Source organism: Talpa europaea (assembly GCF_964194135.1).
Source record: "Talpa europaea genome assembly, chromosome: 2".
In the NCBI taxonomy this organism is placed as follows: domain Eukaryota; kingdom Metazoa; phylum Chordata; class Mammalia; order Eulipotyphla; family Talpidae; genus Talpa; species Talpa europaea.
The window spans coordinates 4977970-5099865 of record NC_140068.1 but is presented as its reverse complement, the minus strand read 5'-3'; the positions used below and the strand labels follow the sequence as shown (position 1 = coordinate 5099865).

At 43.7% G+C, this 121896-nt stretch overlaps 1 protein-coding gene across 3 annotated transcripts; it reads right to left on the bottom strand.

Annotated features, from left to right (window-relative positions):
• Nucleotides 1–3205: 3205 nt before the first annotated feature.
• PLEKHG1 (pleckstrin homology and RhoGEF domain containing G1) lies at nucleotides 3206–77725 on the bottom strand (the record flags this gene model as incomplete). Of its 3 annotated transcripts, XM_084228841.1 has the most annotated exons (15): nucleotides 3206–4221; nucleotides 10220–11864; nucleotides 14357–14379; nucleotides 15923–15961; nucleotides 17410–17505; nucleotides 20159–20192; nucleotides 25274–25360; nucleotides 25566–25661; nucleotides 25755–25937; nucleotides 26609–26740; nucleotides 28046–28196; nucleotides 31032–31078; nucleotides 36408–36477; nucleotides 50312–50412; nucleotides 77303–77725. In XM_084228841.1, the coding sequence occupies 15 exons, from the start codon at nucleotides 77708–77710 to the stop codon at nucleotides 3206–3208; spliced, it is 4128 nt and encodes a 1375-aa protein (XP_084084967.1). The 3 variants fall into 3 exon arrangements, with proteins under 3 accessions (XP_084084967.1, XP_084084968.1, XP_084084969.1); XM_084228842.1 differs by lacking the exon at nucleotides 15923–15961 and having other exon boundaries at nucleotides 77303–77710; XM_084228843.1 differs by lacking the exons at nucleotides 31032–31078; nucleotides 36408–36477 and having other exon boundaries at nucleotides 77303–77710.
• Between the last annotated feature and the right edge of the window lie 44171 nt (nucleotides 77726–121896).

Genomic DNA, 121896 nt, shown 5'->3' with positions numbered 1-121896 from the left:
TTTAAAAGCCACTTTCCTCTATATGAAGAAAGTTAGACAACTTAAATTTTCATTAGAATTGAGTTTGGTTTTGTGCTTGTGTTTGGAAATAGACTTGCTTTAGAAAGTATCTACAATTAACAACTTATATTAACATACTTTTGTTTCCTATAAAATTATTGTCTATCCAAAAAAAAAAAAACAACCCAGAACATGAAATTACATGAACACAATCTTACTTTGTGCCAAAATTTTTACATCAATTTTTGATTCAGTAATGAAAGTTAAAAGGACATCTTTTATTACTATAAGAAAAAAATCTAATGATTGTTTTAACTTAGCCACTTATCAGGAAAATAAATATTACTGCACACCAGGGCCTCCCTTGTGGTACAAGAGGTAAAGTCTCAGCCCTATGAAGCTATTGGCAGCCACTGCAGTATAAGTTGGATCCCCAGCCAGGGAGCTGACCCACATGGTACAGCAGACCTCTCCTGACTCACCCACTGCTCCCCTCGGCAGTGTATTTCATTTAATCACCAGTCTGTCTCTGGTGAATCCTCTCACTGCCCCACCCCCGCGCCTCTGGCCTATACCCCGATTCTTGTATGCATAAATAAATCTCTTTTTAAAAAAGAAAATAAATATTACTGCACACCTAAATACAGTATTTCCAAAGATAGAGAAAATGATGTATCAGGTGCCACTGAAAAACAGCCTGACATTGTTACCTGAGCCATTTTCTGCTCATAAGCAAGACAAGTATTATAACTAAATGTAGTTTGGAATACTCTTGAAACTTTCTAGAACAAACACATTAATTTACACTATAATTTGCTTTGTCCTTTACAAACTTTATTAAATAATGAGCATTACTAACTTTCATTATCTTATATACATTATTTAAACTATGTTTTCTAGGTATTTTGCACAAAGAATAGAGTAGGTGAAAAGTGAACTTATAAAAAAAACTGAACATTTAATACAGAGACCTAATAAGAACTTGCCATACTTTTAAGTACATATAACTTCCCCCCAATTATATACACCCCTACCCCACCTCCAGAAGAAAATGTTTAAACAAAAGCACTTCATTGATAATTTTGAGGGAGTCTATGAACATGATTTTATACATATACACACAGCTCTCAAAATCTTCAACCTGGCAAACAGAAGTGATTTATAAAACTACAGATTTGTTCTAGAACCTAAAGACAAAACACAGACATTGAAGACAGCAAAATATTCACCTCGTGCAGCTGCGGGGTGGGGGGCAATGTAGGAGATATCAAAGTTATGTGATAAGACACTGGTGTGAAGAATGAATAACTTCTGCAAAGAAGAACAACAGCAATATAGAGACTATAGAATTTATGTCATACAAACTGAAAAGCAAAAATAGGACACTGCTTTCCTGGGACAAGAAGAGTCTTGTAAGTTTTACAAATGCACGTACAGATACCTTTAAGTCAAGAATATCATTTCTCGCAGTGCATCTCTTTTCTGATACTGCTTCATCTTGCAAAGTCACATTATGTGCAAACAAAGGCAATGAAAGAAATGTTTCCAGAATCCTGCTATCCAACATGGATGTTGTTTTACAAGCTATAAGAAGAAAGGATGGGATGGAGATGCAAGAAACTTGGATTATTTGTTGTTCTTTGAAAAGCAAAACGCCTCTGTAAAAGGATGGCCTCATTTCATGTTTAGCAGTTAAGATGCACAGGACTTAAAAGGGGGAAAGAATTATAAGGAGTCATTGATTCAAATCAGTCTCACTGCTTACCTTGAAATGAAAGGCCAGATCCCCTTTCTCTATACATGTTATAACTTTCAAAAATGAAAACGGAGAGGGTAGAGCAGGGATCACAGAATGTAAAGTGGTTGACAAGGAGAACACACTGGCCACTTTTTGAGCAAACATTTTGTTGCCTTGACTGGAGTCTTCAATAAAATAGTCTTTCAGAAAGTGGCAACACACATGGCCTTCATTTTCCTCTTTAGCTTCTTTGATTTTGCTCTCTATTCACAAGGTCTTGCTTTCTCCAGTTTTCTTCCAAAAAGTCCTATTAGTACATAATATCACAATGAGCCTCTCTGAAAAGAACTTAATTGTAACAAAAAAGTGAGGTGCTCTGGGTCAGAGCTTAGTAACCCAAGACTGTGTCCTTTCTTGTGCCTCAACACAGTAAGAGGCCTCCATGCTCTACCTGGTTTAGAAATTTCAGTGCGGCCAACCAAACTTTCAAGCTGGCACTGGGTCATAGGGCTGAGTACTAAACTCAATAAAATACATAGGAGAAACATGAAAAACAGGAAAAATACAGGAAAAGTGCTCTGTTTTAACTTAGCTTGTGGTTTGCTCTGTGCTGATCAGACACGGCACACAAAACATGGGACGGCATTCCTGCTCCCACTTCAGGGGTCACACAGGAGACAGCCACATGCCCAGGGGCAGCCCATCTTTTTTATCGGTTAAGTCAAGTTGCCTATCCTTGCACTTGGTTTTCTTTAAACCATTAGGGGAATCATTTACATTATTCCAGAAATCAGAAAATGAACACAATGAGCAGCACATTCTCCAGGTCTGGTCCAGGAATACAGGTAAGGATTTTAGAGAAAATTGGTCCTGCTACATTCTATTTCTAAGGGTTGCAGTTTCTGTGTTGTAATGAAGGGGTGGAGGAACACCAGCAGAGAACCCCCTCACGGGCCCTGGAGGCAACACTCCAATTGGCTGAACTGACTCTAGGATCACGGGGAATGAACATGTCAGAAGCATAATCCTTCAGACAGCTTCCCTTTTCCTTTTCAAGACATGAGCATGGGCGAAAAGGCCCTTTGGGTACTCGGACAAAACTACTCATGGCCCTAGACCACAGGAGAGATTATTGCGTTCCATAAGGCCTGGACACTGTTGTCAGGATATGGGAGAAAATATTGCCTCCATCATGTTTTAAAAAAGGCCTAAACATTTTCAAGTAAGACTGACTGACGTGAACAAGAAGCCAGCGTCAGGAAACCTGCAGTTTCCGTGCTGACTTTGCTACAGTACGATCCTGGCCGCCTGGCCAGCCTCTCAAGGAGCCGTGCTGTAAAACAAAGTATAGTTTACACCTCTGGTTTTTACGAAAGGGTTTTCATCTGGCTCACAGAAAACACCTCACTGGTCTTTGTCATTGCAAGCATGCTAAGAAGTCAATTCAGGCAGCTACTGTGAGGAACCCTAGGCAAAGCTGCTTGAACTGAGACACTGAAACTTCTCCCTTAGAGACTGGACAATATTCTGCTGATTGGGAGAGGGACCCCTCCAGAGATAATCATTCAGTTTGTCAGAGTCGTTGTACGGGGTCAGGTAAGGCGGAAGTCCAAGTTTGCCACTGATTGCCTTTTTTGGGGTGCGTGGACTGTTCGCCTCCATAATCTTTGGGTCAGATTTCTTTCCACAGCTGTGGGAGAGCTCTAACTCTGGCTCCTCCTCTTCTGACTTGATTTCCACATAGTCTTCTTCATCTCCGTCAGTCTCTTTGAAATTGGAAAAATAGTTCTGTGTAGCTATTTGGGCATTTAAGGGGACACTTCTATTGACCACCAGAACCTTCTGTGAGTCTTGGAGGGTGAGGTCTGAGCATTTTTCAGAGCCCTGTTGACACAGGTCGGTGACACCTGGCAGCAAGTCCTGGTGGCTCTCACACCTGGAGCTGGCGTGTAGAGAGAACAGCTGTTTCTTTCCCACTTCACCAGGGTAGTTAATGGAGTCCACAGACTTGTTGATCAAGATGGAGGAAGATGACTGGGACCTGTTGTAAGGCTGAGTGTTTGTGCTGACTCCCTTCCGGCCCAGCGAGTTGTAAAGGCCCTGGCACGAGCTCTCTTTGTTGGGCTGGCTGACCACCACACTGTGTCTCTGCATGGGGCCCAGCAGCGGGTCAGAGGTTTGCAGAGAAGGCACAGAGCAAGCTGTGGACAACTGTCTCAGAGTACTCTTTATATTGATCTCAAAGGTGGGGTATTTTGACTTCAAGTCTTGCTCAGGCCGGGGACAGAAATCTGCTAACTCTCCATTACTGTAGGTTGAATGCAAAAGCCAGTCCTCGCTACCACGCTGGGCCTGGGAGGGTGAGGAAGACCTGAGGATGGAAGGTTCCTGAGAGATGGCCCAGTCATCCTTCGGCGTTTTAAAGGGAGTCTCTCTGAACACAATCTGGTCATACAGTTGGGAATACTCGGCAATCCTGGCACCTGGAAGGCAAATATTGTACCATAAGTATACACAGGATTGTTTCTACATGTGAAGATTAAAAGTGAGAATATAACATTCTAACCAGCAGAATATACAAATTTAAACAGTAGAAAGGACTTGCATGTAAGTTTGAGACTGAGTCATCACCAACCACTAAGCAACATTAATCAAAGGCTCTAACGTTGAAAACAAAAAGACCACTTAGACATTCATTTATCTGATCCTGGCTTGTTGTATTTCAGCAGCAGGTCTACACGTGGTCACTATTTGTAATGAAAAACGTCAAGTGTTCTTTACAAGCACAAAATGGTATCTGTGTTAAAAAACACACATCAGAAAAAACAAAGCCAGCACCGACCCCTGGCCAACGGAAACACACTAAAACAGTCACCAGAATGGCATGGCTGCCTCCCACTACGTGCCAGCTCCTCACCCAGCTCAACTGCACCCAGACGTTTACTCCCCAGGGTCTGCTCTGGTTAACTTTCCTGCGTCGCTTGCTTCCAGCCACCTCCACAGCCACTGGGGAATCAGCCTCGGGAGGTCCTCACTGCCTGTCCTTCAGAGCCATCTGTACTGACCGACCTTCATCACTCCCCATTACCAAGGAGCCAAGCACTGTGGCCTATGGTGCTGAGATATTAAGGAAATGCGAATGGCCAACAGGCATATGAAAAAATGTTCAACATCACTTGCAATCAGGGAAATGCAAATCAAAACTACCATGAGATACCATCTCACACCAGTGAGAATGGCACATATTAAAAAAACTAGCAACAACAAATGTTGGCGAGGGTGTGGAGAAAAAGGAACTCTCCTGCACTGCTGGTGGGAGTGCAAACTGGTCCAACCACTGTGGAGAGCTGTGTGGAGATTTCTGGACCTACTAAACATAGAGCTTCCACAGGATCCAGCAATTCCACTCCTAGGTATTTACCCAAAGGACACAGAAACATCAATTCCAAAGAACACCTGCACCCCTATGTTTATAGCAGCACTGTTTACAATAGCTAAGCTTTGGAAACAGCCCAAATGCCCAAAAATAGATGACTGGATCAAGAAGATGTGGTCCATATATACCATGGAATATTACTCAGCATTCAAAAAAGATAAACACATGCAATTTGCAGCAACATGGATGGCGCTGGAAGGGATCATGCTCAGCGAAATAAGCCAAAAAGAAAAAGAAAAATACAGGATGGTCTCACTCATAGCAGGGATCTAGAATACTTAAATAAGGGACCAGGAAAATGAATAACTATAAGAAAGTGAAAATCAAAATCAACAAAAACTATGAACCAGAGACACTTTTTGGGGGGTGGGGGTCGGGAGGGGAGGGATTGGGGTCAGAATGGGGGGATTGCAATTGTATGGGGAATATAAAAATAAAATTTATTAATTAAAAAAAAAAAAAGAGTGAACTATCCAGGTATATAATTGATAACCTGAGGCTCTCTGTTAGCTCCCAAAGAGGATTCCACTGGGGCTCTCGCCACTTCAAATAAAGCTCAAAGGCCCTTCCCTCTCTGCTCCACTTCTGAGTACAGGCATTTCTAAAGACATCAGCTGAACACTGACATGGGCATCCCTCAGGCTAGCAATGATTTAAAAGGGGGAGATCAGAGATGTCAATTTCAAGAGCCATCTTCCCCTACCTCCCCCATCCAGGTAGCTACACAACCACCCAGAATCAAAGAATTCCATGAACCACAGGCTCCACACAAGGGTGTCTGTCCCAGACACAGTGACCAGCAAGGGACGTGTCATTCTCTTCTTTTATAAGCTACGTAACTTTTTAGGAAACTACTGTAGTAAATTATTCCTTGAGTTTAAACTAAATATTTAGTTGGGTTTCTGCTGTTTCTTTGGAGTCTCTTTTCTATGAGGACAGAAAACAGTCTGGTTTATTTCATGTGCCCTTTAATTGCAACTACCTCAAATTTCTTGCTCTGCCCCACCCCAGTCAGGGTAAACAATGCTTAATTTTTCATTATAGGTTCTATAGTCAGGTCCTTTTGGTTTTCCAAGTCCAAATTCCTTGGAAGTACAGAGATGATTAGTTTAGAATTTCTAGTAACAAAATCTTGAGGCATTACTCCTCAAAGGATAAAGATACTTAATACCAATGAAGATTCAGCAATCCCTCATGAAGCTGGAAGCCTCCAAGGCGCCTGTGTTAGGCAGCCTGGAATCTGTAATGTTCCATCGACTAGGAAATCCAACCCAAGACACTAGACCTCAGACCCAGTCCCTAGCAGGCCCCTGGAGGGCAGCCTGCCCAGACCTCTCTCTCCCATGCTAAGGCCTGAGTTCAGCCCCACAGCTGCAATCAGGAAGGTTCTGAACTTTCACAATTTCCTGGGAAGATGACAATTTGGGGAAAGCTACGAGAGCTAATTAAAACATTTGGTTGGAACATACCGGTATCAAAACATAACCATAACGTCTTAAAAGAACAGCTAAGTCTTGATCTTGAAACACCGTCGCCCAGATGATCCAGACTATGCACATGAGAATGCCTTTTCCTGCTTTATCATACTCGCCTCTTCTTCCTGTGCTTGACCAAGTCCTACACATCTCTCAAATCCCTCCATAAGGCGGACCCTTCTATAAATCCTTTTCTGACAGATTTCTCTTCTATGAAGTCTTGTGAACATGTGTCCCATACCACGTAGCTGTTGGTTGTGTGAGTACATGCGTCCTGTGCTGCTCTTTTATGTGGGTTAGTTTATTATCCCAGTGAGTCCATGAGCTTTAAATCTTGGAGCACAAGCCCCACATTGTACCGAGCATAGTTCTAGCCAGAAATTGCTCTCAAGAACTCCTTAATCACACAGGTAATTTTTGGACTGCCTCCTTTTATTTTCAGTACACTGTTAAAGTGGATGTGCCTTTTCTAAGTTAGTACCAGCGAGTGGAAAGGTAACCCAGCAGTCAGTACAGCAGGGGAAGCCTTTGATTAAAATGCTGCCAAAAGATATTTCAAAATGGGCATTATTTGAATAAAAAGTATCTCACAAAGTAGATGATATCTAAATTGTTGGTTTTTTGGTCTCGGCTTGACCTTCTAAGAGGATCTCCGGCTTGTTTTTTGCCAATATGAGTAAGAGGCAGGGTTCCAGAGCAATGCATGCCATGAATGAGAGCCCCTGAACCAAATGCCCAAGAACTGCCAGCCCACAATGGCATCTCTAGACTACAATGCTCAGTATTAGCCAGCTGGCTCAAGTCCTCCCTCATCCTCAGTTGTGGGATCAGCAGTCTTTACCGAACATGTACATTATCATTCTATGGCGACCCCGCAGCTGTCTCTGGCTTTTTCCTCTTTTAGCAGGTTGAACAAGTAGAGTTCTTTTGATTATAGGTAAAAATCTGAGAGTAGTAAGAACAGACTGTTTTCCAGACAGAGAATTAAAATCAATACTTCTGATGTGGCTTGAAATGGAGACCAAAGCATCTGTGCTCTTTGGCTCCCCTAGTTTACACAAGCAGCAGCTCCCCACACCTGTATGGAAATGTCCTCATGGCAAACATCACACACACACACACCAAAGGACCCCAGAGGCCTCCCTGGCCCCAGAGACTACCAGGAGGAGGCCTGACTGAGAGAGGGCGAGCATGCTACCACGGGCTGTAATGGGGGAGTGACTAGACCTGGTTGGGTGACTTAGAGGCGGAAATCTGACCCGGGGCCTGTAGACCCCGGCTAGACAGCTCAATAAAGGTGCTCGAGCGTTTCGGCAGGTGAATAGGGTGCTCCTCCTTCCGCACAGCACCGAGAGCAAGCTCCTGGCAAAGAGGCAAGGCCCACACGAAGAAGTCTGGAGAATCGGTCCGCGCGACGACGACGTCCTGTGCCCAGATAAACAAGAGAGAGAAAAGGAGTCATCATGTCAACTGATCGAAAGCCTCGTGGGCACAGGAAGTGGTCTCGGTGCACCCAGATGGAAGGCTCCTCAGGTCCGAGAGATGGCAGGCCCTAGGGACGTGCTCCTGCGGGCAGCAGGAGGAGACTCCGCTCTAGAAGATGCCTTTGGAGAGATCTTCTCCTCTTAGTTGGGGAGAACGTCGATAGTAGCCCACCATGTCAAGAGGACCCAGACAAGCTGAGAAAAGATGCTACGGGATTCCCCGGAAGACGCCAGGGGCAAACAAAAAAGGAGAACAAGCCCCATGTGAAAAGAAGCAAAAGAAAACCCCAAAGAGAAATGAACTTAATACTTAAAAAGGGGGGGGGGGTTTGGTAGACTATTCCAGGTAGCGGTAAAGCTTAAGGAGTCAGTATTGAAGGACCAGCTTCTATCAAGAGGGCAGGTATTCATTTTAATGGATGGTCTATATTCACAACAGCCTGGCCCCAACCATGGTCACTTTTAAAGGGCGGTCTGCGGGCAGAATTCATCGGCAGGACCGCAGTATCACAGTTTTGTTAAGCATTAGCCCAGATTCCCTTAGTGCTGGCGTCGCTAACACGACTGTTTCCACCGCCATCCAATCCCCCCTCCCTGCCAGTCTTCTGCAGCCGACTCTCAGTCACTCAGTCCACATAGAACAAGAGACCAGCTCAGCAATACTAGCACTGGAAAAAGGACATGAATTCACTCTCACCAGGAGAAAATGTATGTGACCTAATCTCTCTCACATTCATACAAAAATCACCGTTACCTTTCATTTAAAATGAACAACTCTAGGGAGTCTGTGAAATCCAGGGCTTACCTCCCCTCTCTTTGAAGACACTTTACTGGATGATTAACTCAAGAAAAAGAGTATAGCTTTAGACAATTCTAAAATGCTACCAAATTAAAGAAAAAAATCCCTATATATTTTCAACACGTAACTTGTGGATTTATTTTGGCCTCAGCTAGCCCCTTACTATTCTCTGGTGTCCACAGAGATAAAGATATCAAACCCAAAGAAAGAGGTTAGGGTGTCAACCTGGCCAGCTGGGCCATGTGCTCACGGAGCTTCTAAACCTCCTTGATAGAGAACTTCACCTTTCCCGTTAACTGGAGAATTATCTCCTGATTTGATTCTGAGGTGATGCTTTGTCACAAAAATTAGGGCAGAGAGTCTTAAAAGATGACAGAAAGGCCACAGTTTTAAGGTTCAGATTCCTGAGTGCAGCCCCAGGAATCGCTCCAGGTCTGGAGGTGAAAAGCTCCTCAGGTGAGCACCAGAGTCCTCGGGAATTTTCTTTCCATGACAACCACCTGCTTTATTCATAATCATGCTCTTCCCGAGATGAGTTAGTTTGCCCTTCAGGAGCCTCTCTAACTTAGCTGGGGTATGTGCTTCTTTATAACGGAACAATGTCAAACCGTGACCACCTTGACCTTTAGCCCTCGTGGGGTCAACATCAGACCTGAGATCTTAGTTGAGTTCTGCACAGCAAAGGCGGTGTGCCTGGAAGAGGAAACTTCTTAGAAGCGTACATGAGAAAACCGAATGAGATGGTGTTACGTACACAATAACAACTATTTAAAAATCCAATGACAGAAACATGTGAGAAAACACTGAGTCACAGTGCAAGCAGCTCAGCAAAAATACAGAAAAGGACTTTGTCTTTGTGAGAATAAACAGGCATTCCTGTAGAGATTCTAGAGCAGAGTGATCCTGCTTCTAAGGCCTGACGCTCACACCTGCTCCTCCTCTCTCTCACACATTGCAGACACAGAGAAAGCACTAGATCCCCCAGGAGAAACCAGTTGCTATTTTTGGTTCACCAGTGAGCCAAATACTTCAGATTATATGAACATCATAACACCCCAATTCTGTAGTGACAACAGTACACACAAGACCCCGGAAACCCAATCAGGATCTGACTCTTAAGACTTTGGAGGTGAAGCGCAGATGCTTAGGTGTGTCTGTGTGTTCGTAAACCTGTGGTCTCCCTTTGAGAAAATGAACATCTGAGTGACAACGTTCTCAAGCTCTAAGCCCATCGAGAGCCCAGAAGCTGCTCTCCGCAAGGAAGACAAACTGTGTGGAGGAACCCACCGATAGCGGGCCCTCCTTGCTTCTTTTCTTCTAAGATGGCCGCCAGGTCTTTGTGCATGGATTTGTGTTGCTGGGAGGCCGGTGGCTGTTCCAGCTCTGGGCTTCTCACTTTCAGAAGCTGATTGGCCTTCTTGATCTTCTGACTGTACTGCCTGGCCATCATAAAGACCCTGCTCTTGGTCTTATCTGAGGCATCCATCCCGGGGTCAGGGTTTTCCAGGTCTGTTTGGGACAGGCTGCTGTTGGCCAGGTCGTAGGGATTCTCCATGGGAGGCATTTCACTGGCCAGAGAGAGCCGGTGAAGACTCATGAAGGAGTCTTCCTTAGAAATCAGGTCTTCTTTGAAGGGGCAAGGAGACCTGCTAGCTCTGCCGGGCCTGTTTGTCGGCGGTGTGAGGAAGGCCGGGCTCTCGGGCAGCGAGAGGGTGGACAGGGCACGGGCTGTGTCCCTGCTCAGCTTGGGCATGCTGGCGGGGTGCAGCCGGCTCTGCACGTCATCTTGGCTGACTGGAAATGCTGCGAGGAGCCGCTCTCTGGCCTTGTCTTCATTCTTCTTGATGTAATTCTCCAAGTCATTCCAGATTTCGTCCACTTCCTCGGAGAGTTTGTCAGATATTGATTTGTCCGCCATTGATAAGTTGCAGCTGGGGGAGTTGTACAGCAAACTCAAATACTCGTTCTCAGCGGCTGCCTGGTGGTGAGGCGTTTCGTCCTCACTGAACTGGAGGCTGTCCTGGGAGACGAAGGGCCTGAGGCTGTCGCAGCAGGCAAAGTCGGCCTCCAGGCCGAGGAAGGTGCTCCTCTTGGGCCGCTTCAGGCTGCTGCTCTGGCCGCCCAGGGAGGGGGCCTCTGGGAGCCCGATGGTGTCATAGATGTTTTCTTCCACCACCTCAAGTTCATGTGTGCTTTGGTTTGATGCCTCTTGACCTGTTAGAGTTCCATCTCTTTTGGGGTACAGAGAGCTCTTATCGTAGCCAAGCTGCCTCTTAGAGAAGACTAATTCTGGGGTGCTCTTGGGGCGAACAGACTCCCTGGTGGACTTGAGGGGAGTGGATTCAGCTGCCTCTCGTTTAGCAACCATTAGTTTTAAGTCCTCATAACTTATATTATCATAGACATGGTCTATGTCATCAATAGTCAACTCGATGGAGGACCCAAAGGGAGTCATTCCATTCTGCCCTTCGGTTTTGGGGTCACTGTGCAGTGTCCTTTGGGGGCTGTACTGGGAGCCATCAGCGTCCCTGATTCTGACCTCAGGGGCACACGTGTTGCTCTCGCCAGCGCTGCTGGCCCGCCGAACAACCCTGTGGCCTGGGCTGGGGGTCTCTGTGGACTCGATCTGGCCCATGTGCCAGCTGCAGGGCCGACTGGAGGTGCTCTCTTCGCACAGCCTGGTGGAGTTCAAGTCGGAAGAGGAGAAGGATGGCATGAACATCTGGTAGTCGTCATCATCATCCAAGTTCTCCTGCGGGGAGCGCTGGCTGGGGAACAAGGCTTGCCGGATCTGGTGGTCAGTCCAGATGTTCCTGGCGGCCCCGCCCCCGCGAAGCACGCTGATGATGGCAGAACTGCTCGGCTGACTATTCCTCTGGGCGGGAGACGGCCCTGCTGGAGTCAGATGGGGAGATCCTTCCTCCCGGGAAACCTGAGGAGCAGAGAGACACATTGATTGGCCTGCAGCGCCATGGTACATAAACGATGAAGTTGTCTCATATTTTTACATTGCTTCTCCCCCCTCCCCCCAACCACAGCATAATCTTCACAGAGAAAAGTCAACACTGTTGGCTTGAACTGAACTGAAAGTCACTTGAGATTTTTTGCAACAGGAATAGAAAAGACAGGAGCTAATATTTATTTAGAAACTAATATTATTTAGAAACAGGTGAGGTCACCTGTAGACATTCTGCAAACTTTAAGTTCACCATCACTTGGAAGCAGATATGATTACACCAGTTTCACAGAAAGGAGATTCAGATTCATAAAGATTCAGTAACTTGCTCTCCTTAGTCAGAGGTAAGGCTCTGACCCTATCTCTTGCTCATTGCAGGAATCCGCTAAATACAGAAAGCTCTTAGATAATTCAAATAATTCTGATGTGCAAATAACAGATAGAGATAATTGGCAAATGTTATATATATATAAATATGTCTATCTATCTCCAACGGTATCTGATTTCTATTTGGAACTCTACTCAGAGTCTTGTTTTTTAAAGATTTATTTTTTATTTATACAATAGCTGGGGTACAGGTCAGAGGCACGGGAGGGTGAGAGGATTCACCAGAGTGAATCAGAGAGTGGGGAGTGGGGAACAGAACAGGCAGACTGACTGAAATACATTGCTGAGGGGAGCAGTGGGCATGACAGGAGAGATCTGCCACACCATATGGGAATCTCTGTGGCCGATCTGGTATCGAACCCACGCTGCAGAGGCTGCAGACAACTTCACAGAGCTGCACTCAACCCACTGCACCACCGGGGAGGCCTCTACTCAGAGTCTTACCATGGTTTCTGATAGACCAGAAACCCCTTCAGGGGTCTGACTGTACACCCCAAAGTCTGCAGACCCACCCTGTACCCCATCAGCACTGCCTTGGTTTATAGATTCTAGGCAAAGAGCCTTTGTTAAAGGAAAGCAATTAAGTCTACTACTAAGCTAATGAGATTTTCCTTCTCTTTCAAAATACGCTTAATTAAATAATATCTAGATGCCCGTTAGGAAGTAAAATATGAGTGAGATTAATGATTTCTAATCAAAGAAAACAGTGGGGTCTTTTATAACTTGGAATTTTTCTTGATCTAGCTTGCTGGTGCAGAGAGGAAGTGGGTTGCCCTCAGCAGGTACAGGATTAGCTTCAAAGAGTTGAAGGGTTAAGACCCTTTCAAACTAATTATTACCAGAGGCCTATTTTCTGATCAAAACACTATTGTAACCTATTGGCAATATCAAATTAACAAGAATTTTTCATCACTTCTCAATGAAACTGGGAAACATTGCCTTGACTATCTACCCACCAATATATTTGTCTGCCTGTCTGTCAGGAAAGGGAGAGAAAAATTGAGAGGGTAAGAAAATTTCATCCTGAATGTCATTTTTTAATTAAAAATTTAAGATAAAAAACCTAATGAGTCTAATTCTTTGTTCATTTTTTTCCACAAAGAAAAACCATGGATCACGTATGATCTCAGAATAACTGAGCACACACACATATGGACGGATAGGTATGTATCACAAACCATAAAATATTTTATTTATGGTTACTTATTTGTGCTATTTTTTTGGTAACGCTTTAGTATATCTCTCTCTCTCTCTGTCCACCTTAGATTTTACTGGCATACGGCTTTATAAAATGTAGCCAAACTAAAAGAGCATTTATGAGTGGGGTCAGGATACTGTGGCTGTGTGCTCAGGAGTGGAGAGGCAGGATCCCAGCTAAATCGTTAGAGACAGAACATAAAACAAGAAGCCACAATAAATTCTCTAGGAATTGTTACTTAAGCCACGTGATCAGCGGCCATATTGGATGTGGTTTGTTCAGGTCAGGACACAGCATCTACTTTACAGGTAATGCATTTGGATATACAGTTTCTAATTGAGCTGACCATTTTTATTCTCCCTCCCTCCCCTTTATCAGAGGAGGAAAAACCAAATGATAAGCAGAGTTTCATTATATGACAGGTGATCACACCTCTTCTACCAGCAGAGGACTAGATCCCCACCCTGTGACTGAAGGCTATGCTGTGAGAAGGTGGCAATCCTCAGGATGCAAGAGCTTCCATCTCACAGGGGCAGAGGCACAGGGGATTTGGGGTGGCCACACCGGCCCAGAGCTATACTTGGGGAACTTTCTAGCTTCTGAGGGAAAGGTGGGGTAGGTAGCAGTTCCTCAGATAATGTAGTTCAACATCACTTGTTTATAACATTTATGGAAAAAAGGAACAAAATGTTTTCAAGAACCTGATTTCACTATATATGTCCTTTCATTTTAGCTTGCAATTTCCAAGAATCTATTGATGAAGTTAAGTGAGGACTTGCTGTTGTCAAATGTAAAATAATTTACCCTTGCAGGATAGGCTAGGGATGAGATAGGTAAAGAAAGGTAATAAACATGTTAAAATAAGAAATATAATGGTGCTTACCTTTTGGATGTCTTGTACTGTTTCTGAAAAATAAAGGATTTTGTTTAAGTTTGAGGATTGGAAATTATCACACACAGGGTACACCTTTATTTTATAGGACTTTTAAACTTTGTTGTTAATAATTGAAGCACAAGAGGCTTCTGGACCCTGTAACGCTAATTTTCTAAAAATGCCTCTCAGTTATTCTAGCCAGATACCATGTATTGCATGAAAATGGTTTCATATGTCTGCGTGTTATGGGTCTTCCTTATCCCTGAGAATAGTGGACCAGCTCATGTGATAACATTTCAAAAGTTTCCCTCCCTCAAAAAAAGTATTACCTGAAGAATAGCCACATGCCTATGTCATGAAAATCACTTACACATAAGTCTTTGCTTCTGCTAATTTGTAAACAATTTATTGGTTTCAACTGAATGGCACAGCAGTTATCCACAGGCTCCCATGGCAGAGCTGTGTGACGCCAGTGGAATCATGGTGAGAGATTTAATAACCATGTCCTTAGAGAGACCCTACAGGCACCCAGATTATGTGTCTCACCTTTAAAAATGGTTCAGTTACAGAAGCATATAAGAAAAATGTAATTGGACCCTTGCTGCAAATCCCACCCCATAGAGGTAACCACACTTAACAGCTGGTCCCATGCCCACTGTCCCGATTTAGCCACCAGCACATTAAAAAAAAAAAACAGAGGTGCAATTTGCAACGTGTTTCCTACTAAATATATGTGGACACCCCTGTGAGTAGACAGAGGTGCATGCCATTCTTTGTAACAGCTACAGAATATTCCATGTTGTTTTCTGGGGCATGCTAGGACTTATTTTACCCTTGCACACCAGATGGGCATTTTGAGGAATGTGCTATCGAATCACATTACCAGAGGGAGAGAGGGTGGAAGTAAAGATGGAGGTGGTCTAATGGTTGGTTTTTATTTTTAGTTATTTGTTTAATTAAAAAAAAATTGGGGCCAAGAAAAGAGCCCTATTACAAATGCTGCAAAGAACACACGCACACACACACACGTGTCTACCCACACTTGGGTAAGAACTTCTACAAGGGAAGTGGACATTGTGGAATTGGCCAAAGTGAAATTGTTGGGTCAAGGTCACTATCAATTTTTGCTCCAAAAAGTATGCAGAAATGTATGTATCTACAGGTGTGGAGTGCCTGTTTTTCTGTATCTTTTGGCCAAGCTCAGAGTTTTCTCCCCTCTATTTATCCAATTTAAATGTGTGGTTTCTCTACTTAATAATTTGGATGATTTTTTATAAATTTTGTGGGCAGTTGTGTTTCTTGTGAGAAACTGCTCGGTGATATTCCTTTTGTCTTTTTTTTTTTTTTTTTGATGTATGGGATTTCTTTATATAATAGGGATGTGAGTATTTTTATGCTTGTCACTTATATTGCAAACATTTCATGTCATTTGGCTTTCCATTTTATAATAGTGCACCATTATTTATAGAATTATTCAATCTTCAATCTGTAATTCACCTAGTATTTATTTTGCATATGATTTAACTTGGTTGACGTCAACAAGAATAAAAACAGAAGAGATATTTTAGGACTTACCACTGGTCTTCAAAATTTTATGTGATCTTGAGGAAGGTTCTGGGAAAGAAATGACAGCATCATTGCAGAATCAGGTCAAGACTTTTCTCCTTATAAATGAATTATTAGTTCATAGACAAATAAATTACATTCTAGAAATTTTCAAATTTACTTAAAATCTCATTGCTTAGAGATACTTACCAGCAAGACACACATTAAATTATGTAATCAGGAATTGCATAGCAGAAACCTAACCCTACCAACTAGGGGAGCAATTTCCTTGGCCTTAACTATAAGCTGATGGTGTTTAATTTTATATTCTCATGCCAATCCCCTGTCCCAAGACTCAGATCTCTGATGCTGCCCACCGATCTGACATTTACCCTACATGCCCACAGATCTAGAAAACTCAACGTGTTTCAAACTCAACGTATCCGTCCCTCCCTCTTCCCAACCCATAACTGTCCTCAGCTGCATTTCTTATCCTGGGTTCAGTGACATTACCCCCCAAGATAAGGGATCATGACAGCTCAAATTTCTCCTGTTTCATTCATCACTGTCTTGTGGGCTCCCAATGATGCTCCACCCCAGTAGGCGCTGCCTGAATACTGTCTCCACCATCTCTCACCAGACGACAGAGACAGCCTCCTATGTGGTCTCTCTGCCTACTTTGTTTTCCACATCGAACCAGATTCTCTTGTTTAAAAGGTAAACATTTCATAATTTGCAGGACCAAGTTCAAACCCTCCACATGGCCCACTCTGCTGCCCATGATCAGGCCCTCGCCTGCGTCCCCTGTCATATCTCTTTCCATTTCACCTGGCCCACATCTACCTGACGCCCAGCATCACTGGTGGCCCAGCCACCCAAACAACTAGCAACAAAAGTCTGACCTAAGGCTCCAGTCCAGGGACCCAGCAGGTGCAGTTCCTGCACCACCTGCTTCCCCAGTACCAGCCTCCTCTCTCTTTCCTAGAGGGGGGACCTAGTCACTCCCCATGTTTGCCTCTCCACTCCTCCTTCCATCCAAACTCTGCCATAACTTATCACACATATCTGTATCTAGTCACTGTTTTGATGCTAGACCACAAACTCCTCGTAAGCAGAAATCCTGCATATTATTTATCCATGCAATCCCGGTTCTCAGCATAGTGCAGTGGATTAGGTAGGTCCTCAGTAATTAATGATTTGAATAAAAAAAGTCTGGAGTTGGGTTCAGTTAAACTTTAGGTTTGAATAATCTTTTGCACGTGTCATTTACAGGATATAACTTTCCACTGGTGATGGTTAACGGGTTTAGGTACCTGCAAGCTAAAGGTAAGATGCTACAAAACTAGTCGATTGATAAGTTTAATAGCCACTGGGAAACAGAAAATTAAATAGAAAAGTGTATTCATATTGACGGTGAGCTCAAAACCTAGAAGGAAAATGCCTTCTTGTCAGACTGAAAGGGACTTTCATGAACATTCCCCAGAATTGTTAAATTTTGATCACAACATCGTACTCACCGGATTTTCTTCTCAGCCGATATGGAGCAGAACCATCTTTGGCAGCACAGAATGCTTTGGTCTCTCCCTCTGGACTGTAGCAGAAGCCTGGGTGATCTGTGAAGAGAACCATACATGTCTGTAAGAAGGAGGTGTTCAGCGAGTTCTCAAGAAAAGTAGGCGTGGCTGGTTGTGGATATCTAAGGATTTGTGCTTTTCATCGGCTCTGATATCATCCTGCGTGCTGTAACCGGTGCTATATCTCAGACTCTGTTTACACAGGGACTTCTTTCAGGAGCAGCGTGTTAGCAAGTTAAGCTCCCTCCCACGTGCACTGCATTCTCTGTGTGCTCTTTTTTTTCATTCTCTAACCAAGAGCGTTAAAGGTTCTACTTCAGCATTACCCCCCAAGAAGGTTAAAATATCACTTCTGCGGCTCTTTGACCCACAGAGATCAAAACACAGAGGTCAGAAAACTCCATTAAAAAAACCCAACGCCCACATGGCTCAACTTGTTATCAAGGCTTCTTACAGATAAGTGGCTGGGGGTGCTGGGCCATAACAGTGGAGAAGACTTCTCTAAAAACGTCTCGAGGAGTCTGTGCCAGGCTGTGGTGCTGCAGGCAGTGGTGCCTTTCAGGAAGCTATGCCCCAGTGCCGTCTAGTATTTTTCTAGAAATTGCTTCTGTGACCGTGTGATGAACACTTCTACCATTAAAGGTTTTATGTCTTCAAGAGACATGCAGATTTTGGATTAAGAAAATCTGATCTAATTATAAATTTTTTTAAAGATTTATTTATTTATTTATTTATTTATTTATTTAAGATTTATTTATTTATCTATACAAGCACTGGGCACAGTCAGAAGCGCGGGAGGGTGAGAGAATTCAGCAGAGCCAGAGCGGGGAGCAGAGCAGGCAGAAGGACCGAAGTACACTGCTGAGGGGAGCAGCGGGCGGCAGGAGAGGTCTGCGCGCCATGTGGGACCCATGTGGCCGGGGGGCAGCCGGGGATCGAACCGCCGCTGCAGAGGCTGCGGGCAGCTTCGCAACCCAATGCTCAACCGCTGCGTCACCGGGGAGGCCCTGATCTAATTATAAATTATTGCTGCATATCCAATGACATCCATTTCAGGACACAGGCAGAGACTGGTATTCTTCAAATTGGGGAGAAGGCTTTTCAGGGGTATCCAAGATAGTTCTGAGGGCTGTAAAGACTACATGCTCTTCTCCCTTGGCAATTATATACATTTATATATATAACATATAATACAATTATATATATATTATTTATAGTCACAGAAATAAAGTCATTTGGTCCCACGGACTGGCCAACTCCATTCACATTCAGCCAAGTTCAAAGTTAAGGAAGACAAAGCAGCATGTTTTCTTAGGCTGGCTGCTCTAGCCAGGCTGGGCTCAGAAGAGAGGAATGTGGCACCACTTCATGCCTTGAAATCATTCTGGGTACCCACGGAATCTTGCTGGTTTCCAGGAGCACAGCCAGAGCCCAGGATCAAGTCCACAATGTTATGTGAAGTTAGTCACAGCAAGAGCAGCCTCTTTACCCCCTCTGCCTTCATCTCTGCTCCTCATTCTCATATGCCCACCTATGACCTGGGCTTCTCTTCAGAGTGTGCTATAAAACAAAACCTTACAGGGCCTCCCTGGTAGGGAAAGGGGTTGAGCGCAACACTGTGAAGCTGTCCGCAGCCTCTGCAGCACGAGTTTGATCCCCGGCCAGGGAGCTACCCACATGGCGCAGCAGACCTCTCCTGTCTCCCCGCTGCTCCCCTCAGCAGTGTATTTCAGTAGATCCACCTGTTCTGCTCTCTACTCTGTCTCTGGTGAATCCTTTCACCCCCCACACTTCTGGCCTGTACCCCACTTCTTGTATACATAAATAAACCTTAAAAAAAATAAAAACAAAACCTTACAGAGATGTCCACTGATGTGGGGGCTAGAGAAGACGGGGCCGGGAGCCCCTGCTTGCACCCTGGTCGGGATCTCCAAGCACCCTGTTCTTGGGTTATGTTAGACGTGATGAAGTGGGAACTCCATACCACGGCTGGGCTCACCTTTCTCCTTTTGTTTTATTTCTTTCTCACCCTGCAGAGTTAATAACTGGTTGGTTTGTGGGTAAATGAATCAGTATTTGCCACTGAGCAAGGGTTCCCCAAAAGTAAGTTATTTCAAAAGTTTTAAGTAAAAGCGTTTATATGAAAGGTTCTGGAAGACCTGGCTGTAAGTCTTAAAAGCACTCATTTCTCTTTCTGTTGTTTAATCTGGGAGGCCCCCAAGATGTGATTTATGTGGTAGAACAAGGTATGGTTTTATAGGAAAAACCTTCCATCTATCCTTGGCCTCCTCTTATAAATCTAGAAATACAATCACATGTGTGAGGTGGTAGGAATTTTAGACTTCGCTGCTGTATGAGGAAAACCAATAACCATCTAGTTGGTGATTCCTGCACATAATGAACACAGCTTTTCCCTCCGAGGAAATACATGACAGGACCTTCCTTGTGGGTGGGGTCCGGGTGGGAGAAGAGCAGACCAAGAAGAATATCTTACAGTGCTGGAAACTCAGACTGCGCCAGGACTCACGAGGTAAGGGCGGTAGACTCAATGTTGCAACAAGAGTGTGTGTTAGGAAGACATTCTACGGCCTGCCAGCTCCATGTATTAAACGGTAAATAGAGCGCTGCTGCTTTCTTATAGCTGACATTTTTCAAGACATTAAGGTAGAAATGGGAGGAAAACAAAACTTACGAATGGCATCCATTTCAAGTATTGCTTGCTTGGCCTGAAAGAAAGAAAGTGTAACTATAATTACAATGACCATTTTTCTTTAAATGACTCATCCTAATGTGGGTTTCATTTCACGTGAATAAGTGGATTTTTAAAAACTGAAAAGAAAAGAAAACAAAACAAAAAAACAAAACCTGAGCATTTCTTTCAGGCATCGCATAGAAGAGCGCCCTCGTGTGGGGAGAGGTGTTACACAATTGACACACCACAACTAAACTTAATAGAGAAGTGGGAGGGAGAGAAAAGGAAACTTCTAGCAAAGGTTCCCAAACCTGACAGATCATTAGCATCTATTGGCCGGATTATTATAAAATGTGAATTCTTGCTCCCCAAGCCATGTCTATGGAACCAAAACTCCCCTAGATTTATACCACCAGGCCTCCCCCATATTGTTGGGACTTTATGATTATTTTAAATTGATGGCAAGAAAAGTTGCTGAAAGTTTCCTCATTTTGGGTGGTGTACAGTCATCACCAGCTGACTCTCCTGCTCTCTAAGCACCACTGCACCCCCTATCTTTCCGTGTACCCCAGGATCTCCCAGAGGGGGAGAAAGAGATGCAAAGTCAGGCTGAAGGCCATGGCTCGTGATCCAGACTTGGCACATTTCACGCCCGCCTCTCAGTGTGTTTTCTCAACTGTCAAAGTTGCTACTTGGAGCAAATGACAGGCACTCAGCCCAGAGTTGCTGCCCTGTGGCCTCAGGGCCTGGTCTGGGGAAGCTGGATGCTGGCTTCCTCTGCACACACATTTCTCCCTTTCTGCCCCGACCTTCTGAAGATGAATTCTCTGAGCTTCTTCTTGCTGCAGTTATTGCCACATGTTGTCAATGTTTAGGGGAAAATAAAAGATAAGTCAATATCCTAGTGTGAATCACTTTGCCGTAGGAGTCAAAGAAAAAAACTCCTTTAGGTAGTAGCCTTTCTCACCTCTTGAATGTCATTTTCATTTTCAAGGGTGGTATAACAATCTATAAACATGCTAAAAATAATTTAAAACTAATTTTATTTGCATTGTGCCACAATCTGTAATACTGCAGTAAAAAATACTTAGACTAAGTAGCAATCATTTAGGGAGGCAGCGGAAGGAAAGAGCCTCAGTGCAGTCATCTGAATTTTGAGAAAACATTTACATTTCTATAATATTCATATTTCTGCTATACATCAGAATTTCGGATTACTAATTGGACTTAACTTCAAACACAAATGTGGGCTCAATTTCTGTGAAATGCATTCACAGAACCATGGTGACATGACACGCACTCTACCTTTATTCTCCATTAATTTGGGTGAGAGCTAGTTGATAGCTCATGTGGAGGAAGGGATGCAAACCAGGTCTGTCTGACTCCCAAGAGCATCATAACCCATATGGCTACTTCCCAGGAGTCCCCTGGTATCTATAAACCTGACTTCAAAAATTCAGAATTTCCTATCTACTCTTTCAACATTTAATTTTTCAAAAGTACTGCTTTCCCGTTTACCACCAGGGGTCACCCAGGGACCGTCACTGACATAAAGGCCTGGCGGGAAGTTAACAGGTGCTAAGTCAATCTATTCCCAACAGTCCTCATGTGCACATGTGGAAGGGTGAAAATGTAACCCCCAAATTAAAAAATCTCTGAAAACTAAAAACATTGTCAAGTGTCAGATGGGTGATACATTTTTGGATGTCTATAATTTCCCTAATGCATTTCTTTAATAGGAAAAAATATATTTGAAAGTTTCAGGAAAATAATTGAAGAAATGTGAAAAGTTCAGCTTAGTAATCCTGCTTAAATAACAGAAAATTATTGAAACCTTATAGTTGATAAATTATATTAAATAAGTGTGTTTTTATTGTCACTGGGGGCCAAGTGATTACAATGGTCTTGGGAGTCAGCCAGACCTGGGTTTGAATCCAGGCTCGGTCATATACTCGTTGCATCTATTTTGGCAATTAGTTTAAAGTCTCTGAACCTCTATATTTTTATTCTTCTAGAAAGGAAAGAGTAAAACTTAATAAGGTTTTTTTCTTTTTTTTTGGCTGAGGGTAACATAAGAAATATAAAGTCTGTAGCACAGTGTATGTGTATGTTCAAGAAGCCTAAAGCTGAAAAATTTTTAGATTCTTAAAGGATCAGGAACTTGAGCAAAAAACAGTACAATTTTCCTGTGACCAATATTAACCACTGTAACACATAAAGGTAAAAACTGCCCGGAATACACACACCTTGCGTGGGAGAGGGACAGGTATGTCAGCTGGTTTCATTTTGCAATGGTCTGTAGTTGCCTTTGGCAGGGCTGGTTTTGCCAGGAGACAGGTAAACAGTAGGTGGGGCATATCAAAGCTACTTTGCCATTGCTCAGAAGGGTATCCCAAGGCACAAGGCCAAAGACCAAATGACTACCCACGAAGAAAACACGATCACCTGTCTGCCTGAACAACCTCACGTCTCCTGACACTCTGATGAAATGGGACTGCAGCTCAAGTCAGAGCACACACCTATGGACAACCATTCCTGGGGAGAGAATCACAGCTGAGAATGTGTTTGCAATGCTTTCCGCGAAATAGACAAGGACCAAAACTGACTCTCCTTTCTTGGAAATCCCAGTTCCTTTTTCCATCCAGTTCTACCCTCACTCATGGTCAACACCCCCCTTTTCTCTTCCACCTCGCTCCTCCCCAGCCCCACAGGGACCATTTCACCATCCAGGTGGATGATCCATCCTCCACGCTCACCTTGGTTCCTCACTATTTTACTTTGATCACCTTTTCCTCCACTCCAGAACAATCACACACAATCACAGCCATCCCAGAGCCTTATCATCGCCCCAAACTGCCCGATCTTTAAGACAGGAGCTCAAAACTTCAGCTACAGATCTCCATATTTCTCTCCCTCCACTGGGTCTCCTGCTGGACTACTTCTCTGGCCTTGTAAGACCAGCAACCCTTCTGCTCACGCCTATTTCCCCAGCTGGCTTCTCTGCGCATGGAAATCAGGCTCCATCAGAGCAACTGTGCTGATTAGCACCCCCTTCTGTTGCCCGGTCACCCCCTCACCCTCACCACCTCTGGCAGTCCCCAGCCCTGTGCACCAAGGCTCCTCATCACCAGCTTCCAAGTCTTCTAAGAGGATTTTTTTTTTTTTTTTTTAACCAGCTCATCACACTGAGCCATAGATCAGCTGGGCCTCTCCCCAGGGATTTTGCTCCCTCCCACGGACTGGCTAGTCCATTTTCTGCAGCAATTGTTCCGAAGCTTTCCTCTCTCCCAAGCACCCAGCCCCACCTTAGCTTCAGCCCCCCAGCAGATGACACCAACTTTGGCGCAGTCAAACCCTTTCTCTCGCCTCACGTCCACGCAACATTTCTTGGTCTTCAGTCTTTCTCCTCCCCCAGCTCACGTTAGGCTTTTTGAAACCCTGTCACGCTAGCCGTGTGTTTCCGCCTCTCCTTGCAGCGTCCCTCCTCTGAATTGACTATTTCCTGTTTCCTTCTCCTCCCCAGTCTTCTGGGGCCCAGGTGATCCTCACTACACAATGCATCTTGCTTTGATCTTGCTGCTCCGCAAACGACCACATTTTGTCACTTCAGAACGTCATCAATGAAAAACAGAACGTCAACACCCAGCCTGTTCCTCCCTTCCCTCTGACGTTATCAGCCCGATGCCACGTCTCCTGCACCTTCTGTGCCAACTCTCAGCTTCCTCTTTGATTGTTTCGACCTCTGGAGCATGTGAGACTGTTCCTCTGCCCCCTCTCTTTGGGATGCTTTCCTGCCTTTGTTTCCACCCTGTTTCCTTCAACTGGTCGTTCTCCAATCCTCCTTCCTCTTACAGACACCTGGATGTCGAGATTCCCAAAAGTTCTTTGTTTTACAGAGTTAAGGGGCATCTTCTCAAATCTCGGGGCTTCCACTCCTCTCTGCGTGGAGCCAGCCTCGAGATCCCCAGCTTCCAAGTCTTGAATTCCCACCTGCAGTCACCCCACCCCTGCACATGCAACCGCAGCTCTCACCCCTCCCTCACCCACCTACCCGGCTCCTCCCCTTTGCTGCCTATTTCAGAACTCTCCACAGCATCCTCTTGGCATAGCTCCTGACTCATCCTTGACTCCTATTTCTCCCTCTCCTCATGCGCCCCGTGGGCAAAATCCTGTTTCCTCCAAGCCCATGATAAACAATCTGTTCTCCCTCTCTTGTTGGGGATCCTTGGCAGTGCCCCCCCTTTTCTGGACTAGCACGCTGGTTTGTTCATTCTCTGTTCATTCTCCTGCCTCCAATGTCACTCTTCCAACCCATGTATCTTACTTGACCTTATTCGACCTTACACTCTCGGTTCACAGGGGAGACCATGCCACCATCCCCCAAAACATCCAGCAGTCTCCCACCACTAATCCAGTGCAGACTCCTTAGCATGTGGTTTCAAAGCCCTCACAGCCTGGCCACCTGCCTTCCACCTTTCAAGTCTCACCTCCCACCCCAACTCTGAGGACCAGGCACAATCCCAGTGTGCTCATTGACACCTCTTTGACTTGTTTATGTGCTTCCCTCAGTTGGCTTACCTTATCCTTTTCCCCTGATTAATAAAACATTCCTCTTCTTTCAAGTCTGAGGTAAAAGGCATTTGCCTCCTCTCCCCACTGTAATTGAAGACCTACCCTTCCACAACACTTAGCTTATACCTCTATTAATTCATTTTGCTTAGCTAATTGCCGATGTGGCTAGCTCTCTAAGTTTATAAGTCCCTTTAGGGCTGAGTCTGGGTCTTATTTCCCCAGCATTACCACAGACCCCAAGCCAGCTGTACTCACAATAGGTTCTTAGTACACCTGTGACTAATTCTCATAACTCTTTATTCAACTATTTCTTAGACACTTTCTTAGGGCTTTTCCTTTTCCTTATTTTTCATCTTTCAAATTCAAAAACAAACAGCAATTTACAAAACTCAACCCCTTCACAGAGAATCTTTTCAGATATGTGATTGGTTTGGTAGATCCCCTACATGTCCCATTTTTCAATTTTCTTTATATTGAAGTTAAAAATCTACTCCTATCAGGCTGCCTTCTAGAGTTGGATTTCTTTTCATTTCATTGTCTTACCTTGGCTGGAATCTTTGCTGCGTGATTCTCCAGGATCAGTCTCTTCAGGTGCAGAACCCACAGGCGTTTGTCTTGCTGGGATTTAGCCTAGCAGAAGGGGATTTGGACAGTCAGACAATTCACATCCCTACCAGTCACAGGACACAGGTGTTACTTTAACTCATGACAAAGTGGGAAACACACTATGTGGCTGGGAAGTTTTGGTAGAAATGCCTGAAAAGTTTTGTGAAGGGACATGGCATTCATCATGCACAAGAGAGAGCTTGCTGGGTGGCAAGGGAGCTCCTGTTACCTGAACTGTGTGCTGCAGCTTGGGGTTCTTATAGTGGAAGACACTGAAGCTGAGAGGCTCCTTGGGGATCACTTCCACAAGCATGAGGTTGCCACACTGGAGGGAGAGAGAGAGAGAGAAGGTGAGAGACACTTGGAAGAGAATGGACAAGCCCCAAAATCCTCGGCTGTGACAAGTACACAGGCCTACCAGGATGTGAGCTTTGTATGTAAACGTGTCATCTCTCTTCTTCGTGATGAGAAGCAGCTTGTCAAAGAGGAAGAGTGTCCGCTCATTCTTGGCACGCTGGATGCGGAAGGTACCCTCGAGTACCAGTTCTCCATAGCTGGTCAGGTCTGGCCCCTTCCAATTAGTGAGCAAACTCTGTATCTCCTGTAAAAGAGAACATTCCATGTGGTTAAACAGGAGGTAGGAAGGTAAGACTTTGGCCTGGCATGGAGGTCACATAACTTTGTGTTTTGTTTTTTAATAATGCATCTTTTGAGGTGACCAGCACATGATCATTGGCCCAGAACCTATCAAAATTTCCCAGTGATTTAGGACTCAAAATGTTGTTCTGGAGAGAAATTTAGCAAACTTCACATCAGTCTTACTTCAAAAACGAGGAGTCTGAAATGAAGTCTTGGCCTGGGTGAAGGTGCAAATGACCTGGTTCCAGACTTCATGCTCCTTTTCCTGAGTCCCTGCCTCATTACCACACACACCACCATGTGATTCTGCATGAATCAGTGAGAGAGGCTCACAAACCCTTTAAATAATTTAGAGAAAGCTGCTTTCAACAACAATTACTTATTTGAGATTAACATGAGGTAAGGCCTTGGGAGACTCCCTTTCCTAAGTTGACCCTTGAAGGGGCTATGAGTACACTATTCACTTAGAAGTTACGCTCAAACAGTCGTGTTAAACAATGACCACTGTTACTGGTATCCTAACCTCTCTATGAACCATGATGACGACCACGAATGAAGTGAGCAGCCTGATGCTTGAATGGGAAGATGATAATGAACTGGTGCACCCTCCTCCCGCCGACGCTGAGGGCTCACCTGTAATCGGACTGCATGCTCATGTTTCCGCTTCATGTCATTGATGTGCCAGGCCACTCGCTGCATGGTGTCTATTGCGTCCAGCACCACGTCATAGCCTTCTGTGTCCTTGTCAAGGTGATTTTCTATTTCCTTAAACAGAAGAAGGACTAGTCATTTTCCCTCTTTTGTCTTATGTAGCCATGCAACAGAGGGCACCTCTGTGACCTCTGTGATTAGTTCTTTATATTTTAGTTTTTTATTGATGTAGATACTACCATTATTACTTAACATTTTGAGATAACTTCCTGGACATACCTGCAACAAAATGGTAAGCTAGGAGCTCTGGATGAAAGTCTTTTTAAGAAAAGATTTTTAAAGTAGTATAAAAAAACAAAAGTCATAGTTTACTTTTATTGACTACCCGTGAGCCAGCAGATATTGGCAACTGATAGAATTTGAACATAGACAGGCACTCTTGCCTGGAGCCCTGCCCTAACCACCCTGCTACACTGCCTTTCTCCTGTTGTTACCCCTTCTAATCCCACCTACAGAGAGATTACTTTCATTAAAACTTTTTTCCAGGCCTCCCTGGTGGCATCAGGGTTGAGTCTCAGCACTATCACACCATAGCTGCTGTGACCTGAGTTCAATCCCTGGCCAGGGAGCTGACCCACAGGGCCCAGCAGACCTCTCCTGTCTCGCCGCTGCTCCCCTCAGCAGTGTATTTCAGTCAATCCACCTGTTCTGCTCCCCACTCTGTCTCTGGTGAATCCTCTCACCACCTAGCACCTCTGGTCTGCATCCCAGCTCTTCTATACATAAAAAAATAAATACATCTTTAAAAAAAAAAACAAAAAACTTTTTTTCCACCTTGTCAACTTCCCTAGAGGATTAGACATGAGAATGTGAGAGCTGTGTCTACCTTTATTTCTAAGGTCTCCTTGCATTTTGGACAAATCACAGGATGTGCTATAGAGAAAAGACATCCCGAAGTGAATCTAAACCCAGCCCTAAGATCGCTCCACTTTCTGCTCATCTGTCATCCGTCACCTTCCTTTTCCAGTCCCTTCTCATTCTGCTCATACTAAAGCCAATCTATGACGAATAGCTTCTCCCTCCCTCCCAACTGCCTACTGAATCTGGGCTCATGGAAATAAAATAAAACATAAAAATCTGTTTTCCATTAAGCTGAGTGTTCTCTGCCTGAAACTGTCACTGCCCAGTGCAAAGTTCTCGAAAGACCTATCACAATCAGAGCGAAAAAGAATCTTTTCTTTGGGCTGTGGTCACTGGGGCTGCAGGCCCGGAATATAAATGTCTCTAATTCCTCAAAGCAGATTAGTCAGTTGTAAAGTATGAGTGTGGAAAACACTTCCATATGTCCCCCGCCTTTTCGGATATTTTCTCCCCTAAACTTAAAAGATACACAAGTCTCTGTCCCCTGCAGAAACTTACATGCAGAAGGAGATGATACTTGAGAATCCGCTGAACTGGCTTCAGGAGATAGGACCCCAGAGGCAGGGAGTGTTTCAGAGTTTCCTGTCGTTCCCTGAAGAACTTGGCCAGCACCTTGTTCCTCATGCACTCCGTGAGCACAGCCACCGACCTGCAAGAAGCAGCGACGTTTTTATCTAAATTGCAATGCCGAACGTGGGTACTCAGGCACTAAATACCCTAAACTGGGCAGCGCAGCAACAGAGCTAAGCTAGACTAATGTGGGGTATATGAGAGAAGGGCATCCATCTGGGCGAGCGAATCAGCAGAAGGCACCCTAACGGTGTGGCTGGTGGGGGAGTGCGGCTGTAAGCCCACACGCCTGCCTCCGGAAGACACAGCCCTGGCCAAGAGACTGCAGCATGCCAAAGGAGAATGAACTGGACGTCAGCCCCAAGGGCGCCCCCATGGGTGTCTTTGTGCAGTGCTCACTTTCCACTAGCTAGAGGGAAGGCATGAGCACCTCCATACTAAGAAAAGGGGTTCCCTCTTCCCATGGTCACAGCCTTCTGCTGGTCCAGTTTGCATAAACTGCACGATATAACGGCCCTTGGGGACCTCCTAGCACAGTTGGCTTCCCTTTGGGCATCTTTGCACGGCTCTCTCTCATACCTCTGCCGGCTCTCCTCATTCTAAAGACAGCGTCTGAGAGGGTGAGACAGCCTCGCTCCTCAAGAGTGAGTCACTCAGCAGTGTATTCGAAAGGTCACTCAGAGTCCTCTTCCATCCCAGCGGGTCCAAAGGTGATGCGTAGCCCCTCACATACCCAGGGGCGTGGTGGAAACAAGGCTCACATCTCCTACGTAAAGCAAGCTGCTGGGCTGGTGGAGTCACACGCACGTACAGGAATATCTTGTGGTCTTGCAAGAAAGCAGGTGGAAGTCATTCTAGCCCCTCTGTCCCCAAGTCAGTCATATATTTTCAGGATTAATTTGAAAATCAGAGAGAACCAAACCATAAAGTGAGATTCCTGGGAAGGCAGAGAAACAGTCTTCCTGATGAAATTATTAGACTCTCCAAGTCCATCTATTTTGAGAAATATCAGTCCAAGCAGATCGCTAGCCTTCTACGCTGAGATTTCAAAACTGTTCTTCATCCGAGGCTTGGGGACATCTCTATTAACAAGTAGAGTCAGAATCAGTTTCCGAGTAGCCCTTTGGTCATCTGAGGGCTTGAGCTTTGCGTGAATATAAGAACTGCCAGCAACAAGTTCTGAGTAGATGGGGGTCCCTGTTCCCAGAAGTCCCGGGTTGGGGGGGGGTGCATCGGAGGACCCTGACCTGACTGGGCTGTGCCTCTGCCTGTGTCTCTTCCCAGCAAAACTGCTGGGAACACCTGTCAAGGTGGCAGGTGACATTTAATATCACCAGCCTGGTCCAGAGGGGGAGAGGATGCCAGCTCGAGGGGAAAGGAAAGCTGGGCCCTCAGACAGCAGCTGGATGGAGACAAGGAACAAGTGGACACATTTTTCTATGAGTATGAAAACAAAATTGGGCAGGAACCAGACACTCTTGCTGCACTGAGAAGGCCTTGGGAGCATGTCTGCTCAGACGCTTCTTTTCTTCTTCAAAGTGAGAGTCAAAACTCAAAAATACTCCCCGCAGGAAACCGTCCTTAGCTCTCCTCACTGCGGCTTGTTCTTCCTTCACCTCGTGCATCTTCAGCATCCGTTACACACGACGGAGCTCACACTGTGTCAACTTGCATCTGTTGATTGGCTTCTCCCCAACACATGAGTCTACTGAGTCTAGTTGTATTCTGAACCCCCAAGAGTAGAAACTGCTAGAAGGCAAGCGGGGTTCATCCCTACTTCCTGCCCACATCCTCCAAGCTTGCAACTTTGCTCCATCCAGGAAAGGCTCTTAAAAATATTTGTGCACAAATAATGTTGCCTTCTTTGACCCTGAGGCCACCTAGTAGAGAAACAGCTGCCTTAATTTTGTCCTCTCCTCTTTCATTTCTCTGTTAGACACATCTTAATATAAACTTCCCAAACTGCCAATTCAGAAGGTATTTCGTTGAATAACATGCTTGTAGGGAACTTTACACAGACATAATCCCCTGAAGAGCTGCTCTGGTGGCTTGGGTCCTGAAACTGAGTCCAGAACTTCGTTGATTCTCTAGAGTGGAATGTTTTCCCTTCCCTTCAGGAAGAAGTTTGGTGGCGTTGAGGGCCAAAGCTGTGATTTTCCTGAATTTGAGTGTTGGGGCAAGGCAGGCTTTTTGCTCCAGGTTCACGGGACTTAGCTGAGCATCCTGACATCTTCAGATAAAGGTGGAGACAACAGGGCCTCCCCTGGTGGCGCAGAGGTTGAGTGCTGGGCTGTGAAGCTGCCCGCAGCCTCTGCGGCACCAGTTCAATCCCTGGCCACCTGTGAGGGTCCCACACGGCGCGCGGACCTCTCCTGCCGTGCCCGCTGCTCCCCTCAGCAGTGTATTTCATCAGTCTGTTGTGCTCCCCGCTCTGGCTCTGGTGAATTCTCTCACCCTCCTGCACTTCTGACTGTACCCAGTGCTTGTGTAAATAAATAAATAAATAAATCTTTTTAAAAAAAAGGTGGAGACAACAGAACCTGTCTTATTCCCAACTAGGCGATGGTCTCTCAGTGTTGCCCATACCCATAACAACACAACACACACACAGAAGGGTTCTCTGACAAGCCTTGAACGCAATGGGTTTCCTTTGTTTCCCACTAAAGTGCCAGCAATCTTTTGGCCTCATTCAGGGTTTTCACAATTTTCCCCTACACTGATCTGTGGGGAGCCCCAAAGTCTGAGCAGGACAATGTCTGAGAATCCCTGGATTTTACTGTCAGCATGTCTTGCTGTGCTTCCCACAATGCTCTGCTCCAGGCAGACATTCCTCAGAGCCACATCCACTGGACTGATGGGCTTGCCACCAGGTGGGAGGGGACCAGGCAACCCCGCACACACACACACTGGGTACCTGGGGTAGTTGGTGCAGTACTGGGTATAGATGTGGAAGGCTTCACTCTGCAAGGAAACAAGAGAGGCATTAGAGGCAAAAGGCAAAGGCATCCACACTCCTTCAAAAACAACAAAGGGCCCTCCGTGGTGGTGCAGGGGTTAAAGACAGCGCTATCAAGCTATGGCCAGTCACTGCAGCCTGAGTTCGATTCCCTGGCCAGCCAAGAAGATGACCCACATAGTGCAGCAGACCTTTCTTGTCTCACCTGCTGTTCCCCTCAGCAGTGTATTTCAGTCAGTCTGCCTGCTCTGTTCCCCACTCTGTCTCTGGTGAATCCTCTTACCCCACCCACCCCTGCACCTCTGGCCTGTACCCCAGCTCTTGTATGCATAAATAAATTTAAAAAAAAAGATTGTACAACTGGATCCAAGGAGAAATAAGAGCATCACACTTAGGTCTCTGAGGAATGCTGAGATACATTCACAAATAGATTCAAAACTGCCTTTTTCCTATCAAGATGGGTGGGTAAAGAAATCAGTTGTCCCTCTGCAGGACAGTGTTCATTTGCAAGTCTGATGTCAAGCAGCACTTACATGATCTATAATTTCAAGACTTGTTCAAAGACGATGAAGGTGCAGACACCTAGTGAAGCAGAGATTTTAGGAGGGTAAACTGGAAGACGCTCAAGGTAATTTTTTTTGGAGGCACCCAGTAATCTTTTTGGTCCCATTCAAAGCCTTTCACAATTTCTCCTACACTGGCAAGGAAAAGCCGTAGACGAAACAGTGAAACGTCTGAGGCTACATTTTCACACTTTGATTGTAAAACGGTCAGTGAGAATAAATAATTCAAGACCACTGGATTACCAGCTCTTGTAAACTCAAAAGGAATTACATTTTGAAAAAGAGTCACAGCCTAATGCTTTGGTGGTGTTTCACATTCTGCTTGTTCTAAAGCCACTTCACACTGGAATCACCTGCGACTCCCAGAGAATAAATTGTGATAATTTTAATTTTTTTCAGACTTAAAAGGAATTCCAGTTAAAGTCCTTTTTGTTAAACTCAACTAGGATTGTTTTCTTATTAAAGTTGCGAGCATATTTAAGAGGAGAGAAGATGGCCTATAGCACCCCCAACTATCATTTCTGAAGCAAATTTGAGACATCATGTCACTTGTATTTTAGTAACTATCTCTGAAATATGGCCTTCAAGGCGCATCACTGCAATGTCATTTCATATCACATTTAAATAATTTCCTAATATTATGAAAGCTCACCACTCACTATTCATATTTCCTCTTTTCCTTTTTTCAGAGTTTGCCTGTCAGTTTTGGAATCCAAACAACAGTCATGAACAACTGATCTCCTCTAATCCATCAGATCCCCCTTGATCTTTTCTGCACTTGCAGTTTGGGTGAACACACCAGATGGCTTATCCAGTAGACTCCCCAGTCTCGGTTTTGCTGACTTACCCCTACGGCTTCCTTTCATGCGTCCTCTGTCCTCTGCACTCCTGTGGCTTAGTAGAGGCTTAAACAGATTTAGGTTCCATCATTTGGCGTGAATCATTTCCTAGGTCGCATTGTACTTCCATCAGGAGGCAGGGCCTGCTCGTTGTCTCTCTTTTTCTAATGTTAACAACTCTTGGCAATTATTGCCTAGATCTATTAATTCACTAGGGGTTGCAAAATGGTGATACTTCAACTCTATGGTTCCTTCTTCATTCTTAGCTGGACTCTTTCTCCAAAGGGAATATTCTGATATTAACTCTTTGATACCCTGCAGTTTGTGGTTTCATATGGGAAAGGCAAGAAAAGGTTTGATTCTTTTCTTTAATTTTCAAAATAATGCAGTGGTTCACTAGCATCCTGCAAAGGTCAGCGGCCTGGTTTTCTTTTTGCAAGGGATGGAATCACACTTACTGAATTTTTGTTACTATATCTTTGGAATCAATTTCTGGAAGCAGGCCTGCTGATGTCAAGAGTGAATTCCCCTCTAAGGGGTCTGTGCTACTCTCATTGCCCCTAGTTATAGGGGGACCTGTTTCTCTCTGGTCATGCCCACTTAATATGCTGCCAAATTTTCCAGCACAGTACTAAAGAAAATCTAAATAAACTGCCAACTTCAAAAAGGTGGAAAATAAACATATCTTGATTTGTGGCATCTCCTGAGAAAGTATATGATCTACTGGCCCTGAACCTACAGTTTCAATGCCACTATGTCCCCAGGAGACCAGGCAAGAGCCCAGATGGTTCTGGCCTCCATCTGGGCCCTTCACACATTAGGTCTATCTGTCTGGCTCCCCGAGGCACTGAGCACCCAAGCCTGCTCCATGAACAGGAAAGACAAGTGATTTGGCCAACGTCTTCTAGTAAATGCAGATCAGACTGGTGTCTTTCTCTGGGTGAGCTCACATACGCTCTTTCCTGCCCCCTGCACAACTTAGTCTTGAGTTGAACAAAATCAGGCTGATTTTCCTTAAATTTAGAAACTTCTGGATCATTTGAAATACCAAATTTTAAAAAAATGGCCTCCATGAAAATAGGTGTAAATTATATTGTATGCTGGACCTCTCCTGAATGAGGTCTCCAGACGTCTGCATAATTGTCTTTCTGAGCACTCTGACACCCCGGCGCCCTTGCTGTCTTAAATTAGGGGGCTGTGATTGGAATCAGCTATGTATACTTAGCATAGAATCAAATGCATAATTCATCTCAGATTTATAAACTCCATGGGCAATTCAAACAGTGGTTTTACACAAAGATCAATAGCCAAAAGCTAGTTAATCCTTTAATGCTTTTATTAGATAGACCACCCCAAATCATTTTCAGAAGTGTTTAAGAAAAGGCAATAATAAAGAAATGACACAAAAACAGACATTTCATTCTGTTTTTTCAAATTGCCATTAAAGAGTGCATAAAAACAAGACATTTGATTATGAAAGATTCAAAATATAAGTGAGTCAGAGCTGGTCAAACAGACGCAAGCGCACTCACGTTCACTGAACGAACAACCAGAGTAAAAAAATCTGTACGATCTTCGGGTTCCTTCTGTCACAGGGTATCTCTGTCCCCCTTCCTCTTCCTCTCCCTCTTTCCCTGATCCTTCTCTCTCCCTCTCTTGCACATGTATACACACACACACACGCACACACACACACACTTTTGATTCCTGAGCTTTCAGTGGACACTATGAGAAAAGCTTAAAATGCAAGAAGCGGAAGGGTAAGATCATATTGACTTGCATTCACTGTGCTGATGCTGATATCAGCACTTAAGTGAGGATAATTTCAGTAGGTGGGTGAGGTGTGGTGTGGCCCGGGGACACCCCAGGAGAAAGGAGCCCAAGGGAGGGAGCCGAGCAACTGGGGGGAGCTGGGGTAGGGGGGAGATAGAGGGAGGCCGGATCTCTGAAAGAGAAGCTTAGTCTCTCCTAGACGCTTCCCAGTGTCACCTGACTGACAGTCAAGATAAGGGGTGTAAATGAGGGGGGAGAGGACAGGACCCCCAAGGAAACGGGGTTCTGGTTTTGCAGAGGCCTGTGCTGACAGCTGCTCAGCTGGGAAACAGTTTGGCCTGCTCAGTGGGAACTTATTTCTGCCCCTTAAAAGAATGGCCTCCACAGCTCGTTCTTTCACGAGCAGCAGGTGAGACGCCTTCTCTTTTTGTCCCGAAGCGTTTCTGTAGCCTACACTCCCCCCACGCCCCAAAAGCCAGGTCAAAGATGAAACTCCGTGTCAGCCCCAGTGATTCAGATAAAAGCAAAAGTCAACTGCCAGCTTTACTTCTTTCATTAATGGCCTCTCAATTAAAGCAATTTTCCGTTCCTCCTCGGGCTTGAGCAGCTGGTCGTGTTTCAGAAAACGTAACATCTCCTAAATCTCAGGGTGCTGAGTGAGAAGCAAGTGGTGCCAGAAGCAAACACTCCCTTACCCGGCCCTGCTTCCATGTGAGAATGCCGAGCCCTCGAGTCGGTCTTCTAATTAAACTTGGCATTATTACAATGAAGAAGATTGGGGAGTTGGCAACGTGGCACATAAACAAACTTTTATGTGAATAATTAAGCCAGAGCTAAGCACATGCTGGACCGTCTTTAATCAGCTTGTGATTACAGTTACCAGTAAAAGCCCAGCGTTTCCGAAAGCGTCCTTGCTGTTTATGTGCTGCGGTTCTTGTGACATCTCTTCTTTGATATACTCGGCCTGGCTTTTCACCCACTTCTCCCGATTCCATTTCCCTTCTCCTTTTCAAGTTCCTTTAGGAGGGTGAATTCTGACCCGGGTAACTTGGGCACCGGATGCATGTGTAAGCAGGTGTGCACATTTTACACGTTAGGCCCCACCACCGCCACACACCCCCACCTACAAAGTGTTTTATATACAAGCCCAACCACTGCCTTTAAGGGATCACACTTCCATAAAACCCAGAGTGTGATGTTTGGATTCAACACCACTGGGCCGAGCTGCAGCCGTCAGAAATGACCCCCTGGAACAAGTTCGGAGCCAGATCAGGCTGGGAGCTCACGTCACCTTCACCTTGGACTCCAGCACTCTAAACGAGGTGCTAATTCTCAGCTGATCCCAAAGCACCATCCTGAACTTGGCTTAAACCTTTCTTTGCACATCTGAGAACACAACTGCAGAAATTCCATGAAGTTCTGGCGTAAGACAATTTGCCTGAGGTTTTCCAAACAAAAGCTATGGAATATTTAAGAGAAACTTTAGGATGCTGTATGTAGAAAGTCATGGGAAGGACTGCCTGGTATGTTCCAGAACTCGACCTCCTATCCAGGTACAGAGTATGGACGGTCATTTAACCTTTGCAGATCAAATCCTTTCTTTCTATTTTTCTAACTCATCAATACTGCTTAGGAAGAATCGGAAAATGAAAGTACATTTTTAGGTGCTGTCTTCACCACACCACCTCCAAATGGTAATTACACGGCTTAGCGACTGTTACATATATTGTATATAAAGCATTTATATTCTATCGGATTCCTATCGCTTCTCGGCCTTTTGGCTAAGATCAAGAGTATATTCTATTGGATTCTTGCGACTGGTCTAGTGGCATTTTACAAATATTCATTTTTCTAACATTCTTCTATTTTGGATTTTACTTCCTCCAGGTTTTAAGTTCTGCCCAGGAAACCTGGGTAATATTCAGTTACTACACAAAATCTAGCACCACCATTATGCTGGCTTTCCCAGCTCCTGGGGACAGTAACTGTATACGATTTTTGCATGCTGGTGAAAAACAAACAAACAAAAAAACAGAGTAAGACAGATCAGTGGTTCACTTCATCTAACACAGAACATGGCAGTCATTTTAACTTTAAAATGCAAACCATTTGTCCTCTGTGTCTGTCTTGCTTGGCCTGGAGAAATGAACTCTGCTCACCTTGGACACGAAACATTCTGCTATGGCCACAGGATCATTTTCACAGTTTTCCAAATCTTGCAGAAGTTCACTAATAATAAAAAAAAAAATAGCCAGAAAGCATTAGATTGTAGCCTTATGGTTGAGGACATTTTAGTTAACTTAGAAGTTTAAACATTTACATGGCATTTATCAGGAATCCTATTTATAGTTGCATAACTGAGGATCCATTGTCATCACCAAGGTCTAGATAAGGAACTTCCCCAAGGTCTCCCTGGAGCAGAGATTTAAACGGAGGCGGACTTGTAACTCTTCTACCCAGAAACAAACCCTGCCTGACATTTAAGTCTTCTAGAGGCTTATAACTGCTCACATTCTCACACTCATTCACTCACTAAACAATTGTGTAGGTTCCATGTACCATCCAAGCCAATGGGAATAAATGCATCGGTGAATAAAATGGAAAATGACCCCTGGTATCCAGAAGCTTGGAGGCCATTGGAAGTCAGTCATTCAATGAAAAATTACATAATAATTGTAAAATTATAAATAGAAATAGAGCTCTGATGGAAAGATATGCTGAGGAGGAATTATACCTTCAGGCATAATTCTATATTATATTTAATGGCTTACTATTGTAAAAAACTGTATATCTCATGTGGATATACTATAACTAATCTGTCACTGATAGATAAAATTCTAAACATGGAATTGCGGGTCAAAATCCACCACCATAGGGCCTCCCCAGTGGCACAGCAGGTTGAGCGCAGCACTGTAAAGTTGTCTGCAGCCTCTGCAGCTGGGTTCGATTCCCGGCCAGCCAGGGAGATACCCACATGGTGCAGCAGATCTCTCCTGTCTCCCCTCTGCTCTCCTCAGCAGTATATTTCAGTCCATCTGCCTGTTGTGTTCCCCATCTGTCTCTGGTGAATCCTCTCACCCTCCGGCACCTCTGGCCTGTACCCCAGTTCTTGTATAAATAAATAAATCTTAAAAAAAAATCCACCACCACAATCTGTTGTGCTTCCTTTCTGCTTTGTTCTCACCCCTCCCCCAGTTTTTTCGGCTCCAGCTGTTTCTGTGTTCCTTTTCTAAACATACTAATACTGTACTTCATTATGTTTCAATTTTAGATGTCCCAAACTTTCCCTTTTCCTATTTTCTCAACAAGTTCTATTATGAAATTTGATTGGAAGTCAGACTACATTTTTAAGAATATGTTAATATAATTTTCAGCTGAGCCTCAGAGTGTGTCATAATTACTTTTCCTTTTTTTGTACAATCATGTTTTGTCTGGAATTAACATTGCCTCCTTTTTTGCTTTGTTTTCAGAGCAAACACCCCTAAATTATCCTCAAACATCGTGTCAAAGGTACGACTCTCTTCAACACCAATCTGATGATGCTCTTCACCTTGACTTGTGGGGGATGACTTTTGTTTCTTAGACACCATTTCAGATGCATTCTGTCCTTTGGGAGGTAACAACCACCTATTTAGAGGTAATAAGGGTAATAGGTAACAACTCAGAATCTTCCTACTTCAAAATGTTAAACCCTTCACATTGATAATATCAGTGGGTAAATAATTCTTGGTTGGAAATCATTTTCTCTGTCTTGAGGGAACTATCTTTTGCCTTATGTCAATTCTATCTAGTTGCTCTTGAAAGGTCTGATGTCATATTATTATTTTGGACTTTCCTTCCCTGCTCCTTGCTTTCTGCACAGCTCCCCTTTCTCTGATTGAACACTGTGGCTCCTGTTGTTCATGCAAGACACTCCTCAATCATGTGGGATTTGTACTTTCCTGTTTGAAGGTGAGACACAACAATGTTCACCATAAACTCTGTGCACGCTCATGGAATGTTCCTTGACCCAAAGCAGCAATTCTCAAACTTTTCCTGGGGGAGGGGTCAATTTGGTTTACACTCTTAAAAATTCTTTATCTGGGTTGTATCTATCAATACTTATTCTATAAGAAATGAAAATCAAATACTTTAAGAATTTTTCAATTAACTTAATAATGCATTCAGTATATTAATATAAATTGCTTCTGGTGGAAAATTTTATAAAACAAAAATCACTGAGAAGCATTGTTTTTGATTTTTTGTCAAATCTCTAATGTCCACCTTAACAAAGCACCAATGAATTCTCATACCTGTTTGTTTATTCTATCTGTTATAATTTGTTACTCTGGCTGAATCACATAGAAAACAAAATTCAGTCTCACATAGATGTGCCAAATAGACCAGCCTCTTCAGATCAGGGTGGATAGCCTTCTTTGAGATCACAATGAAACTCCACTGACAAACCCAATATGAAGCCACCAATGCTCCACACCTGTTACTGTAAAACTCATTAGTCTAGGTCCGGTCTGGTGGGCTTAAGTCTCAGTGCTATCTCTGCTTTGGCCTGAGTTCGATCCCCAGCCAGGGAGCTAACCCACATGGTGCAGCAGACCTCTCTTCTCTCCTGCTGCTCCCCTTTGTAGTGTGTTTCTGTAAATTCACCTGTTCTGCTGCCCATTCTGTCTCTTGTGAGTCCTCTTACCTCCTGTACCTCTGGCCTATACCCTAGTTCTTCTATGCATAAATAAATAAATCAATCTTTAAAAAAACCCAAAAGCCCCATCAGTCTATCTCATACACTTTGACAGGATCTTTTACAGTGAATAGTTTTGGGATAGTCCCAATTTCAAACATTTTTTTTCTAATATTCCAATAAAAATCACTTTGTAATATTAATTTTAATTAGGAAAGCTGTCTAACATTTGCATTAATCTCTTTGATAGAAAGATGAGCATGACTGAATTAAAGGCAGTTGAAATCTGATCACTGGGACCTTAACACTGGATGAAGAGGAAAAAGTCAAAGAAAAAAAAAAAAAACAGCTAAGAAGCAACATTTCTGGGTCAGCAGTTTCCATTATTGGAGGATGGAGCGCTCCTAATATAGGTTTTGTGTCCAGATCTTTCAACATAAACGTTCTTTCTGAGCAGAGAAGAATTCTGAGCAGAATCCATTGTGTTACTTCTCAAAGCTTAAGAGAAATGGTCCTCGGCAACATTTAACTCCTTGTGTGCTAAATGCTATCCCCAACAGTGGACGTACTGGCAGGCGGAAGTGTCTGGAGGGAGCCACCCAGCTCTGGGGATGGCTTACTGGTACATGGATGACTAGCATTCATTGCTCAAGAACCACAGAGATGGGATCTTTGATTCCCAGACCCTAATTTTAGGGTGAGGAAACCACGGCTCATAAAAGGGAGGCAGCTTACTTTAGGTAACACAGCCAATAATTAAAGGTCAGAGCTGAGGTTAGTATCAGGGCTCGTGGAGCACCCATCTTGCAGTCTACTCTAAATATGTCTGTTGAAAGATTTATTCCAGATTGAATCATGAAACCATTAACTCAAAACATTATATGCTCTACGGTGTTAGCTGCAGTGTTAGTTACAATAGCTATGGCTTGGAAACAACCCAACTTCCCAGTGACAGAGATCAAGAAGCTGTGGCCTGTCCACACTATGGAAGACTACTCAGTCACAGGAAAGATGAAATGTTGCCATGTACACACCTAAATGGAAGGTGTGGGAGGGAATTATATGCAGGAAAGCAAGTCAGAATGACAAAAACAAATATTATTTACATAGTGGATGATTCAACAAAGCAAAATACTTACAAAAACTAGCAGACGAATAAATAAATGAGGTTTTTGAGATTAAGAGGGAGGGAGAAAGGGTGAAAGGGCTATAAAAGATGGTGAGGACATGAAATTTTTTTTTTAAAAAGACAGGAAAAATATCTTTATCAGAAAAAAATAAAAGGTAAACAACATCTACTTCCCATTAAGGGTCCTAGATGCATTTACCCACTGTGTTACGTGACTATGAGGATCCAAGAAAAAAAAAAAGTTTTGTGTATCAGGCATTATTATAGTTACTGAGGTTATGGGGTAAAGAACACGGACTAAATATAGGTATCCTTGGTGCTTATATTCCAATCGTGTTAATCTCTGAACAAACAAACACAACATCCTACAAAAGACAACAGTGTTGGTAAGGATGAGAGGAGCTGGAATCCTGTGCACTGTTGGTGGGAATGCAAAATGGTGCAGCTGCTATGGAAAGGTGTATGGAAGGTCATCAGAAAATGAAAAATAGAACCACCACATGTTCCAACAATCTAACTTCTGGGTATTTATCCAGAAGAACTGAAATCAGGATCTTCAAGAGATATTAGCACTCCCATGTTCAATGCAGCACTATTTGCAATTGCCAAGATATGGAAACAACCTAAATAACCATGAGTGGATAAAGAAAATGTGGCATGTGCATACAACAAAACATTATTGAGTTTTGAAAAGGAAGGAAATTCTGCAACATGCAACCACATGAATGAAACTTGAGCAGGTTATGCTAAGTACAATTAGTCAGTTACAGAAAAATAAATCCTATGTGATTCTACTTAAAGGAGGTATCAACATAGTCAAACTCACAGAATAAGAGAGTAGAATGGTGGTTACCAGGGGCTAGGGGGAGGGGAAATGGAGGTGTGCTAGTCAACGGGGTAAAGTTTCAAGCCAACAAGTTCTAAAGATTCCCATTCCTGAGCAGCACTGTTCCTAACAGTGACGTATTGTAAAGAGGGTAGTTCTCATTGTAAGTGTTCTTAGATAATGAAATAAAATTTTAAAAACCTATTTTGCTAAAAGAAAAGAAACTAAATGAAATTACAATAGAAAAGCACATACCATGGTGTATTAATGCTTATAAAGGAATGGTGAATAAAATATATAGAAGGAAATATAGGTGAAACACTACGTGATCTGCACATCAAAGACATCTTTACAGAGACATCACCCAAAGCAGTGATAGTGAAGGCAAAGATCAACAGCTGGGACTACATCAAATTAAAGAGCTTCTGCACAGCAAAAGAGACAATAACAAAAACAAAGAGAAACCCCACCGACTGGGAGAACATTTTTGCACCCAACACTAATGATAAAGGACTGATCACAAAAATCTGCAAAGAGCTGATGAGACTCAACAACAACAAAGAAAATAATCCAGTCAAAAAATGGGCAGAAGAGCTAAAAAGAAACTTCTCTGAAGAGGAAATGCAAATGGCCAACAGGCATATGAAAAAATGTTCAACATCTCACTTGCCATCAGGGAAATGCAAATTAAAACTACCATGAGATACCATCTTACACCAGTGAGAATGGCACATATTAAAAAAACTAGCAACAACAAATGCTGGCGAGGGTGTGGAGAAAAAGGAACTCTTCTGCACTGTTGGTGGGAGTGCAAACTGCTCCAACCACTGTGGAGAGCTGTGTGGAGATTTCTGGACCTACTAAACATAGAGCTTCCATAGGATCCAGCAATTCCACTCCTAGGTATTTACCCAAAGGACACAGAAACATCAATTCCAAAGAACACCTGCACCCCTATGTTTATAGCAGCACTGTTTACAATAGCTAAGCTTTGGAAACAACCCAAATGCCCAAAAATAGATGACTGGATCAAGAAGATGTGGTACATATATACCATGGAATATTACTCAGCATTCAAAAAAGATAAACACATGCAATTTGCAGCAACATGGATGGCGCTGGAAGGGATCATGCTCAGCGAAATAAGCCAAAAAGAAAAAGAAAAATACCGGATGGTCTCACTCATAGCAGGAATCTAGAAAACTTAAATAAGGGACCAGGAAAATGAATAACTATAAGAAAGTGAAAATCAAAATCAACAGAAAACTATGAACCAGAGACACTTTTAGGGGGGCGGGGGCGGGAGGGGAGGGATTGGGGTCAGAATGGGGGGGCTGCAATTGTATGGGGAATATAACAATAAAATTTATAAAAAAAAAATAAAGGAATGGTGATGTGAAAAATAAAAAAAAGAATTGGTTCTACTGAAAATCAAAGCAAAAATAACATAATATGACTTTGTAACTTGTGATATGAAATAAATTACAAAGGCAAAGTCATAGCGAATGAGGCTGGGTGAGGGCAGGAAAGCGTTGGAGTAGTCAAGGAAGGCTCTCTAAGGAGGTGATATTTGAGAGCAGGGAAGAGGAAGTCATTAAAGGACTCAGTTGTGTGTCCAGGACAAAATGAACTTAGTGTGTTCTTATGTGACGTACAGAAAGGAAGCACTTGTGGCTGGAGTGTAGTGAATAATGGGGTGTGGGAGACACAGGAAGACACTAACCATTCAATAGTAGGTCGTGTCCTATAGCAGCACAGATGGGGTCATGGCAAGTGGCTTATCAGGCGCTTAAGACACTTCCTAAAGACCAGAAAGAGGACTGTCCTTCTAGAATTATGACCTCTTGGGGTGGGGACCAAATAATTTCAGTGTATCAGCATAACACACAATGTGCACCCACAATTCTGGAGCATACTGGCCAGAAGGGGTAATTCACAGACTGTTTTCTACTCAAAGCTAAAATTAGATTATCCTACCTTCAGGATTTGGGTATTTTCCCTTTTCCCTGAGTAATTGTTCCAGATATTTCCTCCTTTTTGAGTATGACTATGAGAAAGAACACAATTAAAATTTCTTTGTTGAGCTCAAGTCCCTTGTTTGGGGGCGACTACAGAAAAAACTCTTTTCCTTTACAGACCATTTTTACATGTACAGTTTTCTCTGACCACTGATGTGACCTTGAAAGCAGAAACCACTGATTCTGCTGCCTCATATTGCTGAAAATCAGGAACGGGGCCTCTCCTCTTCCTGTCTGCAACAGACTCCAAGCACCACTTCCTGTCACCACCCACCTAATGAGGTCAGCTGACGTTTTAACTTGTTGCTTCCACAGAAGTACATTTGCTTGTGGGAAAAGAAAATGGGTGAGGTTAACAGGACCAAGTGTTCTATTAACTTCACCAATATATTAGCACTGGCTGGAAAAGTCTTTAAAAATTGTGTGAATAAAAATTTTTCTACCATCATGTGTTACAGACAATTTTGGTGAAAATGAAATGCTCTACAAGAGGAGATAACTAGCCCCTCCTGTCACTGCCTAGCTGTTTTATATATCACATGATTCACTTTCTAAATAACAATTCAAAAGGAGAAAAAAGCATGGCTCAAATAATTTTTCTGCTTAAGACATATGGTACTTTCTCTGTGAAGCTTTTATTAGTCCCCTCAGACAAAATTAACTACACAAAACTTGGAGCTCTCAAAGCAATATCGTCCATTCCTTAATTATATGACTTATTACCTCGGGTTCGCAGTGGTGTCATTCATCTTTATATTACTGGACTTAGCCCAGTGTTTTAACACAGCAGTGACTCAACATGGTATATGGAATAAAGAGAAAGTGTTATAGGAAAAATGAAAAGTTTTGCTCTCACCTTTTGAGAAAGAGAGCTTAGATTCATTTGCTAAGAATTAACTTAAAAATAGATATTCAGTATGGAGGAATGGTCTCTATATCCTTACTCTTCAAACTTAAGGAAACATTCACATTTCAGTTCAGACAACTCCTTTCTATTTAAAAGGCAGATGCTGTATCAAACAGTTGGCACATCTTTGGTTACCAGAAAAAAAAGTTTTTAGATTTTAGGGGTAAGTTAAAATGGGGAGAGTGGTTTCTTTTGACTGACCTAATTTTCTGATCATTGGAGGATTTATTCCAGACACCAAACCAGAGACTTAAATATCTAGGGATTATGAAAGAAAGAGAGAGTTGGCTAAAAAAAAAAAAGCAAACAAAAATAAAGTCTTGATTGTAATTTATGACATTGCATATTGGAAGATTTTGTGATATAACAATTTAAACCTAAACATATACCAAAACTGAAACCTCATCATATATCAGGACAGCACAAGAAAAGACGTTATAAATGACTGTCATTTATGAATATGTATGAAAAAATTCTTTAAAAATACAAACACATCAAACTCATCAGTACATAAATATATAAAACATCATGACCAGAAACCATACTGGTTTATTCCAGTAATGTATGTATGATTCAAGTCAGAATGCCTATTAATATAATTTACTACTCTGTGAATAAGAGAAGAATCATAGGCTAATTTTCTTTATAAGAAAATTAATTTATAAGAAAATTTTATAAGAAAATTTCTTTATAAGAAAAGACAGGTCAAACATTCAATAAAATTCAATATTCACTCATAATAAAATCTTAGCAAAATAGGAGCAAGTGTTTACTTAAATTCCATAGAAAACATTGTGCTCTAAGGTTAAATAGTTAAAACATTCTTCCTAAGGTAAGAAATCAAATAAAGACACCAACATCTACTCAACACTGAATGGGAACATTACCCAAAGCAATAAGACATAAAAAAAAAATATAAGCGGTAGAACAACTCAAAGGGAGACAAAAAAATCTTCCTTGCTTTCAGATATCATTGTCTACATAGCAAATCTGAAAGGATCTGTAAACCAATACCAGAACTGAAGGACAATTTAGAAAGACAGTCAGATATGTGTCAACATATCCAAATATATATTTGATACCCATAAATAAAAAGCATTCTTAGATGACAATTATAGCTCACTAAAAAACAGAAAAAATATTCTAGTCAAAATAACATCAGAGGAAATAATTTTTTTTAAAGTTACACATATAAAATGATGGTGAAATTCTTGTAAGACTTTATTGTAAATCTTATAAGACTTTTAAAAAAAGCTTGATTAAAGCGATATATGCTTACAGATGGGATGATTCAGAATTGTACAGATGTCAATTCTGCCAAAATTCACCTATAAATTAAGTGCAATTTCAATAAAAATCCCAAAGGACTTATTCACAAAACCTGACAAACTAATAAAAATGCAGAGTTAAGGAAGTCAAAGCCAGCAAGAAGAACAATGATGGATTAAATAAGAAGGCAATGTAGTTTAGGGCAGGGATGGATGAAGAGACTGATGAGACAGAAAACTGAGCTTCAAGATAGAACCACACATAGAGAAGGAAGAATGTGAAAATGTAAATTAGCTTAGAAAGAATGTGGAAATGCAAATTAGCTTTTCAATCAAGTATGACAGCAACAATGGTGAGGATTATAAAAATAAGAATTTGGATTTCCTATCATATACCGTATACTTCCATCCATTTTAATACGAATAAGGACAAATGTGAAAAGCAACATTTTAAGGCATTTAGGAAAAAAGTATATTACCAGAGGGCAGGAGATCATTTTTTTTAACACAACCAAAATTCACAGAGTATAAAAAGCACATTTATGTACTGTCGTCAAACATATATTAGACAACTTCTTTTCAAAGAAAGCAAAATAAAACTGAAAGGCAAGTCTCCTTCCAGGAGATGTCTATCATACACACAATACACAAATACCTTGATAGAATCTACCAAGAACTCCTATACCACAGCAAGAATAAGAAATACCCTTGGGCCTCCCCAGTGGAGCAGTGGTTGAGTGCTGGGTTGCGAAGCTGCCCGCAGCCTCCGCAGCGCCGGTTCGATCCCTGGCTGCCGGGTAAGGGTCCCACATGGCGCGCAGACCTCTCCTGCCGCCCGCTGCTCCCCTCAGCAGTGGACTTCGATCCTTCTGCCTGCTCTGCTCCCCACTCTGGCTCTGGTGAATTCTCTCACCCTCCCGCACTTCTGACTGTACCCAGCACTTGTATAAATAAATAAATAAATCTTTAAAAAAAAAAATAAGAAATACCCTGATTAAAAAATGGGCAGTGAGTATGAGGCAGAAATCCACAGGAGAAATCTAAGTGATAAACCACAAGAGAGCTGCCCAGTCTTACTGCACCATCATTCCACAAAACAGTAATAACCTCAATGGAATATTATATCACAGTTAAAACAAGTGACATAGAACTACGCATCTCAAAACAGTGTTGAGTGAAAAATTTATAAAAGGCTGACACAATTTGCGCCATGACCATGTTACCTATTTTAAATACGTCCACATATATGATAATGTCAACAAAGATCTTGGATAGTAGTTAGAGTTTTTGTGGTAGAGTGGGCCAGATTATACTGACATACTATGCACATCTCTTCCAAGTTCCAGCTTAAAATCTGCTGTTGAGGAAGTGTTTATGCCATTAAAATTGGCAAACATTATAAATTCCAATTTCCTCTCCATTTTTCTCACCTTTGGACAACTGGTTTACCAGCATATGTTTCTCTACAGGGTGGAATTCAATTTGAGGGGATAGAGAAGTTACATGTAATCTTCCAATTACATGTAATCTCCTTATGCTTCAGGGAATTTCTAAAGCAAATATGGCACAAGGAAAGGCTTTGACAGAGTGGGGGTGGTTTATGGACATTTATCATATTACTTTATGCTTTTCTGTATTTTAGAAATATTTCCTGAAAAAAAGAATCTAGTCAGCTGAATTTTTCAGTTCAGTATAAACCATTTTCTTTCTGCCCTCTTTAATTTTAGAGATTTAAATCTTGGTTAGTTGGTCAAAGTAATATTATTATGTTGAAAACCTGGACCTTAACTAATAATAGAAACTTTAAAGATTTTATTTCAAGCACCAACTATACATCTGCCAGATAGTCATATCTTTGAAATCAATTGATATAGGGTAGATAACAAAGGATTCATAAGAGGCATTATCATAAAAAGTCACATCAGTACTCTCATTTAACCAAATACATTGTAACAAAGAAATGTGGAAGCTCTAAATTTCGGCTCCCATTTTAAGAGAAAGGAAATAATGAATAGGGACAAAACAGTACAGACAATTCAACTGTAAAAATTAAACAAGAAAATATTTTTTAAAATAATGATGATGATACTAATAATATTAATAAAATTAGAAAATACCAATACCAAGAGAGATTTGATAAATCACGTATTCACATTAGGCTAAATTTAATTTCACATCTTTGTCCTTGAGCAGAGGACTTCCTCTACTCTCCAATTGATTTCTTGTCAATAAGAAGTATATACAATGTGCATCCTGTGTCCCCAGGAGAGCTGGTAAGAGAATTAAGTAAGATGATGCTTGTGCATATAAATGTGATTATAAAAGGGACAGGCACGAACACGGTTGTGTGGAGTTGTGTCACTGCCGATGTCTGACGTGTCATCTTTAGGGTGCTCATTTACTTCGACTCAGGTTTGTCTTAGACATGTCTGACTTCCTTGTTCAACAAAAAGAGCAGAGAGCTTATGCAAGAACGTAAAGCTCTTCTCAGCCTACTCACTTTTGCAGACTGTACAGCCGAGATCCCTTCTTATTGAGTCAAAGGGCTTCCAGCCTTATCTTTCTTTAAATTAGGAGAAACATGAAGCTGTAAAGTCCAGGGAGCAAACCCCCCCTGGGGAGTATGCCCCAGGATCACAGGAACACAGGAGGGAGTGTGGCTGATGGCTGGGGCTGGAGTCAGAGAAGCCAGGATGAGGCATATAAAGAGATACAGCACATAAAACTCTATGGCTTCTGGCACGAAGCAAACACTAGATAAACAGTCATTACCATCAACTTACAGCCAAACCACCAGAAGGCTTAGGTCAAGGGCTTCCCATCATTTGGCCTCCCCATTTCTAGAGTTCCAGTGCCATTAGTGGGAAAACACTAAAAGGGGAAGCTACTAAAAAGTTCAGAGGATTTTACCATCAGCAACTACCAAAAGGGGGTCTGCTTTAACACATCAATAGTGAACAGGTAGACTCTACTAACAAACATATGGATTCTCCAGTCCTGGTTCGGTTTGCTATGCCCTCTTTCTATTGTCTTTCTGTGTTTGTTTCCTGAGAGAATATTTCTTAACCTTGGCCACACATTACAAATATCTAAGGACCTTTTGAAAAATTCTGATGTCCTGCCCCACCCCAGGCCAAATGACTAGAATTTGTGGGGGTATTTTTTTAAAAAAGAGCTTTCCAGGTGGACTGAAAAAAATTAAGAGAAGAATTCTACTTTCTACCGGAAATGTCTCCTCGCTGACAATACTGCACAGCCTCTTCAGAGACTGGTGGCAAACACAATGGTTGCTATTTGAAGGCAAGAAGCAAAAAAAAAAAAAAAAAAAACAACTACAAAAAACCAAAAAATAATCTGGAAAGGTTCAGCAAGATCACCCCTGTGGTGCTTAGATGTTGCTGGAAGAAACAGCACAAGATAAGGACCTGGGTGCAGCTTCACATCCATAGGGGTGTATTAGAATAAGAAACCTTTGTCCTTACTTCTTCCCATATGCAAACAGCTCTGACTGTTGACTTTGTAAAATTAAGGGACTGCTTTGGTGTTGTGAATCATGCTTCTCCTTTGTCAATTAACCAAGAATGCTAGAAACCCACCTCCTTTAGTTAACTGAAAATGTTAGAAATTAACTGGGAAGCAAGGCTTTTCTTTGTAAAGGAACAATTATGTATTCTTTCTGTGCACGTGATTTACCTATAAAATTAAGACCAAACCCCTGAGCGTGGACCAGTCACTCAGAGAAACCTGACAAGTCTCCTGGGTCAAGGTCTGTCATTCGGCACTGAACACCTTCTTTAACAAACGTGTCTGGTATTAATCTTAAATTCACTTCACTGCAGTGGTTATTTCAACTGACAGCCTGGTTGAGAACCACTATCTTGGAACATCCCAACTGGTGTTCACAAAGTCTACAGAGTTAAACGACAGAGACCTTGCAGCACTGACATTTCTTACATGCCAGGCTTTCAAAATTAAAGCATGTGCTGATGCAATTCAGCAAACATGCCTCCCAGTGGTCAGGCTCATGCTAGGTGTTAGGGATTCAAAGGTGACGAGTGAGATGTGGATCCTGTTTCTGCGGAGCTCACCTATACCATTTTCAGCAAGCAAAGAGGGGCAGGATTTATAATTTGCATTATAGTTGAGTACCCCATTGATAGGGCATTGTAGAATTTTATATAGGGATTTTACTGTAGCAAAATGACCGATCATTGGATATTATTTTGGTGCTGACACTGTGCTGGGCAGTGAGCTAGGAACTTTGTGCATCAGCTCACTGAGATTCACAATAACCTTGACACAATAACCTTGAAGTAGATGTCCCTATTGTTTCCATTCATTCAGTCCACAAAAAAGTCTGAATGCATGTTAGAATAGTAACAAAACAGACAGATCTTCCCCATGAGGTGTGTGAATAGGTATGAGGAGGAAGGAAACCACAAACATTATCCCAAAGTCAATCATATCGTCTGTTAGAAATTGCAAAATGCCAAGTTTCACTGAGCAAGGAGGATCTGAGAGCAGATTTAAAGTAAGGAGTGGTTATTCCACATCATTTAAGGACTAACCCTACAATATATATACGGCTCAACTGTGATATGAGCCCATAAATCTGTGCTGTTAACGGTGATATTAGGAAAACAACCTGTTCTTTCACCTGCCCATTACCTTGTCTTCCCAGAGGCTTCACATTATAAAAGTTGATTTACTTGATCCAATCCTGATCCCTGTTTGCTCTGTTCATTACGGTAATTTTTGAGCCCAGTGCCTGCTACATAGTAGGTACTTAATACATGTTGGAGTTAAATCAATACTTTTAATTAATTTGAATAAATATATATTATGACAAAGTATTTATTGATTTATACTGTGCCTTGCCCATTCTCTAGGCAGAACATTTGAAGAAAAAATCGGTGGCAGTGAGGCTGGACTGCACTAAGTAAACATGTACTTCTAGAAGGTGCTGTTCATGTTGGGTTGTGGAAGGAAGATGTGATTGCTCTGACCAGGGAAGAGCGCTTGTCTTTGAGCCTGGAGGGTAGATGCAATGGACTATAGAAAAAATGTAAGACTCATATAAAAGCAAATATGCTGCTGGGTAGAAGAGTTCCTGGCATGGTAGCCCACAAAAATCTGTAAGTTGAATCAAAGATTGTGGGGAATGTTTTCTTAGGCTGCATTCACTTCAGAGACATTTGTAATGTTCTCCCATGAGAATAATCTTGCGAGTGTTAACTTACCTATTGAAGTGGTAGATATCCTCTATGTTTCCAAAAAGGGCCGAACTTTCTTCCGTCCCCAGAGGAAGTTTTGCTTGGTCCCGTATACAGTCAAGATAATCCTGCGAAATCATGAGAAGAGGTCTTAAGTATCCCTGTGATTCTCTGAGACATCTTCAGTGACGTAAGATGTGTCTTTAATATCAATTTCAAGTCATTATTTACTGTACTAATGTGCTCACAGCTGTGGAAAATGTCAGAGTTTTGCATAACAAGTCCAACTGGAGTTTCCTTGACTAATTCATGTGATAAAAGATACTCCCAAATTCAAAGTGGGGCACCAGAAAAATAAAACTCACGACATTTCTCAACAGAAAGGGAACTGTAACTGTGTGAGATGATGAACATTTTACTTACTGTGGTAATCATTTTGCAGTATATGTATGTATCAAATCATTATGCTTTCTACCTTAAACAAGTATGTTACATGCAAATCATATCTCAATATAAGTGGGCAGAAAGTAACAGAGTTGTTTTAAACATAAAGCTATCAATTGTTAAAGTGCAGAACTAAATTCTCCCTTAAATACCAATTTAGAAAGAAAACCTTAAAAAAAAAATAAGCACACAATTCACTTCACTCTACCAACAGGCTATGTTAACAAGCCACAGAAAAATCTGCAAGGATTTTACATGGTTTAACACAGAGTCAGTTTGTAAACAGAGCTGATGCGGGCTCAGACCCACAGTGGGTTAAACGTAGGTGACTTAGAAGCTATTTGAACTGCTGAGAGAGGGGAAAAGAGCTTTCCGTCCATCCCCGAGTGCTAGAGTTCATAACTCAGTGTTCCCCTCTCTCCCAGCAATGCTTGCAAAAAGCACTCTGTAGGAGGCAAGCAAACAATAAAGAAAAAAGTGAAAACAGCTGAAATAACGTAAAATAAAAAAATAAATACAATCCCCTGCCCTGGGCAGAACAATGTACTGTGGCTCTGGCCCAAGCAGCCTTCTGCAGCCTTTGAAGGAAGCAGCCCCGCGCAGAGGCTGCCGGGCCGCGGAAGTCCCAGCCCTGGACTGCATCCCAGCGACCCATTGGGAACACAGGAGATTTCAGACACGACTCACAGACAGCAAAACAGAAATTCAAGAGTCGTCAGATAATTGTTTATCTTTTAATAATCCGCCTTTGCACTCCTACTTTGTAGGATGCTCAGGTAAGACAGGCAGGGCTTCATTGTTAACTTTCTGGGGCAGCATCAAACAACTGACCATTCTAGCTCTTTAATAATAAACTCATTGTCATGCAGGACCTGATGTTCATAAACTTTTTTTTTCTTTTTACAGTCGTTGTGGTAACATCTTCTCAAGAAAATGGCCATCCCTTAAGAAATCAGCTTCACATGGCTGAAGCGTAGTTGCCATTAAACCCCACAATGTAAGACCTACTCTCCTTTGTTTTATGAATGGAACAATCATAGGGGCTCAAGAGTCTGCACAGGATCTGGAGTGGCCACGCAAGAAATGCTAACGGCTTGGGGGATGTCATAGCACACTTTGAACAACACTAAAACCAAACCTACACTTCCTCGAAAAAATAAATGAGTCCTTGATGTTTTCATGAAATTCCACATGGTGCAAAAGAATGTGGTGATATTTAAACTGCATTAAGGGTTTATAGCTGACAGTCATTGCATACTCTGCTTTAAAAGGACACAATGTCTTCAAAATTAAGAAGGATAGAAGGCCAGAAAGATCTGGATAGTATGAAATTAAAAAGTAAAACAGAAGGACACGGACAGGCCTAGTTCACACAGATAGCCTGATGAAGGGTGGGACGCATTTAACAAGAAAACAATCTTTTTTCTCACTTCAAGTGCAAAGCGTGCTCATTTGCAGAAACCCGATACTAGATTCTTCATGAGGGAAAGATTGAGTTAAGGGGCTTGAAGAATTTCAGCTGGGGTGAGAGACAAAGAACCCTGGCCCCTGTCCAACAAAGGGTGGCCCATCTCCAACTGAAAGCAGTTCAAAACCTCAGAGCTCATGGTAGAGAAACTAGATTTTAAAAGCCGCTTGTTTTCTGAAATTGTTGAGAAAATAGATCGTTACGAGTCCAACTTTTTGAAGGCCACTCTCAAGAGCAGATCAAAGTTGTATGGCCACAACTTGTTCCCCCACTGATCATAATTAAGTCTTTTAAATATGATACTTTGACCCTACACCAGTTACTGAAAACTATCGTAGCATGCCCTGCATTAGCAGCTGTGGTCGTCTGAAGCCAAAATGAGAGGTTTGCAGCTCAGTGGTAATAACAGTTCATTCTGTGCTCAAATGACAGAGTAAAGCACCAATGAAATTTATTAAAGCCGGTCATGCTGCTTATTAATTTTATTGGCCTGACGTCAGCATCCATGGTTTCCCTACTGTTCGCAATGAAGGATCAATTTTAAGCCTTTGCCTTGAAGACAATTATTCTCTAAGAGGATGAAAGAATTCACTTTATTTTGGGGAGAGAAGGCTGAGGAGATTCACAGATAAAAGAGCTTTTCACCATCTGAATTTCATCTAATGTATTTATTTTCTAATCCATTATGGCCTCATGGTCTCCCCTGCTATAAGATTTGCATATGAGTGCCCTTACTCCCACTAGCTTTTCCATTCCTTGTAATGTCTGTTATTGAAAATATCCAAAGCCTAACTCTAGAAATGAACAGGAGCCAGTTTGCAAATTGCTTACTGATCTGCAGCAAGTGTGGAAACTGAGAGTAAATGTGTTGAAATTTTAACAGAATATCTGTTAAATGTAATGATAAATTTGGGGTTGTATTTTGCATGATTTCTTCTGTTTTTCTAGTAATTTAGTTTTGATTATATTTTACAAAAGTGTCAGTGTGTGACTCACTGGGCGCGTGCTCTCTCTCTCTCTTTCTCTCTGTGTGTGTGTGTGTGTCTTGTTCCTCACCCTAGAAGGCTAGAGAAGCCCTTGTCTAGAGAACCATCCAGCAAAGATGTGGTAGAAACAGAATTCAAAATCGGATTCAAATTCAATGTCTTAGTAGTTTGCCTTATTTCTCTAAGATGCCCTGAGAGAAATGAATACCTCCTGCCTCATCTCCCTTCTTCCTCCATAAAAATTTCTGAACTGTTTTAAAATTATAATCTATTTAACATGATAGTGAAGATGAACCATAAAAAAATGTATTTAGAATTATAAAGTATATCAAAACTTCATGTTCTCTTCACTTTTCTTTCCCAAAACAGCCCCATGGGAGAAACAACACAGGAGTTTCTGCTTCTCACATTCAAAATTCTGCCTTGTGGTTTTATGGTTTATTCTTTGGTCTAATGTTTGTTGTTAGCATGTCCAAAACTCCAAGCTCTTTGATATAACACTGAGGTAAGATTCTTTAGTCTTTGTTTTGGAGGAAGCACCTTTTTTGTTTCTCCAACTCCTCCACCTTTTCAAGAGAGTGGCCATCTGTTTCATCCAAAAACCTACCTTCCAACAACCCAAATGCCCCACAATAGATGACTGGATCAAGAAGATGTGGTACATATACACCATGGAATATTACTCAGCCATCAAAAAAGATAAACTCATGCCATTTGCAGCAACATGGATGGAGCTGGAAGGGATCATGCTCAGTGAAATAAGCCAGAAAGAAAAAGAAAAATACTGGATGGCTTCACTTATAAGAGGAATACAAATAAGGATACAAATAAGGGATCAGAAACAAAGTTATTATAACAAAGTGAAAATCAAAATCAATAAGCAACTATAAACCAGAGATATTCTGCAGGGGGGCAGAAGGGAATAGGATCAAAATAGGTGGGAAGAGCGCAAGGGACTATGGTGATGGTACACACATGAATTGGTGGTGGGAATTTCATGGGGACTATAACTGAGATGAGAAAGCATATATTGTAAAAAAAATGAACGATGTGAAATATAAATTAAAATGATAATGATTAAAAAAATTATTAAAAATAAATAAACATACACCAAAAATAAAACAAAAACCAAAACCCACCTTACAGATGCCATGTATTGTAGTGGGATGCCATTGACACTACAATAACTGACTTTTCTATATCGATTTACAGTTTAAAAGCAGACTCACATTCATGCATACAAGCCCCCTTCCCTCCCTTTGACTGAGGACATAAGAGTGCATGCCTAGCTCCATTTTACAAGCTAGGAATTAAAAAAATGAATAAAACATGATCCTATCCCCTAAGGAGCTCGCCATGTAGTTGAAAGACAAAGGTAAACAAACAAGTACCATACAGAGTTAAGGTCCTATGACTGATAAATATTCAGCAGAGGAGAGAGGAGGCAGAGGAGGAAGTGGCCAATTCCAGGGCCTGGGGAGGCTTTCTAGAGAAGGCCCGCAGCTTCGAGGTTGACCAGCAGTCTGAAAAGAGGGGGCGAACACAGTAGGAAGAAGACACCACCACCAAGATAGAGAGGAAGGAGGCAAGAGTGAAGGAATCATGTGTGGTCAGAACACTAGGGAGCTGGGAGGGGAGGGGAACAGATAGATGCACCCGGCACAGACCCAGGTGGGGCTGCCCAGGGAGACGGGGCTGGCCAAGGGCATCGCGAATCTTGGAGAATCCTCCACACTTGAAGGTGGTGGCCATCACCGATGGACATGACAAGACCATCCTGACTGTGGCAGAGAAGAAAATAAGAACAGAAGCTAGAAAAGTGCAGGGGAGGCCGGTGGGACCTGTGATCTGCGCGGTGACCAGGCAAGTCCTCAGCAAGCTCCACAGAGGAGCATGTTGGAGGTGGCAAAAGAGAAGCAGGAGTCCAGGGAAGACACTGCTGAACTGTAGGATGTGACGTGCTGACTCTCCGACGGGCATGTGGGTGCCTCTCCCTTCCCACAGGAGGAGGAGGAAGGGTGCTGCTCCGCCAGCCACCAGCAGGGACACCGTCTCATCCAGCATGGCCATGAGCACATGAGAAGGCTGAGGCTAGCTCCTTGGCTTCTCTTCCATTTGGCTGCAGCCTGGAGACAGCCTGATGCTCCCTCTGGGGAGAAGGCCCAGCCAGCTCCGTCCTTCCTTCTGGTTTTCTCTCCCAGGTGGCGGGTGAGAAAAACAGCCAAGGCCACCCCTGCAGGCACAGCCTGCAGAGGCCCTGCCAGGGTGGTTCTAGGCCTTCCTGGCTGGCTGCGTCCTGTGTCCTGTATCCTGTGTCCTGGGCTTCTCACACCAGAGAAAAATTTAAAGACAGCTCTGGGGAACGTGTGATGAAAAGGAGACCAGGCATATTTCTGGCTCTCGCTCATCTGGTAGGTCTTTAACTGGCTAGGGCTGGCTCATCTTGTTCTTGGGAGAGAAGAGACTGGGGTTCTCTTTTCTAGCTGTTTTCCTCTGTACAAACAGTGCCCTTAATGACTTTGATAATGGCCATGATTGGTTCACAGGCCTCTTTCCAAGTCCCACACCTGTATTTTTCTCTTCCATTCCCGATGGAGTAGAATAGAAGAGATTGGTGGTCTGAGGAGAAAGACAGTGTCCATTTGGGACATGGGAAGATGGTGGGAACTGTAGGACACCCCCAAAGAGGGGCTTGTCAGCACAGGATCTGGGATGCGAAACTGAGCAGTCTGCCCCAAGAGCTCAGTGAGGCTGCAAGGCCCACCAATGCCTCTTTGGATCTAGTCTGATGAAGCATTGATGGAACCAAAACGTTTCCCATGTTTCAGGATCAGGGCATGTCAGGAGCTAAACACAAGACAGTAGATTTGGAGCATCTCAGTGCCTGCGAACTGCAACCTTGGCAGCTTTGGCAGGCCCAGGCACCTTGGGAGAATCTCCCCTTTGCAGCAAGAACCCCAAATGGCCCTCATGAGGGGAAGTAGCAAAGCACAGTCACAGCTGCAAGGCCACGGGCAGCACAGGACCCTGTGCCCTCAGTCATGGGAGACTGTACCCTAAGTGGGCGCGTGGGAGGGGCTTATGGAAACTGGTGTACTAGACAGACGTGTGCATTCCACCATTTCCACATTGGTCAGGGAACTGAGGGAACCATGGAGTCCTGAGTCCAGTGGTTAGAGCTGTGCACCTGATTTGGAAGTGAGGGAAAGAGGAGGATTAATTTTGAGATACTGGGAGGAAAGTGGAAGGAAAGTGGTGAGATGTAGGACTAGAGAACTGGCTGATCCATTCATGCACCCATGGAGCCACCCATCAATTTATGCACCTTGGCATACATGCATCTATCCAGGCATCTACCCATCCCCACATCTATCAAACCATTCATACTCTGCCCACCATGCATCCCTCCATCTACTGAGCTATGTGCCTATTCATCACTAACACCCATCCATCCATCAAAGAGAGAGAGAGAGAGAGAACCCCCCGAGACCAAAATGAGAGTGAGAAGCTGCTGCTGCTGAGATGACATGACTTTGCCTTCAGAGCTTCCCCTGAGGGTATACTGATGAACGGGGAAAGCTCTGTGAAGGGTGCTGAGAAGGCTGAAGGACGGCTAAAGCACTGGGAGCTTTCAGCCTCACTTACCTCCTAGCCTCCTTAAAGGTTACAGCCACATTTAATTGTATATGTCTGCTTCCTTGCCCAGTCTGAGAGCCAGAGTGTGAGGAGGCAGTAAAAAGTTAGGCTGTGGGAAGCCCCCCAGGGAGCAGGGAAAATACAAAGCGAGTTGGAAAAAGGGAGGAGGACCAAGGAGAAGAAAATAAGAACAGAAGCTAGAAAAGTGCAGGGGAGGCCGGAGGGACCTGTGATCTGCGCGGTGACCAGGCAAGTCCTCAGCAAGCTCCACAGAGGAGCATGTTGGAGGTGGCAAAAGAGAAGCAGGACATCAGGAAAACATCAGGAAAGGCCTGGTGTTAAGCTGTGGCAGTGACACGGCTGCCCTGACTGTTTCACTTACTCCTCCTGAAAGAAGGTGTGCTAGGAAGCTCCCCTGGGGGTAAGGTGGGACCCCTGGGCTGAGAGGGGGCAACTGAGCAGTTCTTTCTAGAAAGAAAACTTGCAGGGTGGGTACAGGCCTTCTGTGGAGAAGAAAGAAAATACCTTTTCGCTTGTAGACAATGGGTAATATCTGATTTTTCTCAAAGACTTCAAGCACAAGGTATTGTGACCTGGCACATAAATATATGAGCGAGAAGGAGAAACAGGATTAGCGTTAATAGAGTGAACTTCTGAGGGCAACACCCCCATCTTTCCTACACTTTAAGGACCATTATAAACAGCAATTGTCTCTACTCACTTCCTGTGGACAGCAGGAGGAGTGACTTGATGTATATAAATATAACTCAACCTAACACGTGATCCGAATTAAAGGAAGAGCTTGGTACAAATAGAACACTAATATCAATATAACACTCTTGTTATAACAAGTAGGAAAATTCTTATGTGTCTCACCTGTCATAAAAACACAGCAGAAAAACTTAACATTCTCTTGCTTTGTTAAATATTTACTTCGAAAATGGCACTTTGAGTCTTTGAATTACCTTGACAAAGTTCTCATAGGCAAGAGCTTTTCTTGAAATGAGAGGTGGACACGTGGCCATGGTCTCTATTACATATTGAAGTAGGGTCCCTATTTATAACCTACGAGTGCTTCTCAACCCCTACCTCGTATTCTTTAATACAATCATCGCTCCTATCTACAAAAAAAAGCGGAAAGCATTTCTGGGACATGCTTTGATGTATACAGCATATGGGATATGCTGTATATTGATATACATCTATGTGCTAACTGAATGCACATAAATGTAAGAAATGCTTAGAATCTTAAAAATGGACAACCAGAGAACTTGCTGGAAACGCTGGAGTAAACCATAGCACCTGCCCCAGAGTGCTGACTCCACAGGACCAGAAGGAAGGCGCCCCCCCCTCCCCAGACTCGTCCTTGGTCCTCCTCCCTTTTTCCAACTCGCTTTGTATTTTCCCTGCTCCCTGGGGGGCTTCCCACAGCCTCACTTTTTACTGCCTCCTCACACTCTGGCTCTCAGACTGGGCAAGGAAGCAGACATATACAATTAAATGTGGCTGTAACCTTTAAAGAGGAAAAGGGAGAAGTCTGATGAGGTGGCGGAGGGATGTGGTGCCTTGGCAACGCTTTAAGTACCTGAAAATAAGAAACTGATTCATCTCAATTACAATCAAGGTATAATTTGGAACATGCTAATTAAGAAAAATTAAATAAAGCCCAAGGGGCTTTGTATATGGGAAAGAAAATAAAATAAAAAGATCAGTAAAATAAATTACATTATTAGATCATCTGAAGTTTAACTCCTTGCTGCTATTTATTATTATCATCATCATTATTATCACTGTTATTATTTTTATTGCTAGGTACTGAGCTCATTGCTTCACATGCATTATCTCATTTAATCCTCTCAGCAGCCCCAGGGGGTGGGTCCATGATGAATCCATTTTGCTGGGAAGGTTCCAGTGCTTCCCAAGGTCACACAGAGAGTGAGTGACCTGCTCACTGTCTAGCCAGGACCAGTCGACTCTATCCTGGGCAGTGAAACCCACACTACTGTTGGACGGATGTAGTCCTTCACCTAGCGTCGTGAAGCTGTAGGAGAGGTTTGCTGCTGTCATCCGGGCCTAAATGTGGTTTTTGTCAGGTACGAGGTGGAACCCAAAGGCAACTCTTATTGACTAGCACCTGCCACAGGCCAGGGTGGCCACATGCTGCCCCTCAGGGCCAGTCTGTTCCACGGGGAACCTGCTTCCTTTAAGTCTTTTTCAGCCCACCTGCCAGGGTGTGCTTTTCCCTCAGCAGAGAACACCAGCATTCCAGCCCCTGCCACGCCGCTGTCTGCATCTGCTCAGCCTTCCTGACCTGCTCAGGATGGCTCTGCCTTCTCCCCAGGGCACGGCTCTCCACTCCTTCAAAACATCCATTTCCCTTCCAGCCACCCGCAGCCCATCAGCCCAGCCCTCGGGATGTGCACAACTGTCTATAGCGCTTCCCATATGGGAACCCAGACCAACACCAACTCACTCATGCAGACTCTCTGCAAGGGAATTCTTCCTGTGCTCTCTGTTCTTCCCCCACTGTTGAATCCAGACTAAAATGGGGCATGACGGAGGGCCTGGATGGCGGAGTGCAGAAGCTCTAGAATTAGGAGTTGCTACAAAACAAAGATCAAGCAGCAATGAGCAGAGGAACAGCAGCTGGGAAAGACCAGATTTCTTCGGAGACATCACAGGCCGGGAAGGCCTGTTTAGGGCCTGTGTGGGAAGCTCCTGGAAGCCCACGCGGAGCAGCGGCTGTGGACACGGGAACGTGTGCAAGCAGTGAGCTTATTAGAGCGAGTCCTGGCACACCCCGCACAACAGACACTCCAGGTTTTCTCGGAGGAGCTCCCACTATCCCTGGGGGCCCCCCGGGGCGGCCACTTCTGAGCACGGATGGCCTCGCGCGGCCTTCACGCAACATCAAACATGTCGCCACCGATTTCCGTGACAAAAACACTTCCTGTTTACAAATCAAATCCCAGACCACCCTTTGCAGGAGCATTCCTGAGTCCAGAGCACCAGGAGCCTAGACAGATGACGGGCCTGTTAAAACAGTCTTGTTGCCCCCACAGCCCCAGTTGCCGCCCGTTCACCCAATCTGGACGTGGCCGTGAGGGCGCCCTGAAGGAGCCAGGAGAAGCACTCTAGATCATTCCCACAGTAATCGCTGTGTACACAGCAGGCTCGCAAGTAGTGCTCACTCAGTGACTAAAAAATAAGGGGGTAGACCCCAGCAGCCTCGCGCTGTTTGTGCCAATGTGCTTGGGACTCTAAATCCGAAGAAAAATTTTCTGTAGGCCAAAAGGTGGGGGCCGCCAGACAAGAGCTTTGAGGAAGAAACTGGGAGACATTAGCTCAGCTTCCCCTGTCCGTCCGAGTCACAAGACTGACTAGGACCTGCAAGGTTGGGCTGTTCTACTTGGGGATCACAATGCAATGAGGCTTTTTATATTAAATGAAAGAGTCTGCACAGGATAGCTCTCTTCCTGGGCAGTTTTTCAGTGCCACGAATGTGATTATGTTCCGGCAGCATTAGGTAATCCGCTGCTAAATATGGGGATGCATAGGCTAAGCTGTTCCGTCCATTGTGCCAAAGACAATGGCAACCCCAACCTGCCGTGCTGCTTCTCTGGCGGTAATTTTGTGATCTCATCACACTATAAGCTTGAGCAATTTCTTGACCCAGAAACAGCCCTGGGCTGCTGATCTACTGGGGAACAGGGAGAGGCCCCACCAAGGGTAAATGGGGGTGATGCTGGCCCCATGATGGGATGCCCCCAGAAACTTGACTTTCTCAGAGTACTGGGGCTTTTTGTTGGGGTAAGTTCAGAGACTTTGGTCTGTCGTCCGGGCGTCCTGGTCCCCATCTGTGGGCACAGACTGAAACATGTAATTTGAGGAAAGTATTTTTCTTCCTCTCAACTCTAAAGCACATGTCGAAGGCCATCTTGTTACTTAGAACTAAGAGAGAGAGAGAGAGAGAGAGAGAGAGGTTGATTAAGGATGAAGTTTTCCTAAACGATTTTTCAAGAAATTGTCTATGATCAATTTCTAAGGCAGCAATATTACTGTAACAGGGGGGTCCCCAGGAAAGGGGGAGGTTCCAGGTTCCCTGCCCCACCCAAGGGAGGGTGGAGCTGAGCAGGGAGAGAAGTAGCTGCAGAGGAGGCTGAGGAAGGAGGAAGCAGGATGGAGCCAGAAGGAGGCCTGGAGGAGGCACATGGAGCCGAGAGACGTGTGAAGAAACTGCGCTTGCCTTGTGGTTGTGGACGGGGTGACACAGATGAGGGTGCGACCCGTGGGGAGGTGACAATGGCAGGTTTTGTTTTAATTTTGATTTTGCTCTTTTCCTCCCAGACTTGTCTGGTTGCTTTTGACCCTTTTCTGTGGGTCCCCACTGGAAGGTGCTTTAGAGTTGTGGCAGGCTTTGGGGCCTTTCTCTGGGCCAATCCCATTTGGATGGACTTTTACCCATGAAGGGATGGGTCACTTTGGATGCCTGATTGAGAAACTAGATTCTTTGCCTTTCCTGTATTGTTTCCTAGTTGTATTAAAGTTCCTTCCCATTAAAGTCTCCTATGTTTTGTGTTGATGCGGCGGATGGCAGAACCCATTTAGAATAGGCAGGTTTGCGGGGTCTGGGCTGCCCCTCTCCCTGCCCTGTAACATTACAACCTGAACAAAGGTTTTTCTGGCACTAGATCCAGTTTCCATTTGCAAATGGGGACCATTGGCAGATCTGCTTTCCCTGGACAGCAGATTTATCCACACTACATCATGGCACGAGGGACAGAGTAACTCCCTCCTGGAGGGACCCAGCCCTGGGTGGGCCCAGATGCAGTGTGATGGGATTAGGTACCAGCCCCAGAGCCTAGGCCCAAGAGCTGGGCCATAGGCATGTCACTGATCTCACTGAGACTGCAGCACTCTGGTTACTAAGTACAGATAACACCATCACCTGCTCCTGGTCTCTCTCTGAAGGGTGAAGACAGGCCATGACAGAGGTGCCCAGCACACCTGGCAGGTAGCAGTGACTGCTGCGTGTCCACCTGAGTCTCAGGTTCCTTCTCAGTAGAGAAGGAAAGTAGGCAGATCAGAGCTTCTTTTGGCTCAAAAGCAAACAAATTCCTGCACGCGAGCACTTTATGCAATTCCCCAGCACCCTTGCCATGGGGCTATGGGCGCCTCAGGAGGGCAATGCTCTGAGCAAACCGGTGCTTCTGGTGGACGGCCCTACAGACTGTTAGGGCGACATCTGCGAGAAGGGCCTGACGCATCCAAAGCTTCCGGACCTGGTCCTCTCACTTGCAACATCCACCCAGATAAAAAACCTAGCTCTCCTTCCTCTCGGCCATCACTGTTCATCTCCCACCAGATACTCAAGGACACCCTCACTAGCCCCTTGCAGTGGGTTGACTTCCCCTCACTTTTCAGATGTACCCCATCTGATGCCTCTAAAACTCAAATTTGACTGTCCCTTCTGCACAGGACCATTCACTGATTTCTCACCGCTGTTACTAGAGAGGGGTCCTGCAAGGTCACACCCCTGCCTATCAGCCAAGGCTCATCTTATCCCCTTCTCCCTCTTCTCTCCAACACAGAGACCCTCACTTCTTGTACTTTCAAGTCCTCTGTCTTTGCATTTTATTTTTCTTTTTTTAAGATTTATTTATTTATACAAGAGCCGGGGTACAGGCCAGATGCACGGGAGGGTGAGAGGATTCACCAGAGACAGAGCAGGGAACAGAACAGGCAGACTGATGAAATACACTGCTGAGGAGAGCAGTGGGAGAGACAGGAGAGGTCTGCTGCGCCATGTGGGACAGTCACCGGCCAGCTGGGATCACACCAGTGCTGCAGAGGCCTCGGACAATCTCACAGTGCAGTGCTCAACCACCTGTGCCACCAGGGGAGCCCCCCCCCCTTTTTTAAGATTTATTTATTTATGCATATAAGAGCTGGGGCACAGGCCAGAGGTGTGGGGGTGAGAGGATTCACCAGAGACAGAGCTGGGAGCAGAACAGGCAGATTGACTGAAATCCACTGCTGAGGGGAGCAGCGGGCAAGATAGGAGTGGTCTAGTGTGCCATGTGGGTAGCTCCCTGGCCAGCCTGGGATCAAATTCATTCTGCAGAGGCTGCAGATTGCTTCACAGTGTTGTGCTCAACCCCTCGAGCCACCAGAGAGGCCCTGTCTTTGCATTTTCTGTTCTCACTGCCAAGTTTCTCCATCCTACAGTCCAACCTGGTTAATGCCACCTTCAGAATCTTCCCAGGAATCTCTCTCTGACCCTTCCTGCCCTCAGGCTGGGTTAGGCTCTGCTGAACATTTACATTATGATTCCATGTAAAAGGGAGCAGGGCAATCTACACAACTTGCTATCCCTATCTTTGTATTTCCTTCTTTCCCACAAAACTGACCTCAGCAATTCCCAGAGGTTTTGCTTTACCTTCCCCATCACTGAAAACCTGTGGATGAACAACAGTGAATTCCTGTAAACCTGGTAGATCTGCTGATGGGCACAGCAGAGCCGGCCCGGGGAGGCAAGGGTTAACGCAGTCCCGGCCCGAGCTCTAAGTGGCAAAAGCTGAATTGAATTGTAACCCAACCCGCATTCCTCTCGCCCCCTCCCCTTCCTTTTGTCTCCACTGAATTTTTACTAGCCAACCTCTTGAAGGTGGCAAAGGTTCCTCAACTCTGCATTCTGTGTTTAACTCTCCTCCCACCCAGCTCACTCCCGCCTTTGCACAAGAAAAGCAAAGCTTCCCTAATCAAAAGTAGATTAACTCTCACCCTTTTCTCGGAGAGACTTTGCATTTGGAATACCATTTATGAGGCTATCAACAGACCCCTGGGTGGAGTGATTTATCCACCGCTTTATGGAAAACTGGACAAAGCAGCCGTCTTTTCAGCAATGTTGTTTGTTGTAGGCCTTGGCGAGTGGCCAGCACCCCTAACCCATGTCCCCCTCCTAACCCATCTCCCACTTAAAGCTTTCAAAGGTTAACAGCCGAACTGTAAACCCCATTATACAACTGATGGCACACTTGTTAACATTTCTTGTTGCTCCAAGGAGAAGAAAAGGTTTTTTGAAAAGAAAATATTTTAAAGTACAATTTAAAGGAATGGCTCACTTTGCTCCCTCCTCCCCAAAGCCTACACCCCCCCCCCCAGGGGTCCTGGAGGCAGAGAAAACTGAGGCCTAATTTTGCCTCAATGTGACTCTGTCATCTGAAACCCCAGTCTCAGGCTGCAGCCTCTCCATTTGAATGTGGCTACTTTTGGGGGGTGCACGAGGGGTGCTGGGTCCTTATGGGTTCTTTTATATTCATTTAACAATACCCGGAATCTTAACACACAGAACAAGCATTCCACAGATGCTTGCGATTTCTCACCACCTCTTTTGTTATTTTCCTAATTCCCTCCCTTACAGAATAAGGGGGATTCTCACTGTTACAAGAGAGTCACCTTCCTTGTGAGGGACCAGGGATTGTGCAAGAATTCTCTTTCAAAAAGTTAATCATAACTAATGAGATTCTGATACAGGTTACAACAGGGATGAACCCTGGGAATGTTATGCTAAGTGAAATACATCAGACACAGAGGACAAATATTGGTTTGTTCCATTCCTGTGAGGACCCTAGAACAGGCAAATTTGCAGATCAGGATGGACTGGAGGTAGCCTTGGGGTAAGGGGGGTGGGGAGTGTTTTGAATGGAGACAGTTTCTACTTGGGATAAGAAAAGTTCTGAAAATGGAGAGAGGTGATGGTCACGTGACACTGTAAATACTGGGTGCCCTGGCGAGTAAACTTAAAAAAGACAAAATGAGAAATTTCATGGTGTATATCTTGCCACAGTTTTAAAAAAAGTGAAAAATTCAATTATATTAAAAAAAGTCCCTTTGCTAATGAAGATCAGACATTGTAAGATAATATATTTATCTTTCTCTTTGTAAGATAATATATTTCTTTCTCTTTTTTAAAAAGATTTATTTATGCATACAAGAGCTGGGGTGCAAGCCAGAGGTGCCCAGGGTGACAGTGGGGAGCAGAATAGGCAGACTCACTGGAATACACTGCTGAGGGGAGCAGTGGGTGAGACAGGTGCACCATGTGGGGCAGCTCTCTGGCTAGGGATTAGCTTCATAGTGCTGAGACTTAACCCCTTGCGCCACCAGGGAGGCCCAGACAGACAATATATTTTTGACACTATACCAAACACAATGAAAAGGCTCCTTGGTATCTGGGTGCACCAGAAGGGACTCTGGAGATGCTCAGGGCAGGTACTGACACGTGAACTCAGCAGGGTGGAGGGGGCAGGTTTGCATCCATTCTAAACAGCCTGGCATCAATTAATCCACTCTGTCTCCTTAGCGCCTTCATGACCATCCCTCCCTTGCTGTGAACTAGGAAGCCAAATAATGAATCTTATTTTAAATATGTAGGGTACAGAGGCTCTCGGTGAGAGCTTGGGGCCTCTTCCCGGATAGAGACATAGGATTTACTGTTTGGCTTTTGAGATATCTATTTTGACTGCTCAAAGAACTTACTTATTTCTGGCTCATTCTTGAGAGCCAGGGTTGGAGGAGAGGCCTGGTGAGTCGTCCTTAGATTTAGGAGTTTTAAACCAGGCTCATTCACAGAGAATGATGCTGAGGTCAGCCTGACTGACTGTCCATGGCACACAGCTGAGAGCAGCGTGAGCCTGGAGCCCCCCAGGGCTGCCTGGGACATCCATCTCTGCTGGACTCAGCTCACGTCAAAGTTCTTAAAATAACCTCATGTCCTTGGGCCTCCCCGGTGGCGCAGCGGTTGAGCGCTGGGTTGCGAAGCTGCGCGCGGCCTCTGTGGTGCCGGTTCGATCCCCGGCTGCTCCCCGGCCACCAGAGGAGGGTCCCACATGGCGCGCAGACCTCTCCTGCCGCCCGCTGCTCCCCTCAGCAGTGTACTTCGGTCCTTCTGCCTGCTCTGCTCCCTGCCCTGGCTCTGGTGAATTCTCTCACCCTCCCGCACTTCTGACTGTACCCAGTGCATGTATAAACAAAAAACAAACAAACAAACCAGTAAAACAAGTAAATAAAGCATGCCTCTATTAAAAAAAAAAATATTTATAAAAAAAAAAAATAAAATAACCTCATGTCCCCCATGGCCCCCCTCAATGATACTGGACATGAATCCAACTCCATGTAGGTGTGTATTGCGTCTTACAACACAATGTAACACAGCCTTCTTAAGTGATAAAGTTCAAATAATTTTCGGAAATAAGACCTTAACAGAGATTACAACCATAGCACTGTTATGATACCTTAAGGCCTACCAGAAGGCATCGCCAAACCAATACCAATGATATGAGCAGTCACGATAATCAGAATAGCTGTCATTTGAGTCTTCACCACACGCCTCACACTCTGCTAACCATTTTACTTGTATAATCTTATTTAATGTTCACAATAATTCTATTAACTCATCCTGTTTTACAGGTGAGAACACTGAAATGCAGAAAATTTTCGTAATTTTTCCAAGAGGGAAAAGGGAAATGATCGAGTCAGGATTGGGATTCAGCTCTTGCAGACTTGAGCTTTTTGTGAGTTTGTTACAGGGGGGATGGAGAGGTGGTGGTCGGTGCTGCCGAGTCTGTTGTTTGCTTTATAACCACAACAAACTTCCTCTAGGACAGTGGAGCTCAAAGTTGAGAGCCTATCAGAGTGTGGAGACCTTTAAGAAAGAGGGATACCACCCCAGAGATTGGGGTGTTATTAGCCCAGGCTGCAACTTAGGTGGCAGGAGTTGCAAAAGCTGCAGCCCTTGCTTTAGAGAAATGCCTATATTTGAGCTGTTCCTCCTAGCCAGATTTCTCAGGTGATAGCTTTTAATTGCTCAAATAACAACCCCTTTGAACCCCTTTATGAGGGCTGACTCTCCTTGCTGCAAACGTAGCTGGCGACCAGCTAATTGCAGGCTCGTCAGGGATCTTTATGATGGTTTTTACTTATCCCTGCTTTGGAAGCGGGGATTTTCTTCCACTGGATTTTCTCATCAAGGGAATTTTTTTTGAACATTCCAGATCATTTTGATAAATTTACCTTTTTAATAATTACCCTTTTGACCTTCTTCTTTTCAAAGAGGCCCTGGCACTCCAGAGCCAGATCCTCGCTCAGAACGGGAGTAGGCAAAATAGGGTCACAGAATATCCTCCAGTCTGTTAATTATCTTAAGTGGAATAACCCACACTCTCTGGTCTTGCAGAAACCAGTGTCTCACCCTCAAAAGGCTAGCTCCATCAGTGTTGGGGGAAAAGGAACTCTTCCCAGATCGCTTTAGATCTGTCCCCCGAAATAACTGAGGAAGTGACCCTATCTGTTTCACTTCCCTTCTGTATCCCCACTCTAGTTTTGTCTCAACTGTGGGGTGGCTAGACACAGAAGGGACAAGTTCTTCCTTTCACACTTGTCTGTCAATTTTATTCTTCTCAATGGTTGAGATACCGAAGATGGGGTGACAGAAGTAATACGTGCCCAGAACATTTCATTAACAAGTATTTATGAGGACCCTCCCTCTCTGGCGCATATCAAGCACTCAATACATGTTTCTAAGTGAAAAGTCTGGGAGACAAGGCCAGGCTACAGTTCTGGCACCACCAATACTTAGCTGCAGGGTCTGAGGCTTGAACATCTGTCAGCTGTTGGGTGTGACAGGCCTGTGCTAAGCACTTACAGGTGTTGCCTCATTCCACACTTACCACATCCTATGAGGTACGCAATCTCTCATTTTAAGATGAAGAAACTGCAGGTAACAGAAGTTAACTAATTGTTTGAGATCAAAGGCAGTGACAGAACCAGGATTTGTATCCAGTTGGAGAAAGCACTCCATTCTCAGGATCTCTATTTCCTTACCTATAAAAAGTGCCCAGGTTGGGGCCTCCCTGGTAGACTAGAGGTTAAGTCTCAGCACCATCACTGCTATGGCCTGAGTTTGATCCCGAGCCAGGGTGCTAACCCACATATGGTGCAGCAGACCTCTCCTGTCTCGCCCGCTGCTTCCCTTAACAGTGTCTTTCAGTAAATCTACCTGTTCTGTTCCACACTCTGTCTCTGGTGAATCCTCTCACCCACTCCCCCTCACCCCACACCTCTGACCTGCACTCTAGTTCTTCCATGCAAAAATAAATAAAAGCTGTAAAACAAATGCTCAGGTTGGACTAGATAATTCATTTATCAAACATTCATCAGATACAGTGCAGACTGCTTGACATAGAAAACTTGTCAACACACCTCAACCTTTCAGAATCTGCTCCGATTTCACTGAGTTATTTTCCAGTTCTAAAATTTGGTATGATTCTACTTAATTGAAAATTCAGTGCAACTGAGAGAAATCGAAGCATCCACCTGTGATGAATGCATACACTCAATGTGGCCTCGACACAGAACAGAATACTATTCAAGCTTAAGAAGGAAGAAAAACCTGATACATGGTACACCATGGATGAACTTGAAGACATTATGCTGATGGAAATAGCCAGTTACAAAGGGACAAATATTGCAGGATTCCGCTTATACGAGGTGTTGAGTGTGGTCTGCTTCATGAGCAGGAGCTGCAGGGAATTCTCATAGGTACAGTGTTTCAGCTTTGCAAGATAAAAAGAATTCTGGAGACTGGCTGTATGCACTGTGAATGTACTAATGCCATTAAACTGTACACTAAAAAAGGCTGGTGATAAATTTTAAGTTATGTGGGGTTTTACGATTTAAAAAAAAAAAGTTAAATGAAAAAAAGAGATTTTCCGAGGCTGAGGGAAGCGGGAAGGGAGAGGTACTGTGTACTGGATGTACAAGCTCAGTTTCAGCTTGGGGTGGGGAACAGACCTGGACATGGGCAGTGGTGATGGTCTACGGCGACGTGACTGTTCTGATGTCATCCGACTGTGCATGTACCTGGCTATAGGGATGCATTTTATGTATATTTTACCAGTATTAAAAGAAGAGATTAAAAAATCTATGCGAGCTGCTATATAGAACAATGCTACACTCTTTACGCGTCAAGGCAGTGTTGGTGGGCAAACAACAAATGGTAAAGGTCAGAAAACAACATAATTTATAAAAGTATGTTGTTGACAAGTTGTGTGGCAATCCAGGCTGCCTCTTGCTTTTCTAGGTACTACAGAGCAGGGCTGCTTGAACACACACACACACACACACACACACACACACACACACACATGAGCTTTAGGCTTATCACATGACCTGGATAAATTCTTCTGTGTGATTAATTTCACAAGGTACAGCATCTTTTCTTTGGAAGAAATTTCTGGCCATGGGAAACTTCTCCTAACTGAAGTTTGGGTTGTTTAGAACATAATTTCCTGAATTCTATAATTTTCTACCCACTCAGTATAATTGAATATTCAAGATGGCAGACACCCAAAGAACAGCAGGATTCTAACCCAACTGAACTGGACCTGTTTTAGCAAATCTTCAACAGAATGTTGCCTAAAGGCAGTCTTTGAAATATATTAGCAGCTCTTTAGCAGACTAGTAATAATAGCTACTCAATCTCCTGAGTAAACTGAAGTTTTTGAAATGTCTTTTCATTAAAAATCAAAATGTTGTCTTAAAAGAAAAGCTGAATAGACTGGGAAGGGATTTTTAGCTGCAGGTACTTTAAGAAGTGCTCGATCTTACAAATAAAATTAATGTACATAGTTACGTCTGTGAAAAGTACAGTTTCCATTTTTTTCCCCCCAATTATGTCATGTCTTTCCTTTAACACATTCTCTAAATGAATGTGCAAATGGTATTTTAATTTTAACATCAGAAACACAGTAATATTTATCCCTCAGTCTCTCTGGTGAACTGAGGCTCATAGACAGCAAATGCTTAGTTTGTGCAGGAATATTTGATCCAATTGTGCAAATCCTTTCAGTAGAAGAAAAAAAATCCCACAAATATTTGTATTTACAAGTAATCATAATTTGTCAGTCCAAGATTAGTGTAAAAAATTTGTTACTTTTCAGAAATATGAATAAGAGATCTGGTCATTCTTTTAAACTTTTTGTTCTTATAAGGTAGAAATAAAAAAGTGCACTATGGGTTATAGTTCTTGTTAGTTTCATTTAACATAAGTGCATGAGTATGGTTTTGACGAGAGGTATGGAATTCTTCAATCTCCCAGTCTGAGTAAAGAATGGAGTACAGTGAGACCTCTTTGAAAGAAGTTAAAATATTCCAAGGAGTCAGTGTACTCAGATCTGCTCTAGTATTTGTTTTGAAGACATACTATGATTTCCACGTGACTAATACATTAGGAAACAATTTGAATTTAATTCAAACTTCTGAATTTTGCCTGTGCTTGTACAAAATTTCATACCAGGTGAATGCAGAAAATTGTATATCCAGTTCCAGAAGGCAGCATGGGAATACAAAGTCATGTGTATGCACCTCAAACACCTTCCAGCCACAGGCCTGTCACCTGTGCTGTAGGCCACACGTGTCCACGGCGGAGTCACCACTCTGCATCTGGGACACCAGGCAACCTTCCTTCCTTCCTAATAATTCACAGGTTGCAACCTACAGATGGCTTCCTCCTAGATGAGCTGATCGTTTCCCTCTCTGCTTTCCCCTCTTCTTGTTTTATCTTTATTTTCTCACTCCTTTTTTCTTGCTCTCTTTTCTTCTGTCTTGACCACCCCTCCACTTTTCTCTATGCTTTCTCCCATCCTTCCTAATTACCTCCGCCTTTTGCTTTCCTACTCATTCCTATCCATATTGCCACTGGAAATACTGAATATCTCAGTTTATAAAGTGGGCTGCTCGCCTCTCATAGTTCAAAGGCAAAGGGTGGCAGGTGTGGGAACCAGGTGACTTCTACAAGCAAATTCACGTGTTTTCAAGGTGAAGCATCATATTTACAATTGAATGCATGTATTGCTTAACTACTTAGCATGCAAAGATTGTGCCTCCATTTTTGTCATCCTGCCTTTTTCAAAAGCATCATGGATGATGTTTGTGAGAGCCATACTCAGATGCACTTGCCCTATAAGTTCTCTCTTCCCAAATGATTGTGAGGGAGGGATTTCTAGGGACACACAGGTGAGAGGTCACATGATAGCAAAACCAACTGTAAGCATCTTGAAACTCATATAGTTCTTTCCCTCTACCACCTACACATTCGCTTGAGTTTTAGACATTTGATGGAAGTATTAACAACAGTCCTTATCAATAACTGTTCCCAGATCTTGGATTCTTGCAACCTGGTAAGAATCTCTTATAAAACCTGACTTGGGCCCTTCCAGTATCCTGGACAAGTAGTTAGGCTGACCTAAACTACCTGTCCCAGTCCCAAGTTTCAAGAAACAAATCACAAGTCAGGATCATCAGGGAATCAAGGGTGACATTTCCATTATCTGAGACTTATTATTTCTCAGGGAGACACTGAAGAACCTCACTGCATCTATAATTATTGACTCAACTGATGATCATTGTACTATTGCTACAAAGTTCTTAGTGATTTGAAAATTGTCCTCCAGATAAAGATGAACAATATAACTAGACTACTGTTTATCAGTAGCATGTTTATTTCTATAAGTTCACCTCTGAAAAGATGCAAGCTGACTTCTCACCTATGGAATAAGGGCAAGAGTATGAGCTGCTTCTGAGCCTGTCTCAGAAACCTCATGTGTTCTTGTGTATACCTCCATGACTTCTCTTCTAGTTGACCGAGATGGTACAGACCACTACAGCTGTGGAAACAATGTACTGAAGATGACAAACCTCATCAGCTTGGGTCCCTGAATGACAGCATGGAGCTGAACTGCCCCCACTAACGTATGCACACACACTGTACTGTAAAGAAAGAAATGAACTTCTATTATATTAGGCTACCACATTTGGGGGGTCTATTAGTTACTGTGGCTTAGCCCACCCTAATATGTGTTCCAGAGTAGTGCTTCTCAATCAGAGACAGTTTTGCTCTGCAGGGTCTATGTGGCCAATGTCACAGACATTGTGGTTGTACTACAGGGGAGGGGAGTGGTTCTATTGGCCGCTAGTGGACAGAGGCCAAGTTTGCTGCAAATGCACATGACTAACCTCCATAACCAAGAATTATCCAGTCCAATAGGTCTACAGTGCTGCTGGTGCCGAGCACTGCTCTACTGAGCTCAAGAATAAGACCAAAAACTTCAAACACTCTGCTTGATTCTAAGAATAGATTTGCAATAACAGTTTCAGTTCCAGCTCTACCACTAACACCCATGTGGACCTGGACAAGTTACCTTGCCCTCTAGACATTCTGTATTCTTGTACTGATATAGCCAAATTACAGTATATCCATATGGTGGGTCAGTGAGGGAGGATATAAGTGCTTAGTCCCATGCCTAGTATATGGTAAGTACTTAAATGTTATAGTTAATATATTTCTTAGTGTTTTTGTGATTATCAAGGCACATATCTAGAACACATAGAAGTGGTAGCTACTTGGTGTGATTACGAGTGTTGGTGTCCATTGAGATGATGTGAATGGTCATCGAGTATAAGGTGTCCCTCTGGTGATACTCACTGCCTACTATGCTCCCAGGAGGCTCTGATCAATACAGACATTTGAAATGTTTCCTCTGAGTTTTGACTCAAGGTCTGACCACAAAATCTGGAGAGAATAACCTAAACCAGCATTGTTCATGAAGTACACGTGAACTTGGGACAGCTAACAGCTACACTAAGAGTGACTCTGCAAATCTCAACTGGCTTTGCTTTTACTAAGTGCTGCCCACTTTGAATTGTCTTCACCATTCATCAGCAGTCAGTTAAATAGCAGGAAGCAAACTTTCAAAATAGGCAAACCCACGAGGAATGGAAAGAAGAAAAAGACCTGGTCCCCACAGTTCCTCCCACATTAGGTTGCTCGGAGAAGAGATAAGCACTCGTAATCACTGCGTTTCTACCTTCTCTGTTTTGTCCTTGTTGATGTGGAAGAGATGTGAGTGAGGTGGGGTGGAGAGATGGGGGTCTGGTAACAACAGTGATAATAGCGAGTCAGGGAAGTCAACGCTCGTAGTAAGACTCAGGGGCATCATGTAGAGTGATTAGATTTGAAGAGCTATTTGAAGAATAGCTCTTCCCCAAGCAAACAACTATTTAACAGGTTTGCTTCTAAATGATCATAGATCTTAAAGGGTTTGAAGAAAGATCTCATTCACCCATTATGATAAAAGCTCTTGGAGGGGAAAAATTAAAGAGACACATTCCAAAAAAGTGTTCAAATGCTACGTAAAAGTGCATGAAATCATGCCAAGTACTACAGCGTAAGTTCTTTATTAAATCCACCCACATAACAAGCCTTCATTAAAACAATTCCTGCCAAGTCCGACATACTAGCCTTGAACATATTTTCCCCCTGGTATTCAAAAATCTGTAATCTAAATGAATTTCATAAAATGCGTCAGTTTTAAGTTTTGAGTGTAAGTATTGAGTGAAGCCATCTGCAAATAAAAAGAATAAAATCTAGGACAATTCACCTCTTCTCAACAGCCCTCTCCCTTGGTTCAAAATCTTTCTCCTCTTGCCAAGAGTACTAAGCAGCCAGGGCTGGTCCAGGGAATGCCCACGCAAAGTCATTCTCTCACGGCCAAGGGGAAACAGTTGCCAAGACATGAGCTGCCCTTTCCACACCAAACAATCTTGTCTGCCCAAAAAGGATCAAAAGAAGCCAGGTTTCATCAGAAACCACATCCAAATCAACAGTGTTGTCCAAATCAACAGGGGGGAAGGGAGGGGCCAGTAGCCCAGGACAAGAGCAAACCCAGATTCCATTTTATCCAGGTCCCAGCCACCTCACGGCCCCACTTCCTTGCATGGCTACTGGGTTCTTGTGTTCACTTTGTGCAGATCTTGGAGGAGACCTGCTTTGCAGCAAAGACAGTTTGTTCTTCCAGCAATTTGATACCCACAGTCCTAAGTGCAGTCCCCTCCTTTAAGCTGGGGCAATAAGCATGTTACTAAGTACGTGAAAGCACCCTTCTCTCTTCTGCCTGACACTGTCTATACTATCACACAATAAACAGAGTCCAGAGAGACTAATAAACTCAAGAGCGGGGGTGGAGGGTAGTATTCAGAGATGGCTATTCTAATCCTTGTGCAGCTACGTCTTTTGAAAAATGCCAAATGCTTTTCATAAAGCGATGCTTAAGGCTCTGAGTCTTCAAATTTTAAACATTGAGTATGATATTCCCTTCTTAGCTTCTTAACGTACTGCATGGCTAAAGGTGCTTGAAAAGGATTTTAGCTCTCTAAAATACGATAGACAAACTGATGTCACACAATATTTTACCCATTTTTTCCACTACTACACATATCTGTAACCCCCTCAAAGATGGTTTAATTTAGCCTCACATAGTTCAAAGATGCCATTTGGAAGTAGGGGTAAAACTTCGAATTACACAGCATTATGTAACATTATGAACTATTTAAAAAACCTTCCCAAAAGGCTAAAACCAGGTCATGAACTGTATTTGGGACCAAATCTTATGAGGTTCTCAAAGACTCTTTTACAGGGCCTCCCCGGTGGCGCAGTGGTTGAGCGCTGGGTTGCGAAGCTGCCCGCGGCCTCTGCGGCGCCCGTTCGATCCCCGGCTGCTCCCCGGCCACCTGAGGAGGGTCCCACATGGCGCGCAGACCTCTCCTGCCGCCTGCTGCTCCCCTCAGCAGTGTCCTTCGGTCCTTCTACCTGCTCTGCTCCCCGCTCTGGCTCTGGTGAATGCTCTCACCCTCCCGCGCTTCTGACTGTACCCAGTGCATGTATAAACAGAACAAACAAACAAACAAATAAATAAATAAAACATGCCTCTATTGAAAAAAAAAAAAGACTCTTTTACAGATCATTTAGGAAGATTAAAGAAACCCAGTCTACCCATGAGAGTAGGGAGTCAATCAAAGTTGCCATTGAACATGAAAGAGACCCTTATTTTCTACTTTCTGACTATGGATTCTCTCTCCACAAAGTGTATCATCGGCTATTTAACTTTTAAAATGTGTTTCCCTTATTTTATTATCTCATTTTATTTGTGAATGTTATCAAGAGTCATATATAGAAATGGAAATAGCAGCAGCTCCATGGTCCCTTTGAATACAGAGACAGTCAAGACCTCACCTCATTCTCACTTGCTGAAATGCAAACAGCACAGAGTGAAAGACTAGGATGTCCCGGCAAAGGAGAAGCCAGAAGTCAGGTCTGGCCCAGGGATGCCCCTAAAGTCATTTCCTCAAGGTCAGGGGGGAAAGAGTAACCAGGATATAATCCATCCTTTCTACATGAAACAGTCTTGTCCACACTAAAGAAGGATGGGGAGGAAGCCAGGCTTCACCAGAAACCACCTTCAGATCAACAGGGTTGCCCTTGAGGAGGTGTGGCCCAGGACAAAAGATGAGAAGATTCTCTTCTCAGAAGCAAGTGGCTCTGATAACCTGGTGTCAGAGTGAACTGTGCATGTCTCCCAAATGAGTGAAAACATCTACGGGTCTTTGACAAAGGAGTTTCTCCTCATAAATTCTAAAAAACTAAAATGTAAACCTGAACTATGAAGATTATGTAAGGACAGAGTATAGAGATAAAATGTCCCAGGCATGGGGAAAATGAATTAAATGGAGAAAGAGGATTGAAGGAGACTAGTTAGATGTGTTCAATTAGGTGGCGTGCAGAAGAAGTCTGAACTGGGCTACTGCATGGATGAAAACTGAGTACGAGTCATCTCTATAAACAGATATCCTATGAGGCAGGTATTATTTATTAGTCCCATTTTACAGTTGATGAAACATATGCACAAACTTATAGTCTTAAATGGGTTCTGGCAAATGATGGTCTTTGGAGCAAATCCAGTCCTAAAGTTTTGCTGAAATTTCCATGCCTGTTCCTTTACATAAAGTCTCCAGTCCTGAAAGTCTAAAATATTTACTAGTTGGCCTTTTCTAGAAAAATTCCACCAGCCCCTAGTGTAAAACAGAATAAATGCATGGATAAAGAATGAAAGGCAAGCACACTATGGATAGCGCCACATAGACCTTCTACAAAGACTTTCTTAGAAAAAACATTCTCTTGATGAGTTTCTTTCATTCATATCTTATCGTATATCCTTTCACTCAGGACTTAGCAATCAGCCTCTGAAAAAGCTCCTGGAACCCCAGTTTGGTGACTAGTTTCTTTCAGTACTGTGAGTTTTGATTAGGCAGAAAATTTTTCAGAAAGAAAGAAAAAAGGACAGGCCAAAGAAACTTTGACAAGCCTAAGATCCCTGAGAGGTTGTAAATTTTTTGGCAGTTTCACAGGTATTTCTCCTCAAGTACAAATGACATCATTGTTGAAATAAAAAAAAAGAAAACAATTGGCCCCATTATTCAGCATTTGGTAACACATATTGTTTTGGTTGAACATCAATTGATCGGTCTATTTTTACTGGGAAGTTAGGTCATCGCTATTTTTAGAAGACAGTGTCCAATTTGTGGGACTCAACACACATTCAAGTCTTAGAATTTGTCCTAAAGCCATAAGAACGTCTGTATTTGGTGGAGAATGTGCTCATCGGCACTTAGTCCGCTATGATTTGCAACATATTTTAGACTAGACGTCTGAGACAGGAAGGAGACATTAACCAATGAAAGCAGCAAAGTGAGGGTAGCTTTAAAATTCATCGGTTTGCTTTTGAAATATTAATATTTTTAATCGTTAATTGAAATGGGTTACATCTAAGCTGCTCTGGTAATTCTCATTTTATCCTTTAAAAGCTATCTATAAATCATAGTCAAGTTCATAATTGAATTTCCAGAGCGTGTGATCTGGCACAGGGCTCAGCTCGATTTGCATGGACTCAAATAATTTCTGTAAAGTTGTTTACTACGAAAGTGAACAGAAAGTTAATGCTGGGACAAGGCAAAGCCCGAGGTTTTTCTCTGCCCTTCACCACTTCCCCAAAACCCTATCCCATAGGGAGATTCTCCCAGAACAGTGGTTCTGAGCACTCTGCACCACACAGCCTCACCTGAGATCTTCCACAATCCCACCGCCACCATCATACCCAAGCTGATGAGCGCTCAGCCTCTGGAGGCAGGACAAAGTATCAGTAGTTTGGGGGGCGACACTAGTAGACAGTTGTGAGTAAGGTGAAGATAGCCTGCCCCCCGCCACCTGTCCATCAGGAGACCTGAATTCCTGCTCCCTCCTGTGGGGGTGGCTCCAGGATTCTGAGATCTTTGCTGCAGGCCTGACCACAACATCCCGGTGGGCACACCGGGCTCCTCGTTCTTGCTTCTCTCATGTAATCAATTCACTAGTGCAGACGGGAAGAGGATTTGACACAGACAGTGAGCATGGCCTACGGCTTCCCTTACATTCTGCTGTTGAAACATCCCCACGTCTTCATCCTCGGGGACAACGCATCGCTGACACCTGACCCTTCACTTCTCACGCACGTTTATTCCTCGTGACAACCTTGAAAAGCCAGGGCCACTTACCTCTACGATGCTTTTTAAATCTTGCACGTAAGTCCTTTCAGTCTCCAGAATTTCCTGGACAACTCTATCCACATAGAGGAGCTTGGGGCTGGCGGCCGAGTCTGCGCTGGCTTTGGGGGCCCCGTGCGCGTCCATCCTCCGCGGCGCCCGGGGCTGCCTGTCGCCGGCCTGGTCCTCGGCGCGCTGCCCAGCCGGGCCCTCGCCCTGCGCCTCGCTGCTGGACAGCGGCCTGGCGGGAACCAGCTCCAGCCTGATGGCCCCCGCTTCCTTATCCTGGTGAAACATGCCCAAGTGGCTGTTGGAAACCAAGGTCATTCTGCTGCCGAAGGACCCGTGGCTGTCCCGGGAGGAGGCCGAGGACGACGTGGAGCCGAAGCTGACGGGGCGGTCGCTGTCGGAGAGCTCCATGGCCCTGCGCTCCTGCCCGCGGGGCGGCCGGGCTGCGGGGCCGGGGGCTGGCGCGGCTGCTACAGCTGCGGGCACTTGCGGCCGCAAGGGGTGCGCATCTGTGGGCGGTAAGAAAAGGGCAAGGTGAGCGAGGGCTTGCAAATTCTCGCCAACCGAGGGAGGTGTGAACCTCACCCGTGGCAGCAGGAAGTGCGAGGAGCCTCCGTGGCTGGCTGAGCTGCAAAAGTGGCCTGGGGGGCCGGAAAGCAGCCTCACCTGCCAGACGGAGAGCCCCGCAGCCTCCAGCCCCCCCCCCCCCAACCACCGGCTTGAGTCGGGTGTTCTGGGGCCGCCAGTGCCCTCTGCACACACACACTGAGGTCTGAGCAGCCCTGCATCTAGTGCCTCGAAGTGGAACCACCTGGAATGACTAATGAATGCACCTTGATCCAGATTCACTGCATCGAAGGCCCAGGGCCCAGGGCGCCGGGGTGGAAAGTTTAGCATGCACACCAGCGATTCTCGTGGCCCGAAAACACAACTGACGGGGCCCTCTGGAATTTTGTGTTCTAGATTTTGAATAGTCCACCATAGCCCCACACAATGGTAAGCCACCTGGAACCACCACTACATCAAGAATGCTGACAATGTCACATTTTACTTGTATCCTGTAGTAAAGAAAGCGCTGCGTGGTCGCTAACAGAGGGCAAGAACATAAAGGCAAATATTAAGACCCACCTCTCCTTTCAAACCTCCCCCTCACCACATTTCTGTAAATCCCTTCTTGAAAGGTGACATTCCATTGGTCTACACAGAGTTACAGTATTCCCAGATTGGGCTGACTGCAATAATCCATAGTAAAGCCAGACCACATGGCACTGTAATCATAGGATTACATATTTCATTCTATAGGGACTCAATTATGAGAAAAAAGATGTACTTTAAAAGAAATGGAGCTACTGATAAGAGAATAGCTGCAAAGTCAAGAGGTTGATTCCTACCCACAGCACTTAAATCTTGAGTCCAAAAAGGCCCTACGAATGATTAGAACCTTTAGAGGGTCCAATTTTCTTTATTTGTAGGACGGGACCAACATCCCCCTCCCATACTGATAATGAGATCCTAGGTTTACAGAAACAAAATGTTTCACAATTGAGAGTGTGACTAGTAAAAACATTTGCTTCTTTTTAGCAAGTTACCATCAAAATGCATGTTTACAGGTTTTGTGAGAAAAACAGAAAAGTGTAACTTACGTTTGGAAGGTTATAATAAGACAAACACAGTAACATGAAAATAGATTGATGATCATTTTTCAAAAGAAACATGAATTTGGTTTGACTCTATAATAAAGATCAGCCAACAGCTGGTACCAATATTTGTAGAACGCTAAAAAGCCATCAAGCCAATATCTTGGTGTTTTTGAGGTAGTTTATATTCATGGCAAATATTAATGCAAACTTATAATGAAAATATTAAAATTATGAATATGAAATAATGGAAATAACTTGGGTCAACAAGAAGGAATGGTAAGAAATGTGTAGGAAATGAGTAATTTATCAGCATAACCACTACCACATGGCTTAAGTTTGCCACAAATTTTTAAAGCTTTTGCAATATTCTTTCGGCTTGCTCTATAACAACTTTATGGCCTATAAAACATGGATTGGTTATAGTAGTTAAAGTGCACTTGCTCTAAAAATCATGATCCAACTTGAGTATGGCAAGAATCCAAGAAGCAGCCAGGCATTTTAGCATGCTTGCAGCAGGGACACCCACTCATACTTGGGACTGGTGTTAAGAATGTCCTGGGCAGCTGAAAGTAGGAGCAGACACAACATGTGTTTCTCCACCTCGGCTTCCACCATAACTACTACCATGAGGCTGATCTCACTTTCAGAAATGGGCATTCATTTGGGAAGTCTATGAGGATTCTTTTAAAAAATTTTTTAATTTTAATTTTATTTTATATATTTTTTACATCATTCTTCATTTTTGTACAATGTATGCTTTCTCATCCCAGTTATAGTCCCTGTGAAATTCCCACCACCAATTCACCTGTGCACCATCACCATAGTCCTTTGTGCTCTTCCCACCCCTGTTTTGACCCTACTCCCCCCACCCCTATAAGGATTTCTTTCATGAGCCTGTGAGTAAGGACAACGTAAGCCGGATGTAGTCTATATGAAAGCCAGGGCATCTGGAAGGGTCTAGACCAACCTACCCCCATAGATCTGGATACATTGGTCTCTAAGGAAAGTTCTGATTTTTTTGACTAGATGAGACCCAATCTGCTTTCCAATATACAAAGCTATATTTAACACAAAGCAATATTTAACACAGCGATATAACTCTTGGCAAATATTCACTATCAGGACTAGTGAAAATGAACACACTAGAGAGACTCATTTCTTTTCTTTCCTTACTTTCACTCCAACTTCTACAGCCACATGACAGTAAGGATGAGAGAAAAACTACAGGGTGTTTGAAAGAGTCCATGTTGAGCTGCTGGGGATGATGGTGCCTTTTATGTTCTCAAGGGCAGAAAAATGTGAGATGTGATGAAACAGGGGATCTCTTCACGGGTGAATCTCCAGCAGCAATGTGACTGCACCCTACTCCAAGGAAGGTTGACAGGTTCTAAGACCAGGCCATGTATTCCAGCCACTGGGAACAACCTATTCTTTAGATAGCCAAATGGCACTTTATAAATAGACTATTTGAGATATTTTGTATCTGTAGTATTTAGCTTACTGCTCCAACTAAACACCTTCCAAAATTACCAACAGAAGCGAACCATTTAGAGCTAAATCACATAATGGCATATAATATGAGACTGCATTTGCTACTGTTGATTCATTGCTTAGAAGATAATTACAGTTTTCTCACATAAGGAAATGTACCTCATAAAGACTGTCTAGTCTTATTCTCACCTCCCTCAAAATAATTTAAGATTTCCACCCTGTCTGGTTTATTTTTCCTGATACAACTCATCAATTATTAATATTTATCTCTACAGTTTTACTGTTCAACACAGCTGTCAGTAGCCGCATACAATGATTGGGTGCAGTAAGTGTAACAGGTATATCAGATTTCAGAGATTTAGTATGAAACAAAACTGTGTTAGAATTTTTATGTTGGGCCTCCCTGGTGGTGCAAGGGGTTAAGTCTCAGCACTATGAAGCTATTGGCAGCCACTGTAGCACTAGTTCGATCCCTGGCCAGGGAGCTAAACCCTTAGCACAGCAGACCTCTCCTGTCTCGCCCACTGCTCCCCTCAGCAGTGTATTTCAGTAGATCCACCTGTTCTGCTCTCCACTCTGTCTCTGGTGAACCCTCTCACACACACCCCCACCCCCGCACCTCTGGCCTGCACATCAGCTCTTGTATGCATAAATAAATAAATCTTTTGAAAAAAGAATTTTTATGTTAATGACATGTTGAAATAATATTCTGGAATACTGTGTTGAATAAATATCTTCTTAAAATTATTTTCCCTGGTTAATTTTGCTTTCTAAAATGTGGCTACAGAACATGACAAATTTTACACGTGACTTGCATTATATTTTAGTTGGACAATGATGACCTAGAAATCTTCAAAGTAATTATGTTAATCTCTACAATTTAAATTTACTTCCATTTTAATCTTTGTCCAAATAGTAAATGGAGAGGAGTGTATGAGTGTACAATTTGTACGAGTGTACAATTTGAGGATTATCTTTTTTTTTTAATACTCTGTTCCTAATACACATATTGCTATGAGTTAGTGAAAACAGAACTGGGGGGCAATTGCTGTGTCTAGATATTGGGGTAACTGATTGCCCATGATATAATGAAACACCCAGATAGAAATGTAAAAAGCAACAAAACAAGCGAGAGATTATGGAAAGTTTCTGTTAACACTTGGGTAATTTACTGCTTTGCTTTGCTTTCTTTTTTATAACCTCTGTCACTTTCTCACTAAATCTCAAACACAGAACCAGCTTCTGAAAACTTGCAAACAATGCTAATAGCTCACATCAGTGGATCTTTTTACTATAAATACGCTGAAAGAAGCTGGTTCTTCCTACCTTGAAGATCTCAGTCTATCTGACTCTTTGACAACCTGGAGATGGGGTGGAAGAAGCCCATAAAGAGGGGTCTCAGCGTCTCACTGAGTGTCATAACTGAAGGTATTTTCAGTCTAAAGCCGTAAAAATAGACTATTCCTTCTTGTGTCATCATAAAAAAAGGGGGGGTGGGGCCTCGCTGGTGGCACAAGGGGTTAAGCACAGCACTGTGACGCTGTCTGCAGCCTCTGCAGCACAAGTTCCAGGGAGCTACCGGCCAGGGAGCAGGCCAGGGAGTTACCCACAGGGCACAGCAGACCTCTCCTGGCTCGCTCGCTGCTCCCCTCAGCAGTGTATTTCAGTCGATCCGCCTGTTCTGCTCCCCACTCTGTCTCTGGTAAATCCTCTCACACCCCGCACTTCTGGCCTGTACCCCAGTTCTTACATGCATAAATAAATAAATCTTAAAAAAAAAGAAGGCTACCAGCTCCTTCAGAGATGGTCTTTCACACATTCTCCTTCACGACCAGATGCCTCTCTATTTTTTCTAGGTGAAAGAACTCTCATTCCTTGGCTCTTCTTTGTTCTTCAAACTTCCATTATTTCAGTTGCTCTCTTTGGAATGTCACCGCCAGAATCCAAAGCAACCGTTCTTGGCCCTCTCTTGTCTCTCAGGCTGGTCTGGGGTTGAAGCAGAACTTTCCATGGCAAGGAAAGCCCAAGATTCCTGTGACCGTGTTTACATGTCCAAGGGGCCTCGGGCTCCCTGCCCTGCTCTGAGGAGCGCGGTCCCAGGCCAGGCTCCTCCAGGACTCAGCAAGGGCTGAGGAGTGATGGGGATTTCCAGATTCTGCTCATTGTTATTCTAGACTTCAAATAGCTCGTCTGAGTTCCTTGGCAGGACAATCATGGAAATCAAGAGAATGTCTTGTGCTTAAGACAAATGAATAACGAAAAATCATGTAGTTCCTTACTACACCAAAGAGGCCAGCAACAGAGACAGAAGGATCAGTAAGAAGTTATTCTATCGGCCAGCAGACTTCACTTAACACAGAGCCAGTCTCTTGTTGAACCATAAAGTTGTAAACAACTGACTTCATGGTTAAAAAAAATTAAGCCAATTTATATAGCATTGGCCAAGACAACTGTCAAAGACAATTTATGACATTTACATGACAAGGACAACAGCAGGTTTTTGAGGAGTATCTCCCCCAACCCCCACACACACACCCCTGAGCACAATGATAGCTGAATAAGCCACCAGATAGCAGCAGGAATTTTTACCCCTTGGTTTTCTAAAATACCAACGTGGTTCTTGTCTTAATGACAAGGCTGTGACTGCAATTCCACATGCACTTTACCACTCAAGTGCTAGTCATACTTATTTGTAGAAATAAAGAAGTTGGAAATAAAGAAGTAACCATTTAGCCTCCAAGTTAATTTCTCAGATTGACAAGGCCCTATGGTTATGTAAGGGGTTAGTCTTGGAGGAAACAGGATGAAGGGCATATGGGCTGGAGTACCTTTGTAACTTCAGTGTAAATTTAAACATTTTCTAAAATAAATAGTTTAAAAAAAAAAATCTGTGACCATTTAAGAGTCAGTAAAGCAGGCATTTGCACCAGAAGATCAGGAGTGGGAAAAGAGGCTTTGCCAAAATACTCTTGTTCAAATAAGAGATGAAGGATTCAATGAGGGATGAAGATTCCTTCCAGTTGTAAAGTCTGATACGAAATATTCAGATAATTTGCTAACCGATGCCCAGGCCAGTCTGTGGAAGCTGACAGGTACAGATGTTAGCACGGTTGCCTGAGCTAAATGGTGACTGCAGAACGTCTACATTTGAGGGCACCGGCTTAAATAAATGAGGACCTAAGGGAATTTCATTAAGGATTTTTATGCAAATGGAGTCACATCTACTTTTACTGTCTGTTGTGTTTTTTTGGGGGTGACTTAGTGTGGAAGGTGAAGGAGGTTTTGGGGGCAGGCGAAGGGATAAAACTATCCCTCACATTATCACTTTCACATGGTTAGTTGTCTACCCAAATCCACTCTTTTAGGAAATAGTTTCAACTGAGCTCCCTCCCAGCCTCCCTGTTCTCGGACATGGCCACGTGGTCAGCTTCTCACCAGGGGACACAGGTGCCCTCTGGGGGGGGTCTGTCCTGCACTTCCTCTTCCCTTCCCACTGGACCCGACAGGCAGGGCCCTTTCCTGCTCTGTGAATGTGAAACCCACGTCCTGTGGAGGTCCTGTGGAGTACGCAGAGCACAGAGACGGAGGCCTTGCAGCAGCTGGGGCTGCATTGCCCCAAGCTACCACATGGAAATGTCTGGTTGGCCTGAAGCTGCTGTGTTGGGAAGACTGTGTGGGGAGTGCACCCTGAGTGTAGGGTGATGCCCAAGGTTCCCAGCTTTCTGAGTGTATCCAGCTGAGGCACTGGATATGTGAGCAGGAAATCTTCAAAGGACCCTGAACCTTCAAATGATGCATGTGGGACTTCAACTTCAAGAGCTTCTATATCAGAACCACCTGCCAGAGCCCCCCTGAACTCCTGACCAGAGAAACCTTGAGTGATTATGAATGACTGTTTTGGGTTCAAGCCACAGCACCCCTGATTACATCATATGAGTAGCCTGACCCTCAGATGCCAGTGCTTTAACTCCATATCAAAATTATCCTTAGGGAAAAAATAGTATCAAAATTAATTCAGGTGTCATTACTACATAACAATTTTATAGATGGAGAAAAATTATGAGAGGTCAGGCAGCACCATGCTCAAAGTTGATTGTGAACCCAAGTCCATGTTTCTGATTTCTAGTTCCTTTTTCCTTGGGCTGAACTATAGATGAGCACCACAGTTAGGCAGGACAGGAGCCTAAAGCTCAGGAAAGGGAAGACTCAATATAAACACTGTGTAAAGCACACGGCCCGCAGTGAGTGTGTGTGTGTGTGCGCGTGTGTGTGCACGCACACCTGCACACGTTCGCGTGAATGCAAGAGCTCATAGGACAAGTCAGATTATAAGTTATAACATCCTCTTGGTCAGAGGATTTGCGTATCTGCCCTGGCCTCACCATCCAGCTTTGTATTGCAATCTCTGCATCTCTGTTCCCTCACATGGAAGTGATACAGCTGCACTTGGTGACTTCCCCCCAGGTCCCATCCAACCTTGAGGACAAGACTCTAATCCTGAAATAAACACAACTGCATTTGCCCACCCCGAGCTAGAGTCCCAGCAGAAGCAGTAGCCGCAGATAGCAATTTTCTTTTACATCCTACAGCCTTTCATCATCCAGGTCTTGGATGATGAAATATTTATCAATAACTTTGCCAAGGGCTAAAAAAAATCTATTTTTAATTTAGATTAAGTAGTAAACTCTGCTCCAGCATCAGCTTGAACAGTGCCTTCCTGTTGGTGTGGAAGTATCAGACTCGGGCAGTAGATCAACAATGATAATTACACATGGGCCCCTTCTGAATTGAACACCGTCAGCTCCAAAAACATCTCTGCATTGTTGAGAGGGAGGCATTGGGCTAAACAGCATTTTCTTCAAGAAAAAGGAGGGGGGAGAGTAGAAAAGTCCAAGCGACTAACAATAGCACCCAGCGTAAGTGAATCCATCCATAAAGTACACTAAGCGTTTTCTTAAAGAAAAAGGAGGAAGGAATTCAAAGTCTCGAACAATAGAGACCTGAGTAAATAAACCCATCCTGGAGAAGGTACAATGTAAAGCTATTAAATGTCATGTCCTCTCAAATGCTTAAGGATGTAGAAAATGGTCATAATATACTGTTGAGTCAAACTGTAGTTTTTAAAACATAGTACAATGTTATCCCAATTTTGATTAAAAATAACACATTTATTATGCACAACAGAAAAAGATAGAAAGAATATACCATAAAATATGAACACTGGTTTGACCAAGTAGGAGAATATATGATTTTCGCCCTTTGCTATTTATCTATAAATATCACTTTTTCCCAACTGTATTACTTTTATAATCTGAAAAGTTTATTTAGGAAAATTAAAATCACAGTCTCAAGTTGTATCAAATATTTAAATATTTTAAATTAAAATAGTGATTTTTTTATGGTCAATAGATGGTTAATGAAAAAAGTCAAATGCCTATCTTTCACAATTATTAGTATCACTGAATTAAAATAAGATTCTTATGGGCAGCAGCACCGCAGACAACCCATGTCTCCTCCCCAGTCCTTCCTCCTAACAAAAGTATTTCTCTCCCATAAACAGCAGAAATAGAAGCTGCATTTAGCCAACTCTGGTGACCAGGCTAAATTTCATCACAAAAGTTGCTAAGTATAACATTTGCAAACATTTATTTTGCTTCCCCAGCTCCGTCTGCAAGAACCTCATAAAGAAAGCAGCTTAAAGCACTGAGCATGCCAGGCACGACCGTTTAGGATTTCAGTTTTCTCCCCAGATATTTCCACCGAACTTGAGCAAAACCAAACCAAAACAATTTGGCAAAACCCATTTCAGACTGCAGGTTAAGACGGAGAGGCAAAAATCACCTTCTAGATTAACTCCATTGCGGGAGAATTCTTTTCAGTACACCGAGCTTATGACACAACAGCTGTAATCAATCCAAGGAGCCGCTGTCCCCACCGTGTCAGAAAGAAACCCACAGCGACAGTTTCTCCCAGTGGCGGTGGAGGGTGGAGAGTCTCCTGCTGCTTCACAGAGCTGGAAAGAACAAGTTAGTCCGGGCCTGGGCTCCTGGGGCACGTTCCCATCAGCACCTACCTGCGCTCTCCCGGGGCTGAGCCACATCGCCTGCCTTCAGCTGATGCAGTGACCTCACAGGCAGGTAAAACCAGCAGCTTGACTAGTCTGTGCAGCTCCTTCCGTAGAAATATTGCATGAGTCAGCTTTTATCTCTCAAAACCCAACACACAAAGGCTTCACAAAAACCTGATTTGCAACTTTCCCTCTGCCTTTCCCCCTAGTGTGCAGACCACAGCCTTTTGCATCCCTGAGAGCCTGAAATGAAACATGACATCATTCGATTGAGAAACAGGACAATAGGCACCACTGTGGGTAACTTGAAAACGCACACTTCGCCCAGCGACGCCCTGCCACTGCCATTCTTTTGTGAACTTCAAATACAGCCCACAAGCTGCTTGGCTTTACCTTCCTGCTCCCGCCCCCGTTCTCATCAAGCATTCTCCACAAAATAAGCAAGAGCTCCGGAGCGCTGATATTTTCGAGCTCACTTCCTGAATTATAAGTTTACTTCAAAGTAAAAGGATGCATCTTTCACACCAGTCTCAACATCAAGTGGGGGTGGGGTGGGGAGCTGGAGAAAGCTCAGTGGAAGGCGGTTTGCAGCCTTTCTGTTAACAAGACATTTAATCCCGTGTTAAGAAAGCAGAGTTAAACCATTTAAGCTTGACTGGTTTTTTGTTTTTTTTTTTAACGTTCTAAAGAACCCATCTGAACACAACACCTAAAATGTAAACTTTCAAAAACCAGTTACATTCTCTGATTTTATAATCATGAATACGAAGTGGCCAAGAAAGATTTAACTCTCTTGCTTGAGAAGGCGAGAAAGTCCAATTATTATGGCTTTCCACATCCCTAGCACCACCTATTCTTCTTAAAATGCTGAATCTGTTTTTATAAAAGATTCAAAAGGTTCATATTTGAAGAAGATACTGAGTTCCTTCCATGAAGGTCTCCAGAAGTCCAAAAATGTTACTGAAAACGGATACCACTGTACCATGGAACTAAAGCCCAGAATATGGATTACACCCAGGTGTCGACACCAAACACTTAAACTATTTCAAAGGATCAAAATCCTTTAAACAGACACTTTGTTTAAAACATTCATTTGGGGCTATGGAAAATAACTTTAGCTGACTGTCTTTAATAAAGCGATTTCAGTCATGCTGATTAATTTTAAACTAACAGCATAATAGGATAATTTGTTTTAATGCCTATTTCCTTTCAAGTAAGGCTGATCGTATATAGGGCCACTTACATAAGCCATTTGGATGAAAGATTCAATTCAGAAGACAAATGTTGAAATGCCTTTTCCCCACAAAATACACCAGCTTGATAGAAAGTGACACATCATGGATGCTGAAAAGGCAATTTGAGAGCCCAGGTCCTCCCTGGGCTTTGGGGACTGTCTAAATCTTCGGATCTGACCTCCACAGGGATCTTTCCTGCCTCCCCAAAGTTGTTCCCCATACCCGTGCCCCCATGTTGCTGTTTCTGTTTAGCTAAAAAATCAGCTTAAATCTTAGGAGTGTCTAATCTTCGGCCACCGCTCCAGTCCACTGCTCTCTGCATTTGTTGAAGACTATTTATGACACTTGGACTATAAGCCTCCTGTGGTCTCAGAGTTAGTTTTTTCCTGTCTCTCTCCCTCCTGGGGTTATCAGCTGGGGGAGCAGGGCACCGTCCTATGGAGTAGATTTGATATTCCTGGGGAAGACAGGAAGGTCTTAATTCTTAGGTGGTAGGGTGGGATGAGGCTCATTCTTCTGGGCCTTTCCTCTCAGCACAAATTAACTACTTTCATCATCCAAGAAAGAATTACTATACTTGGATATTTTTGTGCCAACAGACATGTTTTTAATAAGCCATTTTTATATATAGTTTTGTAAATGAATGGTAAATCAATAAAATGTGATTGAAAAGAATAAAAAGGCCATTTCTGAGAGATACTGTGTACATTACAAGTGAGCAAAACTAGCAGCGGTGCCTGGGGTGAGACACTGGACAGCCCGCTACACGGACACCTGGGACAAGCAACGCAGCTTGGAGTCAGCCAGGGTGTGACGGCACAGGCCTTGGGTGGGCCCAGGGGCCAGACACTTGTTAGGCCGCCCAGGATGCTTGTCTCAGCAGAGTCACCCTGTGTAAAAGTTAAGACCTTTCCAAACACTTGCAAGTAACTGAACCGTTACCTGCCAGCACCCACTAATGTGGAAGGGTCATAGTATTTTGCATCTGATTTTCCAGTTTATATTTTTTTATTGAGGTAACACTGGTTTATAACACCGTGTAAGACTCAGAGTGAAGGTTCACCCCCTGAGATTATGTTGCTGCTCCTCTCCTCCCTCTTAGGCACCCCTCATTCTCCACCTGAATCTATTTTTTTTAAATGATGAGCTTTTTCAGAGTAGGGAGGACACACACAATTTTTTGTCTTTGTTTATCCCAACACCAAGTATTTGCTGAATAAATTAGCTATCAGTCACCGTCGAGAGCCAGAGAGTGACATCACAGCTACCTCCTCTGTGCACGTGGTCAAATGAATCCCAAACCAGGCCAAAGGCACAAGCGTGCGTGTCCTGGTGACTTCTTGCTGCCTCACCATTATTTTTCCTTTTGACTAAAATTAATAGGTGAAAGATCATTTATGCTCAGCAAATACCTTTTTAAATGTTAGTGAGATTGACCGAGATAAAATGCACATTTAGGTTCTGTTAGATGAAAAAAAAAAAGTTCTTATTGGAAAATAGCTTTTTCACAGAGCTGGTTATACATCAGGGAGCCTAGAAACTCTTCACTGTATCCTCATGGGGCGGGGGGAGCTAAGGCTCGGCGGCAGAGCAGCACCCCAGGTATGTCTACATCCAGCAGAACACAAATCAACCAGTGAGCCAAGTACAGACCTGCCTTGTGGCTTAATGGAAGGAAGCCCAGGAAGTCCCAGCATTTAAAGACATCCTTTCATTTTTGATAGCTGAGTAGTATTCCATTGCATGCATATACCACATCTTCCTTCATTCATCTGTATGCGGGCACGTAGGTGGTTTCCACACCACACCCACCACCAAAGCATCCACAGTCTCTCCTCATAGTCCTTTGTGCTGCTCCGCTACTTTGTACTTCCCCCTCCCCACAACAACATCTGCAAGGGGAGATCCTATACCTTTAAGATGCAAATAACCAGTGTTAATAAAAAAAGAAAAAGAAGGAAATAATGAAAACATCCTTTCCCAGAGAGCTGCCATCAGGCCCGGGATTCCACTATGAGAACCAATGCTAGTTGGTTTAAGTTACAAGTTGCCAGTTCTATCTCTAAGATGGCCTGGCAAGGGTTAGGGAGGCCTGGACACAGCTGTGAGAACTGGCCTGCCCATCCTTCTTAGGAATTATCTATTAGCTAAAGAATGAGGCCAGAAGGGCACTGGTTGTTCGGGCTGGGGTCTGTGGCGGGGCGGGGGGTGAGGGGGGGCTCATATAGCGTGCAGTTCCAGGGCCCAATGGGCTCTGACCTAATTGAAACACTTTGCTGACTTTGCAGCCTGGCAACAGCCCCAAGAAGCTAGGCAGTGAAGGCTGAAAGAATGGCCGAGAGAAAGGAAGAGGTGGAAAGGCACGCCTACATTTTTTGGATTCAGGAGAAATTTTGCTTCATACAATCAATATCAGATAAGGCAGATTAGAAAATAATCTCAAATTTTCAGACCCAAAGACCTGGAAACTATAAGGGCTTCTACAAAACTATTTATATATACTATTTTATATAGAGAGCAATTTTCATGCTGAAGAAGGGACAGATTCTATTTATCTTGTGATTTACGATATTGTCATGTGACATAGGACACAAGACCAAGACAACTGGTAAAACCAACTATTTTCTAAAGCAAGATCAATGGCAAAACATTCTTAATATATAGTTAGTTTGTTAGAACTGTTTTGAAAGTGAACAGCTTGAGATTACCATCTGGTCTTGTGCCACAGCACAGAAGAAAGGTGATGAGCAGTTAATCCATTGCTGTCAAGAGGTGTCACACCTCCCCATGGATGTCTCCTCGCAGGTCACAATGACCTTGCTTCTGAAACAGGCGATGTTCTGGTACCCTCTGCATTGCAGTTGTTTGTTAACAATCCACATGCACCCTTCCAGACAGGGCAGCCCAAACCCAGAGGATATCACCAACTCCAAATTCTGCCTCACTATCGTTAGACAAAGCAAACGATAAACCTGTTCCACAAAAAAACCTCCAACCTGGCTTTTCTTTTTAAAAGGCTACTTGCAAAGTGCAATCATTTTAACAGCATCTGATTTTGTCTTCACAGATGTCAAAAAAAAAATGCTTACTAAGAGCAAAAGATATAAATCTAAGGTGGGCAAAGCTCTCAAATGTAGAAGCAATTAAATGAAGGTATGGTTTTTTTGGTTCTCATGGGATATTAAGTCTAATAATGGAAACCAGACTATAAATAGCAAATCGTTACCAGTACTCAAATTATAGAACTCAAAATGTAATTTTCCATCTTCTACTGCACTCAAATACTAGTGTTAAGTCATGATCATCAGTCTTGGAGAAAACAAATAAAGCACATTATTCATAGGACTTTTTCACAGCTTACCCTCTCCTTGAAATTAAGCCACGACTGAACTTCTCTATCCGATGTCAGTCTGCCATGAAAACCCACAAGAGCTTCTGGAACGGCCTCTGTTCTTGAACTCAAGATGCTGGTTTCAAGGAGCCCCTCCATGGCTCATTTCTCTGCCTCTATAAAATCACTGGCTCTATTTTTTACTCTGTTCTTTTATTAGGACATTTTGGTCTTCATTTTCCAAGACAATGAAATCAAGTTATTTCTGAACTAGATAATTTTTAGATATCAAGTAAGCAGTATGTTACAAATAGTCTCTGGCTTCCAATAAGATATCAGTCGAGTCTTTAAGGACACCATTGGAGGACTCGCTGTGCTAAGCACAATGAACTAATTATCCCTGAAAGAATGCAGTCTATTTGCAGGCACATTTTTTCTCCAGGAGATAGCACACATCTAAGCCATTCATAACCAAAGGCATTCAACACAATCTATACTTTTGAAAACTCCCTTTAAAAAGTACTCGAACTTGTGAAATGGGGCTTGGATGCTTTGCTCAAATCTGCAGCAATATTTTCCAAGATACTAATTCAAATAAGAATCTATTACAGTTTCAGAGCAAGAGCCATAGAAGTTCATAACCTTTATGTGAGCTTGTAAAGCCAGTTCATGTCCCGGGAGAAGAGGGGCCAGCCTCCCTCGGCCAGTCTCTCTCTCTAGGGCCAGGGTGATGTAGTGATGGGGGGGACCTTGCTTGACTTCACCATCTGCATCCCCTCCTGCCACCCTCTCCCCCCATGCCGTCATCATGGTGGACAGAAGGACAGAAGCAGCAGAGGTGAGGATGGACTCTTGTGTGAGCATAAGGGGGATATAGACAGCCACTCAGAACAGGGAGGACCCAGTCTCTGAACTGGTTCTGAATCTTCTCCATACCAACTGCCACCCTATAGGTTCATCTGTCCCCAACCCCAAAGCCACTTTCTTTCTTTCTTTTTTAAAAAGATTTATTTATTTATTTATTTATCTATCTATTTATTTATTTATACAAGCACTGATTTCAGTCAGAAGTGCCGCAGGGTGAGAGAATTCACCAGAGCCAGAGTGGGGAACAGAACAGGCAGAGTGATGAAGTACACTGCTGAGGGGAGCAGCGAGTGGCAGGAGAGGTCTACGCGCCATGTGGGACCCTCGCCCTGAGGCTGGGGATCGAACTGGCACTGCAGAGGCTGCTGGCAGCTTCACAGCCCAGCGCTCAACCGCTGCGCCACCAGAGGCGGTCCCCCAAAGCCACTTTCATTGTCAAATGCTGACAGCTGAGCCTGTAAGACATACGACCCAAGAACAAGTGGATTTATCCCGGGGAGGCCACCTTATTTCTAGAACTGAAATGGGGTGGCTTGAGCTTTGGTTTGTTTGGCCTTTTGAATCAAGTCACGAGGATAATCCCATTCCAGCAGAAATTTTTAAAAGGCCAAATATAGATCCCACCCTGGAAAGCAGAACTTACTCCTTGCTATAGGAGTTGAGGTGACTTACTACTTTTCAGGATTTTTTTTTTTTAACTAAAGAAGGCAAGGAGGGCGGCCAAGCGCAGGTGTATTGTTACAATGGTCATAAACACCCATCTGTTGCCCCGTCTGCTGATCTTTGCTTTTCAGAGCTTTGGCACAAACCGAACAGCCCCCACCCTTCTCCCTTCATACTTTGTCTACATGGGCTTTGATTTCTGGAAGCTTCTGTCTAGGGGCACTGGAAAAGCACCAGATAAATAATGACAAGTGTGTCGAGTGTGGGATGCAGCGGGTATAACAAGAATGTGTCCATAAGCATTTGCTCTGTTGTCTAAACTGTCTACTTACTTTCAAACCGCCCTCCAGGTGATATATATTGAACGTGGGTAGTAGCTTTACACTGATGGTAAAATGAAGCAACCGCATTTGCCTTTATCTACCGTTCCCGTCCCAGTCTTGAAGTGAGCTGGCTGGATTCGTCTTTCATCTTATATTTAATTACTTGGTATCCAAGCTGAGAGCCAAACTTACTGAAAGTTCTTGTGAGTCTAAACACTCGCCTAATTCCCAGTTCCCACAGGGGTACATGAAGTAACTTGTTTATGTTGCAGAACAAAGTAAAGGAAAAAGCTCTCTGTTACCTACAGGTTTAATCTTAATTAGGCCAAGAAACAAGTGTAACCAAATTTATTTTGGTTTATTCTGACTACAAATGATTGAATCCTTTACAAGTATATGATAGGAAAAAAGAGGAGGAAGAAGAAAAAGCTAAAACAGTAATGTTACTGGTCTGAGAGGTGGGATTAAGGGGGGCGGGGTGCTCCTCACTGCCCACTGTGACTGGTCTCATGTATTGTATACGTATTTATGCTAGAAGGACAGAATTAATTAACGTGATGGTTATTCTACCATGTGCTGACCTTCCTGCCCCCACCCTCCTCTGTCCATGCCCTCATGGCAGGCCCCTGCTGGTTGACTCATGGCATTTGGCTAATGGGAGACACCAATTTTATGAAGCAGATGAGGAAAACTGGGGCCATTTTCTGTTTCCTGGCAGATTTAGGGGTCTGGTATCCAAGGCAGTGGTTGTGTCCAAGGCAGCCTGGCCTTCAAAGTCTCAGTTCTCACTGGGCTGCCTTAAAGATTGCGCCCCCTTGTTCCTCGGGGTTCCTGGGGGTTGCCCTGGAGAAAGGTGACTAAGCCTTCCTGCTGCTGTCTCTGGGCCCTCACGTTCCTTGCTGGTTCCCACTGCTTGGATAACTAGCCCTGTCATTAAACTCTTCATTTGAACCCACTGAACCAATTCAGTTTCTTGCCAGGTCCCTGACTGGTACAATTTCATGCTAATTCTGGAATCTCTGGTCTAGAGAGCTGATAAGGGTTTGACTTCACATGCTCAGTCAGAATGTTGACCACAGCATTTCACAGGCAGGTATAGTGCCAAAGGTTAGCCCCCTTGATTTATGGCCTGCTTGAATTAGGTCAATGAAATAAACATTTAATTAGAACCTAGTCTATGCCAGAAATATATTTTGAATTTGCTATCTACTGAGATACTCCTTTACTCAACCAAAATTTACTGACCCTCAACTATGTGCCAGGAATGATCTTAAGCTAAATATAGAACAAAACTGACAAAAAAAAAAAATCCCTGCCTTTACTGAGTTTATTTTTAAGAATATATGGAAGTTTATTTTTATATGGAGCTTATTTTTAGGAATATATGGGGGAATATATGGACTAAGATCCTCAAATGAGAGAATATCAATATTGCAAAGATAATTTGAAGTTTTCTAACCTAACTCCTTACCTGGTGTTTGAAGGATCGCTTACAAATTTCATCAAGTATGCACAGTCTCTGTCTAGAGCTGCCAGTTACAATTTGATCGCTGCCAGTTATAATCTTTAAGGGACTTTCCACATTGAAGTTTGCCAATAACACTCCAGGCAGGCATAAGACAAATCACACCCTGCCGCCATTTTGAAGCTCCATCATCACTTGACACAGAGGTTTCCCTCATTATCTGAAAGTAGAATGTTCTTGTTTGGTATGATTTGGTAGGCTATTTTTGGGGATCTGTTAAGATTCTTAAAACACTTTGGTGGAAGCTATAGGAAAACCAGATCTTGAGATAGGGAGAAGGGGATCAAAAGGTGGTAATCTTATTTAAGTATTGCCACAAAGGCCAACCCCCTCTCAACCCATTGAACCCTGCCTCCAAGAATCACTTAGGATAAGCGCATTACTTAATAAATATTTGGATGAAGAGACACATATATCTGGAAGACCTGATAGTTCTACTAGACAATTTTGTCATCTTGGGAAAGTCACTAGCCAATGTGTGTTCCAGATTCCTTTTAGATTACTCTGGAGTGAGTGCATTGAAGAACACCTTCCACAATTTGAAATTTAAGATTCCATAGTTTTGGGTGATGTATCCACACAATGACCCTCTTCTAACTCCACACACGTCTCTCTTAAGTCTCCCAGGTAAGCAAAGGATCTTAAATGTGGTGCCATTGATAGTCAGATAGCCATGAACTGATGCAAAAACCAGGAGCAAATGGACTTTGTAACTGCTTTAAATTACCTATAATTTCTTACATGGTGGAACTTGTGCTAGACACCTTAACTCAACCATTATCAACAGAAAGATTATTCCCCACAAAAACTTAACATCATTTGACAGTAGACCAATGTCTAATATCAAGATTATGCTTTTTACTTTTCAGTGATGTCATCTCTGCTTTCTGCATTTGCAATTTCTGCAAAACTGCATTCTGGAAACCTGGTTGTAACACAGACTGTGAGATAACTTGTTTTACTACAGGGGTATATAATTTGGGGTTGCATCCCGACCAAATACCTGCCCTAATGTATTCCTGTAATCGCGGTACATAAGAATTGATTTAACAATGTAACTGCAACATTTATGTTCCCATGATATACCAATAATGGAAAGTGTGGCTTGGTTCAAATTATCCAAGAAACTAACTCATATACTTTAATGCAAGCAATTATGCTGATTAGAACATATTCACTGTGCGGGAGTCCTGGTTGAGCCTCTGTGGAAATCAGGTGAGTAAGACTGGGAGGCTCTTTCTGTCTTCAACCAGGTTCACTTGCTCTGATTGACTGATTTTCAACAGGACTATCGCAGGAGTAGAGGGAAGGAGGGTGAGGTCTTGTCCTTGTGCTGGTGACAGGACAATTAAGCAGGCAGTGTTTAATCTTTTAATGTGACTTAACCTGTACCCAGAGAGCTGGTGAGGCTTCGTGTGAGCTGAAGACCTCCCTAGAAATTGTGATCTGAGTGTGGGCAGGCAGAATGTGACCAGAAGACCTCTAGTATGTCAATAATTGGCTTAATTTTCTTTGACTTGATAAATCACATTTTGAAAATCAGGGGTATTTCACATAAAAATCTAGATTTTTTTGCTTGGGGAGGGGGTGTCAAAAAGGAAAGAAAGAAACATTGGTTACCACGAATCTTACACCTGCTGAGTCCCTTCACCTTCTTACACCTGCTGAGTCCCTTCACGTCTCCAGAGACCCCACCACCCCCATCAGTCTTACTGCTCTCTTTTTACTAGTTTCTTATCTATTTCTTTCACAAACCTACAACATTTGAATAAATGTTGGAATTTGTTTAGGGTCTCCATGAAGGAATTAAGAGAAAGGCAGGCTAACTATTGATTCTGTCAAATCAGACACCCAAATACCCCGGAATCATAGTTTTTACATTTCAAAACCCTGAGACAATAGGGCAGACCATATCCTGGGATGAATGACAGGCAGGGCTGGCTGCCCACAGGGGATCCCTGCCACCACAGGCATCCATGAGGGACTCCTTCCTGACACTTGTCTGAAAAACAAGTCAAACTCAACTAGAAATGTCCACAGTTACACACCATTCCCTCATTTCGTAAGAGATTACTTTTGATATACCCTTTTACAAATAGGTTAGAAGACTTAGAACTGGAGAGCTTCACCTCATCCAAATGAATAGCTGTAAGATGGGCTTATGAGCAATAAAAAAGGTGAAGTAAGCAGTCCCCCAACTGGATGGACATTTGTGCATCTGGACACTGAGCATTCAGGGAGACCCCCAGAGGCATTATTTAATCACCCATCTTTTTTCTAGAAAGAGGAGAAACCCCCCGTTGGCATCCATACCACTCATTTCTGTCTGAACCCTGGAGATAAAGTTTCATGCACAGAGGATTTGCAGACGTTACCCACATCTTTCTGAGGAAAAACCTCTGTGATATGTGATCTCTTCCCTCAGGAGGAGGTGGGTGAGGGGCTAGAGAAACAAAACCAACTACTTTTCCCCTAATCCTGAGGTAGACCAAAAGCAGAAAGCTAAAATCTTCCCTGAGGGAAAAAGCTACCCCAGTCTGAGGTGGATCAAGCAAATCTCACCAACTTGTGACTGTGAAGCTGTTTATATTTCTCTTCACAAGTCTGAAACCTGTTCACGAGGCCACCGGTTTTCAGCTCGACTCCTGGCAGGCCTCTGGCGTGCAGGCCAGGGAACCTGGGCCACCACTGAGGGCCAGTGCGGAGCAAGGTCGGACACCGGGTTCAGGCCTCTGGGGCCAGTCAGGAGCTGACTTTCTTCTGGGATGTTCTCCAGAAACCCCATGACAAGAATGTGGTAGAGAGAAAGGGATTCTTTTTCTGTTCTACATCGATAAATCCCATTCCGTGATTTTGACAAAAGTGCCTCTAAAGAGCAAAAACATTTATAATTTATGAAAATGATTTTCTGATAGCATAGTTTCAAAATATACTTTGCATTTCATTCTTTTGTAGACATTTAGGAATTTTCCACTACTCCTTTCTTTCTTTTTTTTTAAATTTATTTTTGCATATAAGAACTGGGGTGCAGGCCAGAGGTGCGAGGGGTAAGAGGACTCCCCAGAGACAGAGTGGGGAGCAGAACAGGCAGATCTACTGAAATCCACTGCTGAGGGGAGCAGCGGGGAGACAGGAGAGGTCTGCTGCACCATGTGGGTAGCTCCCTGGCAGGAGATTGAACTCAGGCTGTAGTGGTGACAGCCTGAAACTTAACCCCTGAGCCACCAGGGAAGCTCCCTCCTTCTTTATCTACATGAACATAGTTTTTATTTAGGTGTAGTCACAGTGTGTATATTTATGGTGACTTATTTATTTTCTTGCCACCACTGTCCCTTACACCCATTGACCTTCTCTCCCTACCCGCCCCCTCCTTAGGGAGTGTATGATAATTTGCAATTGTTTTGCTTTGTTTGTTCAACTGCGATGATTCCTTGGTTTACTCACAAATGAAAACATTCAATATTTGTCTTTGTCATTCTAAATTGCTTTACCACACGTCATCCTCTCCAGTTCTGGAAGGACTTTTGATGCACAGGGTAGCATCCCTCTTCCCCTGCAGCTGAGCAGTATTCCACTGCAGGAGCTCAGCGCAGCTCCTTGACCCGGGCCTCCATCAGCGGCACTGCCATTGCACCCATGTCCTCGCTATCATGACTGATGCTGCCATAGACACTGCGGAGCACATAGCTTTCTGAATTGATAGTTTCATCCTCTGCAGATAGATGCCCAAAGGCGGGGCGGTGACAGTGAGAGATTTTAATCTTTTTAGACATTTTAGTTCATAATGGTGCTATAAACCAAATGCTTAATGAGTGAAATCAGTGAGAGCTGGTTCACATTCTAAGCCAGCATCTTTCCAGGTATGGCCCAACACCTCCTCAGTCACGGCTATGTGCTGACGTGCCCCTCGAGAGCGCCGAAGCCCTAACCCCTCGGGTGACAGCGGTGACGGCATTTGGAGACATTTGGGCCTTGAGGGAGGTAATTAAGGTGAAATGAGATTGTAGGGCAGGGCACTGATCTGATAGGACTGGAGGCCTCCTATGAAGAGAAGATGTCAGGGAGCTTCCCGGGCCGTGACACAGAGCTGTGTCCACGTGAGGATGCAGCTGGAAGAGGCCTTCTGCAGGGCAGGAAGAGATGGCGCCTTGATATGAGATTACAGCCACCAGAACCATGAGAGATAAATGTCTGTCGCTCTGGCCGCCCAGCCAGTGTGCCCTGTGATGGCAGCCAGGACTGGCGGAGAGTCACCGTCAGTTGTGGTGTCCACAAGTGCACAGTTGAACTGAGGACACAAGTCAGGTTCCCTGGGAGGGAATTCGGAATTCGGAATGGGCTTGGTAACTAAGTTCCCTGGTTGCTCAAGGCCGCCCTCAGCCCCCACGCCCTCCCTCAGACTCCTAAGCCCATCACTCAAAGAGAAGCTTTGCAGGGGCCAGTGGGAAAGACTTCAAGGTTCTCCCAAAGAGGAGCAGAAGATCACAACTAGAGCTAGTCAGGAATCAGGCTGGGGCCCAGGGCAAGATACATTCTGTTCATTAGAGCATACATTGCCCGGGTCCGGGCTTCTGCTCGAGGGACAGGAGGGAACTCGAGGCCCAGTGTAGGGAGACAGGGACCCTTTGGGTCAGAAGCCAAAGTTGAAACAAAGGGCGATGTGGTGCCCCAGTTGTTCCCATCTCTAGGCTGGGGGTGGCTGGTTGGGGGCCAGCAGGCTGGCCCTGGGGTCCCCGCCACCTTCTCCTTCACTTCCAAGAATAAAGTAAGATTGATTTTCAGCATCACAACAGGCGAGAAACCGGGTCAGACCATCATCCACCAAGGATACTTTCAACTCTGAAACTCAAAGGCCAACAGAAGATAAATATTTGCTGTAGTTAAACTTGTTTAAAGACTGCTCATGAAATTGCCAGTTTTTACTAGAGTGAAGTGTTGGTTAAACCCAAGACTTGAAGTTAATTTAGTTCTCTGTCAGGGGTAATAATACCTCACAAACAAATTCAAAGGCGTAAGAACTTTCAATGATGTAAAAATGTTACATAAATCCTGCAGATTTTCAAAAATCAAGGTATTAAACACTAATCAATTACCATTTTAACAACAATATATTCTCTGAGGATTAGACCAGGGTATTACCATTTTTCTTAAAGTGATTCTTATTTATTTCTCCAGCAGAGACCCACAGATATGCCGCAAGAACCTTACCACATTAAGGCAAATTTAACAATAAAGTAGAACAGCTTCTTGATTTATTTTTATAAAATAAGTATCTGGGCCTCCCTGGTGGCACAGGGAGCTCACCTACATGGCACAGCAGGCCTCTCCTGTCTCGCCCGCTGCTCCCCTCAGCAGTGTATTTCAGTGGATCTGCCTGTTCTGCTCCCCACTCTGTCTCTGGTGAGTCCTCTCACCCCCTACATCTCTGGCCTGTACCAGAGTTCTTGCATGCATAAATAAACCTTTAAAAAATAAAATAAGGGCCTCCCTGGTGGCGCAGTGGTTGAGCGCTGGGTTGCGAAGCTGCCCACAGCCTCTGCAGTGCTGGTTCGATCCCCGGCTGCTCCCCAGCTACTGGAGGAGGGTCCCACATGGCGCGCAGACCTCTCCTGCCGCCCGCTGCTCCCCTTAGCAGTGTGCTTCAGTCCTTCTGCCTGTTCTGCTCCCTGCTCTGGCTCTGGTGAATTCTCTCACCCTCCTGCACTTCTGACTGTACCCAGTGCTTGTATAAATAAATAAATAAAATAAAATAAATCTTTAAAAAAAAATAAAAAATAAAATAAAATAACTATTTACTCTTCAAGTAGAATGAACGAGCTCTAATGAACAGAATAAAATTTTTAACTATGAATCAAGTCAAAATCTGAGACACCCCAGTAGGCAACCTGTCTATCCTAACCTGCTTTCGTTTGGGATAAAATCAGGGCAGGCTGCAGGTACTAAAGAAGAATGTGGTTTCCTTACTGTGAGATGGAGCACCTGCGAGTAACTGCCCTTCCCTGCAGGCAGTACCTGCACTGCACCTGAACCAAGTACCTGTTCCTGTACCTTATTCTCATCTGGCAGCCTGCAAAGATGGACGGAGAGTGCCAAATAGCAACTCACAGGTCTGGGTGAGGTCCTTGGGTTTCTGCAGATGCAATGAGAAAGCCCTGGTTGATGGTGAGAAGCTCCAATGCCTTCTGATGGTGCTTCACACCCAGTGGTGCCCCACACAGTGTGTCCTTTGTGTTTGTGAAGTAACAGCAGAGGTCTGTGTCTCATCTGTTGGAAAAATAGATCTATATTTTGAAAGTATAACAGCTGTTACACTTTTGGAAAATAATGCCAAAGGGTGAATTATGAAGTGAGATACACCTAGTTTCAAGTCTTGGACCTAGGATTGAAGGTATGATCATGAACTTTAACTTCAACCAACCCATTTCTTTCAAGTTGGGGAATCCTTTTAGTTTCAGTTTGATTTAAATGATAAATCACTTATAAAACCTGCATTATGTTGCATGGTGCCTAATACACCAGCTATCGATTAGTTTCTTCCCTCTTAAGGACCAACAACTACCAATGGTTTCAAAAAAAACCCAACTCATTTTATTCATTTCTTTCTAGTGACAACATGGAAACAAACGCAGGGCATTATCGCCAGCTGTATACTGGATGCTTTAGTACCCAGTGCCTTCCTAAATATTAGTTCCCAAGGCCCCAATATGCCTTCCTACTAATACAAATTTTTCAAAAGTTATTTCTTTAACAGGTATCTGGGGGCACTTTTATGATATGGCTCACATACAGGAAATAAAGCTCTGCAAGCTATAACTCCTACCCTCAAAATCAAGAATATTTTTAGGGGGAGAGAGAAAGGTCTGCTGATACCTAATGTGCCAGGTGTTATTTACATATTTTTTTCAAAAAGATTTATTTTATTTTATGCATACAAGAGCTGAGGCACAGGCCAGAGGTGTGGGGGATGAGCGGATTCACCAGAGACAGAGTGGGGAGCAGAATAGGCAGATCGACTGAAATAAACTGCTGAGGGGAGCAGCGGGTGAGTCAGGAGAGGTCTGCTGTGCCATGTGGGTTGCTCCCCGGCCAGCAGGTGGATCGAACTCATGCTGCAGAGGCTTCAGACAGCTTCATAGGTTGTGTCTTAACCCTTGCGCCACCAGGGAGGCCCCGTTATTGACATACTTTGGATGAACTCCTCACCACCCCTAGGACACAAGTGCTCTAATCTCCATTTTATGGATGAAGAACCCAATAAACAGGAAAATTCAGTAGTCTGTGTGGGGGTTCAATGCAAATAAGTAGAGATATCAGGATTTGTACCAAGATAGATGATTTCAGACCCTGTCTTCTTAATCACATCACATAATTGCTAGATTTGTAAATCTGCACCACAGAGAGGTTGGGGTATGTGTCTTGGGGTTTAGAAACACTTGTCCATCAACCTTCCATTTTATAGAATAAGAAACTGGAGACTGGAAAGGAGGACCCTGAAGGCACACTAGCCCAGTGGTCCCCAAACATTAGTAGGCATCCAAATCCTCTAGAAAGCCTGACACAGAGACGGCTGGCTCCTACCTCCAGGCTGATTCTGTGGGCCTGAAGCAGGGCTGAGATTTTCCAGCAAGTCCTCAGATGTTGCTGGTGCTGCTTCTCCTTGGAACACATTTTAAGGATCGGTGACCTTAGTCAGTCAGTGGCTGAGCTGCCGAGAGGCTTCTGCTCTTCCCACTTTGCATCTGGAAGCTTCTCCCAGGCACGTGGTGCCATGATTCACTAGAATATTGGTACATCATTAAGACCTTCTCCAGCTCCCAACACATAACCATCCCAAACAAGCCAAATTTGTACACTGCGGAGGGCAGTATTAATCTCACGAGCTAGTCCCAAACTTGGGATCTAGCATTTGGCTCTTTCAATGCTAACCCTAGCAGGAGTTAACCGAAATAGCAGGGGTCCCTGAGTAATTGCCAGGATGTCTTTCCAGAAGTGAGGGATGATCAGACAATTTCAAAGTTTTCTTTTGTTTACATTATAATTCAAAAGGAATTTTTTTGTTTGTTTGTTTATTCGCTTAGCCAAAGGGGTCCATTGCTTTTCATTAAGATCCCAGTGGAGTAAAATATTTTCAAAATAGGGACATTAATTATTGTTTAAACTTGCCATGTTAAAACTGCTCAGTTTTCAAGCCGTCACAGGGTGTTCTGAGCTTAAGGGATTTGGAGAGTGTAGGGTATGACTGAGCTAGGCACATCCTCAGCACTCGAGGGCGTCAGCTCACTCTCAGCCTATTGCTCCTATTATTTGCGAGAGCCCGGGAGCTGGCCCCTTCGCTTGGGCAAGCAGGTAGCATCAAATGCAATGGTCCAAGCAGACACGTGTCATAATCAAGACTCCCTTCCCCATTAGCAAGGGGATTTAGAGGCAATGACAGTCAAGAAGCATAGAGGACGCGCCTACATTTACAAGGCAATTTGTCTGTTACCCCGGAAACCTCACAGGACTTAATCCCTAGTAGTTACTTAACATTGAGCCAAGTATCTCCTTGGAAAAACTGCCAGTCACTGCAGACTCAGGTAAGAGTCCTACAGTTCAGATATTTTTATTAAAATTTTTATTTTGAAATAAGAATAAACCCATAAGAAGTTTATGTATGTTTATATCTGATATAATACATAAGTTCTCCTATGGATATATACACACAGACATATATGCATTTCCCTATGGAGATAGATATGCACACACACATCTATATGCACATACCCACATCTATATGCACACACACATCTATATGCACACACACACACACACACTGGCCTTTTAACAACACAGGTTGGAATTGCCTGGGTCCACTCCTAAGAGGACTTTTTCCAGTTCCACATTCACAGATTCAACCAACTTGATTTCCATTGATTGAATCCAGGGATGGGGAAGCCCATGAATATCGAGGGCTGGTGAGCTGTACCAGGATCGCCAATGCCTGGGGGTCGGTGTCCCTGCACTGCAGGTCCCTGACCCGTTCAAGGTCAAGTGCATATTGATATGTTGCAATATAGACACAAAGAGACCTCCCGTATCCTGCACTCAGTCTCCCCAAGGGTGACATCTTGCATAACTTCAGTACAGTAAGGAAACCAGCACTTTGATATGGCCCAGTCCACAGAGACATTCGCATTTCACTGGCTTTAAAGATGGTTTCATTTCGGTCGTAAAAGGCATATAACCAGAGCAGAAACAAAGAGCAGATGTAAAGGCGATGAACATGGTCATGGTCATCTGATGCTATTTCTGTTGTAACTATGGGAAAAAAATGAATGCTGAGCACATACATTGTATACATAAGACTCTTCCTGAAAAAGGAACTAAAATTTTTTTTTCCAGAAATTGAGCTTAACAATTATTATCAAATTAACCTGTTTCCAGGTCATCTGTAGGTATGGGCAGGCGTTTATTTCTGAAGTCACTTAGGTGCTTTTAAAGTGAGAGGAGACCCCAAGATTTGATATATACAGAGCCTAACCCTCCTCCAACACACACACACACACACACACACACTATATATATATATATATATATAGATAGATAGATAGATAGATAGATAGATAGAGAGAGAGAGAGAGAGAGAGAGAGAGAGAGAGAGAGATAAAATTGTCATGAAAGAAGAAACAAGAAGCTTGAAAACTTTCTATATAGCCTGGCCTGGAGTGGTGCATAGGGGGATTTTGTTATTATTCTCCCAGTGGTATTTAGACACCTCATTACTATATTCATTATAAATTGGTCTTATCAACTCATTAAAGGTTCTCCAAATATTCTTTTTTCAGCATACTTTGTTTTCATATATATATATAAAACATATATATATATGAAACGTATATATATATATATATATATATATGAAACAATAAAATTGCCTCTTCAATAGGCTCGGCTGGATAAGAGTTTAACTCTAACTCATTTTACAATACATAGTCAAGAGAGGGAATCAAACCACTATTATGCCAACAACTGACTAACAAGTATTTTTCAAAATTGATAGAAAACAAAGTAGTTCTCACATGATCTATTGGTCTGATGCACTCACCACTTTACATAAAACAAACAACTCTTTAATCCCATATTAAAAAAATAAAATCCTATCAGTAAAACAAAAGGTCTTCGGAAGCACATAAAAAGCAGGTTCTTGAGGTCTCTCTGGAGGACTAGAACTACTTTCCTAGGCAGGTAACGACATGGTGACATTTTCATTCTTCACCATAAGAAAGCTGTTCTGGTGTCAGGACACTAGGCAGAGCATCTCCCTTCTGCACCGTGGGGGGCTGTCTGTATCCATCTCCCACCCCTGAATGCGGCCAGAGCAAACACATATTTCAGTAGGTGGAGATGCCAAACTCCCCTCCACTTGTACACAAAGAGCTGGCACCCCCCGCTGGGCTCATCTGAATTCTGAATAACTAAGCTCAGGGCTCCCTGCTTTCCTGGCCAGCCCTAGGCAAGATTCTGAAATAGGAGAAGCTTGTCCTGGACCACACTGCTACCACCTCCCCAGTCCCCCAAACCCCTTCTCTCTTCCTGTTCTGTGTCCTTAAATCGCCCTGCCCCCCAGGACTGTCTCCTTCACGGCCCTAGGCCTGGCCATAAAGATTCTGCAGACACTGAAAGAGAGAGTGAGCACAGGGCACACACCCCGGGGAGCTTGGGCCTGACCCCAATCCAGTGGCCCCTCTGTAACAGGGTGGTCCCCAGGAAAGGGGGAGGTTCCCTGCCCCACCCAAGGGAGGGTGGAGCTGAGCAGGAAGAGGAGAAGCTGCAGAAGAGACTGAGGAAGGAAGCAGGATGGAGCCAGGAGACCTGGAGGAGGCGCATGGAGCCTAGAGACACGTGAAGAAACTGCACTTGTCTTTTGGTCGTGGACTGGGTGACACAGATGTGGGTGAGACCCATGGGGAGGTGACAGTGGCAGCTTTTATCTTGATGTTGATTTTGCTCTTTTCCTTCCGGGCTTGTCCGGTTGTTTGTGACCCTTTTCTGTGAGTCCCCACTGGAAGATGCTTTAGACTTGTGGCAGGCTTTGGGGCCTTGTTCTGGGCCGATCCCATTTGGATGGAGTTTTACCCACGAGGGGACGGGTAACTTTGGGTGCTTCATTTAGAAACTAGACTCTTTGCCTTACCTGGATTGTTTCCTAGTTTTATTAAAGTTCCTTCCCATTAAAGTCTCCTATGTTTTGTGTTGATGCGGCGGATGGCAGAACCCATTTAGAATAGGCAGGTTTGCGGGGTTTGGGCTGCCCCTCTCCCTGTCCTATAACACCTCCATTGCCTTCAACATGTCAAATTGTTCTCCAGACCTAAGGAATTGAAAATTTACTATTTTATCCATTTTTTAAGCTCAAGAATTTACCAATTGTTTGTCATGGTCCTTACTCTTTCAGAATCTGACCTTCACATACATATATTCTGTTTCAGCTCCTTGAGAAATTTAAAAATGTTTACATGTATTCTTATTTTTAATATGATTTCCAACCAATCTTTAACAAAATGTAGCACAGTGAATATAAATACACATTACATATATATTTGTATGATATATCCATATCTACATATGTGCATGTTATAGTGACAGATATTCTGGTAGATTTTAATTACACATATGCATATCTACATATATATGTATAGTTATACACGTGTTATTAAAAACCACTGAAATAATCAAAACCAAGGAATTTTTCCATTGGTCATATAATTGTTTCATATTTTCTTGGTTATTAAAAAGTAACTTAATGATCTGAATTACAACCAAGTCTTCTATTTACCAGATAACATTAAAACCTCTATTAAAAAAAACTCTATAAAAGCATTCAAATTTGGTTTCTAAAACCACCACCATCCCACCACCAGCAGTCTGTCTTATGCACATGACAGATACTTTTAAAGAATCCTTACCACAAGTGCTTTCTCCTCTGCACAAATGATTTCTCATAACTCTGAACTGAAAAAGTTTTGTAAAATTATCCTCCCGGATCAGGGACACGGTTTTTCAAATAGTGGTGGGCTTAAGATTCCTTTGCCTAGAGATATTTGGCAATGAAGATGCTGTAGTTCAGAAACATCCCCATAAGCTGAGATCCATGGAGTGAAGATAAAACAGATGGAACTGCATTAAGACACCCCAAGAAATGCATGCACACACGTGTGTGTGCATGTGTGTGTGTAACTAGATAGCGCAACTGTTTAATGCAAGACTAACAAGTCTCTAAAGTCACCCACTGATTTCAAATTAAAACTGCAGATTTTATTCCAGAGCTGGCAGCCTCCCTTCAATGCTGGCCTGAAAGGGAGCTGGGGGCTTCGGGGAGAGGGAAAGTCATCCCCTGAGAGCAGTTCCGGCCTCCTGCCTGTGGCACTAACAGAGTCTCTTGGTTTTAGTACAAAACCCACGGCCAGACTTCCCAGGACTCCCAACTTTAGACATCAGAGAAGCCATTTCAAGGATATATGGACTTTTACAAATATTTATGTAGGGAAGATTGAAAATATTCTCTGTATCTGAATTCGTCCTCATCATAATCTTGATATATAGCCAGGGCTTTGGACCCTACTTTAGGCTGAAGACCAGTGTGCTGTATACTCTGCGTGACTTAGATGAAGTGTCCCCCAAGTTCCCTTGACTGTTAGTGAACGTGGTCAAGAAAATGACAAATGAACACTTTTTTAAGGTGAAAGTTCTAAATTTGAATTATGTTAATGCCTCGTGCCCATTTTCTTCTTGACTAAAATGACTGCAATAAACACAGTTGGTCCCACTCCATCCAAGGAGGGCACATCTTGTTTCAAGAAAAAGTCAACCACCAGAAGCAGCTCCTCATAGGCATCTTGGAAGGAAACCTCAGCAAAACTCAGGAGCCTCAGTTTGGGAAGGACTGATACAGCACCTGCTGCGCCTGGCTCCTTCAGTTTGTACGTGAAGACTGTTATCCCTATTTCAAAGACGGGCAGTTCGAGACTTAGCAAGCTACGTAACATGCCCCAAATCACACAGCTGCTTAGCAAAACAGCCAGATTTTATCCAGATCTGTTTACTCTGGGGTCAGTGTTCTTAATCACTGCCTGTGCTCTAAATTTCAAGGGGAAGGAAATTAGCAGTTTTCTCTGTAAGGGAGAAGCCCTACCTGCCATCTAGGGTCCTAGTCTGTAAAACAAAGATATTTTACTAGTGAATTCTTTTTTTAAAAAAAAAATTATTTTATTTTTTTATGCATGCAAGAACTGGGGTGTAGGCCAGAGGTGTGGGGTGGGGGTGAGAGGACTCACCAGAGACAGAGTGAGGAGCGGAAGAGCCAGATCTACTGAAATCCACTGCTGAGGGGAGCAGCGGGGAGATAGGAGAGGTCTGCTGTGCCATGTGGGTCAGCTCCCTGGCTGGGGATCAAGCTCATAGAACTCATGCCACCAGTGGCTGGCGATAGCTTCATAGTGCTGAGCCTTTAACCCCTGTGCCACCAGGGAGGCCCTGCTAGTAAATTCTTAACACGCTCCATGTCCTTGTCTCAAACTAAGACCAATGGAAGGCAACTCAGTATCTAAAAACCAAAGGGCAATGTGCTATGTTTGCAGCTTTTAAGAAGTTTTTAAAAATGATCAGTTATGAAGAATTATATTTGGTCAAAATATCAAGGTAAATTCAAGGTCAAGAAGCATAAAGCGTTGAGCAACTTCTTTTAAGGAAAATGCAAACCAAGGTTGAGTTGCAAGTAGGACAAATATTGTTCTTTGGAATGGAAACTTGTTTCTGAATCTCACCATGGAGCAAAAGGCTTATAAACTTTCAAAAAAAATAAGGTTCACATGGAAACAAAAACACAATAGGAACTTCACGATGGAGACCAACTGAGATTAAGGGTCCTCCCACGTCTTTTAAGAGCTATCATTGGCTATTAAAATATCAATGCAGGAATAACAAAACACCAATAATTCTAGTATTCCAGGGGAAATGCTATGCTGAAGTTTTAAACTTTTGTTTATAAAAAGGTATTAGGATAGGAGATAAGGGATGACTAAGAAGGAAAAGGCTGCTTCTAGGAATTCTCGGGATTTACTTACCATGAAGACCACATAGGAGCAACTGATAGAAATTACTGGCACTTGTAGAGCAAGTTCTAGGACTTGCTTTGAACTTAAAAACAATCATTTAATTCATTCTCACAATAAATCTACAAGGCAGGTATCACCGTCATGCCTATATTGCAAAAGGAGGCACTGAGATGAAATAACCGTCCATCAAACAACAAGAAAGGGGTAAAACTGGTCTTGAACCAGACATTCCAGCTCTGGGTCTGGGGCCGAACCTTTTACTCCCTCATCTATAATGATTCCCCATGGCAGGGGTCCCCATGCAGGGGCAAGGACTATCCCCACAAAACTGAACTAACAGTGGCTTGAAAACAGGAATTTCTGCTGTGTCTCTTTGGCAAAGGCCTTTATAAATGAGGCTTAAAATGTCTCTCTCTGAATGGTTCACGGTCCAGATAGAGTCAGACTCAGGCAAACCACGAGGAACAGGTAAAACTGAAGATGAGGGAGGCAATCCCTGCATGCCAAGCGGTCCCCATTTTTGGGCAGGGGACCATGACACACAAACTCCCAGGGGGCACAGCTTCCATTTGCTGGAGGTGTTATTTGCCTCTTTAACCATTTTGCCTGCTTCCTAAGCTGGGCACAAGCCCCCTGAGATCCTGATCCGGATCCCTCGTGGCTCTGTGTCTCCCCCTCCCTCCCCCATGTCTTTGGGTGAAGTCAGTGCTTTGTGGATATCGCTGTGTGATTCCCACACGCTGTGGGCGTCTTCCCACAGAGCCAGCCCGCGCCGGCTCTCCATGGAAGCTCCATGGAAGCGATGCGTGGAGAAGTGCCTTGCAAGGGGTGAAGCAGCTAAGAGCTAGAGAACAAATCCCGGTGGCTGGAGAGAGACGGAGCTCATGGGGAGTGGCTGGTCTGAACCAAGGGACTGCGCTGGAGTGTGACCAAGGAGAGGGTGGGTCCGGAGGCTGAGCCTTAGAGTGTATCCCGGGGAATCAGAGACTCTTCCGTAGTCAGCTTGGATCATTGACTGATGACACACTGGAGGAAGGAATCTGCCAAGGGTTTTGTTTGCTGACATGAGAGCTTCCAAGTCCCAGAGTTAGAATGATCAAAGGGAGAGAAGCCAAGAGCCGAGAAGCAATTTCCAGAAAGGGAGGGGATGGTGATTAAGTCACGCATTTTAGCTTAGTTTTTTTTTTTTGTGAACACGCTGAATGGCAGGCCACCACTCTACACATTCAACATCCCCACACGGTGCTCACAAAGGCAGAAGTAGAAAGTCTTACCCAGAGACCGCAAACCACACGCGTTCATCTCTGCTCCTCAGTCCAGTGAGCTCTGGGGAGGCTTCTCCAGGTTTCCACCACTCCCTTTCCAGCAGGACTAGCCTCGCATCCTGAGCCCAGAGTGAGGAAATGTAACCGAGCAGCGAAGGCCACGTGCAATGGGACACAGGACCAACAGCAGGGGTTGGAGCTCGAAATCCTTTGGATTAAATCTGGCTCCAAAATCATTACTTACATTACTGGGGTAAGTGGCTGAACCACTTTGAGTCTCAATTGCTTCTTGTGTAAAATGGGGACAATTTAGCATGTTGCTGAGAGGACTGGTTGAGATAAGGTACAGAAAGCATTTAGCTGAAATCAGGCACACAGACACCAGAATTTGTGTTTTCTTGGGTCCTGTGCTCCTCCACTCAGCATCTATAAATTGTGGGGCCAAACTAATAACCAATATTGTTCACATCTCCCCTGTCATCCAGAGTACATGCTCTGAACCACCTCTGAGACAACTATCAACACAAAAGTGGAATTCCCCCTGCCCTGCTCAGCCCAGGGCCCGGGACCACACAGTTAGGCCCAGTGCTGTGCCCATGGTCTGGTGGAATTATTCAAATGAGCCAGTTCTGGGTTGTTTACGCTGCCCTGCAGAGCCTGATTTCCATTGAGCATTTACTTAATTCTGTCCATTTGTTTAATGTGCTGCATTTCTTACATTTGTTTCTTCTAGATCACAATTTTATGAGGCCAAGGATAAGATTAATTAATTCTTTTATCTTTCAAGCATGCCCACTAGTCTTACATATAACAGGTGCTCGTTAAAAGTATTTATTACATCACAAGCCCTATGATTAATCTAATTAAAATAAGGAGTTCTTGTCAAATGGTAATTATATAGCTAATTATGGGGGGCTATGGAAAAGGGTTATATAGCTGATCTAAACTAAATAAACTTAATATACATCAGAGTATGAGTTTATTAAATTCCATCAGAAAACAGTGACAGGTATAGCAAAGTGCTTTAAAGTATTACTGTCACATTTAGTCATTACCATTAATTATCAATAGAGTTACTCTTATTTTTGGTTTACAAATATAAAATATTCATTTATAAACAAACAACACACCAATCTGTGAAGTATAGTCCCTCAGTGTTCATTTAACCTATGCCTGAAATTGCTAGGCCATCTGTGGGGAAAGGTTAAAAGTCCCACTTGGAGTTTATAGGAGTATAACCAGGTTACTTCAAACCACTCCTCGTTGTAAAGAAGGAAATGGGCCATGCCCTGGCTGGCACCCAGACCCACCCTTGGTCCCTGTTCCATCCGTCTAATTTGAAACTGAGTGAGGAAATCAGGTTTGGGTAGAATGAAGTTATAGTCTCTTTAATGGCCACTGAAACTTTTCCCAGCCCTCAATAAATATTAGGGGATTAGCTCACTTTATCATCTGACTTTCCTCCCAGCATAATTGTTGAAAAAGAAAGTTGGTTGAGATTTATTTACAGCCCCCTCTTCTCACGAGGTGGGTGGTTGGGCTTGGGAAGGAATGAGAACCATTCCATTGATACAAGGAGACACTGTTCCCCAGCTGACACAATGAAGGAAACGGTGGTTTAGAAAGAATCTTAAAAATTACTCAAAGATGATTATAGGCTGTCACTGAGAAATGAGGAAGGAAGGGCTTTCATTTCGACTACAGGGTGTACAGCTCTACAGTCAGAAATTATTATTTTATATTTGGGCCAGTGGTAGTCTGTATGCCTTTGAAATGTAAAAAAAAAAATAATAATTTAAGTACCTGTTATAATTTACAAAGCATCAAGATAAATTACACAGGCCTTATATGAAGCCAGGTTCCTTACTTTATAACATCTTGCATTTCATGTTTCTGAAGTCACGACTCTCCAATGGTCATTGAATGTCCACTCTATATAAGACACTGGGCATGGTGAATATAGTGGTATCGATGCAGGGAACTCTAACTGGGCTCATCATCGAGGTAAGGAGGTAGGACCCAGGGAAAACAAACAGTGCACACTGCATATACTAAGCTACAAATGCATGACACAGCAACACACCTGTCATGTGTGCATGGGAGGGCGAGCTCCTTGAGCTGGAAGAGGATTCATGGAAGGACAGAATTTCTCAAATATGCACTAAAATGAATATGACTTTGCTTGGCAAAGTAAATAACTTAGTTGCAATTTGGAAAATTCAAATATTTGGGCCTCTTTGGTGGCACAGGGGGTTAAGCACAGCACTGTGAAGCTATCCCACAGCCACTGCAGCACGAGTTTGATCCTCGGCTGGCCAGAGAGCTACCCACATGGCGCAGCAGACCTCTCCTGTCTCGCCCGCTGCTCCCCTCAGCAGTGTATTTCAGTACATCTGCCTGTTGTGCTCCCCACTCTGTTTCTGATGAATCCTCTCACCACCACCCCCGCCTCTGGCCTACAGCCCAGCTCTTGTATGCATAAATAAATAAAAAATAAATCTTAAAAAAAAAGCCATAAGAAAAAAAAAAAGACCCAAGATAAACTGCTTAGCAGTTGGGTCACTCCAGTCATCCTCAATAAAAAACATGGCCAAATATTCACTAACGGCAAGAATTAGCCATTGTCACATTTGCTGAGCTAACTTTCAACACATCACAGTGGAATATTTACATTACATAACGCATGTCCTTTTGCCATTGAGGGATTCTATGGAGTGTGAAACAATTGCAACTTTACATTTTTCTATCAAAGGAAAATAGCATTGCTCCAGAGACTAATGAACTAAAGCATAAAGAGCATATTCTTTTTTTCCCCCTTAAAATCTCTTCCCTGGCACCTAAAGGTGAAACTAAAAGATAGATCTGTTGAACAACTGCTCCATGGCAGGATCTGGACCAGACATTTGAGATAAAAAGATTTAAAGAATAAGATTTATCTATAGTCCCTGCCTTTAAAGAACTAATAGAAAATAAATACCTTCCTAAGTTTAATAAATATAAACATACCAGCAGATTGAAAACTACCTGGCCAGGTACCTCCATGACCAGGTTAGAAATGAAAGTATACTTAATGGATAGAGACCAACAGGAGTTATGTTATAAAAAGAAATGAAGTTATAGAAAGAAATGAGATGTGGTATGGCTGAATCTTGAAAACACTGTGCTAAAGAAAATAAGTCAGACATGAAAGATAAAAGCAGTCTGATTTTACTTCTGTGAAATATCCCCACCAGGCAAATTCATGGCAACTGAAAGTAGATTAGAGGTTACCTAAGGCAGGGGGAGGGGGGGCGGGGAGCTACTTAATGGTAGGAGAATTTCTTTATGGAGTGATGAAAACATTTTGGAAGTAGATAGTCTGGTGCTACACTAAATTGTGACTATAATTATTGCCATTGCACTGGACACTTAAAAATGGAAAATTGGATGTTAAATATATTTTACTACCACTTAAAAATGAATAATGTAATTTACTACAAATCATCGAATTGTACCCTGTAAATGGTGACGTGTTTCACATGGAAATTATATCTCAAGAAGGCTGTAAAGACAGACCATTGCTGACATGGGAGGAGATTATTTTGTCATCTTGTGACTCTGAACATTATTAAATAAATATGTCAGGAGCAGAACCAGGTGCTCAAGTGTGAAATACTATGACTCACCCAGCCTACTGAATGCCCAAGTTTTACAAATAATTGATCATACTTTCAAAAGTCAGAACACAAAAGAGTCTTCTATCTTTTGGTTAAATAACCTGGTTAAATAACTAATTTGCAATCTTGCAGTGACCACTTCTCAGACCACTTTCAAAATAGTCTCTTGGCTTGATTCTTTGTGAACACAGTCATCTTGAGACGTATGGCTGGAAACCACCGTCACGCCACAACAAATTACAACATTTAGTGTTTGCACCATCTTAAACATAGGTCAGCTATAGAACAGAACATGCCAGCAACTAGCAAAATGCCTGGCACATACAGGCTTTCGATGTATTTTTGTTGAGATGAAAGAACACTGGCATTCACTGCTAGGGCAGGTCTCAGGCTCTGGGCTGGGAAAAGCATTTGGGGGGCCGAAGGCCAGCTCAGATGCAGACGATCCTGGAGTGTATTACCTATGGGCTCATACTCTCTTCCACTGGCTCTGTGTTTCTCGCATAGGTCGCTAATCGGTAAGATCAAAGAGTTCCCTTCTAAATAAGGACGTCATTAAGACGTCCACGGAAGAGAAGGAAGAGAATTAGGTTGGGTATTTTAAAATGTACTTCACTCCATTGAATATGTGTTTCAGAAAAGGCCACGATAACTTTTGGAACCAAGTTACCAGGAGAGCCCCATTTGGGTCATTAGTTTTATTGTTACCCCCAAACAATAGTAACAGAAAATAAAAACAATTAATGGGGAAACCCAGAAGCGAACTGCCTTTACCATTTCCATACCAGAGGGAATAAATAATGCGACTTAGGTAGAACTTGCCAAAAGCCAGTAAAACTTTTCTGTCCTACTAGAAAAATAACAATAACACGGAGCAAGGGTTACATCTTAAAATAAAAGCTTTTGAAGGAAAAGAAGGTGGGAATAATGATTTTCAGTTACTGTGTGACTGTGAGGGGACCTAGGTGTTCAAGGGGGAAAAGCAATAACCTCCCTCCCACCAATGACTGAGGCGTCATTTATCATAACCAGAGAAGGTTATGATGGACTTGCCAATATAATTGAAAGGGGACAAAGCTGGTAAACTCGTTGTGACCTTCCCCAACCCTTCAAAAACCCATCAGCCCTAGCAAAGTGCCATCAACATACCCTGGTGCGGAATCCCTTCGGGGCTCTGTGGGGTGAGAAGCTTGGATTCAGCCCTCCGAGGAGTGCTGCGGTTCCTCCAGCCTCTGACCAGGGCTCCCACCATGGTGGTTGGCAGCATGCTCCCAGGCAGCTGCGGCCCCGCCGGTGGGGAGCGCTGGACGGCCCTGCCAGCCCGTCACTGCCAGGAGAATCACGTCCACCTGGGACAGGTGCTACACCCATGGCAGACAGGTCCAGGCAGTTCCGCCCACCCACATGCTCATCCTTTGCCCTCCACCCACATACTCATCCTCATCCTCCACCCACATGCTCATCCTTCTTGTGTTGTTAGTCCTCCTCAGGAAATGCAGGGAAAGTTGGGGAGGGGGGAGCAGACAAATAAAGAAGAGCCTGTGAATACCTTCAAGCAGCAGGAGAGGACGGCCAATATCATCGAAGTGCCCAACTCCTTTATCGATGGTTTGAGTCTCATGTTCATTTTTACTTGGAGAAGTAAAGTTTTTAAAAATGACTCTGTGGGGGAGGGAGGGATGGGGCATGTAATGGGTCCCCCCTCTTTCTTCCTGCCCTATTTGGGACCATCAGGCAACTGTTTTTCTAGAGAGAACCATTCTTCTAGACAAACAGAATTTGTTTCTAATATACAAAAAGTATTTCTAATGTTCTGAGCACTCATGCTACCGAATTCCATCAGCTTTTGTGGATGAGGAAAACTGATGAAAGAATTTAAAATTCACAATCATGTGAACTCTCAAAAGCTTTGTAAATATGATTCAATTCCCATGACCTAATTCTTTTCTTGCTCCAGGTGAGTCTCTGGAGTTGCCTCATGCAGAGGAGCCGGGACCTGCCCAACTCACCTAGTACCTTGCTCACCTATGCCCCCTACTGGCCGGGAAGCCAGATGCCTGTTGTAGAGACCCATGAGTTCATGAAAGCTGTGGGCGGGGCAAGTAGTAGTAAGTTCTAGAATCTCCCCAGTATCTTTGTATGTGAAATTTATTCAGGCTGGATGGTACTAAGATTGACTTCATCTTGGGCAGCCCAAGAAGTTTTGATTTTATTTACTGCCCTTATGACTTTTTATGGTCTATGAAGATAGAATATCTTATTTTATTCTTTCTCCTTCCCCAGTCACACCTTATTTAATAATCAAAATTGTATTTGCAAGAGACAAATTCCCCCAATACTCCCAAATCAGTCAATTAAACAAATAAAGGCTGCAGTTTATTAAAAAGCAGCAGTGATGGAGGATATGCCCTTTGAGGATATATCAAGTTCATTCTTCTCTATCATTCACTCATTATTTTGACACTTCCAAAACTTAGGAAAACTCGACGTTACTGTAGATGGAAGGCATGCAGAAGCGCAGGATGAGAATGTAAAATGGTATGAGGATAGGGAGCTACTGGCTTTGCTCCCTCCATACTCCAATCTCAGGGTGGGGCTCAGCAAGCATCTCAAAAGTGTGCATTTTAGGGGTAGCACTGAAGAGGGAGCCCTCCTTTCCAAGGGCAGCTCCTTCTGCTAAGAGGGCTGACCAGACTCTGGCAGGGTTCAGGGGAGAGCTGCTTGGGGAGCAACTTCCACAGTCTCTCAGTTCCTGTGACCCCAGAGTCACAGCGACAAGCAGCACTGCCTTCTGTTGGTGACACTCCCTGGGGAGAATGGGGTGGCATCTGGGAAGGGGCCAGAGGGATGTCAGGCACTTAACCTGGGGGCTGGTCTTGGCCTGGAGTGAGGGATGAAGCAGGGATCTTGAGGATGGTCCAGGGTCACTCATCAGGGGACAGAATCAGAAGGTGGGAACGTGGTATGTGCATTTACCATGAACTGTCTCCCCTAGTTACTCTGGGGCCAAATGCAGGCTGACTGGGCTGGGAATGAGGAGTAATAGGGATTCCAGAAAAGATTCTAACAAGAAGAGTGGACGCCAGATTCTAACAAGAAGAGTGGACGGGGCCATACTTGGGGGTGAAGTGGCAGAGATATCATGGTGATGCTTAGCTATAAAGACGCTCGAGAGCACCACTAACCACTTCCAGTGGAGCTCGTCTTTGAGGCCTTCATGGTCACTAATGCCACATACTTGAGGTCTCACTGCCAAGATATAGAACAGGATTTGCAGCATTTCTGAGAAAGAGCAAACTTCCCCAGTTTATATGTGGAGAACCCTGCACGGCTGCTGCTGGCACCCACCAAGGAGCTCTGGAGATGTGGGGGAAAGCAGGAGAACGGAGCCAAGGGATACTTCAAACAAAGCCTGAGCCCCACACCTGAATTTTCTACCTGGTTGCCTCGGGCATGCATTCTCACAGTTCTTGGGCTCACAACATCAGTTCTTCTGTGACACCCACCCACGGTGTGTGTCTGTCCCACTCACCCATCAGGAATGCTTTTTAGCATACAGAGTCCCAAGTCCTCCCAGAAATGTCAGCTCTAGAGGGGTCAAGACAGTCCAGGGAGCCTGTATTTCCTCTAGCCCCCCACATTTTCTGACACTGCCAGCCAAGGAATTTTGACTCCACCCCAGGTGGGCGTCTTGAAGTCGGTGGCCCTTATTGCCTCTGTGCCCAGCGTAGCGTGTGTGTGGCCTGCACGGAATTTGCGGGACGAAGAGAATCAACATGGCGGCCCAGCAACGTCCATCCCTCGTCACCACACCAGCCAGGCTGCCTGATCCCTCATCCTTCCCCAAGGCCACCCTGGCAGCAAAGCATCTCATGACATCATCTTGTCTTTTCTCCATGCCAGGTCCCTTGGGGTCTCCACATTCCCCTCATCTGTGACTATCTGGTCCACAACTTGGTCTGTCAAAGGCCCTCTTTTCCTGTGCCCTTCACCCCACAGGGAAGGCTCCATCCTTGCCTCAGACGGCCCAGGCCTCAGTGCCGCTGAGGGGTCCACGTGAACGCTGGGCTCCAGGCTCCCGCAGCCTGGGTGGCTCTGGTGTCTTGTGGGAGGGTCGTGGCGGGGGCGGGGGGCCTCTCAGTATGGTTTTCCCCACAGGAAGCTGTGCAGTGACCATGGCTGCTATGGGAAACGAGGTCAGGAAGAGGAAGAGGAGTAATGTCCTGCCCAGCAGGTCAACCCCGCCCTTCCCCTCCGTACACACACACTTCCTCCACTAGAACCCCGAGCCTCCAGCCTCCCACCAAGGTGCAAGGGAAACAGCGAGCACACGAGGTCATTCCACCCCCAGTCCCCATCAATCTTACTATGAGACCCCCCCTCTGCTCCTGAGAAGGGGCGCTCTGAGGAAGGAAACCCACTTTTTTTCCTTAGACAGGATATCTAGAAAACCGGAATCACGCCATAGGCCTTAAAAGCCAACATGGCTCATCACAAACCTTGGTTCATAGACGTTTGCTTCTCCCCTCCTGGTGACTGTGAGTGACCAGCAGTTCTCTCAGTTCTGCCAAAATAAATCCTGTCCCCCGGTCCTGAAATGGGCCATTTGCTTTGTGATCCGTGGGCCCTGAGGTAGCTCTGTGCACAGGGGTGCCTGGCCAATGCTGACCGACAGATGCATGCTGAGCTATGGCGCTATGTTTTCAACACACAGTAGGCCATCAGGCTTTAGGGCTCCTGCCGCCTCTGTAGCAAGTGTCTGCCCGCCTACCAGGGAGGAGCTGCCGAGGGAGGGGGCTGCGCCTGCCAGTTTCCTTCTGGCTCCTGACGCTCTCTTGCCTCCAGGTGGAAAGGGCACCCTGGCCTCTCTCAAGTGCTCACACACACTTCTCTTGGGGGCAGGAACCCAGGGTTAGATCAGGAGGGAGATGGGACAGGTGCCACCTAGGCTAGCTTTGCTGCTCTTTGTGCGGAGAGCTTGTGCTGAGCTTCACTTCACTTCTCTGAACCACGAGGGTGACACCCACAGCTGTGCTCCCGCGTGGGAGGGGCAGCCCCAGTTGAGGCTGCTGGAGGGAAGCCCGCTGATTGGGAGTGGACTCGAGGAGGCCACCTGCCCCCAGAAACTGGACACAATCTCCACGTCGGTTTGATCAGAGAAGGAGGTGGGGAGGTCAGTCTCCATCTGCTTTACTCCTTTGTTTCAAGTTCTCAGATGCCTGAGAACTCAGAGAGGAGAGGATCCTGATTGCCTTGACTCCAGGACCCAACATCTGGCCGATTAGCTCATGGACATGGCATTTGGAGAACAGAATAACTTCTGAAGATTGATGCTCCTGGCAGATGCGGCGCCATGTGTGGGCCACTGGTGTTTATTTGGCAATTTACAAAAAATTGTTTCATTGCCACAGTTAATTTTATAGTCATGCAACTGGCTGTTTTGGTGATTGGTGAGCAGTTATAAACTTTATGCCACATGCTATTTTCAGTTTAGCAGCTGAATGAGTCGAAGATGATAGGTGCACAGGTGAGTGGCTCTTTCTAGAGGGTCACGCTCGGCCTCATTTATTTCTTCAGCCCAAACATGTGAGCACCAGGCCGGTATAGCCAAGTCACTATTTGACATCTCAGCTTTGAGACTTCACAGAAAACTGAAATGTAATATACCCCAAATGGAACACAATCTTCCTCCCAAACCAGGCCCCCTTCCAGGAAATGGCACCGCCATTCGTGTGGATGTACCAGCCGCATTGGGAGATGTCCCTGTCCATCTTGTCTCTCTCACTCCAGATATTCAAGTAATTACCACCTCATTTTTCTTTTGAACTTCTTAACTCTCTCAGATGTCACTTGCTTTTCTCCATCCTCCCCCTGGCCAGTGTGCATTTGTGCAAGTGTCATGCTCTCCTGGAGGGAGCAGGACTAACACGCCATGATCTTTTCAAGTTGCAAATCTTATGTCACCCTACTCTTACCCTGTTAACCCCATGGAAGCGCTTCGGGTTTTTCATTTCTTTTAGGATAATGATCAAATCATTAGCACGGTCTCTAAAATCTCCTGTGTCTAGTCCCTGCCTCCTGGCTAGCCTCATGGCCTTCTCCCCACGACCCTCCAGGCTCATTGTTCTTCTCTGCATTTCTGCGTCTCCCCACAGTGCTTCCTGCTGTGAACAACCTCCTGCCCCAGCAACTCCAGGTTGCGGGTTGTCACCAGCTCCACAAGGCAATTCCTGTATAAATTATTCCTTTCTAGCATTTATAATTTGCAATCAACATCTGATTTAAAGTCATCTCCCTCACTAGTCTACTCTGTAATGTGAGTGCGGGTGCCAGCCATGTGTTGTTGGCCACACAAAACCCCCAGAACCTGGAACAGCACCTGGCACACAGCGCCTCCTCAGTGAGGACTTGTTCAGTGAACGAATGACTACAGAGCACTGAGGACTTTGGAATAACTGGTGTGCATGCTCTTTCTATCACACCTGTCGTGATTTTAAAAAACATGCTATTGTTATAATTAGATCTTAAGTTGTGGTAAAGAAAATAACCTGTAATTATAAAATCATTCCCATGGGAAAACAAGACCTAGTCAATGTACCTACTTTATTTTATGGATTCTTTGAAAAGAGCATCGTGGGGAAAGTGGGCTGTTTCTATTTACCTGCTACTTAGATTTCGATTCACACCATCCATGCCCCCTAGAAATCCTCTATGTGGATGAGCGTGGCTGGAGAACTCAAGAAGTTTGACAAATCACTTAACATCTCCTTGCAGTGTAGCATCCATTATAAGGCTAACACGTAGGTTAAAGTGAATTAAAAACTGTTAAACTTGCACTTGAAGAAAAACACAGCAACTCAGATAAAGTGACAGCAATGGGGCCTTCTCATGCCAAACCCCTCACATGCACAGCAGTGATTTCGGCCTGAGTCTTTTCCTCTACATCAGCGGCTCTCTCACCTTAGTGGCCCTTTTGCTCACATATACAGTTTATGGAGACATAGCTAACACATTGTTTTTGTAGAAAATTATTCATGAATGTGTTTGTGCTTTAATATTTTTCAGGGATTTACTATCTATTTTCTCAGAAAGGAGAGGGTGAGGATTTTTAACTGATTTCCAGTTCACAATTAAATGCTACTCCGAGATTTCAGGCTTTAGGAACTGCATTATCGATGAGAATGTAAAATGATAAAACCCAGATTTTCTGACTAAGTTGAAAAGGCACCTCGGACTAGTTTGCATATAATTCACATACTCATTCATTTGCTCATGGATGGTTAGAACAGAGTCCCAAGAAAACCTCGACACTTAGACAGAAGTAACCACCTGCTTTAGAAAAACCTTTGTTATTTCTAATCCTACCCTGAAATTTGAACCCTATAAAACCGCAAAACTCTATTTTGGATGAGTGCAGACCCTTAAACCAAAGAGGGTGCCAACATTTTTTTCTCTCTTTTAAAAGAGCATGTGGATTAATGACATGGCGTTGACTGACCTGGATTAGCTGTCATCCCTCTCTGCACAAAATTAATTCCTACCACTTACATCAATTAGATGGGTCAAGATAGGTAATTCAGACTGAACCTAACATAAAAGCTTCTGTTTACTGAGGCATCTGAAGTTGAGATGGATAATTTCTCCTAAGAAATAACTTCTTTCTACAAGGAGAGTAATTCATGTCTAAGGAGTTAGGTTGCTCCATGCTTACCTTATAAAATTATTAAAGCTTGCTCAGGCCCTGATGAATTTAGGTGTTCATTGGGAGGACTTTCAATACATTTGACTAGAAAAAGGTGGGAGGACATATTTACCTTTCATTTTTGGGTGGTGTATTTTGTCCTTAAGCATCAGATGATACAGCACCATTTAAGGGGTTGCAGATACCATGTCCTCTAAAGACAAAGGAACACGTTGAAAAGACCTTATAGATTTCCCTCTTTACTCTCGCTGAAAACATTCGGTATTAGACTTTTAAATTAATGAACAGTTGCCTAACTTGATTTTCTAGCTGATGGAATTTGGGCAATCCCAGATATGAGTACCTTTAACCAGGTAAACTCCTTAATAGTGACCTTTTTACCTCCCAATCAATGGTATAAACCGCCTCCTGATGCTACAAGAGGTGCAGGGTACCCCCACTACCTAAAAGTTCACGTGTTCCTAGGAAAGCTTTTTTAGGCTAATATGGCTTAAAAATAAGAAGCAATTGATATTAGTTTATATGGAAAAATTGAACATTCTCAGACCCCCAAATCAACCTAGATTTAGATCAAATTAGATCAAGTAATGCATAAAATCTAGAATCACAGTAGCCTGCATAGAAGCAGGAGTGATGCAGCAAATGCACAGGCGTCCCCAGGAGGAGCTCGGGGCCACTCCTCCTGCTTAGGTGCCGCTGCCTCTAGCGAGGCTGCTGCAAGCTCAGCACTGGAGCTATT